The sequence below is a fragment of the Sebastes umbrosus genome, chromosome 21, assembly GCF_015220745.1.
Source record: "Sebastes umbrosus isolate fSebUmb1 chromosome 21, fSebUmb1.pri, whole genome shotgun sequence".
Classification (NCBI taxonomy): domain Eukaryota; kingdom Metazoa; phylum Chordata; class Actinopteri; order Perciformes; family Sebastidae; genus Sebastes; species Sebastes umbrosus.
The window spans coordinates 23,730,693-23,874,871 of record NC_051289.1 but is presented as its reverse complement, the minus strand read 5'-3'; the positions used below and the strand labels follow the sequence as shown (position 1 = coordinate 23,874,871).

The 144,179-nt window shown below is 43.6% G+C and overlaps 3 protein-coding genes and 1 long non-coding RNA gene across 9 annotated transcripts in view; 1 reads left to right on the top strand and 3 right to left on the bottom strand.

Annotated features, from left to right (window-relative positions):
• rsu1 (Ras suppressor protein 1) overlaps positions 1-26,090 on the bottom strand; it is a 36,644-nt gene extending 10,554 nt beyond the window's left edge. Inside the window, exons 1-8 of the mRNA XM_037756956.1 lie at positions 25,939-26,090; positions 25,569-25,685; positions 25,034-25,084; positions 17,864-17,984; positions 14,322-14,440; positions 9,851-9,933; positions 8,986-9,100; positions 8,731-8,863 (exon numbers count right to left, since the gene is read on the bottom strand). Of these exons, the coding sequence (XP_037612884.1) occupies positions 8,731-8,863; positions 8,986-9,100; positions 9,851-9,933; positions 14,322-14,440; positions 17,864-17,984; positions 25,034-25,084; positions 25,569-25,677 (731 nt within the window). The 5' untranslated portion in view covers positions 25,678-25,685; positions 25,939-26,090. The remainder of the gene's footprint in view (positions 1-8,730; positions 8,864-8,985; positions 9,101-9,850; positions 9,934-14,321; positions 14,441-17,863; positions 17,985-25,033; positions 25,085-25,568; positions 25,686-25,938) is intronic.
• Positions 26,091-29,285: 3,195 nt separating this feature from the next.
• trdmt1 (tRNA aspartic acid methyltransferase 1) lies at positions 29,286-40,225 on the top strand. 2 transcript variants are annotated; one of them, XM_037757633.1, is made up of 11 exons: positions 29,286-29,441; positions 32,594-32,703; positions 32,920-32,996; positions 33,653-33,724; positions 34,376-34,441; positions 36,552-36,621; positions 36,710-36,790; positions 37,504-37,808; positions 38,322-38,379; positions 38,905-39,034; positions 39,827-40,225. In XM_037757633.1, the coding sequence occupies exons 1-11, from the start codon at positions 29,378-29,380 to the stop codon at positions 39,925-39,927; spliced, it is 1,134 nt and encodes a 377-aa protein (XP_037613561.1). In that variant the 5' UTR covers positions 29,286-29,377; the 3' UTR covers positions 39,928-40,225. The 2 variants fall into 2 exon arrangements, with proteins under 2 accessions (XP_037613561.1, XP_037613562.1); XM_037757634.1 differs by lacking the exon at positions 29,286-29,441 and adding an exon at positions 29,498-29,707.
• Positions 40,226-45,449: 5,224 nt separating this feature from the next.
• Positions 45,450-119,638, bottom strand: nrp1a (neuropilin 1a). 5 transcript variants are annotated; one of them, XM_037757043.1, is made up of 18 exons: positions 118,995-119,638; positions 117,195-117,699; positions 115,665-115,863; positions 96,939-97,120; positions 87,865-88,092; positions 84,326-84,481; positions 81,037-81,203; positions 67,461-67,616; positions 64,324-64,468; positions 60,216-60,547; positions 58,578-58,722; positions 54,951-55,061; positions 53,731-53,781; positions 50,074-50,217; positions 48,763-49,040; positions 48,552-48,648; positions 47,248-47,301; positions 45,450-47,149 (listed from the first exon to the last, which is right to left on the bottom strand). In XM_037757043.1, exons 2-18 carry the CDS (start codon positions 117,259-117,261, stop codon positions 46,863-46,865), a joined length of 2,799 nt encoding a protein of 932 aa, XP_037612971.1. In that variant the 5' UTR covers positions 117,262-117,699; positions 118,995-119,638; the 3' UTR covers positions 45,450-46,862. The 5 variants fall into 5 exon arrangements, with proteins under 5 accessions (XP_037612971.1, XP_037612973.1, XP_037612975.1 ...); XM_037757045.1 differs by having other exon boundaries at positions 54,972-55,061; positions 118,995-119,637; XM_037757047.1 differs by having other exon boundaries at positions 115,665-115,839; positions 118,995-119,637.
• A 2,980-nt stretch (positions 119,639-122,618) lies between these two features.
• On the bottom strand, positions 122,619-139,657 carry LOC119480675. The gene is made up of 3 exons (XR_005204984.1): positions 139,644-139,657; positions 134,533-134,535; positions 122,619-122,751 (listed from the first exon to the last, which is right to left on the bottom strand). It is a non-coding gene; the product is annotated as an uncharacterized LOC119480675 (long non-coding RNA).
• Between the last annotated feature and the right edge of the window lie 4,522 nt (positions 139,658-144,179).

Here is a 144,179-nt window from a genome sequence, read left to right as displayed (position 1 = left end):
ACCGCAAGGAAAGGTCTAGCCTGTCAGAATTTATCGTCTTGACACGCCTAGTGTGACATCTCCAACGACGTGTTCCTTTGCGTTGACCAATCAGGTGCTCTCTCCAGCGCGCAGTCGCAGTCAGGTCACTTGGTAATAAACAAACATGGCGAAAAGGAGGAGGGATGCCGAGTTTGCTGCCGACAGCCCATACCGTCATTTCTGTGCCAGCCGGGAGCACATCCACAACCATTTTTTCTTTCTTTCAATTTCCTTTTCGCAACACAAGACCGCCAGCATCACACACAACGCTTCTGTCGCCATGATTGACAGTTGCTTCAACCGCCTCCCCGATGACGTCTGAACTCGCGCATGATCTTGGAATACGACGTGCTGTGATTGGTCGTGGTCATACGTGTAGTCTTGCCAGTCACCCGACCAAGACACTGCAAGAGTTTATGGCGCTGTGATCGTTAGATCTGATATGGTGACCATCGTCAAAGACAAAAATATTGTGTAGTCTGATCCCGGCATTAGTTAGGAGTAGGAAAAACATCATGGTTGGGCTTAAAGGAACTGAGTAGGCTTGTTTTTATTGAATAATCGCCATAGACAATGCACTGCTAATTCTGTCATAAACTTATTTCATTTCCTATAAAATTGTCACAATAAAAGTCCAGTGGAGGGAGGGCCGAGAGTTGGCAGCCTTGTGCATGAAGGCAGCTGGTTGGCAAACACTTCTCTACAGACAGCGGGGGGGCAGGATATCTGTTTCCACCCTGGATCGGGCAGCACAGATGACTCTACGATAACAGTCTATGTTATATCCTGTTGTGTCGACTGCACAAAAGTCAGTTGGATCTGGTAAAACTGGTTGGATCTGGTAAAACTTTTAGATAAAGACAAGATTACGACAGAAAGAACTAAGGAAGGGCTAAGAGAGAAACCACATCACAGGAAGGAGGAAGTTACTCAAACATGTATTTATCTAAATACTACAATACTAGCATCCTCCTTCAGAGAGAGAGAGAGAGAGAGAGAGAGAGAGAGAGAGTGGGGATATGTTGCCTGTCATACATCAGTAATCCTGTTATCCTGACAGAATATGTAGCTCATGACACATTAACATACTGCAGAGAGAAACCCCTGTTACCCCACACTATTACACTATCTTTTATTCATTTCTTGCTGTCTCCCTTTTTTTCCCCGTATCTCTCTCATCTTCCATTTCATAACATATCGGTGAGAAAATGTGGACTTTTCATCTTCTGTTTCAAGAATACTGCGATGTTGAAATGACTTCAGTTTATACTTGTGTATCTATATCTACTGTAAATGTCATGTTGTGAGAATCATTAATATTGATACTAAATGTCATGGCCATCCAACAAGCACATTACAAAAATGCCTCACAAGGCCTTAATGGCACCTAAGGCGTAAATAGTGTGTCGGCTTGCCTCCACAAACCATCAATTGCGCATTATTGAGCTTGCAATAGCGTCATGGCGAGGAGACAGTAGCGCCTCAGCAAGGTTACAATCGTGGCCTTGTTGAGGCTACAATTGTAACCTATCGAGGGGTTCATCATAGCCTCGCCAAGGCACAAAGGAAGAACTGCCCCATGCGGGTCAGTGATCGTTCAAATACATGATCTTATTCACTCGTTGTTTTAAGCACAACTGATGAATGCAATTGTGAAATATGAGACCATAGCCATTTAGAAATTCAAAAATAGATAACGTAAAAATCACGTTTTTATTTTCCAACTTTCATCCAGTAAGCTACGTTCACAGCAAAGCCAGGGGTCTTTCTCATCTCCCAGTTTTGTACATCCTTGAATCCTTTCCTCAACCCCTCTCCTCGCATCTTAGTCCCACCCACTTCTCTGTACTTGCTCACTGTAAAATCCAGAATAGAATTTAAAATTGTCCTCCTCTCCTACAAAGCCCTAAACGGTCAGGCCCCATCATATCTTAAAGAGCTCACCCCACTAGAGCAATGTGCTCCCAGAATGCAGCAGGTTTACTTGAGGTTCCTAGAGTCTCCAAAAGTAGAATGGGAGCCAGAGCCTTCAGCTATCAAGCTCCTCTTCTCTGGAACCAGCTCCCAGTTTCAGTCCAGGAGGCAGATACCCTTTCCACATTTAGGAGTAGGCTGAAGACGTTCCTCTTTGATAACGCTTATAGTTAGGGCTGTTCCAAGGCTGGCTCAGGCTGCCTTGGACCAGCCCCTAGTTCTGCTGCTATAGGCCTAGACTGCCGGGGGACTTCCTATGACACACTGAGCTCCTCTCTCCTTCTCTCTCTCTCTCTCTCCATCTGGGTGAATTAATGTCCCATTTGTACATGTTACTAACTTGATTTCTTCCCCAGAGTCTTTGTGCTGTCTCGTCTCACAGATATCCATGGATACCTACGTATTTGTGAGTACCCAAAATTACGCACAGATGATGCTTACACATTGATCATTTTGAGACTAATTTCACTCTTTTAATCCTTGTCTTTGACGCTGGTAACCAGGGTTTGAGTCCCACATGGGGCAGGTCTTTCTCTGCGCCTCGATGAGACTACGATGAACCCCTCGGCAGCTACAATCGTGTCCTCGCCAAGGGGTTCAGTGAAGCCTCGATTAGGCATTATTGTAACCTTGCAGAGGTGCTATTGTCACTTCGCAATGGCGCTTTTTTAGGCTCACTGAGGTGCAATTCATGCCTTATGGAGGCGCAATTTTCTGCCTCCCTGAGACGCAATTTACACCTCGCTGAGGCGAAAGTTAGGCCTCGCCGACGCGTAATGAACATTCTAGTGTTCCGAAGTATTCCGCTGAGCTCTGACCTCCCTGTGGAGGGGGCACGAGAAAATACGATTTCTCTACCAAGAAAAATAGTAGAGCACAGTATTATCACTGCTTTCACATTCAAGATACATCCTATGAGATTAGACAGAAACTGTGAACACACATACACACACATCTGTCTGCACCTCCAGAGTTGGAAGATGAAGGACATTTAGTCAGGTGTGAATGAAGCTGTGAAGACATGAAGAAGATCTCTTTGGGAAATTGTTTAACACCTGCCTAAAGACAGGCTGCCGCTAGATGTGTGTGTGCATTCTGTTTCACTGTTGCACTTCTTCAAATGCATTCATACATCTTTCTCACCCTCACACATGTCCCGACAGTCTGTTTCTACAGTTTCTCTCACAGACTGAGGGGTGTCTTCAGTGTGATGGCCGTCACAAGAGGGAGAACAGACTGTAAGAATGTCCAAGCACTGAGGCCTTCGGTGGTTTACCTTCTCACCTCGCTGCAGTGTATAGTCCTGGACCAGGATTCAAATCCAACCCACGGCTCTTTGCTGCATGTAGGGATGCACCGATACCATTTTCTTTCAAACTAAGTACAAGTACAAGTACAAGTACTTACATTTGGGTACTCGCCGATACAGAGTACTGATACGAGTACTTCTCTGTGCCAAAAGACCCTCGTTAACAGCCAGTTGGAGGGTGTGAGCGACACACGGCAGGCTGGAGAGTCCCGCATACGAGGCGGTGTACCGCGACCGGCTCTAGGTCGGCTTGGAAAGGCTCGGGGCGAAGGTGGCTCGCAGCTGCAGCTTTACAGCACCATGACGGGGCTCCCTGCCCCCAGTGCGACTGTCGACCGTGGCGAACTGTCCTCAGTGCGCCCCAACCGCGTTGTGCCGCGGCCCACGTAAAAGGCGCCAGGGGTCTGTGGCGTTGTCGGCAACCCATTTTGTAACACGGACCAAGGAGTCTAACGCACGCACGACTCAGAGGGTGCAAGCAAAACCCTTTGGCGCAATGAAAGTGAGGGCCGGCGCGCGCCGGCTGAGGTGGGATCCCGGCCCAGCGGGGTCCGGCGCACCACTGGCCCGTCTCGCCCGCAACGGCCGGGAAGAGGGAGCGTGAGGATCCGAAAGATGGTGACAAGAGGTTAACGCTGCGCTGCTGTAAAGTGGTATCGGTGGCGTTGTATCGGAGCCGTTTTGCGAGTACAAGTACGAGTACATGAGCACAGTATCGGACCCGATACCCGATACCCGATACTGGTATCGGTGCATCCCTAATTTTGTTTATGCACTTTTTTTGTCACATTAAAGCATGTAGTAAGTAAACTTTTAGTTCATCAGCTGGCTGGCTGGTGCCTGGTGCTGGCTCAGATATCTGATTTTTAGGACATTGTGTCATAAACGTGACATCCTCACGTACCCAGATGGGTAATACAGCCTAAAAAATAAAAAAATCAACCAACCAAAGCTTGACTACCACTATTACCATCTTGTTTTCCTGCCTCATCGATCATGTAGAGAGTCTGTCAATATCTCGTTCATTTAATATTCGAGTCATTTTAGCTTTTTTATTATAGAATATTTTTTGGCCTTCTGCCTTTGAGAGTGAAGAGAGAAACATAGGGGAGAGAGAGGCATGACATGCAACAGAGGTCCCCAGTTGGAATCCAACGGTGCAGCCGTGTGGCATCGCCAACCACCGTGCCATTGGGGCGCCTCTCATTTGAGCTCATTTGAAGAACATGACGTTTGTGTGTGTGTGTGTGTGTGTGTGTGTGTGTGTGTGTGTGTGTGTTTGTGGTTTGCAAGTGCATTGATGAGTGATAAATATGCATGTGTTGCTTTTATGAGTGCTGGCTTTAACGCTGACAGTGATTGATCACAAAGATAGGCAGTCCATCATCCAGCCTGATGGACACGGGCGACTGGTGCATTTGATCTGCTCGTCATTAAACCAGAGCTGTCAATCGATTGAAATATTTCATTGCCATTAATCGTAAATGAATTGCCCATTTTTTTTATCTGTTCAAAATGTAACTTAAATAGAGATTCGTCAAGTGTTTAATACTCTTATTAACATGGGAGTGGGCAGATATGCTTGCTTTATGCAAATATATGTATATATGATTACAATTTGGGGGTCCAGTGCCTTGCTCAAAGGGCAACCTGGCAGTGCCCAGGAGGTGAACTGGCACCTCTCCAGCTACCAGTTCACAGTCCGTACTTGGTCCGCGGGCGGGACTTGAACCAGCGACCCTCCCACTGAGCTACTGGATTCAACTGTGCTGCTTTCCGCTGACCCATATGTGCCTGTTTTCTCTTACACTGTGTTCACATTAGGGATGTTAATAATTAACTGTTTAACCGACATTAAGCGTCTTAACGCTATCGGTTAAAACGGTTAAAAGAAATATTAATAATTAATTAAAAAGCTGAGAAAAACTCGTCACTTAAAGGAGAAAAGCTGGTCCACCTTAAGAGGCGGAGCCGGTGTTACAGATACAAGAAGTTGGCTCCAGTCTATAGCTTGCTTGAGCGGAGGAGTTGTGGCCTCGTAGCATTTATTCACCGACAAATAAACTGTACACACGCTGTCTGCTACACCTACGTACACAGTTATAACGCCACCGACAACGCACACACGGTCTGTCGGAAACTTGCTGAAGTTACGCTACGCTGATAGAGCGTATGTGTGTGACTACGGGGAGCACGAAGCTAACAGCAGAGCTACAGATGCTAACGTAGCACAAACACCCACACTGTTTTGTCGGACAAGCGGTGGAAAGTGGCTGCATGTCGGCGACACTACACGCGGCATCGTGGCTGCTAAGTTAACGCTCCCGGACGGGTGAACTGAGGACTCAGTTGTCTGTTGTGCTCATACACTGCAGCTGGCGCACCGCTGCATACGGGGCAAAAATCTTGTTGGTTAACGGTTAATAATCGGTTAACGAGGTTCGGTTAACGGTTATATAACACACAACATATATTTATTATTTTTACCCCTATCAAAAGCCATAACCCCATAATTTATCATATCTTCAACTGTGCAATACTGACTGAACAGTACAATAATTTAGTGTAATAATTCAGCTATGCAATAATCTAACTAATATTCTTATTTTACACTATTCTTGCATTTTTATTAATGCATGCATTCATATTATTTGCATAGATCCTATTTTTCAGCAGTATTATTTGCACTGTTATATATATTTCTTTATATTTTCTTATGATTTCTCTATTTTTATATATTTAAATTTATATTCTAGAATGGGAGCAAAACGTTACTCTCCCCAACGGGGAGAAGGAAGTTCGTCCCAAAGTGGCCGCTGTATTGATCCCCTCCACCTTAAAGAAGGGTGCTTCATTCAGCTGTGAGTGTGACTACAAACGGAGTGCACTCCACCACGGAAAGGGAGGGTACGTGTCCACAGCCTCCGTGCTTTTCACGCCCCCCATTCATTGTCTATGTAAGCAGCCGCGCAATGCATTCTGGTAGCGTGGCGTTGCGATTCGAGAGACTAGGCGTCGCGACGCCCGCTCCTTATTTGCATAAAGTGGAGGGCTCGTCTACTTTATGTAAATCACGGGCGTCTGACGCGACTCGCCACCTCTCGAAACTCCCGAGAATCTTTTAAAATAAACGTTGTTGATCCAAAATAAAGACAGATTCAGCAACTGCACGGCTTATTTCTCGCCTCAAATGTTTTCAGAAACACATTTTGGTGAGCTATTTTCGTGAAATAAGAGAAGAAAGTTTCCAAACGAGCCTCCATACTGGTTCCGGTTTGAAAGCTGGGAGCAGCAACCAACGGCGGGAAAGCGTTCGTCCAATCAGGAGCCGGGTGCCTTGTTTCTAGGGATAGCACACCAAGCGTCCAATGTTGGGAAGCGTCGTGTCCACTCGCGATAAAAAACGCCCCTGTGGACACGTACCAGGAGAGGGTGTAGGGGCCAGATTGGAATTGGGCCTTAAGTGGTGGACACACTGCCCGCATCAGGCTCGCGTGAGTCTCGCGTGGCGTGTTGTTTTTTTATTTCGGCGTCCATGTTAACAGGTTAGAGTGGACACACTGCCCGCATGAGACGCACGTTCACAGACAGTGAAAGGGATCTAGTGACTGTATATTAACATCATACCAGCAAGACTTTACTGCAGTTTCCATGTCTGGACATCTGTAGAATATGTCACAGATAGTGAAAGGGATCTAGTGACTGTATATTAACTTCATACCAGCAAGACTTTACTACAGTTTCGAGGTTTATCTGTAGAATATGTTACGGAGATGAAAAAAAAGTAAAGTTAAGTAAACTTGTTTTTAAATCAACACTTCCTGCTTTCATTTCAAAATAAAAGCCCTCAGGCGTTTTTTCTATAGTCAGAATCCCTTCATTTGTTAACACGAGGCTTTTATTCTGAAATATGAGCAGTCAGTGCTGTGAAAACACGCAGTCACTTTGAGACCTCCAAGAATTGATAACGTTTGGGGTTTAAATCAACACATCCTGCTTTCATTTCGAAATAAAAGCCCTAAAGCGTGTTTTCTTTGCACAGAATTCCTTCATTTGTTAACACGAGACTTTTATTCTGAAATATGTGCCGGACAGTGATGTGGAACAAGCAGTGACTTGGAAAGCATCATAAATGAATACAGTGCGGAGTTTTAATTGTGGATTATTACTATTATTTACTAATTACCACACGTTTCTGAACCTTTCTCTGTCTAAAATAAATATAAATCATATTTATCATGAAGTTAAATGGCCATTAAAAGGCAAACTCTATGTAGAAAGAAAGGGCTGTCAGCAGCAGCAAAAACACAGCTGACAGGTAGCAGACACGCTCCCGACAGGCAGCTAACTCGCGTCTAGTGTTAACACCCTAGGTGTGCATCACGCGGCCACGACGCAACGCTGCCGTCAGGCGAGCCTGATGCGGGCAGTGTGCCCACGGCTTTAGTGTTTGTGTTTCTGTGGTGCATGGCTGTTATCCAGCTGCAGGAGAGACAGAGAGGTGTGGTGGAGGCTCATGAGAGCAGAGAGGTCAGGTGAGGTGATTGACACAGCTGGTGCTCATTGTCTAATCACACTCTCTCCCTTAAATAGCAGTATTGTTTCTGGACCTCCGATGGCTGAGACACACACACACACGCAGATGGGGGACACGTACTGTAGGCTGGCGGTGCTGTGGACCGGAGAGCTTAAAAAGAGTCATGTTTGAACTGCATTACAAGTTGTGAATCTGTGTTAAAAAAGAGTGTGTGATCAGCCGTAAATTAAAGAGTGTGTTTGCCATGAGGGAACCCCACGGTAGTAGTAGCAGTCTTGCTACAGTGAGCGACCAGAAGGTGCACCATCCAAAGAGTTGGATATTTGTGTTAGATGTGTGTGATCAGTCACAATAAAGTGTTCTTGTAGTTCTTGTAATATCTGCAGAACAGTACTGGCTTTAACACTCCTGCAGGGTAAAATGTACAACTGTACAACAATTCACACCACATTCATTCTCTCCACATGATGAAAGACTCACCCCCCAACACACATCGCTCATACAAGTATGCAAACATAACATAGAATGGATTTTTTTGTCTCACTCGCACACCGTCACACAGTGCAGGGATCAGTTCCAGAGCTCGCCTCAGAGCAGCAGTTTTGAAGCATTCACACAGAGGGATTTGCAGCATCTCCTTCTGCCTGGAACAAAGAATTAATAGCAGCCTTCTGCTAACCTCCAACACCACAGAGGAGACTGCTCACACTGTCTGTGCTCAAACACACACACACACACACACACACACACACACACACACACTTGGACTGTACCGAGTGTGTGTGTATATATATATATATATATATATATATATATATATATATTCTGTTAATGATCAGAGTAAAGTTCAGGAGTCGCGTGTTGGCTGTGCGTTAGTGTCAGTACTTACTACTTGTAGGTCTCCGAGCGAACATATTCAAAAACATGGGAGACGCCCAGCTGGAACTGGTCGGCAATGGGAGTGACCCAGGGATTGTTCTCTGCTTTAAACACCTGCTTCGGACCAGTCAGATCCAGATTACCTGCAGACAGATGGACAAAGAACTGAGTACACTCATCACCTGGTAATATGAGTAATACTGCCCTCTGCCCACTGTGTGTGTGTGTGTGTGCGTGTGCGTGCGTGCGTGTGTGTGGACAGTACCAAGTTCAGGGGGCAGGACAGTCAGTCTGTTGCCCTGGATGTGAAGCTCTTTGAGTTGAGCCAAGTCCCCGATCTCCTTAGGCAACGAGATGAGATCGTTGTCCCTCAGACTCAACTGGACGGGAGGAAAAAAGCAGAAGAGAACTGAACACACAACATTGTTTTCTCCAATTCTAGTTTGTACTCAAGACACTGACAATCCACTGTCCAGGTGCAATGCTCAGTGCACTGAAACGGTCTCTCTCGCCTCACCTTGCCATGAGTCTAGGTACACTTTTGTGCCAAATTTGAAGAAATTCCCTCAAGGCGTTCCGGAGATATCACATTCATGAGAGTGGTACAGACATGAGGTCACAGTGACCTTGACCTTTGACCACCGTATCCTAATCAGTCCACAGAGATCTGATATGTTCTAATTTCAATTTGATTGGCCACCAGTGTGTTTCCACAAGTTAATACATCTGCCAAATATATCATTGACAGACTTATTCTGATACATCCTCCTTCACTCAGATTGTTCATTAATGTCTTCAGTGCATCAGCGCATAGTCACTTTATTTGTATGTTAATAGAAGTTATAAGTTGTGTGTAGTTAGTAGTTTATTAAACCTTTTATTTATAAAAGGACTTGATCATGTGGTTTGTGTGTATGAAACATTATGGTCACTGTACACAAAAACTCAGAAGCAACCTTCAGAACTGAGACTTAATGAATGAATTGGTTTTAATTCATCATTTTCCCTGTTCAACTAGTGCCCCAAGTCGGATTTAATGCAAACTAAATTCTGTCATAGCCGAATTTCAGTCCCTCTACTTCATCTTTTAATTCATGTGTTCACGATGCAACGCGTCGACATTAACTTACTATTTGCAGCTTTGTCAGCTTCCCGATGTCGGCAGGCAGGGCCTCGAAGTCGTTGTCACTCAGATAGAGAGCGCGGAGGGTGGCTGCAAAACAAGCATCTCTGTTAGTCCTAACCAGACTGGAATCTGATCAATACCACCAGTCAAGCCTGATTAATAATACAGCCTCACAAACTGGACAGAATCAATCTAAACAGACCTTCTGCTGTCTGGCAAAGACAACAGACAGCGAGACAGCTTTGTCAACGTTCGGCGAAAAGAAAAGGGTCAGCGGCCTCTGTGTGGAGCTGAGAGAGGAGCTGACAATGTTGTCTCGTGGAACTGTTACAACATGGAGCCAAAAATGCTGCATAGATGCTGTGGAGTCCTATTCATCTTTTAATGTGAAATCAATATTACACTGTATATGAGTAATGTAGCCCGAGGCCCGGCTCCTCTTCTTCCCGTGACCTCGTCACCTCTGTTGCCACCTGCATCCGATCATTATCAGCTGAGCCTCACATCGGTGGGCACGGTAGAAACCAAAACTCTATTTACATCCTCTTTAGCATTAATTCTCTAAAAGTTAGGGGTTAGTCCAGGGGTCAGCAACCTGCGGCTCCGGAGCCACATGCAGCTCTTTAGCTCCTCTCCAGTGGCTCCCTGTGGATTTTTAAACATGGAAATGAATAACTGTTTTTTGTTTAAATTTAATTTTTATTTATCATTGTTGTAGGTCTATGGTACGACGGAGTATGAGGGCCACATTGAGGAAAAATAAATACATTTGAGAATAAAAGTCATACTATTACAAGAATAAAGTCGGTAAGTTTACGAGAAAAAGAAGTCGTAATATTATGAGAATAAAGTCATAATATTATAAAGTAGTCATTTTACGTGTTATTTTCTTTTTTTTCGTAAAGTTATGACGTTATTCTCGTAATATTATGACTTTATTATGGAAATCTGCGATTTTTTTTCTTGTTGAGCCCTCACTGCATTAGACTTATATACTTAGACTATAAACTGTGTTACCACAATGCTCAAATGTTTTGCGGCTCCAGACGGATTTCTTTTTCTTTTCTTTTCGTTCAACTTTTTTTTTTTTACCTTGATCAATTGCAAACTGTCTCGTGGGGGCGATTAGACGAATATATCTGCGACGGGCTGAGTCCATCGCCGATTGTTATTTTTATTTCTATTTCTATTTTGCTTATTTAATGGTCTGCCCCCTCGAGAATTCAAGTTGATAAGTAATTAACCTGTAAAGGTCAATTCAAAGCGTGCACGAATAGGAACTGGCAGTTGGAGTTGGGCCATGTTATACATGTTCTGTTACTATTTCTGATGAGTCCTTCACTACTAAATGACAATTAAAGTAGAAACATTATGTTTATTTTAGTGGTTCAATATCGTATTTTGGATTTCTACTAGAACATGTCTACATACTTTAAAGGTCCCATATTATAAAAAGTGACATTTTCATGGCTTTTACATTATAAAGCAGGTTTAAGTTCTATATAAATACTGTGAAAGTATCGAAACACTTAATCCACAGAGAAATACACACAGCCCGTATTCAGAAACTGAGCTTTTGAAACAAGCTGTCAGGATTTCTGTCCATTTGTGATGTCACAAATCTACAATATTTAGACCATTTCAAAGTTTTAAACGTAAACATTCTAAATGTGTCCCAGTTTATTTCCCGTTGCAGTGTATGTGAATGACATCAGCTGACAGGAAGTAAACATGGACCCAAGCTGTTGCCTAGCAACGCAATTCCATTGCAATTCCATTGCAATTCCACTGAAATGAACTAAAACGAAGCGTTTCAGACAGAGGGTGAATAAAGGTATATTCAAGCAGACAGTATGAGGAAAATAAAGTTTATTAATTAAAGTATGTAAACTTGTTCTAGTAGAAACCCAAAATACAAATATGAACCTGAAAATGAGCATGATATGGGACCTTTAATGTTCAAAAAATGTTTAAAGATGAAGTTTCTGAATACGGGCTGTGTGTATTTTGATACTTTCACAGTATTTATATAGCACCGCCTGCTTTATAATAAAAAAAGACATGAAAATCTCAATGTCTACAATACGGAACCAATATATAAAAAAAAAGTGCTGCACCCAGCGTCTTGTTTCAGAGCTGCTCTGAGCGCTTCTAGTAGGAAATATCTTAACTTCTCAGACAGGCGCTGGGAGCGCTTTTTTGATGAAGTGCTGGGATGAAGTGCTCCCCAGCACCCTGCCAGCGCTCTTCTGTCAAAGAAAACCGCTATACGGACACTCAGCCTACGCTGTCTTTAGTGGTTACTGTCCAGCTGATCGCTGCTGAAAAAGAAAAGATCTCAAGGTGATTTCTTTTTGTTTCGTTGAAGTACAGGAGCCTACAGGCTGTAATGTTTCAATAAAATTAGACTTTCACAATGAATTCCCCCGCCCCCTGCGTGAGGTTGCTAGGCAACCAGCGGAGACTCTAGAAAGTCAAGTCAATATTATTGATATAGCTTTAAATTAGGGGCCGTCACGATAGCAGATTTCCACAACAGGATTACTGTGGCCAGAATAATTCCCGATAACGATATTATCGTGATATCTAAAGAAAATTTGAAAAAATTAAATAATAATGCTATCAGTCAAATTCATCTTGTTCATTGTGCATTTTTGTCTCTTTTTTGGCAAATGAATTACACTAGAAATACGAGTGTAGGGAGGGGGTAGCTGTGGCTCAGGGGAGAGAGCGGGTCGTCCTTTAACCACAATGTAGGAGGTTTGATCCCCGGCTCCTACTATCTGACTGTCCCAAGTGTCCTTGAGCGAGACACTGAACCCTTAATGCTTAGGATGGGTTAAATGCTCACATTTCATGTATGTCCCTGTATGAATGTGATGTGATCTGAGAGGCGCTGGGTTATTTACATAATATTATCATACAGTATGTGTATTATTAACGTGAGTTTTTTTTTTAAATATCATGGTTATCACTACCAGAATATCGCGACACCTCTACGTCAAATCCCAACAGAAGATATCTCGAGACCCTTTTCATACAGAGCAGGTCTAGACCGCTCTCTTTACACTAATACACCGCCATCTGACTACCAGGAAGCACTAATTTCATCTATTAGTCTCGTCACCATGGAGATACAATGGGCTATAGTACAATGATGCCCAAATCAATAACAACTTACTACAGTTCCCAGGTATCAATGTTCAGTAGATGATGACCTTCTTGACAAAACAGCAACATTAGGGATGCACCGATACCAGTATCGGGTCTGATACTGTGCTCATGTATTTGTACTCGTCTCAGATACAACTGCACCGATACCACTTTACGGCAGTGTGACACTAACCTCTCGTCACCATGTTTCAGGTCCTACCGCACGCGCTCACGCTCCACCTTCCCGACGGTGCAGGCGAGACGATCCGGTGGTCCGCCCGACCCCGCGGGGCCAGGATCCCACCTCAGCCGGTGAGCGCCGGCCCTCACTTTCATTGCGCAACAGGATTTTGCTTGCACCCTCTGACTCGCGTGTGCGTTAGACTCCTTGGTCCGTGTTTCAAGACGGGGTCGGGTGGGTTGCCGACATCGTCACAGACCCCTGGCACCTTTTTTACGTGGGCCGAGCCCTGCCGTGGGGGCACGACGCGGTTGGGGCGCACTAAGGACAGTCCGCCCTGGTGACACTTTGGCCACGGCCCCGGGAAGCACCTTCACCACGAGCCTTTCCAAGCCGACCTAGAGACGGTCGCGATGCACCACCTCGTATGCGGGACTCCCCAGCCTGCTGTGTGTCGCTCACACCCTCCAGCTGGCTTTTAACGAGGGTCTTTTGGCACAGAGAAGTACTCGTATCGGTACTCGGTATCGGCAAGTACCCGAATGTAAGTGCTTGTACTCGTACTCAGTCTGAAAAAAAGTGGTATCGGTGCATCCCTAAGCAACATTTTGGGGAATGTAATCATTTATTTTTAGGTAGGTAGTGAGGTGCAATGTTTTAGTACACAGAAGCCAAAATAATATACTTTATCAGTATATACTGTAAATGTGGTGATGCTAGCTAAAATAATACTGTCAACAATAAGTCAACTACTGCCCAAAGGGCCAACTATTGGCTACAGTGGGCAGCTACTCAGCTAGTCAGTGAAACTCCCGATTTTCCCCATCAATACATTGATTTGTTGAGGACATAATGAAAGATTGTAAACTGTAATTAGTCCGTCTCTCTGTGTCAGAGCTGTGATAGTCTGGAGAACCTGTCCAGGGTGTACCTTGCCTTCGCCCAACGTCAGCCCCGCCACCCTTAACAGGATAAGCGGTTGCAGATGATGGATGGATGGAAACTGTAATTATTTGTCCTTTACTCTAGGATAAACACAACTGTCAGAGCAGTGTGTTTGTGTGTGTGTGTGTGTGTGTGTGTGTGTGTGTGTGTGTGTGTGTAAGAGTGTGTGTGTGTGTGTGTGTGTGTGTGCACTCACTGAGGTAGAAGAAGTTTCCAGGCAGGGAGTTCTGGTTCAGGTTGTTGTAGGTGAGGTCCAACACTTCCAGAGCCGGCAGTGAACCAAATCCTCTGGGCAGGCCACTCAGACGGTTCATACTGTCCTCACAAACACATATAAAACATACATTACACTCACAAACACACACACATATATATATATATATAAAACATACATTACACACACAAACCCACCGCTGTAAAAAATGCACTTCATTGCCTTTTTAACGGCTTTCCATTCAACTTCAGCCGATGTTTAAGGACAAAGTGACATTTTCTTGAACCAAATGATTGCCTCATTTCAGAATGTTCCAATCAATGGTACAAGATAAACCTATTTAGGGTTAGTAGACAAAATGCAATCATTATAAGGATGTTTTGTGTGTTTCTGCTCTCTCTCCTGTGTCTCTTCAGGTGCCCTCACTTTCATTGCGCCACGGGGTTTTGCTAGCACCCTCTGATTCGCGCGTGCATTAGACTCCTTGGTCAGTGTTTCAAGACGGGTCGGGTGGGTTGCAGATATCGCCGCAGACTACTGGCGCCTTTTACGTGGGCCGAGCCTCGCCCTGGGGGCACGACGCGGTTGGGGCGCACTAAGGACAGTCCGCCCCGGTGACACTTTGGCCACGGGAAGCACCTTCGCCCCGAGCCTTTCCAAGCCGACCTAGAGCCGGTCGCGGCGCACCGCCTCGTATGCGGGACTCCCCAGCCTGCCGTGTGACGCCCACACCCTCCAGCTGACTGTTAACGAGGGTCTTTTGGCACAGAGAAGTACTCGTATCGGTACTCGGTACTCGTACTCGGTCTGAAAAAAGTGGCGGCTCATCTCGCCCGCCGGTCGGGGAGGTGGAGCATGTGATAGGACCATGGCTGTATAAAGAGAAGGATAGGACCTGAAAGATGGTGACGAGAGGTTAACGTCACGCTGCCGTAAAGTGGTATCGGTGCCGATGTATCGGAGGCGTTTTGCGAGTACAAGTACATGAGCACAGTATCGGGCCCGATACTGGTATCCTTGCATCCCTAGCTTTAATCAATTACAGAAATCATCTAAAGCAGGGGTGCCCAATACGTCGATCGCGATCTACCGGTCGATCGCAAAGGTAGTGTGGGTAGATCGCATGGCTTTAAAAAAAAAAAAAAAAGTTCTGGAACTTACTCACAGAGGAAAAGTACCCCAACATGAGGAAATGTGCTACCTCCTTGACTGCATTATTCGGCTCCACTTATTTATGCGAGTCAGCCTTTTCCCACATGAAGATTATTAAGTCCAAATACCGTTCCACCTTGACTGATGATCATTTGGAAGTGTGCTTGAGGCTGGCTATCAGCAGCTACTGTCCGGACTATGCATCCCTGGCTGATTCCATTCAGTGCAAGTCATCAGAGTAAGGTAATGACAAAATGTACAGAGTTATATTGTACAATATGGGTTCATGCAGTTATGCAAGGTACACCAACATATATTGTACATATAAAGAATACTCAATATATTTATAAATAAATATATGTTTTGCATTTTTATAGTAGGTAGATCATTTTGACTTGGTCATTTTATAAGTAGCTCGCATGCTGAAAAAGTGTGTGCACCCCTGATCTAAAGTGTGCGACCATACTCCTAAATCTAGATCCTGTGTTTCCAAACGTGTGATCAGGTTTGTGCTGTTTGTTCGCTGCATGTCCTTGTGGACTAACATCACCCACGTCAGTGAGTGTCCAGCTAAGCAATGCCTGGACAGATTGATGAGCAGACAGGGAGGATTTGATGATGTAAGAGACACCAGCTGAGTTTATGCACATATATGCAATGTGTGTGTTTGTGTGACAGGTCATAGGACAACTATTCTATTTCAATTCTATTATGTGTGTTTGACAAATGAGATTAAGCACTTACACGGTTCAAACACACAGAAGCATGTACACTGATAAACACACAAACACACACACACACACACACACACACACACACACAGAAGAGAAAAACAAACAGAGGATGAAAAGTGAATACACAGCCTGAATAGCAGTGTGAGGCTTACACTATCCAGATGATGTTTGTCTGTGGATCAATACACACCAAGGCTTCCTCCTAATCCTCCTGTCACTGACACCCCGCCTGTGTAAGCCTGCACTCGTATCTAAACACGCACACGAAGCATTTCTGGCCAACAGGTGAGGAGCTGAACCTCCCCCGCCCATTTGTTGCACACACGCACAAACACACGTCCATGTCATTTTGACGTCGGGTTAGTTTATATTTGTTGTGTTACACACAGAATGAAGAACAACTGTTGGCGTCAGTATGTGTACATTGATTGTCATGAATGTCTGAGTATTACTTATGTTGAAAATTGCTGGTGATGGCACACTGCAAAGGGAAATGAAGTGGGCTTTAGCTGAGGATCAAACTGAAGTCTGATTAAACCTGCAGTTAACCACAGTTTAAACAAGCTCTCTTTGTTATACAGCCTTATGAACCAAATCCAGTAGAAAGGTCCAAAAGAACAGCTGTAGCCACTGACAATTTCAATCTAACACTGACTGACGTGTTTAATTCAGTACCTGTCTACTTGAAAAACTAGACCAAAACCATCCAATGCCGCTTCTACAGGTGTGTGTCCCCCCTTCCCTCCACCCCCCACTCTCTCTCTGGCCCTCTCTCTATGCAGGCAGAAGGAAAGAGGCAGGGTGACGCGTCATGATGCGTCATCAGTTACACTGCGCATGTCCTAAAGCCTGTGGTGTTAATGCACAGGCTGAGTGGAGTAATTAGAAAAAATTCCCGAATTTCATGATCCGGATCGCCACCAAAATCTAATGGATTGTTCATTGTGCCACACCCACTCCCTCCAAAAAAAGTCATTCAAATCCATCACAGACTTTTGGAGTTATCCTCCAAACGGACAAACCAGCAAACAAACCAACCAACCAACAAACCAACCAACAAACCAACCAACAAACCAAAAAACAAACCAACATACAAACCAACCAACCAACAAACCAAAAAACAAACAAACCAGCAAACAAACAAACCAACCAACCAACAAACCAACCAACAAACCAACCAACAAACCAACCAACAAACCAACAAACAAACCAACAAACCAAACACACCAACCAACAAACCAACCAACACACCAACAAACAAACCAACCAACCAAAAAACAAACCAAACAAAAACCCAACAAACAGAACCAACCAACCAACAAACTGACCAACAAACCAACAAACCAACCAACAAACCAACGCCAGTGAAAACACAACCTACTTCCTAGGCCTTCAACCTTGGCGGAGGTAATAAATAAATAAAACCCTTCTTTGGAATCGTCTTCCTACCCAAATTCAAGAGGCTACCTCAGTCGACTCATTCAAAGGTAAACTCAAAACACTTATTTTCGCATCTGCCTTCAACCTCAGTCTGCCATTAAAATACTGAACTACCAACTTACAATTCTGTATGTTTTCTGTATATTTTGCTAATTCTGTGTGTGTGTGTGTGTGTGTGTGTGTGTGAGAGTGACATACCCGAGGTTGAGGTGTTTCAGCTTCTGAAGACTGCTGATCTGAGTAGGCAGCTCTTCAATCTGGTTGTTGAACATGTTCAGAACCTCGAGGTTCTTCAGCTCAGAGATGTTAGCAGGCACCGCTGGAAAAAACACATACATACACACTTCTTCAAGATGTTCATAGCTTTTTACACAGAGCGTGGGTAGCACTCATCAACAGCACCAACTCCTGACAACCAGCTCATCACCATGCGCTGCGGGGGTTCTGACAAACCTCCTGTAATGAATAAGCTTGCTGTGTCGGCCCGGCCTCTACGTGGTGACATTTGAACAGCACACATATTGCAGTTTCTCTCTTCTCACTTCCATCTGCAGTTCTATTCCCCTACGGTCTGCAGCCACAGATCAATGGGCTGATAACAAAGAGCAGGAAGTTTATGGGATTATCAGACTGATCAATGGAAGAAGAAAGAGATGGAAGCAGTGGAAGGAAGAGGAAAAGAGTAAACCGGCGACCAGGCCCTGACCTGAATGCTGCCTGGAGAATGAGTGTTGGAGAGGTGAGGTCTGGGCATACTGATACTATATCAGCTCCATCTGTGTGTGTCTGTGTGTGTGTGTGTGTGTGTGTGTGTGTGTGTGTGTGTGTGTGTGTGTGCAGAAACACACCAGAGATTTTTTTAACCTCATGAAGATGTAAAATACATAATGTATAAACTGTAAGACTGTTGGACCCAGTGTGCCACTCATATCTAATCATATCATAATCATCTACAGTAAGGTACACATGCTCTCAGTCCAGTCTGTTTCTATCAGAAACTGGCATTTGGTGGACACACACACACACACACACACACACACACATACACACACACACACACACACACACACACACACACACACACACACACACACACACACACACACACACACACACACACACACACACACACAAAGAAGAAAAAAATATGAACGGTAGTCAACGGCTAGAGATAACCATTTTTTGATCTCGTTTGAATTGCGCCACGAATCACACATATGATGTTTGTCAATTTAAAACATAATTTTTACGGATGCACCGATACCACTTTTTTCAGACCAAGTACAAAAGACTCTCGTTAACAGCCAGCTGGAGGATGTGAGCGACACACGGCAGGCTGGGAAGTCCCGCATACGAGGCGGTGTGCCGTGACCGGCTCTAGGTCGGCTTGGAAAGGCTCGGGGCGAAGGTGGCTCTCGGCCGCAGCTTTACAGCGCTCCCCGCCCGGACCTCGCCACACCGTGGACAAAGGGCTCACTGCGCCCTCTCTCCCCGCCGGGGACGACCCGGTGCGGACTGTTTTCAGTGCGCCCCAACTGCGTTGTGCCGCCAGATCGGAGCTTGGCCCACGTAAAAGGCGGCAGGGGTCTGTGGCGATGTCTGCAACCCACCCGACCCGTCTTGAAACATGAATCAAGGAGTCTAACGCATGCGCGAGTCAGAGGGTGCAAGCAAAACACCGTGGTGCAATGAAAGTGAGGGCCGGTATGCGCCGGCTGAGGTGGGATCCCGGCCGAGTGGGGTCGGGCGCATCACCTTAAAGTGGTATCGGTGCCATTGTATCGGAGAGTTTGCGAGTACGAGTACATGAGCACAGTATAGGACCCGATACCCGATACTGGTATCGGTGCATCTCTATATGGTACCCACATGTAGCCTAGAATGTAATTCACGGGGAAAGCAATATGTTGCCACACCGGGGACTTCACGGAAGCAGAAGGATTTTTCCAGTTCTGTCGTTTCTCTGTCTCAGACAAGCCTAAGTAGGCGATGGGTGGAGAGAAAACACATACTCAGAATCGCCAATCCTGCTTTTGAGGTTGAAATCAAAAGCTTGTCTTGATGTAGAACCCCTACAGCATATGGAGTGGAACAGGGACACAGCAACCCTGCAGCCCGGGTCACAATGCCAGTGCTTACAGTACAACAGCCAACAGATAGATGGTCCACGGTGTGTCTGAAAGTCAGGAAAGACTCTGTCTGCTTTTAAAGGTCCCGCTGGTTCGCCGAAGATGTCAGAAATCAATTTCATTTAGCCGGCCTCTCCGTCTGTGGGCCACTGACCAGAGCTCAATCAATGGAACACCACAACCTCCTGTCCAGGTGGACAAACCTACAGTATTTATAATGTCCTCCGTACAGTATATGATATTGATTTCCATATGGGCTTCTCTGTCCTGTTGTGTGTTAGTGTGACCTGGGGAGCTGCTGGATTATCAGCCTGTATGTTGGTGCGTTTGAGGAAGAAGGCCCCTACAGCCCGGTTTGAAGACGGGGACACGACAGGTGACATTTAGTGCTGATGATGACTACGGTGGAAGGCATGTTGGCACTGGGCAGCAGCCAGCAGAAGCTCTCCCTCTCTCCCCTCTAATGGAAGACTTTCCTCTCCTGAACTCCTGACTACCGTCATCCCCGGCGGGGAGAGAAGGCGCAGCGAGCCCTTTGTCCACGGTGCGGCGAGGTCCGGGCGGGGAGCGCTGTAAAGCTGCGACAGCGAGCCACCTTCGCCCCGAGCCTTTCCAAGCCGACCTAGAGCCGGTCGCGGCACACCGCCTCATATGCGGGACTCTCCAGCCTGCCGTGTGTCGCTCACACCCTCCAGCTGGCTGTTAACGAGGGTCTTCTGGCACAGAGAAGTACTCGTATCGGTATTCGGTATCGGCGGGTACCCAAATGTAAGTACTTGTACTTGTACTCAGTCTGAAAAAAAGTGGTATCGGTGCATCCCTAGTTGACAGTTACCTTAAGGCTGGAGTTACTGAACATTCGTTTAGAGTACCTGCAGGTGGGTAACTACGCCAATTATGTTATCCCCCATTTCTGTCTGATCTGGGCTATAAATAACCTAGAAATGTGAGATGTGAGTAATCTCTTCATCTCCAGCAGCAGATTAGAAAACACACCAAAGTGAACATCTCACTAAATCAGAGCGCGCTGACAGAAAGGTGCATTTCTGATTCATTCTTTCATTTTTTCTGATGATAATAAAATAGAAACTTCCACCTTAACAAGTAGTTTCATGTTTTGATGTGTTTGGTCTAATGGTGTCCTTTTATGGGATGTCAAGAGAACAAAAATTGTGAAAATGTGACGGTACTTGTTTTTCTGCAGTACCGTAGGTACCGTCAGGGCTCGAGACTGATGCTGTCCAGTCCTACCGGGAGACGATAGAAAATGTGTTTGGAATGCAGTAAACTCACCATCTATGAGTCCAGGGGACGCACCCTGTGTTTTCCCTGACAATGATACACTGAGAACAACAAATCTGTGTTGAAATCAGCAAGACCAGAGCAAGTTAACGTTAGCTGTTAGCTGTTAGCTTCGTGCAGGACTGTGCTGCTTACCGGCTGCTAACAGCGAACTTTAAGTAACTCTCCTCCTGCTGACTTCAACACAGGAGGTGCCGGTGATTTACATCATGATGCATTCAGGCACTATTCAGTAGAAATGGAATAGTATTGGTTGAGTTTAAAGGTCCCATATCATGCTCATTTTCAGGATCATACTTGTATTTTGTGTTTCTACTAGAACATGTTTACATGCTGTAATGTTCAAAAAACCCTTTATTTTCCTCATACTGTCTGTCTGAATATGCCTGTATTTACCCTCCGTCTTCAACGCTCTGTTTTAGCGCATTTCGACGGAATTGCAACAAAACTGCAAAAGAATTGCGTTGCTGGGCAACAGTTTGGGTCGATGTGTACTTCCTGTCAGCTGATGACATCCACATACACTGCAACCAGGAATAAACTGGGACACATTTAGAATGTTTACGTTTAAATCTGTGTAAAGGGTCTAAATATTGTATATTTGTGACATCACAAATGGACAGAAATCCTGACAGCTTGTTTCAAATGCAGAGTTTCTGAATACGGGCTGTGTGTATTTCCCTGTGGATTGAGTTTTTCAATACTTTCACAGTATTTATGTAGGACTTAAGCCGGCTTTGTAATAAAAAAAACATGAAAATTTCACTTTTTTAATAATATGGGACCTTTAAATTCTAACATTATCATGTGTTTTAATCTCTATAATGTCAGGAAAATGTTTCTGGAAACTGAAAATAAATGAAATAGATCTAAAAGAAAGTGAAATCATGTTACTTAATGAGCAGACCGTTATTGTTCACAAGACTGACCAGCTCTGCTTTCCCAGAAAATAAGAGAAGCACAAGAAGAAAAATATGTTAGAGTTAAAAAAATAACCCCACAAAAAACAACATGATGTTCTTAATAGTACACTTTTTCTAATAATATTTATAATGAGCCTTCCCGTTCAATATTCAAACGGCACAGAAATTATACTTTATTAATATACAAACAAAACGTTGTTGTGTCATAACACAGTAAAAACTCAGGTTAGCGTGAGTCTGTGATGGTCTGTGGTGACCTCTGCTGGTACAAAACACCACTGCATCACTCTACTCCATTCAACTGTTATTAAAGATGTACATTCTTCCTTTTTCCACAGAAAGTATTAAAACTATGACAGAAGCACGTGAGCAAACGGTGACTCTCATAAACTATCTGAGCTGTCTCAGGTGTTAAACATCAGTGACAGGATACCCAGTGGTTGTATACGGGGATGTTCTGCAGATGTTCCTTTAGATCAGAGCCAACAAGTCCTGGTGCTGGTACAACCTAAACACTGGATCCAACACCACATCCAATGCCAAAGACAGGAGTTAGGGTGTCTACCCCATATACGACCGCCTGCTATCACGTGACCAAAAGATCCAAGTGATGACACCTGATACAGCTCCATTCACTGAAGAAGACCGTGCAAATGAACACTGCAAAAAGCTCGTAAGTGGAGCTTTGACCTCAGATTATTTTGGTTACATATACTGTTCCTGTTTCAAAAGGCAAAGATGGAATTCCCACACTCAATTGGCATGGGGGACTTTCACAGTACAGCACAGCATTCGACGTAGTCAATGTATTACTTAATGAAGTATATTAAAAAGTCCCATATTGTAAAAAGTGAGATCATCATGTCTTTTATATTATAAAGCAGGTTTAAGTGATATATAAATACTGTGAAAGTATCAAAACGCTCAATCCACAGATAAATACACACAGCCCGTATTCATAAATTGTGCGTTTGAAACAAGCCGTCAGGATTTCTGTACATTTGTGATGTCACAAATATACAATATTTAGACAATTTCAAATCTTTAAACGTAAACATTCTAAATGTGTCCCAGTTTATTCCTGGTTGCAGTGTATCTGAATGGCATCAGCTGACACGAAGTAAACATGGACCCAAGCTGTTGCCTAGCAACATAATTCCGTTGCAAGGCGCTAAAACGGAGCGTTTCTGATAGAGGTTGAATACAGGTATATTCAGACAGACAGTATATGAGGAAAATAATGTGTTTTTTGAACATTAAAGCATGTAAACATATTCTAGTAGAAACCCAAAATACAAGTATGAACCTGAAGATGAGCATGATATGTCCCCTTTAAGTACATTGTTGTAATATGACAGTTGAACTAATAAAGTCAATAATTGGATGTGCCAGAATTTCCTTCAGCTGAACAAAGACAAAACTGAGGTCATAGTTTTTGGAGCCAAAAAGGAAAGATTAAAGGTTAGTGCTCACCTACAATCTGTGATGTTAAAAAGCTCGGACCAAGCCAGAAACCTTGGTGTAGTGATGGACTCTGACCTGAGCTTTAACAGCCATGTAAAGACAATTACAAAGACAGCCTTCTATCACCTGAAGAATATAAGAAGAATTAGAGGACTGATGTCTCAGCAGGATTTGGAAAAACTAGTCTATGCATTTATCTTCAGCCGACTTGACTACTGTAACGGCGTCTTTACTGGTCTTCCTAAAAAATCGATCAGACAGCTGCAGCTGATTCAGAACGCTGCTGCTAGAGTCCTCACTAAGACCAAGAAAGTGGATCACATCAGTCCAGTTCTGAAGTCTCTACACTGGCTGCCTGTCTCTCAGAGAATGCTGCTGGTTTACAAAGCACTAAATGGTTTAGGGCCAAAATATATTTCCGATCTTCTGCTATGTTATGAACCATCCAGACCTCTCAGGTCATCTGGATCAGGTCTGCTTAGTGTCCCCAGGGTCAGAACTAAACATGCAGAAGCAGCATTCAGTTTTTATGCACCAAATATCTGGAACAAGCTCCCAGAAAACTGCAGGACCGCTTCAACTCTGAGCTCTTTTAAAACAAAGCTTAAAACGTTCCTGTTTGCGGCTGCCTTTCATTAAACCAGATAATGATCTGACACTGCACTAGAGCTTTTACTCGTTTGTGTTTTACGCTATTTTAGTTTCTATCCTAGCTTTTATTTTTAGCTTGTTTTTATTTTCTAATTTTTAATGTTTTAATGTTTTTATGTTTTTATAACTGTTTTAATTATGTCTTAATGATCTTTTGCACTTTGTCGTAATGTTCTTGAATGTTTCTGTAAAGCACTTTGAATTGCCCTGTTGTTGAAATGTGCTATACAAATAAAGCTGCCTTGCCTTGCCTTGCCTAAAGAACTAATTTAAAGCTAAGTGTGGTAGTGTTCTTCAAAAACAATTTTTTGTTATAGTTGTTGAAATTCTCATTACATCCGGACAGCAATCAATAAATCAAATGCTCTGACACAAACATGTAGTTCTTTCCTAAACCTAACATACTGGTTTTGTTGCCTAAATCTAAAGCGATGCCGCCAAGGCGAACAATAGTGCTTTTAATGCTGAAGATAAAGTGATGCCGAGGGGCGTGACAAAGCGGCGGTATGCGATGAGTTGGGACGAGAACATGTTGTATTGTCTTAGATGTTTCAACACTCGCCTTTTTGTTGTAACAGTAATAGGGATGAGTCATGATGTTGGGGGTTATGCGGCAATAATCTACTAATTCCCAGTGAATTCGAATAGTATTTTTGCTTGGAATGCACATCCCTAAACAGTAATAGCCTTTTCTTTTTTTAATTCTGCTGATTCTAATCCCTTTTTTTAACCACTATCATATTCATCATGTAGCATAAGGATCAGGGTTTGGATGCTGACATTATTTAGCTATTTATTATGATTAAAAACAAACAGTTAAACCTCATCATGTGACTCAGCTCCTGCCCGATGTGGAAGGTGACAGACAGTTTGAGCTGGACGGAGGTGAAGCTTCTTACCTGTGAGCTTGTTGTGGCTGAGGACCAGCTGAGTGATGTTGGACAGAGTGACTGAAACGACACGGAACATCAAGTCAGAACAGCAGCACTGCAACTGATGACAACTAACTACATATACAGTTTACATATGAATACTGTATATATACAGAGGGAGAGGGAGAGAGGGAGAGAGACAGAGAGAGAGAGACAAACAGAGAGAGAGACAGAGAGAGAGATAGAACTGATATAGAACAAACACACAACTACACATATTTGGGACTAAAAATGACCTCGACAGGGAATTTCAATCTGGCCATTGGTGATCTCAGAGACAAGGAGAAGAAGGGCTTTCTATGCAATTAAAACGTCTTCAACATAGATATACCTGTACGAATCTACCACCATTACAAAGCTCTCCATCACCAAGAGGAGGACATAGAGAGGAGTCTCCTGAGGCTCACCTCCTCTAACAGCAGCAGGCCTGAGGACACTAACTGGACCAACCACACTATAGCTAAAGCCTCAACTACTGGACATCTAGATGGTGTTGTCTTACACAGTCCCGGGATGTCCAGCATGTTGGAGATGCTCCTGTCGCACATATCCACCTCCGGGATGTTCTTGTCTCGACTCTCCTCCACGATCTTCTTCAGAGACTTGGACATCTTGTTTTCTGGAGGAGTTGAGAAACAGTTCAGCGCGTGAACTGAATGTAACAGCTCAGCGCGTGAACTGAATGTAACAGTTCAGCGCGTGAACTGAATGTAACAGTTCAGCGCGTGAACTGAATGTAACAGTTCAGCGCGTGAACTGAATGTAACAGCTCAGCGTGTAAACTGAATGTAACAGTTGTTATTATGGTTCATATATATGTGTATTATGGTTAAATGAGAATGAGCTACCGGGGAAACACCGGAGAGGCTTACCGTGTGGAGAAGAAGAAGATATTAGCCTTTTAATTCCTGATAGAGAGACTTCACTTCCAGCTCACACCCTACCGGAAGTTTATGTGAGAGCCACCGTCCCATAATAGGACACTTCCGGTTCCCCGATGTGTTCAGCCCGTGATGTATTACTAGAGCAAGGCCTGTTGAAGGAGGTGAGGACAAGGAAGGACATGGGTCTGTATGACACATGCGCAGTGTAACTAAAGCTGTTGTCAGGCCAGATTTTACTGCGCATGTGCTGTACTCGTATCGTAGGCAAGGCAATTAAGGCAAGTTTATTTATATAGCACATTTCATACACAAAGGCAATTCAAAGTGCTTTACATATATAAAAGCAAGATAAAACAGCACAAAGTGCATAAGATAAAAACGAATAAACAATATAAAAGTATAAGTTAAAAGAAAAAATAAAGAAAAACAATCAGAAGACAGTAAAGTGCAGCATTTGATCAATTAAGAAAAGCGTCTGAGAGCAGTTTGGTCTTGAGTCTAGATTTGAAAGTGGCCACTGTTGGTGCATCTTTGATCTCATCTTGAAGTTCGTTCCACAGATGAGCAGCGTAGCAGCTAAAAGCAGCCTCACCATGTTTCCTTCTGACCTTGGGTACTACTAATAGATTTTTTCCCAGTGACCTTAGAGGTCTAGTAGATGTGTACTGCTGAAGCATATCTGAAAGGTAATTTAGACCTACCCCCTTTGGTGATTTGTAAACAAGCAGTAGTGTTTTAAAGTAAATTCTGTGACTTACTGGGAGCCAGTGTAGAGACTGAAGTACTGGAGTGATGTGATCAGTTCTTTTGGTTTTTGTTAGAACTCTAGCAGCTGCATTTTGCACCATCTGAAGCTGTTTGATTGTCTCTTTAGGTATAGGCCCGTGAAGAGACCATTGCAGTAATCGACTCTGCTCGAGATAAAAGCATGGATACATTTTTCCAGGTCATGCTTTGACATAAGACCTCTAAGTTTAGCTATGTTTTTAAGGTGGTAAAAGCTGATTTGGTTTCACATGATTATTGAAGCTGAGATTGCCATCGATTAAAACACCAAGATTTTTGACAGCATCCTTTGCTTTAGGTCACTTTGTGTTCAGATGATTAGCAAACTTAATTCTCTCTTCTTTCTTCCCAAATAAGATAATTTCAGTTTTGTCCTTATTCAGCTGTAGGAAGTTTTGAGACATCCAGCTATTGATTTGATAGTGTCAATTCGTGAGCCTGGTTGATAGCTCAGGGTTTATGCCCTTTTCTATACATAGGAAATCATTGGACGGAGGAGAGAGGAGATGGAGGAGGAGCCCAGTTGGTGGTCAGGCATCATGGCCCATGCCCGGCCAGTTGAGGAGTTTGTTTTTTTTTTTCTCGTTTTTTTTCTTCTTTATATATATATATATATATATATATATATATATATATATATATATATTCCTTTTTTTCTCTTTCTTCCTTTTCCTCATAACAAAATAAAAAAAAATTAAATATGGATAAAGAAAAAGGAGAGAAAAATAAATTAAATAAATAAAAATAAATAAAAATAAATAAATAAATAAATAAACAAATAAACAAATAAATAAAGAAAAATAAAAAAAAAGAAAGAAAGAAAACTTTTAAAAAGCCAACATAACTGGGCAAGATCAATATCATGTGACTGTGTGTGTGCGCTTGTGAGGGGTGGTGGGGGGTGGCTAGCTGTCAGTCAGGGTGCAAATCAAATTAAGGCAAGGTTAAAAAAAATAAGATAAAATAAAGGAAAATAAATATAAATAGGTAGATAGATAGAAGTAAAAGAATGATGGCTAAAAGGATGGTGTTTAATAGGGTGATGAAAAGATGATGTTTTAAAAGAGAATGATGGATAGTGTCCAGCAGCGCCACACAGTGTTCAGCGACGAGCATTGTAATGGGTTGCACACAGCAGACAGTGGAGGCTCATCATGTTAAAAGCCTATTCAATCAGGATGCCGTATAAAGCCCTCGACCTAATCTATGGTTTATTATCTGCCGGATAAAATATCATTATTTTCGATATATTTGACCTTCTTATTTATTAATGCAAAAACAGTATTACGATTTGTGATTCCTACAATGTTGCTTCATGTGCCTGTATGCTGTTGGAATAATTGTCTGACAGATATACACTGTTGAAAGTGTGATCTCTACAACAAAGATGTTCTACGTCTAATGAGGTGAAATATATTTATTTTATCATACATGTTGTCCAGTTAAGTTTTGACTTCAGATATTTCTCATGTATTTTGAAGGTGCAAATTTACTCATGAACTTCATTCAAAATATCTTCCTTTAAATACATAAATACATTTTGTGCATATACTTTTTTTAGGTTTGTTTAATTATTAATAGGCTAACTCTTATTATGGCAACATTTTGCATACACACAGGTAAATTCATAGATAAACAAACAACAAACAAACATGTTCATATTCTGTTATATTCTTCCTGCCACAATGTAGGACATCTTTCAAAAACAGTCTTATTTGTAGTGTGTGTGTTTTCTCTTCATTTATTTATTTATTCATGTTTCAAATGTTCCACCCAATCTCGTTTCATCACATATGTGTTGCTCTATGTCTTTTATATTACAAAGCAGGTTTAAGTGCTGTATAAATACTGTTAAACTATCAAAACGCTCAATATACGGAGAAACACACACAGCCCATATTCAGAAATGTGCGTTTGAAACAAGCTGTTAGGATTTCTGTCTATTTGTGATGTCACAAATATACAATATTTAGACCATTACACGGTTTTAAATGTACACATTCTAAATGTGTCCCAGTTTATTTCCTGTTGCAGTGTATGTGAATAACATCAGCTGACAGGAAGTAAACATGGACCCAAACTGCTGCCTAGCAACGCAGTTCCGTTGCAGTACCGTTGCAGTACTGTTGCAATTCCGTTGAAATGCACTAAAACGGAGCGTTTCAGACAGAGGGTGAATACAGGTATATTCAGACAGACAGTATGAGAAAAATAAAGTTGTTTTTTTAACATTACAGCATGTAAACATGTTTTAGTAGAAACACAAAATACAAGTATGAACCTGAAAATGAGCACGATATGGGACCTTTAAACAATGGAGAATGTAGTTAGTTTGTGGTGCTGTTGAATTGTAGCCCATTGCTGACAGGTGTTTCTATTATTCTGTCCACCCCAGACTAACCACATATCATACAGTTCAATCAACACCTCTCTGACATTATCATCACGAAGGCAGGAGATTATGACTACAGGGCTGTTGTATGAGACTGCATTAGTATTAGTTAGGTGGACCCATGAAGTGGACCCTGATACACCCCTGAATTGACCTCATAAAGAGTCTCCGGACCACGTGGTGGCGCTAAAGCTCCGTTTCAACAGCGTCCATGAACATGAGGAAGAAGAAGAGTCGGCAGCAGTGATCATGGAGAGTCTGCGGGTGCTGGAGCTCTACAGCGGGATAGGAGGGATGCATTACGCTCTGAAGGGTACGATCACAGCTCACAGCTCATCCATACTGAGTATAGCTTGTTTTTATTTCTCTACAAGTTCTAAAGTAACGTGGGACAGAGATATGACATCACTGTCCCACGTTGTCTTTGATTGAAGCGGACGACTTCCTGTCAGCAAACCTGCAGGACGGACGGATGGACAGGCTGAATGTGATGTTGGGACTTCACGGGAAGTCTCAGGCACTGCGAACAAGTCAGCGTCCACTCCGGAGAACACGGTCAAGCGTCCACGTTGTTTTACGGTGCGTGTCGATTACAGGCATTACGGTACTGACTTCAAAATAAAAGCTGCGTTCTGATGAACGTGATGGGTCATTTCACATTAAGTCATGCGGGTCAGTCAGTCTGTCAGTAATAAATAAATAAATAAATACGTAAATAATTAAAAGGAAACCGTCTATTATCACAGACTTAATTCACTTCAGAATAATCGACTACCTCAGAGTGCCACTTAGAGGATGTCAGGACATTCTGATGTAGAATTAAAGGTCCCATATTGTAAAAAGGGTAAATTTTCATGTCTTTTATATTATCAAACAGGTTTAAGTTCTTTATAAATACTGTTAAACTATCGAAACGCTCAATATACGGAGAAATACACACAGCCCGTATTCAGAAGTTGTGCATTTGAATCAAGCCGTTAGGATTTCTGCCCATTTGTGATGTCACAAATATACAATATTTAGACCATTACACGGTTTTAAACGTAAACATTCTAAATGTGTCCCAGTTTATTTCCTGTTGCAGTGGATGTAAATAACATCAGCTGACAGGAAGTAAACATGGACCCAAGCTGTTGCCTAGCAACGCAATTCCATTACAATTCCGTTGAAATGCACTAAAACGGAGCGTTTAAGACAGAGGGTAAATACAGGTATATTCAGGCAGACAGTATGAGGAAAATAAAGTTATTTTTTTTAACATTACAGCATGTAAACATGTTCTAGTAGAAACACAAAATACAAGTATGAACCTGAAAATGAGCATGATATGGGACCTTTAAAAGGGAGAAAGGAAAGGCAGAGGCCTGTTGCCACAGAACAATTTCACTTGTGATTGATAGCAGACCACCCCAGAGTGTCACTCAGAGAATATTTGGGATATTCTGAGGAGTTCTGACCCATCCAATTCAGCAGGATGGCAGTAGCTGTGGGCTCATCGTCATCGAGTGACATCTAATATTGTTCTCAAGTAGGTTAGATTAGCTCACAGTTGTCTCCTGTAAATTAATTCCATGTTTTCATTAAACTTACCTGTGCACTTATACTTTGCAATATAATCAGATACAATAACAGTTGCAGATGAGTGATTAAGAGTTACTTTACGTAATTATACCCTAGAACCGCGGCACTGTGCAAGAGTCAGGTACATACAGTATGTCACGCAGCAGAATATTCTTGATTTGATGTTGCCTTTGTGTTATTTATTAGTTACTGTGCTTTTAAAGGTACAGTTGATAACGTTCAGCCACTAGTTGTCTCATTCTCCCTCCTCCGTTTCATTGCATTCCATTCCTTTCAGTTCTCCCTTTAATTCTAATTCTACACCAGAATGTCCCGATACTGTCTGAGTGACTCTCTGAGGTTGTTATTGTTATTAAAATAGTTTGTGATAACAGGCCGCTTCCTTTTAATTCTAATCTGAATGTAGAGTGATGATGACTCTTTTCTAAGATTTTAAAGGGCTTTAATTTCCAAATACCACACCAGAGTGTGCTGATATTTTCTGAGTGACACTCTGAGCTGAGGCCTGTACTACGAAGCGAGTTCAACATAACCAGGGTATCTTTAGCAGTGATATGGCGCGTATGACAATTTCAGCCTTCTTTCAGCTGCGTCTCCGTCAGTGTGAAACAGACTTGAGAGCAAGTTCAAAAAAATAAATATAAAAAGTGCAGTGCTTTTATACAAGTTGATCTCTTATCTGGAACATAACCTGCTCCGGAGCAGGTTAGCTGTTCAGCATCAGTTACCATGGCGATTTACCCCGGTAAGAAGTGAACCACCGTCGTAGGACGGAAAACCCTGAAGGGGTTAACCCTGAAGTTACTTCGCTGACCCCAAATCCTGCTTTGTAGTACAGACGTCAGGTCTGCTATCAATACCAAGTGAAATTAGTCACTTAGTAGAAACACAGTTTCTGAATCTGAGGTGGTATAATGCCATTTTGAAATCCGATTAGTCTTTGGAAATGTATTCTTTAATACATATATATAATGTATATGCAGTGTATATATACACTGTATATTTAGTTTGACTTAGTATTCACACAATTAGAATTAATTTTTCTCTGAAATACGATTCGCAGGTGGTAGTTTTTTTAGTTTTTTGAATTATCAAATTTGATTTAGTATTTCATATGTATTCATTTTGTTTCATTTATTTTTATATGTGTTTTTGTTAATTTATGTATTCATTTATTTATTCATTTATTTATTATTGACAGACAGACTGACAGACTTATTGAATTAATGTGAAGAGTCTGTTTGTGGTGCAGACAATGTTACCCATAATCCATAGCTAGCAACATGGATGGTCTAATGTGAGGATCCTCGGTTGTGTTTAGGATTGACAACTTTCTCACTATGTGCCGTGCCACGGTGCACGGTGGTGTGGTATGGGGTTGTGTGAATGTAATCTTATTCTTATTCGATGAAGCCCGAGCAGCAGAGCTCTCTCCATCCACTCCCCGGCGGGGTCCGACTCCTGCCGAGCACCCCAGGCAGCCTCGACCCTCACTCAGCTGTCCGGACTGGATGAGACATTTGGACATCATCATTGGACCAACGCGATTGTATTCTTCTGGTTGTTGATTGGTTAACGAGCCTTGGGAGGATCAGAGCCGTAGAAAGAGGCGGCTCTGGTTGCCAGGTCTGAAAAGTGCTCTCATCTCACCTTCCGCCGTGATGTGAGAAGCGTTGAGTGCAGATGAGCCCGTCCTCTGCCGCTAAAGGTACGAGGACAACGATGTGACAGTTTCAGGGGATGATCAAATATTTCTTAATACCCCAGTGGCTCGCTGCTGTCAGTGTTGCCAGATCTCGTGAGAGAAACCAGCAACCAGGTCTATAGAAACAAGCGCAAAATCTTTAGCTGTAGCTCATCATCTGTTTTTTCTTCTTCCTCCAGAGAGTGGCATACCTGCCCAGGTAGTGGCTGCCATCGACATAAACACCACGGCCAATCAAATCTACATGCACAATTTCCCTGACACCGCCCTCTGGAACAAGACCATCGAGGTGGGTGATAGTGGAGGGTTTTGGCCATGACTGCTTGCATCTAAACAAAACAGTCCGTATAGTATACGGATTACGCCCCCTAGTGTTCATAGATGGATGTAGAGGTAGAGGATGTAGAGGATCCACAAACAAACCAATGCTCTGGGCTTAAGTTTTAACTTTACAATGTTATAACTCTTAAAGTTAAACTCTTGTTTTTTCCCCTTTTGTTTTTAGGGCCTAACACTAGATGACTTCAATAAATTATCTTTTGACATGATTTTGATGAGCCCTCCCTGCCAGCCTTTCACCAGGTAAGTCGTATCAAATAAATTGTCCATATGTATGAATGTGGGTTTCCTATTGATTGGTGCTGTGATAGACTGGTAACCTTCCCAGGGGGCTTGGATAGGGTCCAGTATATTGAGCAAAGCATTCGCAATTTAGTCAGAATTTTCAACAAAGGCGGTGGCCACTAATATTAAAGCGGTCCCGACCCACTCTCTCCCAGCTCTTTTCACGGGCACGTGCGTGCGTGTGCAAATTACACCGATAACATCAGAGTTTATCAATATTACAGTCTTTAATTTAGCACCGATACTCCTTTTCTAAGTCACTTTATACATTTCAATTAAATTGATTTTTTTTTATATAGCGTCAAATCATAACAGAAGTTATTTCAAGGCACTTTTCATGTAGAGCAGGTCTACACCGTACTCTATAATTTACAGAGACCCATGAGCAAGCACACGGTGCGACAATGGCATGGAAAACAAATAACTCCCATTTACTGGGTAAAAAGCTTGGGCAGAACCAGGCTCTGGGTGGTCGGCCATCTGCCCCCACCAGAGTGAGTAACCGACCGACCGACCGACCGACCGCAATAATAATAGAAATAGAACTAATATGCTGTATTAAATGTCTGTTATCAATTTTCCACTGAAATCTTTGTTTTTCTTTCTCTGTGTAGGATCGGACTTCAGGGTGACATTGCTGACCCCAGAACCAAGAGCTTCCTCTACATCCTTGATCTTCTGCCAAGGTCTTTAATCACAAAAACACACTTTGAAAGAGTGCAATTCTCTCGCCACTAGCGCTGCTTTTTTACATCATTAACAATGTTTCCCAAGCTACAGGAAAGCTTTGTGAGTGTTCAGCCGACAAGTGTTGGAAAATGTTTTCAGCAGTAATAATTTGGCCAAACTACAAAATGAAACTCTTGACTATTTTGATACATTTGATATCTGGTATCCAAATAATGTCAATTTTGGTAGCACATTAATGAAGACTTGTGGAGATATAGGTGTTAATTGATTTTGCATATGTTTAAAAAAATATATATAGAGTGACAGACTTCTGAATTGACCATAGGTTGGCAAACTTTTGTCACACATCAGTGGAGGTGTTAAATAAAGATTTCAGACGTACCGGTGATGTATTTAGATTGTTTTGAAATTTGGAATGTGAAATGTCTAGAAATTTAGATTTGTTGCAACGAGTCAAGCCCACTTTAAGCAATCATTTTCAAATTGTATACATCGGCCGAGTCATGACCCTGGATTGTGCAAACTGAATTTTGTACGAATCCATGCCGATTACGAGATACAAAACTCGGGGGATATCTTATGGGCATAGTTTCCGTCAATAATCCCTCTTCTCCTTTCTTCCCTTACATATGATGGTGGGCGTCCAGGCTGTGCAGGCGGCCCCGCTTCATCCTGCTGGAGAATGTGAAAGGCTTTGAGACCTCCTCTGCCAGGTAACTATGGAGACAGCAAAGGTGTATCAGTAGGCCTGGTCAGGTCACCATGTCAGAAGGCAGCAACACGTACAGTCTTATCAACAAATTATAGAGAAGTACAATGTTGGCCTGTGAATGTCCTGTATTATAGCAAAGTCTTGTATCAGCTCCCACTGACACTTCAGCTTTACCATTTCACATCGTCTACTGTCCTCAGCATTTTGAAAACCAATTGTAATATGAAATGAACATCCACAGACATACATTGATCTATTTTGACAACATGAAGGGAGGAGCAGAGCTGTCAACTGATCACCACCTGGTGGTGAGTTGGATCAGATGGTGGGGGGGCTTGCCGGACAGGCCTGGAAAACCTAAAGCGTGTAGTGAGGGTGAACTGGGAACATCTGGCTGAGGCCCCTGTCCGCGAGGTCTTCAACTCCCAACTCGGGAAGAATTTTTACGCACATCCTGGAGGGAGGCTGGGGACATTGAATCCAAGTGAGCCACGTTCAGAGCCTTCGTTGTAGAAGTGGCTTCTAGGAGTTGTGGTCGGAAGGTTGTCGGTGCCTTTCGGTACCTGTCGTGGCAGCAGTCTAAGAACCCGTTGGTGGACACCCCTAACCCAAGCTGATGAAGGAGGCCTTTCGGGGCTTGGTTGGCCCGGGGGTCTCCGAAACAGCAGACAGGTACCAGTTTGCCAGAAGGGCTGCAGCTGCGGTGGTTGTCGAAGCCAAAACCCGGGTGTGGGAGGAGTTTGGGGAGACCACGGAGAAGGACTTTCGGCAGGCCTCAAGGAAGTTCTAGAAAACCATTAAACGACTAAAGGCTCTGGAAATTGTTGGGCTGTCTTGGCTGACACGTCTCTTCAGTGTCGCGTGGAGGTCAGGGACAGTGCCTGTGGAATGGCAGACTCTGGAAAGGAGGCTCCGACCGATTGTCAAACCTCAGATCCAGGAGGAACAATACGGATTCCGTCTTGGCCGTGGAACAGTGGACCAGCTCTTTACCCTCACATGGCTGTTGGAGAGGCCATGAGAGTTTGCCCATCCAGTCTACATGTGTTTTGTGGACTTGGAAAAGGCTTATGACCATGTCCCCCAGGGAGACCTGTGGGGGGTACTGCAGGAATATGGGGTACCAGGGTCATTGTTACAAGCCATCCGGTCCTTTCATCTGTGCCTTGAGATCCTGTCCGTGAAAATCACGGACAGGATCTCAAGGCCCAGCTGGGGGGGAGGAGAGTGTCCGGTTTGGGGACCTCAGAATTGCGTTTCTTCTCTTTGCAGATGATGTGGTTCTGTTGACTTCATCAGACCGTGACCTTCAGCAGCACTGGGGTGGGAGTGATAAGCAGTCGGGATGAGAGTCAGTACCTCCAAGTCTGAGGCCATGGTGCTCTGCTGAAAAAATGATGGACTGCTCCCTCCAGGTTGGGAGTGAGTCACTGCTCCAAGAGAGGTAGTTTAAGTATCTCGGGGTCTTGAGGGAAAAATGGAGCGGAAGATGGACAGGCGGACCGTTGTGGTGAGGAGAGAGCTAAGCCGGAAGACAAAGCTCTCGATTTACCAGTCCATCTATGTTCCAACCCTCACCTATGGTCATGAGCTTTGGGTAGTGACTGAAAGAATGAGATTGCGGATACAAGCGGCCGAAATGAGCTTCCACCTTAGGGTGTCTGGGCTCAGCCTTAAAGATAGGGTGAGGAGCTCAGCCATCCGGAGGGAGCTCGGAGTAGAGCCGCTGCTCCTTTGCGTCGAAAGGGGCCAGCTGAGATGGTTCGGGCATCTGATCAGGATCCTTCTGGACGCCTCCCTTTGGAGGTTTTCTGGGCACGTCCAACTGTTAAGCAGCCCCGGGGCAAACCCAGAACACGCTGGAGAGATTGTACTATATCTCGTCTGGCCTGGGGAGAGGGACGTCTGGAATTCCTTGCTAAGCCTGCTGCCCCCCACGACCCAGCCCTGGATAAGTGCAAGAAAATAGATGGATGGATGATTGGAGACGGTGGGATGGTCTAACAACACAGGGTTAAGTGGTATGCACAAACCACTGTGATGGTGTAGTACAGGCGAAGACATTTCATTTGAGAGTTAACCTGTCCTCATATTATTCTTCTGTTCTCTAGGGAACGTTTGGTGAAGACACTGACGGAATGTGAATACACTTTCCAGGAGATCATGGTCTCACCCACAAGTGTAAGAAAGGCACACTGTATGACTAATTTAATGAAATGCCTCTGCACTGTATGTTATATTTATATCACTGTTCTGTTCATAAATCCAGGTCGGGATCCCAAATTCAAGACTGCGTTATTTCCTGATTGCTAAGATTTCAACAGAAAACGATAGCATCCAGAGCTCAAAGGTGAGGCTTGCTGACAGTAATCCTGGTCTCATGAAATACATTAAAGAAACATCTTAGTGCTAGCTTTCAGTGTCAACCCAAGCGGGAGCACCACATCCTTAACCCCTGTGGTACCAAACCTAGTGAAAATGTGCCATGTCTATAATTGTTTAGTCAAGTAAAATAAGTTTCAGGTGCAGACACAAACCAATTATCTACCATTACCAAATGTTACAAATACCTGGTCTATCTATGAGATGTTTTACAATTCTTAAAGATTTATAAATCATTTGGTAATCATTAAGAGATACTTATATATATATATATATATATATATATATATATATATATATATATATATATTTTATATATATATAATATTTTAATGTGTACAAGAATAAACTGTTAAAATAACATACATTATAGCATTACTAATGATTAGCAAACATTAATTATAATTTCATGGATTATTATTAGTAAAATAACTTAACTAAATTTTAATTAACTATCAATTTACCATTTATTAATGACGGTTACTATAAGGTGTTACCTGGCTTTCAATTAGTACTACTTTTTGCTTATTATATACAAACATTGTGCTATATCTTGTTTTTTTTGTAATTTGGATGAAATAATCTTTCAGGAAACTAAGTTTGTTGGGTATTTGAATATATTAGGATCCTACAATACCAGTCATGTGAACATAAGGCTTTTCATAATGTGTGTGATCGTAGATTCTAGATGCCTTCCGACATCCTGGTGAAAGTGATTCTCCTGAGCAGCCCACGGTCCTGAGTCCTCCTCACCCAGGTCCCTGCCAGCCTCATGTCCTGTATAAACTAGAGACAACAACGGATGCCCAGAGGAAAATGAGTCAGAACAACGATCTGTCTGTCAGGCAGATCCAAGACTTCCTGGAGCCACAGACTGAAGTAAACATGGAGCACCATCTCCTTCCTCCTAAAACACTGCTGCGATACGCTATGCTGTTGGACATTGTTCGGCCCACGTGCAGGAGGTCTGTCTGCTTTACCAAAGGGTGGGTAGAACTCTTCATCTAAACCTTCACTAGCTTCACTTATAATATTATTGCGATTTTGCACAGGAAAAAACATCATAAATGCAAATTGGAGATGCTTCCTGCATGGTAGGGGTTCTCAAACATATCACTCAAAGATGCACATCTGATTGTTATTCTAGGTCGGAGGTCCGGAATGATTGGCAATAACAAAATAACATTAGAAATTATTATTACACAGCTGTGTTGAATACGTGATTCTGATTGGTCAATCACTGCATTCTGCGGTCTGTAATTTCTCTATAACAGTCCATTGCTATGTATAACAGACCGTTGCTATGGGCACAGCTCAGATGTCGGACTCGTGGCAGTAAAACGTGACCCGACCCGACCCAAGTATAATCTGGGTCCTGGTTTGGGTCTACCTTTAATCTGAGCGACCTGAGAGTGTAAACGGGCTTATTTGATAAAGTGGTTGAAGTCTGTCACTTAGTAATGCTATTATTTGATTGTGTTAATGTGTTTTATCCACAGTTATGGACGCTATGTGGAGGGAACTGGTTCGGTACTGCAGTGCTGCATGGAAACAGAGGTAGGTTTTGATTTTAGTACAGGCTTCCAATAATTCTATGTTTGTCTTTCCAAATCATGTTTAATCAATAGAATTTACTGTAGAAACATATCAAAGATGATCAAGAGAAGTGGGAGGCACCTGAGCTAAATTTCAAGTGTCACAGCAAAGGCCCTAAACACTTATGTTAATTTGATATTTCAGTTTTTTATTTCAGTTTTTTTTATTTTTAATACATTTGCAAAAAGTTAGTTTTAGTCTTAGTCCCAAGACTTGTACCATCCCAAAGTGTTATATTTGCAACAAATCTTCTATTATAACCCTGGTGAACATGGACATGCTTTGGTTTATTGTATTCATCTTTTACAAATGTGCTGTTTTACTGTCATTCATTTGTTAAACACACAATTATTGTGGAATACATATGTAGCTATGATTAACACATCCCAACTTGACCCCCAGCGTAACCAGTTCCTACTTAGTGTCAGAACAATGGCATGTTTTATGTTGTGTGTTGAAGGTTTTTTTGCTTTGTGTGCTCTGCAGATGGAGAGTGTGTTTCGAGGTCTGGACCAGTACTCTGAAGATGAGAAACTCCAGCAACTGTCGAAACTGAAGCTCCGTTATTTTACCCCCAGAGAAGTCGCCAACCTCATGGGCTTCCCTCAAACTTTCTGTAAGTCAAAAATCTGTCAGCCCTTAAAGGGAAATTTAGCATTTTTTTTAAGTGGGGTTGTATGAGGTACTTATCCATAGTCGGTGTATTACCTAGAGTAGGTGGTAGTTGGTGCCACTTAAAGATCCCATATCGTGCTCATTTTCAGGTTCATGCTGTATTTTATGTTTCTACTAGAACATGTTTACATGCTGTAATGTTAAAAAAAAACTTTATTTTCCTCATACTGTCTGCCTGAATATACCTGTATTCACGCTCTGTTTGAAACGCTCCGTTTTAGTGCATTTCAACGGAATTGCGTTGCTAGGAAACAGCTTGGGTCCATGTTTACTTCCTGTCAGCTGATGTCATTCACATACACTAAAACAGGTAATACTGGGACACATTTAGTATGTTTACGTTTAAAACTGTGAAATTGTCTAAATATTGTAGATTTGTGACATCACAAATGGACAGAAATCCTGACAGCTTGTTTCAAACGCACAATTTCTGAATACGGGCTGTGTGTATTTATCTGTGGATTGAGCGTTTTGATACTTTCACAGTATTTATATAGGACTTAAACCTGCTTTATCATATAAAAGACATGAAAATCTCACTTTTTACAATATGGGACCTTTAAGTGTATTAGTCTGACTGTTAGACTAGACAAAGATTTCTATTGCTTCATTGTTTGTTTTTTTCAAAATTCTAGTCTAAATATGATATTGAGCTTTTTATGTTATTTAATGGACTATATACCCGAGCGTTTATATATATATTATCTTAATGTAATTTGATTGTATTTTGCAGCCTTTCCGGAGCAAATCACTACCAAGCAGCGGCACAGAGTTCTAGGAAACAGCCTCAATGTTGTGGTGGTGGCCAGACTCCTACAGCTGCTAGTCTCCTAGCACCCTGGAACGCTCTGAAGGAGGAGACTATCCTATCGGTCATTGTGGCTTTTATCTCTCTCAGCCCAGTGAATGTGCTTCAAAATGAACTACTGTACAAAGTGTCTACTTTTTGTTGGGGATGTTAACTGGCAAAATGTCGGCCAAATGCTGAACCACGGAACAGTGTAAGTTACACGTTTCTTACATTTCACTTCACACCGTACACTCTCTTCCCTTTTGGCTGAACATAAATATAGTTTTTTATAAGCATTATTACAGATTTTTTTAATGATCAAAATAAAAACCTAAAACCTAACCTGTAAAGCTCATTCTTTTTTGTTTCTCTTATTTTTTCTTCTCACTATTGAGCACTATCTAAAATTAGTATTTTATTCAGTTCCTACTGAAACGTGTAGATAGCACCCACACTGGAATAATAGGTTTTTGAATTTATAATCGGAACTCTTGAGTATCTGGCATTTCCACTTATCCATCCATAAATTAATTCTGCATCTTGGGTATACCTTTCTTTTATTTTTCCAAAAGCTGATGTCATCTCTAACATGTCATTTACTATACCTGTCGTGATTTTAAATAGTAAAAAAAATAAGCATTCACTTGATCAGAACATGTTCATCATCATAATGTTAACATGCTTGGTACAAGGGAGCTGATGAAGCATTCATCTGTTCAGCTTTACGAAAGAGAGACGGAGTTTAAAGTCAGAACAGCAGCAGAAGGACCTGCAGTATCTCTCCTTCACGCACCGCGAGTGAAGCAGCCTGTTACCGAAAGAGCTTTATAATACCTGACAAACTGACTTAAAATAACTTCCTTCATTTATTAGAATGTTTTTTCTTTTCATGATCTGTTATTTCCCCCGTTAACTTTTATTAATGATAAAGTCAGAGAGAGAAGGAGAGTCTGTCTGTCAGCAACAAACACCTTTTACATCATTTATCCTCATTTCCATTCAGTCACATGAGGCTGATAATTCCTGAACGTCGGTTTGATATGAGTTACATCATTTAAAAGTCCTCCATGACCTCTGGGTCTAGAGCAGGGGTCAGCAACCTGCGGCTCTTTAGCTCCTCTCCAGTGGCTCCCTGTGGAGTTTTTAAAAAATTAGTGGAAATGAATAACTGTTTTTTTGTTTACATTTTTAATTCTATCTATCATTGTTGTAGGTCTATGGTACGATGGTACGACGGAGTATTAGGGCCACATTGAGGAAAAAAAACATATATGAGATTTTGAGAATAAAGTCATAGGTTTAAGAGAAAAAAGTCGTAGTATAATGATAATAAAGTCATAATATTATAAAGTAGTCATTTTACGTGTTATTTTCTTTTTCTCGTAAAGTTATGACTTTATTCTCGTGATATTACGATTTTTTTCCCGTAAAGTAATGAATATATTCTCATAATATTACGACTTTTCTTTTCTCGTAAATTTCTGATTTTATTCTGGAAATCTCAGATGTTTTTTCCCTCAATGTGGCCCTAATACTCCGTAGTACATTTGCTCTTTGGCCCTCACTGCATTAGACTGATATACTATATACTTAGACTTTAAACTGTGTTACCTTCATCACAATGATCAAATGTTTTGTGGCTCCAGACTTATTATAATTTGTTTTTTTGCCTAAAATGGCTCTTTTAATAGTAAAGGTTGCTGACCCCTGGTGTAGGGTCATTTAACATGTTTATCTTAGCTTTATAGAGAATCCTGTAGGTTTTAGTTTTTATACTGAATGCTGCAATGATACTGTAGTCCAGTAATAAGTCAGCTCCTATGGTAAAGTTGTAAAAAAAAATTCTAATCACTCTGACAAGTTTAACTGTTGCTGGGGAGAATGTGGTGACAAATGGGAGCTGAGAGGTCTCCACAATGGGTTTCATTTGCTTGAAAGTCTTAAAGACCTTTCTAAGGAAGGACCTAGAGTGCCCTCTAGTGGCCAAAGCTGAGAACAACACTTTAGTAGCATGCCTTAAATCCTTCATCCTTTGAGTGCATATTCTGTGAAACCTTAGTAATTGTGATTTAACCAGCCCAGCAAACGTGCTTAGGGTGGTGGTGGCTGGTTTAGTAGAGCAGAGCATGCATGTCTGTCTCTTTAAAAAAAAACACTTTAAAGGTCCCATGCTGTAATCTTCAAAAAAAAATTTATTTTCCTCATACTGTTTGCCTGAATATACCTGTATTTACCTTCTGTCTGAAACGCTCTGTTTTAGTGCATTTCAATGGAATTGCAACAGAATTGCGTTGCTAGGTAACAGTTTGGATCCATGTTTACTTCCTGTCAGCTGATGTTATTCACATACACTGCAACAGGAAATAAAGTGGGACCCATTTAGAATATTTACGTTTAAAACCGAGTAATGGTCTAAATATTGTATATTTGTGACATCACAAATGGACAGAAATCCTAACGGCTTGTTTCAAATGCAAAATTTCTGAATACGGGCTGTGTGTATTTCTCCGTTTATTGAGCGTTTTGATAGTTTAACAGTATTTATATAGCACTTAAACCTGCTTTATAATGTAAAAGACCTGAAAATCTTACTTTTTACAATATGGGACCTTTAAGACTTATAAGGTGTATGACATCAAAACGGTCATTAACTGTAACACTACTTTTGTTGTGTACCATTCATCCTGTACCTCTGGTTGTTTTTACATCGGCCGGACAAAGAGACGACTGAAAGATAGAGTCTCTGAGCAGAAGTATGCAATCCGAAAAGCTAACTTGAATTACGATGTGGCTAAGCTCTTTTATGAAGTGCATAATAGCAATCCAGACAGCCTTATGGTTGAAGGCCTAGAAACCATCAAAAAGAACCTTCGGGGTGGTGATTGACTAACATTATTACTGCAAAGAGAAACTTTTTACATCCACCAAATGAAGTGCCATAATAAATCCAGGCTCTTATGCATGTGCTCTGCTACTGTTGACATAAATGCTTATATATTATTACTTATTTACTTCTTTCTGTCTGTATATTTCTGTTTTCTTATTTTATTTTCATTATTTTCTCTGCTTTCTTGACGTCCTGTAGAGCCATCTAGTGACCACAATTTGCACTTGTCACCTTGAGAGTTTATTGGCCTCTTGCTCAGGTGTTTGCAATCATCAATTGTCTGTGTACTCACAAAGAAGGGACAACTGTGTGCTGAGGGTCAAGTCCTGAAGAAGGGAGTTTGTGTGTGGGTTGTTGTTACCCAATCTGAACATGTACCAGCATTGTTTTTAGCATTTCATCATGAAATAGCCATTTGAATAAAGGCTTTTAATTTTTTTTTTTGCCAGTAGAGTGCCTTGGACTCCCCCTTTTTTTAACCTTTGTGTACCCCACAAAAGAGCACCTTCATCAGTCTGATTAGAACTTCCGAGCACTCTGGACTTTTTCCCTTTTTTTATGATTAATTAATGTTGTGATTTCTGGAGAGATGTTATTGGAGTTGGGTTCCCCATATGGACGGTCCAGTGAACTGTATGGGTACTACTAGTGTATTGGGTCTGTGTCCGAAACTTGGAAAAGAAGTGGATTAATTTCAGGTAAGAAATTGCATTTCTGGGTTATTGTGTTGTAAAGTTTGGTGATGAGATCCTGTTTATTTTGCTCCAGCCTGTTGGAGAAATTGTTGATAGGAATTGTAAACGGTTGCTGCGGAGAAGATGACTTGAGTGGTTTTAAGAGCCTGTTGTAACTGTTTCCACGTGGTAGTGGGAGCCTGTTCCTGGAGACGGTTGTTGAGGCCTGCTGAAATGATTACGTGTTCTACCTGAGGTTGTGGTGTGAGTTTGTTCAAGATGGCATCAATGTGATGAAGTGTGGCGCCGGGGTAGCTGTCTATTTGTAACTGTTGGTGGGTGAAGGTTGGAATGCGTGAGAAATTAGAGTCTATGATTAGGTTTTTTTTTTTTATGTATTTGTAGTGTCCAGTCCTGTACTTTCCTAAATGTTCTGATGTGTGTGTGTGGGGGGGGGGTTCCGGGCGTCCGGGTGAGCTCAGAGCCACCGACACGTCATCACTAAAGCTAGAAGTGAATGGCTCAGATAGGGATGTGTTAAGCACAGGTTGGCTTTTTGTCACCATATCTATTATAGTCACATCACTGTTCACTTCAGCAATGATTTCTGTATTGCAGGTTCTGACGGCCGGTAGCTCTGGCTCACTCTGCTGGGGAAGAGGTGTATTACCTGAAAGAGGAGATGAGGAGATACTGTTTCTGCACGTCAGGCTACATTGGCTGAATATGGTGTTGTGATGTGTTGTGTGAGTGGTGATTGTATACTATGAGTACTTTTCAGGAAATCTTTCGACATACTATACTATGACTTAGATCTTTTTCATTTGAATCCACTTTTGAGTGTTACTTGATGAGAAATAAGTTTCTGAGTGTTTTTTGAGGAAATTATGTTTCCTATCATATATTTATCCTGTTTGGGATCTTTCCAATGCAATAGATGTGTTTCTGTGAAGAAATTTAATTTTTTTCATATCAATCTTTTGAGTGTTTCTTGAGGAGAAATGATTTTCTGAGTGTTATACTATGACTTTTTTTCACTAAATCTTTCGACATACTATGTGACTTTTTATCATTTAAGTCATAGTATAGCATGTCAAAAAATTTCATGAAAAGAAGTCATACTATTTATGTCGAAAAATTTCATGAAAAAAATGTATAGTACAGTATGTCGAAAAAGTTAGTGAAAAAGAGTCATAGTATAGTATGTCGAAAAATTAAATAAAAAAAGATATAGTTTAGCATGTCAAAACATTTCCTGAAAAAAAGTCACATCATAGTATGTCAAAAAAATTCCTGAAAAAAAGTCATAATATAGTATGTGAAAAAATGTAATGAAAAAAAGTTATAGTATGCTGAAAAGTTTAATGAAAAAAAGTCATAGTATATGTCGAAAAACTTTATGAAAGAAAGTCATAGTATATCATATCAAAACATTTTGTGAAGAAAAAGTCATAATATACAATGTTGAAAAATGTAATGAAAAAGTTAAAGTATAGTATGTCGAAAAATTTCTTGAAAAAAAGTCATACTTTAGCATGTTGGAAATTTTCCTGAAAAAAATTCATAGTATAGTATGTTGAAAAATTTCCTGTAAAAAAGTCATAGTATATTATGTCGAAAAAGTTAGTGAAAAACATTTATAGTGTGTCGAAAAAATCCAAAATAAAAGTCTGAAAAATGTCAGAAGATAATGTCTGAAAAAATATCCCCAAAAAATGTCCGGAAAAAAGTCTGTAAAATGTCAGAAAAATGTCCTAAAAAAAAAAATGTCGACGTAAGTAAGTGAGAACCCCCAGTTAACTTAAAGGGGTCAACCGTCCTTTGGCAAAGCCACGGAGGGCGAGGCCAGGTGACCTGAATCAGGTGACGCCACTCGATCCCCCCGCTGTACCAGTGTCTCGTCCTAATGACATCAGCTCTGACATCACGTTACGACTGCTACAGGTGAAACACGTCAAAACTCTTTGCGTTCCGAGAGGCCTTTAAGCTACCAATACAGCATGTGAACAGTACAAACTGGGTTTTATTTATCATGAGACAAAATGTGTCCGGCTAAAGTAATGATAGCACCATTCTTCAGTTAGTGTGTTCACCCCCTATTAATAGGAGGGAATCAGTAACAAAGTGCATTCAAGCTGCATTGTCCAGATAGCACTTCTTCAGTGAACAATCCACAGTGACATTTGGAGGTGACAAGCTAAGCTAGGTAAGCAATGATGATTGTTGTTTTTGGTATGCTGGCAGACATTTGATATATTTTACCACCTCCTCTGCCATACAGTATATGATACGATATGAGCGTGTTTGGTGTGAAAATGTATGATGAAGATATGTGAGATAATTTTAAGAACGTTCATCATGGCAGCTTTTTTTTTTTTTTGTTACCTCTTGATTCATTCGTCTTTCGGTGGTTTTCGTGAAGTGGGTGTTTTTTTTCGATGAACTTGAATGCACATTGAAATATCACACACATCTTCTGAGCAAAAGTGACCTAAAATCAAAAACACAGCACCTTCCACAAAACAGTCCAAAGATTGTATTTACACACAAACCCATGAAAAAAGGGATACTTTTTTTTTCCTTTTTTACTTTCTTTAAAAAGGGCAATAAAATATATTAAAACTTATTTACAGTGTGTGGTTTTTGGACAGAAAACAACAAAAAAACAAAGCGCTGTGATAGACTGTTTTGTTCTGCAGGTATTTATAAGAGAATGTACCCCTGTTTCTTGTCATCATAAATTAAGCCGAGTACAGTAAAAAACACCCAGATCAACAGAGGAGGCCAACCGAAATGTACTAAAGGCACTGTCCGAACCATACATTGCCATGAGTGGGACCCTCGCTTTAGAGAGATAGCGGTCAAAGGGGGAAAGGGTACATGTTTCAGGGTCAAAGGTTACGGGCACACCCTGTATGCCAGAGCAAATCTACAGTTTTGCCGGATATGGTTCATTTAGGAGTCTGATACGTCTTTTTTCAAAACTTGAAAACAAACAACAGCCTTCATGAACTGATTATTAAAAAAAACAAAAACATCTTTCCCAGAAAACGATAAATACTTTAAACATTATTAATAAATTGGTCTCAACACCAGCATCCGATTGTAAAAATGAATGAAAATCAAAATAGAAAATTAAAATATCATCTAAATCATCTGTACATATTTTTTTCTGTATTTTATTTGTACACAGTGTCCCCTACTGGTAGGTTCTTTTTACTGCAGCTCCTGAGAAAAGCGTGGATCAGTCCAAACCTCCCATTGGTTCCTGAACCTGTCCCTCATCCAGCGAGTGGAGGGTGTTGGCAGTCCTTTTGAGCCCGCCATACTCGCGGATATACGAGGGGATATGCCTACAGCCAGTCTTGTGCGAGCTCTGCACATCATATATAGTCACGTGAATGCACTCAGTCCCATCTCACGCCTCTGAGTATGAGCTCTGTACATTGAGTTTGTCCTTCTTTAGCTTGACGCCATCCACTAGTTCAAAGTTATAGTTCTCCAGGGCCGATAAGTTCCTGTCCGACATGCCTCCGTGCGAACATGCGCAGTACAAGACCACGCCGCAGATGGCGCCCAGGAAGACGCCCAGGGCGGACATGGCGATGATGGTGATGAGGATGGGGTCGAGCGTCTTCAGCATGTTCCCCGCTCCGCTGATCTGGTTGGTCTCCACGAAGTCTGGGTATTCAGTGATCTCTTCAACTGGAGACAGAAGAGAAGAGGGTGAGATGTGAGGAAGGGTCTTGAGGTGAGCAAAAAAGTGTTGACGCTAAATAAACCCTTTGTGTGAAATGACTTACGGATTTCATTGACGCGATCCTCTGGTAGCATCGCTTCAGTCGGGACGTCGGGATCTGTTCAAACACAAATTAGAATGAAATCCAAGGTCGAAAAATAAACTGCGTCGCCATGTTAGTAGATGGGACATGGACCAAACTAATAACTCAAAGTACACGTCAAATACATTTTTTCCCAAAGATGGTTTCTGTCATTTTAAGTAGTTCTAATCACACTTTCATTTTTCTGATAAGTTTTGTTTTAACTAGTTATTTGATGCTATAAAAAGTGGGTGTGACGTCATAATTGACAGCTGCTCTGAGTGAAGTAGTTGCAGCCGGAGGCTCGGGAATTGTACGAGAGAGGAGATGTAACTTTAAAGGGACTGTTTGTAACTTCTTACACGTATAAATCATTACGGGTTGGTGTCCCATGCGCACTCGCGCGTGGCTACGCTGTTCAGACTCAGACTCCAACACAAACTACACGGAAGCACCAAAACCGCAAAGTTCCATCTAGTGAAGCCCGTCTGTTAAACAGTGTTGGCCGCGGTCGGAGGACGCGGGGGAGACCGAAGCTTTGGTCTCCAGGGTCGGAGTCTCTGTTGTACTCTGCTCCTCTGCCTGCCTGCCTTCACTCACACACCGCGCTCGTTCTCGCTCTTTCGCTCCACTCTCACGTGCATGCGTGCACACTCCACACTGCAGAAGAGTTAGTTTAGCTCTGAGAATATCTAGTGAATGTACAGTGGACGTTTGTGCAGAAATAACCACTGCAGCTCCTCCAGACCAACAGAGGTTTCCCGTGTCTTGTGAAGTGACGGGGCTCCGCAGAGAGAAACGTTATCGTCTCCGACCAAAACTCCGGTGTCTCCCCTGTTCCCTCTGGCCGCGGTCGGGAGGCTGAGGCAGGAAAGGCCAACACTAAGATCAGCATTGATTCATGGAGAGACCTTGGTCTGGTCAGCTAACATTACTGCCAAGCAGCTGAAATATAGAGTGATATTGTGCTTTTAGCTGACGTGTGTTGCCTCACTGTTTTGAGTGATGCTCGTTCACGTCTATGTAGAGCGAGCACAAGCGCGAGTGCGAGCAACAGGACGTAGCGGCCACAGGTGTCGCTGTTAACAAGCTATTTCTGATTCATACAAACAGTCCCTTTAAGGTCAGAATAGGTCGTTGAGCAGCGAGTTTCATGAGAGTTGTTTCAAGTTTTTGTCTGATTTCGCAATTTGTGGGTTACCTTCTAGACACGACCCCCGTATCCGCATCGTCCATCTTTATATAATACAGTCTATGGTTATAACTATGAGCACTAAAAGCCTCACCTTTACAGTCTGCCATGCTGAGTCCATTGAGAACCTTAATGTCATCCACAGCGATGTCTCCCCAGCTCTTTCTCTCCACCAGACTTTCTATCACCACCTTGGAATAAAAAGAGTGACTTTTTGGTAACCTTTTCGTGAATGCCACAATGGAAAGAGCACGGGGGTATAGTGGTAAATGTCCAAACAAGTCACAGACTTGCTTTTGATTTACCTTATAAGGATGGTTAGTGCGGGGCACAGGGACACGACCCTCCCTCCAGCGGTTGCCCTGGTGACCGCTGACCGTCCACAGCAGGATGTCGGCCGGACCCTCGACCGTCTGTTTGCGCTGTTTGATGTGCAGCGTGCCGATGTGAGGCCCGAACATGTGGTACCAAAAGGACACGCACAAGTCCGAGTCCGGGGAGGTGACCGAAGGGCTGACCAGTCGGGCCACCTCGGTCTCTTGGGGGCTTGTCGCTAAGGTGTAGATGAAGTTCCCTGATCCACCTGTTGGATAAAAGAACTTGTGTTACTGTAAACTCTGAGGCTGAAAGACTTTCAGGAGGTCGGTCCAACCCATGTGTGCCCAAAGACTATATTTACTATTGGTAAGGGCAAATGCCACAACATTTGATCTGATTGGTCAAAAGTCTTGAAATTTGGTACGGCCATACTTTGGGCAAGTAGCTAACAGGACAACTTTGAAACTTTGAAATTGCATGAACAATAACATTTTTATTTATAGTTTAAATCAGGATATTTGAAAAATTAGGAAAAACGATAACATTGTGTTTAATAAATGTTTTCACACTGCATATGTGTGCATATCTTTGATATTCAACTTGTTCATAGATACCAAATACTTGATGATGCTCCTTGTAGTTTCTGAGATACAGTCATTTACGTATCATGCTATATCTAGTCTTTGGGACTACCATTTTTGGAAAAAACAGTAGACCCATGTACCAAAAGACTAGATACAGCATGATAAGAAAAATGACACAACATTTGTTCTGATTGGTCAAACGTCTTCAAATTTGGCATGGACATACTTTCGGTATGGATCTAACAGTACAACATTGACATTTTTGAGATTGCATGAAAAATCACACTTTTATTTATAGTCAAAGTAATTAGTAAAATATTGTGTTTATTAAATGTTTTCCATATGGATTTTTTTGTTTACACTGCATATGTGTGGATATCTTTGATATTCAACTCGTTATGAGTTCATAGATACCATATACTTGATTGTGCTCCTTGTAGTTTCTGAGATACAGCCATTTTCTTATCATACTGTATCTAGTCTTTGGGCACATGGGACTTACTGAGTCCATTACAAAAACAGTAGTCCCATGTGCCCAAAGACTAGATATACAACAGTATGATGAAAAAAAAACTCATCTTTCAGCCAAATGGTTTGACCGATTTTGAAAATGTCTCCACATGTGTGCCTATAGGCGAGCCCACAGAACATTTCCACCAAATTAAATTATTAAAAATGTCAGTTTCAGGCACAGTAGCCTACAGGGGTCCTCACCGGTGTGGTCCATGTTAGGCCCGGTGTTGAGGGTCGGGGTGCCGCTGGACTGGATCTGCCACCTCGAACCGGTGTCCTCTGACGTCCAGCTGCAGAAGGACGGGTCGTTGGCCCAGCCGAAGTCGCAGGCGAACCCCGGGAAAGCTGCAAAAGTGTTGAAGAAAGGTCAAGATTGCATTTCATCGTCCTCCTTATTAGAGAGCTCTGGGCTTTAACCGAACATTGACCTGGGGGGGGGGCCTGTCATATGACTGCAGGCTACACTTTGGGGATTCATTCACTCATCCTGATCAGCTACAAGCACTAGAGGGCAGCAAAGAACTGCGGGAGGTAAGCTTGGAGTCCCGTAGCTGGGGGGAGATAAAAACAGCCAACTCAGGAGGGAGATGCAGACTGGAACAGTTACGGCTCTAAAGAGCGAGCCGACAGCGTAGACCTCATGTAGACCTTACTTCCTGGCTACAGTTAATGATCTCTTTTAATAACATGGTATATAAAAGAGGGTATAGAGGGACACTAAGGAGGCACAGCACAAAGACGGGGACAGGGGAAGAGGGAAGACGGGGTCTGGACATGGTGTCCAGTTGGGAAAGCAACATTCATAGCAACCCCACAGAGAGCTCAGGATTTTAATGAGAGCAGAGACTCGAGGTTTGAAGACAGCTATGGTAACGGTGCCGGGGCCCCGTTCCAACAATGCAATCTCCCCGTGGACACAGGCTGCGCTGAAGGAGAGAGCAAGAGACTGTGTGGGAGCTCAGGCTTTGGTGTTTTTTCAAATTGGATAAAGAAAGACTTCCAAGGAACGCAAAGGGAGCAGGATGTTTGGGACGCTTAAGCTCCAGCATGAGATGCCTTTAGAGATACAGCAAGGCGGCTCTCCAAATCACAGGAGCCAATATTCCCTTTAATAATGGGGAAGGTTTTAACTAGCTTCCACAGGCAACGACTCTATTTACCCATTAAACACAAAGGATGGAATTCCCATGTGGAACCACATTTCAGACGCCAAAGCCACGTTTTTCTTTTTGGTGTGTGGAGACATCCCATTCCCAATTAAAATGGCTTTTTTTCCATTCTTGGGAGGCTTTGACTAAAGCCACCGACAAGCTCTGGATAAGATGAGCAGCCACATGACTCACTTGGCCATTTGAAAAGACTTTGTCTTGCCGAACGCCAACGGAAACTACGTCCTCTGAGATTAGAGTGCACGGCGCGCACACACACCCAGACACACAAACGTACACAGAGCTGATGAGCATGCGTAGTTTGAGACTCATGAAATGAAAAGTCAGACAGATAAGTGTTAACCAACAGAAAATGTCGCAAATTTGTTTTAATGCCACTAGTTTCTTTAACGCAAGCATTAGCGCAATCGATATTTCGGAGGTTGTAGTAGGCTCACTTAGGTACTGGCATCATGCGAAACTAGAAAAACCTAAGAAATCCATCGGTACCAACCATGTTATACTAGCTTGTGTAGGAAGGAGGTTAAATAACACTCCAAAGTTACGCTAAATTTTACTGAGGAAAAACTGGCATGGCCATTTTCAAAGGGTCCCCTTGACCTCTGACCTCAAGATATGTGAATGTAAATGGGTTCTATGGGTACCCACGAGTCTCCCTTTTACAGACATGCCCACTTTATGATAATAACATGCAGTTTGGGGCAAGTCATAGTCAAGTCAGCACACTGACACACTGACAGCTGTCGTTGCCTGTTGGGCTTGAGTTTACCATGTTATGATTTGATCATATTTGTTATGCTAAATGAAGTACCTGTGAGGGTTTCTGGACAATATTTGTCATTGTTTTGTTTTGTTAATTGAAAAAACAAAATGTTACATTTTTTTTTGTTGCATAAAATAAGCACATTTGTCTACTCCCATGTTGATAAGAGTATTAAATACTTGACAAATCTCCCTTTAAAGGTCCCATATTGTGCTCATTTTCAGGTTCATACTTGTATTTTGTGTTTCTGTTAGAACATGTTTACATGCTTTAATGTTCAAAAAAATCTATATTTTCCTCGTACTGTCTGCCTTAATATACCTGTATTCGCCCTCTGTCCGTTTTAGTGCATTTCAACGGAATGGCAACGGAATTGCGTTGCTTGGCAACAGTTTGGATCCATGTGTACTTCCTGTCAGCTGATATTATTTACATACACTGCAACAGGAAATCAACTGGGACACATTTAGAATGTTTACATTTAAAACTGTGTAAATGGTCTAAAATTGTATATTTGTGACATCACAAATTGACAGAAATCCTAACGGCTTGCTTCAAACGCACAATTTCTGAATACGGGCTGTGTGTATTCCTCCGTATATTGAGCGTTTTGATACTTTAACAGTATTTATACAGCACTTAAACCTGCTTTATACTATAAAAAACATAAAAATCTCCCTTTTAACAATATGGGACCTTTAAGGTACACTTTGAATAAATCAAAAATGCGTGATTAATTTGTGATTAATCACGTTTAAATGTTTCCATCTATCGACAGCCCCTAGTTCATACACACACAAATATGCACACACCTGCACATCAGCTCTCATCTATCATAGCTGGTGCCCCGGCAGACTGCAGACAGACCAGACAGAGCCAGCTGACGGAGTGAAGGGGGGTTGGGGTGGAGCCTATGGCCCATTAGCCAGGGTCAGACTGGGGCACAGCCTCTCAGCTGGCTGCTGCCTCATCAACCTGCTATAGGAAACAGCACTATACGTGTGTGTGTGTGCGTCTGTGCATGCGACCCCAAAGCACACCCAATTTCCTGTGGTCATTTGCATTGTGTTTTTGCTGTGTGTGTGTGTGTGTGTGTGTGTTTAGTGTGCGGCAGTGTCGGCACCAGTGATTAGTGATTATGCTGAGGAGGCAGCAGCAGAGCACCAGTGCTAATCATCAGCTAGCCCTGCATCACACAACCTCCCTCACCCCGTCAGCAGGAGCCTCTCAGGGCCGTATCATCAGCTTTAATAACAGACACACATCAGAGGAGAGAGAGAGGCCGCCTCGAGCTGGCAATCATTAGCTTAGGTACGCTCCTGATAAATCTATGGAAATTAATTTTAAAAAACCTTGAGCAGTTAAATGTTCACTCTATGGGTCCACTCTGGGTCCTAAAACCCAGAAATGAGTCAGCGTTTTAGCACTTCTGGTTCCCTCATCTGAAAGTCAATGGGTTTTTTGAATGGCGTTTTAGTTAGATACCTGAAATAAGGTCTGTGGTTAACACGAGCTGAAGAGATTTTAACGTTTTGTTCTACGACATAAAATCCGTAAGAAAATATGCCAATCGTGAATTTTGAAGCTTTTATATGTCTTCAAAAGGCGGTTGCTAACAAGTGGCTAAATGAGACTACTAAACGTCATCATGCCGAAGATTATCTTGCTGAACCAAACGTGTAGGTATCATAAACGTGTGTTTGCCCCGGATCTTATTCTCTGCAATAATCCAAAAGCCAATGGAAAAATCCACATTGGCTTTTTGTCGAGGGGAACCCAGGACGATGCTAACTTCCTGACTGGCCTACAAAAATACGTCGGCCCTGGAGCGCTCTGTCTTTAAAGACGTCACATTCAGCACTTAGTTAGATGTGGAATCATTGATGGGGAAGAAAAATATAATAATAAATATGTTTTTTGGCTCACCTGGGATGGTATCCACTTCAGCAGTAGTGGTCTCAGGCATCGTGGTACCCCCTGTCAAAACGCAACAACACATTAGCATGGTTAGCCTAGCCTGGCAGGAGTTAAAGGGGAATTCATACGTTTTTTTTCTGGTGTAAGAAAGTCCCTTAAACATGAACAACTCTCTCCCAAGTTTTAAAACTCTAACTTGTGATGTCATAGGGTATAAAATGTGGAACTGCTCCATAAACAATGAATTGGAAAAGATGTTGTAGATGACATCGTGAGCAGGGAACACTTTCTGTTTCACAACTGACAATACTACAATAGAATAAAGATCATTTGGGTATAAAAAAAGGAAAACAAAAATTTCCCCATTCATTGTGTATGGGGCAACTAAAGACTTTATACCCGATGACATCACAAATTTGAGACTTACTTCTCTGGTTTCTGGCTTTGAGAGAGAGTAGCTCATATTCACACATATTGATTGAACTTTTCTAGGCCATGGAAATTACATAATGGAATTTTTTAATTTAGGTGGTGTTCCCCTTTAAGTTTCTTTTCAAATAACCGCACCCATGCACCAAATATATCCATGCCAGCTAAATCTAGCTAACACATGCCTCGTCTTTCTCTTCATTCTGCCCTGTCTCGGTATATATCTACCACTTATATAACACTTCCAAGACTGAGACGGTGCCATGCTCATCATTGGAGACTGCTGGTTAATGGGGAGTGCAGGCAGCAGTGTGGGCTCAGAGAGTTACTGGGTTAGTGGGAAATTAGGCCAAGAGGAGTGAGCGGGAAGGGAGGTGCAGGCGGACGAGACAGGTGAGAGATAGAAAGGATAGAGAGAGAGAGAGGAAGAATGTGGCTGTTGGTAGGTAGGCTTGGAAGCAGGTGTGCGAGAACGTGCACATCTGGCGACCTCTGCAGCGAGTGCGACAATCGTCTAATGTGAGATTGCGGAGGTAGAGGTAAGAGGGGATAGATTGAGAGGGGGAGGGGGGGAGCTACAGGTGCAGATAATTAGAGCTGCGTATACGCCTGCGTGCTCGCAAGTGTGCACAGTAGGTGGCAGATTGGCCGCTGTATGAAATCTAACTATAACAGAGAGAGTTGAAGCTGGGGAAGTGGAGCAGATCGAGTGTGAGCCAAAGCAGACGGAGGGGCAAAAGAGAGGGTGGGGAGGCAAGGGGGAGTTTGTGGTTGCAGTCTCATGAGGGCGATGTTAGCACCTGTCACGTCGTAGTCATCACCTGTGCCGCTGTGGCAGCTCGCCTGGTCGTCGTCACACTCGTCAGACGGGGTAGTGCTCGGGGCTAGCGTGGTGGGCGGGAGTGTAGGAGCTGTAGAGAAGGAGAAAAGAGAGATAGATTAGATTTGGTTCACATTTTTAAAAAATTAGGGATGTCAATCGATTAAAATAGTTAATCACGATTAATCGCAAATTCATCACACATTTTTTATCTGTTCAAAATGTACCTTAAAGGGTGATTTGTCAAGTATTTAATACTTTCATCAACATGGGAGTGGGCAAATATGCTGCTTTATGCAAATGTATGAATATATTTATAATTGGAAATCAATTAACAACACAAAACAATGACAAATATTGTCCAGAAACCCTCACAGGTACTGCATTTAGCATAAAACAATATGCTCAAACATGACATAACATGGCAAACTGCAGCCCAACAGGCAACAACAGCTGTCAGTGTGTCAGTGTGCTGACTTGACTATGACTTGCCCCAAACTGCATGTGATTATCATAAAGTGGGCATGTCTGTAAAGGGGAGACTCGTGGGTACCCATAGAACCCATTTACATTCACATATCTGGAGGTCAGAGGTCAAGAGACCACTTTGAAAATGGCAATGGTAAAATTTGGCTTAACTTTGGAGCGTTATTTAACCTCTCACCTACACAAGCTAGTATAACATGGTTGGTACCGATGGATTTCTTAGTTTTTTTCTAGTTTCATATGATACCAGTATCTTCACTCTAGCTTTAAACCTGAGCCCACTACAACCTAAAAATTGCAAGTTGTGTTAATGCGTTTAAGAAATTAGTGGCCATAAAACGAATTTGCACCGACGCGTTATCACGTTAACTTTGACAGCCCTAAAAAAATGTAAGCAAACCATCACTTCTATGTTTACGCAGATGTGTACCATTAGCTATTGCAGAGCATTACATGCCTGTTGTTTGGTTTGACCACAGTTCTCCTGTCAAACGACACACTGAGATTTTAAGCAGACACTTTTGCCCAAAGCGACTCATAATAAGCTGGAAACTGGACCTGAACACCTCTCAGACAGCACCAGAATAAAAGTACTTCAAGGAAATAGAAGTGCTACCATTGGGTGTGGATATAGTCTGAAAAGATGGATATTCAGATATTCATAGTTAAAATAGAAAAAAAAAACCTAAGAAATATGTATTCAGAAGCTCAGCGTGTTCTGCCCACAGTTACACACCGGGCTTCAATCTAGGCCCGAGCTATTAGCATCCCTCCTTTTATCATGCTGCGGAGGTGTGGGCGTATAAATAGAGTTGAAGCTGGTTGCTTAGGGCTTTGGGCGGGCGGGCGGAAACTTTAAAGATGCAGAAACAGGGCTTGGGATTGGCTATAGGCAGGGCTGCCGTAGTGGCCTATCATTACGGCCCCGCCGCACTTGGATGTGGGCACGGCCCCTAGATCCACTCCACGCTCCGCTGCTGCACAGCCGTCCTGTGGTTTGTATGTGTGCGCATTTGTGTGTGTTTACACTGACTGAGTAATGAACGGGAAGAGGAGAGAGAGAGAGGCTTAGACAGAAAAATGGATGTGTACAGTATCTGTGCGTGTGTGTGTGTGTGTGTGTGTATGTGTGTGTGTGTGTGTCTCCCTCTGCCAGATGAAATATGAGGCAGATCAGCCCCTGTCAGATTCAGGGTGGGGGAGGTCAGGGATGGGGTCAGCGCTGCGTCAGGGGAGCCTCTCACAGAAATGAGGATTTAGCCCTCCTGCTATGGCTTGCTACACACACACACACACACACACACATGCTTGCACACACCAGTACAAGCACCTGCGTGTGCGCCTGATTGTGTATACATGCCTGTAACCGCATATTTGGCAGGGTGATTGCGGTTTACTCTGTGTGTGTGTGTGTATGCGCGAGTTATGTGTGTGTTTGGCATTAACACTGAAAACAAGCATTATCATCTGACTAAAGCTCCCGGTGGGAGTCCATGAGGCTTACAACGGAACGGGCCTTCCCTGAAATCCAATATGTAAATCCACTTAGGGGCCAGCTACACACTCTTATATCGCTGAGCTGTTTCTGTGCTACATCAGCTCTGAGAGAGACAGATAAAGTGCTGGGGAGAAAAAAAAATAGGGGTAATTTTAAAGATAGCAAAGTGTGCACGGTGCTTTGAAAGAAGAAAGACATGCAGGGGTTGGGAAGAGTGTGATGGGGGGCCATAGCTGCAATAATCCATGCCGGGCCAGGTGGGCTTTCATTTGATCCCCTCTAGAAGTGGCGAGCTATGGGGGGCAGCTTTGATGTAACAGGGAGACAACACAACTGTCCCCTTGTAGGGGATGAAGAGGAGCGGGAGCTGGACAGCTGTGGGCTCAACACTGGGAGCCCTCAACATCTTTGAATAAAGTGGGCAAAGACATGAAGCGCAAGCTACTTACAGCCACGTCATTAGCCGGGATGATAGACGGCTCACCTGTGTGTGTGTGCGCCGAGACGTAAAGCGCAGTCCGTGAACGAATGCACTGAGTCGAGGCGTGCCCAGTGAGGCATTGTGGGTAGGAAATTAAAGGTGCTATTGATAACATTCAGACACTAGATGTTGCGTACTCCTTCCCCTGTTCTGTAGCATTCACTTCACAAGATGTGGTTGCCAGGCATTTGCCAGGTCAAACTCAGCTATTTTTATTCCCACACCAACTGGCAACTTGATCGCTGACGACACAGAGATACCACGTGATACTAACGTTGTTGTTAGGGCTGTCAATCAATTCAAATATTTAATCACGATTAATCACATGATTGTCCATAGTTAATCGCGATCAATCGCACATGTTTTAGGTCAGAGGTCTTTGAAAATGGCCATGACAGTTTTTCCTCGCCAACGTTTTTCAAATGATTAATTCACAATCAAAATCTTTTTTTTTTAGGAAAAGCCATACTTTCGTTCAGCACCTTTATAAACGTTCTGTGGATGTATTATTTTTTCAAAAATATTCGTCTATAAAAAAATGTTATTAATAAGACCTTTAATATTCTGGGTGAAAATGTCTTTGCCCTGGTTAAAAGCGTTCCTACAGCTGGAAATGTCATCAGCGTGGGCAAAAAGGTTTCACTCTGGGTAGTAAATTCACCAATATTGGTGGATACGTCATTACTGCTGGTAGAGAGACCAGCACCACAGGTAGAAATGTCACCACCATACAGGTAAAAATAACATTCCCTTCTTTGCGTATTTTGCACCAAATCTTAAGTCAGTGGTTTCCAACACATAAGCTCAATTTTGACAAATTCTGTGTTTTCTTCTTCCTGACGCTCAGCCATTGTTCAATCAGCTCTTTGGTTGTTTTAACTGCGTACTTTTCAAATGCAGGACGAGGCTGTTCAGCAGAGAGAAAGGCTCTGTGAATATAACTTGTGTTCAGGTCTTCACCGTGCCCTTATCCTGTTTGTTTCTTAAATAAAAACAACAATTTCATTCAGTTTTCTTCACAGATATGAATGAAATGCTGAGATATAGGCCAACTGTGTTTGTTTTTAAAAAAGTTGTCTTAAACTCCTTCAAATCTAGAAGGCTTTTCCCCAATAGATTTCAATAAAGGTTCCACAGTTTACCTTCGATCTCGCAGCCCAGGAGCTCAAGTCGTAGGCCCATCCCAGCAGGAGTGGCCCTCTCTGGGTAAATCCTGATGAAACGGGTCAGCAGGGGCTCCACCGTCCTCAGCTCGGGACTGTCATAGTTGCTGTTCCCTTCAAATATCTGGTGGGGGAAGGTGGAAGGGAAAAGGGAAAGAGACAGAGAGGAAGGAGTGAGTGAAAAAAAAAGACAATATCGCTGATAATGTCACTGCTGGGCGTTTGACTGATACACCCCTTCAAACGCAGATACCCTGAGGCAGACTTTCTGAAAACCAGAAGTGGGGTGGCATGTGCTGGGTAAGGAAGAACAGAAAGATGACCAGATCTCTCTCATCTCGCCGACATCTAAAGCACAGCTTAGGCAAGCGAAGCAGGGGGGGGGTGGGCCGTGTGGCGAAGACAGCACCTCTTGTCAAAGGCAACTTGCGACTCCTTGAAACTCTGCCTCAGATCCCTCCTCGAGCGAGGGAATAAATGAGGGGAAAAGAGGGAGGATAGGGGATGCGAGAGTATAGCGAGTGAAGCAGGGGAAGAGGCATGATGGAAGTGGATTAATGGGTGTGATCACGTGTAAAGGAGCCCGGTGCACCTTAGATGCTGGGAACCTCTCGGGCGAGGGGAGAGAGGCGGCTAACTAGGACAAGGGGGGGGGATATGGATCCTCCTTACTCCCTTCATAAATCAACCATCAGCCCATCTGGATCAGATTTATGCCCTGTCAGGGACGCTTGTAATTGGGGACTGGCTGTTCCAGCTCTTCCTGGAGGTGTGCGGTTGTGCTCATATACTGTATATAGTGTGGAAGCGTGCATGCATTGAGCAAAGCGTTGGTGTGTGTGTCTTCTGTGCGTGCAGGCGACACCGGCAGATAAATCTCGGGTCACTCCTCTAACGTTGGTTTCCTCCCCCTGTTTTCCCCCTGGCTCCCTTCCTCTCTGGAGAGGTTTCACTATCCATTGAAAGGGTTGAACGGTGCGCGCGTGTGTGTGTGTGTGTGTGTGTCGCGCAGAATACAAAGCAGGAACTGGGGGAAAAGGCTCTGAGAGGCTTGAGATGCTTATCCCTAATGTGATTCAAAGCGGTGCCGAAATTGACTCGCAAACGACTCCTGAATGACTCACAAACCGCCGGGCGCGAACGCTCTGATGAAAATTGACTAAATGTGTCATAATCGGGAATTGATGCGTCTGATCTGTGAGACATTTTTGAAGCATGTCCTCAAATCAGTTTCCACAATGATGAAGGTAAAAAACTTTTGGTTCGTGTTAGAAAATCAAACCGATATGAACCCATTCCCTTGAAAGAAAATGTTACAGCTGCAGATTGGAGCTAATGTGAATCTGATGACAGCCTAGTTTGACTGTTTGATCGGAGTTTGCGAGTGATTGACAGCTGCCTCCGTTGTTTGAACAACCAATAGGAATGCTCTCTTTCTGATATGACCTGTGGTTGGCCAAAGATTTTTTTAAACCCTGAAAACAGAGCCATGAGGAGGTGCAGAAGTCTCTGAGAACACTTGAATTACAATATGCTGAAAGGTTATTATGGGATTTTTTGCCTACTGCAGGTTTAAGTCGGTTCTACTTCCTGACTTGTCAGAAAAACTGAGCTCACCTTTGGCTTGTTCCCGCTGGCGTCTGACACCATCCTAAAGTCGGAGCCGTTGTTGCTGTAGCCGAGGCGGAACTTCTTCATGAACACCTTGTTCTCGCGGTGCTTCCCTCCCTGGATGATCAGCCCCTTCACCAGCTTGTCCTCACCGAGATCCACCTGCAGCCACTCGCTGGTGAAGGGCTGCGGCTGGGGCAGCAGGGTCCAGCCCGTCCTGCTGGTCAGCAGGCGGGCGTTCTCCGGCACCCAGCTCCGGTCCGTGTGGGAGGACGCCGTGATCTGGTTGTCGGTGATCAAACCCGACACCATGCCCAGCATGCCCGAGCACGGGTACTCTGAAAAGACAAGAAGGGGGAAAGGTGCTTTAGCGTTTTGATACAAACTAATGAATACCTGCAGGGATGACGGGCAACAAAGAGTTGATCTATATCCAAAGGGTTGATGTTTCAACATCATTTACCATGCCACAAGTGGAGTTCATATAGGGGCAAACAGGGATAGCGAAAGTCAAAGTGAGGAGGACAATTCCCCAAACTCTCTGTGATGTTGCTGTGATCTCTCCCTCTATTCTCTATCTCTCTGCCTGCAGATCTCATGCATACTAATTCCTTCGCCTGAAGCGTTTGTCTCCAGGCAGCCAATTAAAAGCCTCCTCTCGGTTGGTGCTTCCACGTCCTGCACGTTCTGGGAGTGCTTTTTCTTTTCATCTCCCTCATCTCATCCACCCCCCCCTCCTCCTCATCCTCCTCCCCTCCTCTGTAGACTCACATAAACTAACACACACAAAAAAAACACACATTCTCTTTGTGTTTTATCTGCTGCTGCACCTTCTGCTCCGCAGCTGTCAACATCTGTGGGACCGTGTCTTTTAACACCTCGTTGTTTCCTGTGCACATTTTTCAAAAACTTTCTTCTCCTTTTCTTCTACTTTTATTCTACTCTGATCTATCCTAACTCTCTGTAGGTTGTTTTTTTTAGCTTCGTTGGATGTGTTTGCCGTTCGTTTCAAATAGGCAGACAGCTGTTTTCTTATTGTTTTTCCTTGTACCCTTATTCATCGATGCCGTTCCTTCGTATCAAAAAGACGAACAGGATAACAACCTGTTGCTGCAGCTTGGAAGCATTTGCATGTTTTAATCAGAATTTGTTGTCGCCTTTGTGCTACTGCAGAGACAGTACAGCGGTGTGCTTTCTAAGCTGTTCTTGGTATCCTATCTAATTCAAATTGTATTGGTTGTTCATGAATAGCAAAATGTATACTGTCACTGTGAACCAGGACAGATCCAACTTAACAACCTGATCAACATTTCTAGTTAGCAATGTATTTAACCTACCCTCCTGTTGCAGGTGGTCCACATAAAAACAACAAGAAATGGATTAATTCTTAATGTTAGACTCTTGCATTGAATTTCAACATCACATTTTCAAGTCTTTATTGCACTTGAAGTGCTGTTTTTCTTCCGTAACGTGGTGATGTCACCAAATAACATATTTGCATAATACCTTGCCTAGAGGCTAGTTTGGCACACCCTCAAAAACAAAGCTAGTTAGAGCGGAGCTGGAGCAGAGTCCGAAGAGTTTGGTTGGGTTGACCAATCATAACAGAGTGGGCTTTTCAGGAGGGAGATAGAGAATGAAAAGAGGTGCTGCAGCACGGCCGGTATGACACAAATAAAGTGTTTTTTTGAACACTAAGTTCTAGTAGAAAACCAAAATAGAAGTATGAACCTGGAAATGAGCAGAATAGGTCTCAGTTGTACACACTGAAGTTAATTGTACCTGGATTATTTATTTATTTTTTGACAGGGCATTCTTTTTGAAAATGACCAAAAAGATGCCAGTCCAAATTATAGATACATATATTATTTGTTCATATTCATGCAACATTCAGTAGTACTAGCAATCTGTAAAGTGTCATAATTCTCGTGTCCCGTGGGGTGTGAGAAACAGTGAGTTTTGAGGCCGACTAGAGCACACTGGAGCTCACAAAAGAAGTTTCCCCATGATGTAATTACCAGCAGAGCTCTGACACTTAGCAGCTTGTATACGGGGGTAAATCTTCCTTTCTGTCTCTTCCTCACACTTAATCCAACAACACTGAGTCAGGGACTTGTGGTAAGCAATAACATATTTACTATCTAGCTCCCACGGAGGGATAAATCCGGGCATTATTACATCTTCTGAGTCTTTGTGAGAGACAAAGTGCACACTGTAGCGCTGCAGGACTGGATCTGGGAAAGAAAAAGTGACGAGCGAAGACTTGGGGAGAACAAGGCCTCATTCAGACTCTCTCCGGTTATCTAAAAATGCTCCTATGCGGAACCGTGAGATGGATCTCTGGTGCTGCATTCTAGAAAAATCGGAGCTGAGGTGAACAAATGCTGGCAGTAGCGGAAGCTTCTCGACCGTTTTCGTGGCTTTTTTCTACCTTCGTCTTGGACCAAGATCAGTTTGAGACAGCTAAGCTAAGGTGCTGCACACAGGTCGCCTTTTTGAAGTGGGAGGATATGAGAGAAAGGTATATGTGTGTGTGGTGTGTGTGTGTGTTTCTGATCTGAGTTCAGTCTCCCCGGGTCATCTGGAGCTCGTAATCGCCTTCAGCTGCGATCACAGAGATGGCATGCAACGCAACGACACACCCAGAGGAACAAACACGTGTGTGTTTTTGTGGACTGTAAGCATGTAGATGGTGAAACATGGTGGTGTGGGCCACATTTAGGGGTTTGGGTGGAGCATCGGTGGTTCATCAGAGATATTTATACACCGCGGTGTATTTACAAAACAACAGGGCGGAGGATGTTTTTATTAATGAGTAGTATCGGCAAGGGGCACGCAACCACGATGGACATCTTGCAACATTCTGGGGTACGACTCCTCTAATCGGACGCCTGAATCATGATCTTGACATCTAAAGTGGAAGTTGGGCACCTTTGAATAGTTTTCACATTTTTGGTGCACTGCATATACTTTTCAGGAAAGATGCACTTCTTCTTCTTCTTCTGAATTTCTTTCAACAAAAGTTTTTCAGTAAACTTCTGCCATCACAACTCAAGGTAGAACTTGGGAGTGAGTCACCGAGTTTATGCAGCCCTCGAGAGCCTCGCAGTTCCTCTCTCTCTCTCTCTCTCTCTCTCTCTCTCTCTCTCTCTCTCTCTCTCTCCGGCAGCGCTTTCCTAGCACGCAGTGGAGCTGGCAGTGACTTCACAGCGCCCAGGGGTGCTGACGTCCTTACGGAGGCTCTGTGGTGACTCCGGCCCTGTGATGTGTTTGAGCCTTTTGCGCGGCGGTCTGGTCGCGCGCCCGAAACACACGCCCCAGCTGCAAACCCTCCTGCCCTCTGCTATTACATGAGCGGCGGCCACACGTATGTAATGCACAACAGAACGCTCGCATACTAATCCGAACCCTAACTGTAATCCGAGGGCTTAATGCTGAACTAACAACGCTGCTGTCCTTGTAAGATGTACTCCCTATCTGAGCAACAAAAAACACACAGGCAAGCTCTAATTAACATTCAATACTGCACGCTCATAAACCCATAGAGATGCAGACAGATGTGCTAAAACCATATGAAAGCGTGCCACACACACCACTCATTAAAATATCGACAAAAAGGCAAAGATGATTTTTTGCCAAAATCAAAGCTCTGAAAGCAAAAAGACAGAGCGTGGCTAAAGAGGAGGCTGAGAGCGGCTCAGCAGGAGGGATGGGACCGTATAGATCCCAACCAGCTCTCTGCCTGCGAGCTCTTGGCTCCATTCATATTGAATGAGGTACATCTAAACATGAGGGGGGGGTAACATAAATAGGTAATCTGCCTTCATGTGCCACTCCTCTATTATGCAGCAGCTTGTTTTAGCCTCAGAGCGGGACTCTTCATCTCCATCGTCTTCTTCATCTCACACCTGGTGGATGTACAGTGAGGTGTTTGTGCAACTGGGGGCCAGAGTGGAAGTATGTTGCAAGAAGAAGGGGAGCTAAACGAACACAGGGTAGTGCAGAAATCCTAAATAGAGTCATTGAAACTGCATCTAATAAGCAGTATAATGTAGAGACTGATAGAATGTGTGTGTATGTATGCAGATCAGCGGGGATCTCAGCAGTTACCAACCTGATATCTTGCATCCATACACCTCGAAGCGCAGCGCGATGCCTGTTTCCCAGGTAACGGGACGGATTCGGACGAAGCGCGTCAGCGTGGGTTTGGGCAGCATTGTCTTGGCAACGTCTGTCGGGTTGGTGTTGCCTTGGAAAACCTGCGATGGAGGCAGAAGGAGAGGAGAGTTATTGACACGTTTGAGTTGAGATGGCAGGTGGAAGTTTTTGTCTGAGACCTTGGCTGCGTTGAATCAAGAAATAGAGAGAGAGCGAAGGCGGGGAGAGGTTCTCATTCGGTGAGATTAAGATGCAGCGAGTGTTTTTACATGTGAGCTGAGTCAAGGAGCTAAAATCTAAAATCGAACTGACATTTTTTTTTTCAAGAAACATAAACAAAACAAACACAAGACAAAGAAAAAAATACACTAAAAAAATATAAAACAGAATAAATTAAATAACCAGATAAATAATTAAAAATAAATAAATAAAATTAATAAATTAAGTAAATAAATTAAATATAAAAAAAGAATGTTTCTCCTACAGCTAGTAATCACCAATGTTCAATTTCATCCCACCATACAGTGCACCCAAATGACACATGTAAAAGGACAATCTTTACGCTGACTTTACATGAGACACATGTGACACACATGTCAAACTGACTAATTCCCTGTCACCCCTGAAATCGCCGTAACACTTCCTCTCGCGCCACATGTAGCAGCACAAACAGGCCGTGGCCTGTGACTGTGAAACCTGAGGCGGTATGTGTATCACTGACAAGACCAGATTGGCTCAAGATGCCCTTTTTCTTGTCCTCTACTTCCAGATTCGGTGGAAGGTTTTACTGCAGTGTCTTGTTTAAAAAGGTCAGAGATGCCACTGTTCTCCCCTGGGGGTCACTTGACAGTTTACTACTAGCGCCATACGAAGAGGTCCGACCACCCCGGCAAAACAACTCCCCACGGTCCGTCGCAGTTCGTTCTGGGTAATTGAATCACGCCGGTGACCATGTGACCTCCTGACCTCCCTGACTAGAGTATAGCTGTGGGGCAGAGAGTCCAGCTGAGAGGAGCAGGATGGCCAGACGGATAGAGAAGGATGGACTAAAACAACACCAGCGCTGATCCATTAGTCTGTTCTTCAACCCCTGTCCCTGAGTAATACCTGTCAAATGCGTCACTAAGGGACTGCAACAAAGTCATCCACTCTCTTCAAAATGTCACGCCGAGTCTCCTCTCGCCACTCGCTGTAACCCGTAAAGTGGCTTTCCCCAGAGTTACGCTGAGGCTCCTAACTGCTCAGCTCAGCATGTACCAAATGGTGCCCCTTCGCACAGAAGCACTTTAGAGGCCGGAAAAACACAGGCCGGGCTAACTGTGGCACCTTTAAGCCACTGCCACTTTACAGAAAGGGACTGTGTGCTTTGGAGAGACCATAAAATAATCAGGCCCGGGGTGGCGTGTGTGCTTAGCAGCGCAAACACGCTTGTTTGGATGCTCTGAGAACTCCACTCTTTCACTCAGAAATGTGGTATTTACATGTCACACATATGCCTCTCTGAGCCTCCGGACACCCACAGCGGATTGGGGTGTTTGCCTCCAGATGGACAAAACCTGGTCTGATCAACAATCGATGGTTACAGCCCGTCACGCTCCGGTCAAGCATGCCGTCCTCTTCTTTTCTCTCCTGGCCTCTACCAGCTGCTTAAACATGACAGCCTCTCCTGTTTTCCTCCCTTTAAACTCTCTTGTTTGTCAAGTCTTTTGTCATCCACCGCTTCTTTTTACGACAAGTTGACGGCCGCCTGACATAAAACAGACACTGCATTCCTTACATAATCCTCCCTATGGCTACTGCAGCCCTGTGCTGGAATCCACTTATATAGACGGTGGGTATTTTACCATACGGAGGGGAAGTGTATAATTGCACGTTGGGTGACAGCTGGGTATTCCCCCTTTTTTTGTGGAGCTCAAAGGCAACTTGGAACGGACCACAATTCAAGTCAACTGGCTGCTTTACCGAGATGGGAGCGGCGCATGTGCAGCGGTGGCTTTCATGACACAGTCACTGGTGGTCAGGCAGGGAGCTAAAATAAAACTATTTCCATTATCTAGTGTGCTCTGATAGTCTCATGGAGAGCTAGAGCCGGCAAAAGTAGCTAGAAAAGTTATCGGAGCTTCATGTTTCCAGATTATTTCACTCATAATTTAGAGCCTAGAGATGATATCTCTAGACCACTGCTGACACAAATGATGGCGCTCTTGAACATCTGATTCATTTCATTCGTTTATATGCCAAATTTTTCATTCACTAACAGAATTTTTTCTAAATCACACACAAGTTTTTACCTTTTTCTCTTAGAATTGAACTCAACTCACTCAGGTTACTAAACAAAAAAAGTAACAGGCTATTGGAAAATTATGGAAACTTTTTCCTCGAAACCTCTGATTGAATTTGTTCATACCTGCGTACATAATGTACTCCTGTTTTTTTTAAGTAATTGTCCTTAAATATTATTTTTAGGGCTGTCAAAGTTAATGCGATAAAAAAAACGTTAAATTCGTTTTAACGCCACTATTTTCTTTAACACATATCGATCTTTCGGAGGTTGTAAGGGGTTCGGTTTTAAAGCTACAGTGAAGATACTGGCAGCATATGAAACTAAAAAAACCTAAGGAATCCATCGGTACCAACTATGTCATACTAGCTTGTGTAAGTGAGGTTAAATAACGCTCCAAACTTAAACAAAACTTTTGGCGAGGAAAAACTGTCATGGACATTTTCAAAGGGGTCCCTTGACCTCTGACCTCAAGATATGTGAATGAAAATTGGTTCTATGGGTAGCCACAAGTCTCCCCTTTAAATACTTATAATATAATATTAAATACTTGATAACTCTCCCTTTAAGGGACATTTTGAACAGATAAAAAATTTATTTAATTTGCGATTAATTGCGATTCAGTATTTAAATCTATTGATTATTTGATGTTCCCCATGTGTATTTGTTTTGTACGACTTTTATCTAATTGTATGTGCCACTTCTATTTACCTGCATTTTTTTTGTATATTCTTTTTATCACAAATCATTTTATTCAATAAAAAAAAAAGTTTTTATCTCACACAAGTTGAGGAACAGAGTCTCCTTTTTACCTTTTGTTTGGAGCCTTCCTTCAAAGTGATCCAGTCCTCTCCGTTGGAGCTGACGTCCACTTTGTAGGACTTGACGTAGTAAATCTTGCGGGTCTCCTGGGAAACGGCGCCCTGGGTGCCGATGGCCGAGACGAACCGCAAGAACCCGAGGTCCACCTGTGGAGGGTTAAAGAGAGAAAACGTTGCTTAAAATGTTCCACAGGAGGAGCAGTAAGAATGACTCCCTTCCAGTGTTTAGGAGAATGCTGATTAAGTGGAGCAGATACAGCTGAAATACAGTGCCCATTTCAAATGCATGAATAATCTTTGTGGAAAAGGCTCTTTCAATGCGTCGTCTGTGTTAATAATGCACCGACAAGCTCAGAGAGTTAAAAATATAACCCCCTCTATTAGAATCACCTCTGGCTATAGTCTGCTACCTGGGAATTTAATAAACAGCAATGAAATGATATTCACATTAATGAAAGAGACACAGGATGACAAGTTAATTTCCTGAGATGGGAGACAAGGGCTTATTGGATAAAAGTGAACGTTGAATAGAGCAAGGTCCGCAATCACATTATCAAAATTGGCCAGGAGGAAAAGAGAGAGATACAGATTGAATATCAAATATTGTGCCTTTTAAAATATGCAGGGGCTTTATAAAGTAATGATGAACTGCGGTGCGTTACTGGAGGAGCTATTCTATCTTCAACAAGGAGGAAGCCAGAGGCGGTCGGGTCAGAGAGGCACGTGAGCGAGCGTCTGGGCGTTTGTCTGTTCTCTAGTTCCATGTATGTGTGTGTGCCGCATTCAGAGATGATGCTGGGCAGAGAAAGTCACTGGTTTGCATCAGACCTGCGTCTGTCTGCCAACCGTCGAGCCTGTTCATAACCATGACCATCACTGCCAGGAAAAGGGAAGACACAGTCCTCTATATGTCACCCTGGCTTCTGTTTCTGTGGCTCTGGATGATGTTAACGCTGCTTAACTTCACTTGGACTATAGGGGCCTGACTAGGAGCCTATGGAGGATGGAAAAAATCAATCAATCAATCAATCAATCAATAAATGAGTCGATAAGTAAATAAATGTCATTAAATGTAGCAAAAAATAATATTAAAAATACACGTAGACACTAATTAATTGATAAAATGGGACATAAATTGATATTTCTGTTTTAATTTGCTTCTTTTTTTATTTATCTTTGTATTAATCCCTTATTTATTTATTCTTCTGTTTCATTTTCCCTTATATTTATTTATTAATTTATTTTTTATCAAGTTTTAAATTAATTTACTTATTTTTGCATTTATTTTTTATTTTTTTATTTTTTAGCCTCTTAAGGAATGGTCAGATTTTTTTTTAATTATGCATTTTATTGTTTCCTTAAGAAAAATGACTATAACAAACCTAAACCATAAGAAAAAAAAATATATATAATGTTTTTTTTATCAAAATTGGGTAAATAATATATATATATATTATTATTATTAAAAAAAATAAAAATAAAAACAAGTTAAAATGAAAAGAAAAAAATATATAATAAATTTAAATAATTAAAATAACTGATAAACACTGTAATAATAATGAGAATGAGAATAATAATGTAATAACAACAATAATAATAATAACAACAATAATAATATGAATATGAATAATATGAATAAATATGAATAAATACATTTAAAAATAATGAATGAATTAATAAATAAATGAATAAAATAAATTTGCACACCATATTCCCAACACCGACTTACATCCTTGTGGCGAGGTCAGCTATTGTTAGCTCTGAGACACACACACCAGCCACCAGTGATAACAAATAGCCTCCCTTTGACCTTTGCGGAGGCTACTTAACCCCGCCACACCATCCCTTCATCCATAATGGGAAAAAAAGAGCGAGCATAGTGTGAAACTGAGAGGCTTTAACAGGACTGCTAACTCCTCTGTGTATAAAGCAGCGAGCTTAATTTGAACAAGCGTTAACACCATCTCTGACAGGCTGAGCTGACGTTAATGAGGAGTAATGGTGTTGCGTGCAGACGCCACTGAAAAACAGCGAGGCAGGAAGACGAGGCGTTTGGGGGGGGGGAACAGGTTTCCAGATCACGATGAGAGACGAGGGCTTTAATGTGGACGTGAGACGGAATGGCGACCGGAGTCTTGTATACTGAGGAGGTATGTGCATGTGCAAGAGTGAAATCCTTTATGTGAGAGACAGACACAGAAGCGTGCACATATTTTAGAAATCAAAGCCAGGGTGAAGACCAAGAGCTCCAGAATGCTAAAACCATAGAGTCACAGAGCCAGCCAGCTCTGTCTGCCAACCGTACGTACAGTACCGCACCACACTTAATGACTCGGAGCAAAAGAGCAGGAAAGGAACATCTGCATGCCACAGAACGCCGGTCATTCGCGCTCCTCAAAATTCACTTCCAGAAGTAAAAAGACATAAACAGATGGGAGCAATAAATGAGGTTCCGCCATGCTATTCTCTCACTCTCTCTTGGCTACTCAAAGGGATTTGGATGGATGGAGACTAACAAAAAAGACAGTCACATACAGAGACGGACTACTTTTGTTCCTGTCTACAGGCTCAAGGGGGCTTATACAGTAAGTCCCAGATTTCTTTTGGGTCCGCAAATAGAGACAAAATCAAATCCCTTCAGCTTCAGACGGTTCCCATTTAATAACGCAGGAGCTGAATTCCTCCGTGCCGGGTAAACGGCCATATGCGGCAGCGCTGGATGAGGAAAGCAAAGCGGATGGCAGCGCGGCCTGCGTATTAGCCAAGGCAGCTCTTTAACATCTGTGTTCAAATGGCCAGCCTGACTCATTTCCAATCTGGACCAATGGCAAAGCGGATTACTGAAGAGGCCTACATTTAAAAAAAAAAAAAGGTCTAATAGGAAGACTTGGCCTTGGGATGTTTCTCTGAAAAAGATCTCATTAGGTGTAATGGAGAAGAAGAGCCTCTGGGAATGGAATGAGTGGCGGGGCTAATTGGGAACACTCATGGGTGCTCAGACTCCAACAATCTGAGAACGTGAGCGTGCTGAAATATGGTTGGTTTGAAGAGGGTTTGGACTGATGTACGACGTTAATCAATATTCTAGGGCCAGCTGGAAAGTTGTTTTTTTTATTGTAAATTCATGTTTTTATTTAAAGGGTAGCAATTTTTTGAGAGGTTCTCTGCCATTTGAAGGGTGTGGTGAATTGGCCAGTTTTAAAGGGGCTGGAAACTCAAACGTACTTTCAGCATTTGTGGTCACACAAACTATATGATGCTGGGGCAAACTGAATGATTGTGAAGTTTTTGGAAAATTTAAACTGCACCCACGAACGACAAATATTTAGAAATAATCTACATTCATACTAACACACCTGAAAAACGCATATTACGTGACCATTCACATGCTCTGGGCATGCGCGTGCCAGTGTAAACAGGAAGTAGATTGTCTGCTCTGCAGGTGGTCGCTTAGTTGCAGAAAATACTACGGAGGATGAATGATTACATAATTTATCCCGATTTTAATGCTATATAAATACGCTTTATTGTTAGGGTATTATTAGGTATATTGTTGGTTTTTATATGACAAAGATGAAGATTTTTGTTGAATGAAGGGCAATGAGACGCAGCGTTTTTTTTCAGCTGAGACGCTTTGGTTGCTATGATAGAGAATATCCGCAGAAGTAAACATGTCGGCACAAGGTAGAATACTTCCTCTGGATGAAGGGAATGCTGAAGCACGTAGGGAGCATGTGTTGACGGTTGGTTTTTGTGGTATTTGTCCCGCCTCTTCCTCCATTATGATTGGACGGCTGAGTAAAAAAGTGACAATGACAAGCGCAGCGTTTTACCCAAAGTTAAACATTTTACGACAGCGCTCAGCGCAGAATAGACGTTCAGCGCCTCATCCCACTGCTCGCGTTTGTACTCCCGGCACTCCCAAAGAATTAAAAAAAGAAAAAAACGTGAAACATAGCGGTTGTGGCGGTTGCTTGCCATCCCCTGTGGTCAGCTTGTCAGTAGCAATATTGCAGTTATTGCAACAACCCTGCAACACTGAGGACGAGGTGGAACTTTTGCTGAAAGTAACACGAGTATAAGGCGGTCAAGAGGAAAAAAACTGAGATTGGGAATCGTTGCAAAGCAAACACGGCGACACATTAGAGTGGTATCGGGAGCATTATCCATTGCTGGAGGAAGCCGTGGCAATGGGGAAGGAGAACCCACACAAGAAATATGAAATCACAAAAGGAGAGGGTAGAATTTAACCGCACAACAGCTGCTATTATCCATGTTGAATTAACCACTGGTAGTCAAGGCTGATTTGTTTTCTTCCGGAAAAGGGTCACCTGATAGGGGCGTGACGAATCAGGGAAGGACACGTTGTGACCGAAAAGCCATAATCAGGAAGTGCAAAGTCTCCATTTCTATCCGTTTAGACTAAAACACTCTCTTGGAGTTTTCAAACTAAAACGGCATCAGTAGCGTTTTCAGAAGTTTCTGTTTAAGGGGTTCAAAATGCTGGAGTAGTGTGGACGCTAAAGGTGTAAACATAGCAAAAGCCATGCATTTTAAAACTTCATAGTGTGGAGTCCAGAAGAGGCATCGGGGTTAGCTGACAAGGGGAGAAATGATGAAAGAGCGCGGAATGGAAAGAGGAAGAAAGGAGAGAGAAGAGTCAAGAGGAGGAAACGAGCCGCTGCTGACAGTGATGCCTTGGAAGTTATGAAGGACAGAAGCATGGGGTCTCTCTCTCCAGTGAAGAAGCGCACAGATTAGATCAATTTCACCGACACGGGCTGATAACAGGGCCTGGGGTAATGAGCAAAGCATGATTTATTAATGTCCGCTTGTTAGAAGCGGAGGAACGAGGCCGAAGCCTGCGCTAACGCGCCGGGGTCACACGGGTCAGGGAGAGCGGACGTGGCTGCCAGGACGGCTTGGATGTACAGCGCGGTTCCATCCCACACCGCAGAGACCACAGCGAAAAAACAAACAGGCCCAGATAATGATCACTAGTGGGACTCCTTTTAGCACAGGCAGCACTAGCTGATCTATATACATAAACCAATAAGCAACATTTAGAAGTGCAGATCTCAAATAAATCACTTCTCAGATGATAAACTATTTGTCACGGAGCCCTGGAAGGCTGAATCACGCTGAACCGGTGATGTAATAGGTGTGAATTATAACTCCTAATCTAGCATCTATAGGGATGTGCTGAGCCTTGTGCTGATCTGAGAGAATGAAGCTTCACCGTATTGTTATTTCTCCTATGAGAGTGTGCGTTTGGACTGAAGCCCACCTATAGACAAATGACACCATACATTCTGGGCATGCTGGTGCACAGTAATTCATATCTGGAGGGACACACACACACACACACACACACACACACACACTCTGAGCCATAAACATGCCAGGCAATAGTAAGAAATCACCCAGAATTCTCTGATATGTGGGCAAGGCTTCTAAGGTGTCTTTGTCTGACATAGGAGTTTTTTTTTTCCTGCTCCAGAGTATAGTCCAAAATATGTTTTTGTTTTGGGTGTTTTATTTCTACCTTCCTGTTGTGAGGCAAACGGATGACTCAAAGCCCCACACAACACAGCCAGTGTGAGGCGGCGAGTCGCTTCACAGACTAATGAAACCAGAGAGGCAGAAAAAGAATTAGTCGTGCTCGGGCTTGTAACATCAGCCGGTTAAAGCCTGGTGCGCATGCAATTAGATCGACGTGGCGAAATACACATTACACAGTATGTGTGTGGGAATAAAATGTCGGGAAGTGACAGACAGATGTATTTATGTGTTTTTGTACAAGTTCGAGGAGGATCATTTTCCAATTATCCCTCAACAGCAGTTGGCAGCTGTGGGCGTGATCATTAGGTCTATACGCGTTACTCCGGTGCATTGTCTCCGTGTTGTATGACTCAGATGTGGCAGCGCATGATATGTAGTCGAGGCTAAAGCCTAGTCACTGTTGTGTGTGTGTGTGTGGGTGCAGCGAGGAGACATGTGGTTTATAAGGCAGAGGAGGGAAACGGCAAAAAGCTCAAAAGGCTTTATCTCTCGCTGCTTGATTGGCTTATAATTGAGTTGCCAAGGAGTTGTACGCAGCAATCCGTACACTGGGAGAAGTTTACTGAATACTTTCTTTTAAATCCATTTTTCCCCCAACAGAAGGGGCGGGAGGGGGAGCTTCCCATCTGTGTGTGTGTGTGGGCTGCTGACTGAATAACCGAGGCCCTCTGGGGAATGAGTTTATTCGTTTTCCCTCACCAAAAACAACAACAAGAGAAATGCCGAGGGTGAGAGAGAGGAGAGAAGGAGGGAGCGTTCCTCTGTTTCAGAAGAGTCAAAGAGCAGCTGGTAGACATAGACAGAACCCCCCACCCCCACCACCACCATCATGGAAACAACCTCTGGACATGCTTTATGGATCTCAAAGGATGGTATAGTTAGAAGAATCATAAGGGGGCCATGGAGTACATGCGGAGCCTCTAGTCACGTTTGTTTGCTTTTTGTGCATAGAAAAATCTGATTATAATGTTCTTTGTATGGTAATGAGAGAAAGCTGACATACCATGCATTCTAGCCCCAGATGCAGCATTTCTAAACGAGCTTTCAGCAATCTGTTGGCTAATTCCACCTACATAGGAAGCCTTTTCTGGAATAGCTCCATTACCTGCAACTGTAATTAATTCTCCCTCCGTGAAAATTGTATTACTCAAACGCTGCAGCACCTATGAGCTCCGCTCACGACCTTCCATTTATCACAATACGCACCTGACAGGATCACCGTCTATTTTTAGCCCCCCTCCACCCCCGACACCTTTAAATTATGCATGTCTTCCCATGTGCCGGTCGTTTCCTGACACGGAGGGAGGACGAAAGTTATAATAAAATAAAAAGCTTGTCTGGTTGGTTGTGTGTGAAGTGTGCTGATTAAACAGCCCAGCTGTTAGAGGAAGCGTTAAACAGCGCGGTTTTTAAGGTTTCCTTCCTTCTGAATCATTTTTAAGACTCTAACTCCAGGGTCATTCCCATGCTTGCGACACACATATGACTAACGCTCCGAGTCATGATTATGAAACTAAAGAAACAGTGATTAGGAAGGAAGAAAAGGCGACCTGAAGACGTGTAATGTCTGGAAGCTTGTTGACGATCCTTTTCCCAGGATACACAGCTGTGGATGAGCATTCAGCGATGACTCTAGAGCTCTAAGGTTTTTTATTGTCTACGGCGCAGACGCTGAAAATGACACTGATTACGGCTGAGCTGGGTTTTTGTCTCAGGGTACTTATGCAGCACTGTTTCATTTCATTACATCATGCCATCCCTCATGTTTCGATTTCTACTCCCACTTTTGGGCTGCTCCGCTCGAGTGTGGGTCTCTGTCCTTGCATTGATTTTCCAATTGAGAGCGAGGCCTCGGGAGCGGCGAGGCACAGACAGCGCCCATTGTTTCCATTTGCACTACGCGATGATGATCTCACCGGCAGCCACGCATGCCAGCCTCTCTCGCTCCTTGGCTCTCTCTAGACTTCATCAGCTGAGAAGCTGCTGTTAATTACCAGTCCATATTCTAATTGCTCATCACTCGGCACGGTGGCGAGCCCTGGAACCGGGGACAGACGTGAGGAAAGAGACAATGGCGATGAAGGGGGCCATTTCTGCAACTCATTGACCTGGGGTAATTTGAAGCACATTTGGATGAGAAGGAAAGCAGGATACGGCAGACCGCGCTGGTTTAGCGTCTGACGTTAGCATCTGCTACCATTGGGCAACCTCCGGGACTGAAAAGTGAAGCCAATGCGGAAGTGCCTTAAACTTGCATTCTATCTAATAGTTAGCTCCTCTGGTTGCAAAAAGATTGTATAGAAGTCTATGAGAAAATGAGCCTACTTCTCTCTTGATTTATTACCTCAGTAAACATTGTAAACATGAGTTTATGGTCTCAATCGCTAGTTTCAAGTCTTCTTCAATACAGCATGATGTTCATTTACTAAATGATGGTCCCATTTAGAGTCAAATAGACCATAAAGCAGAGTACCGTTGTCCGGTCTGGGAGTTATCCGTGTATTCTTCTTACAACTTTAACCCTTTCACAGTGTGTTTTTTCAGTTCATGAAAGTTAATTGTAACATTTTGGTCGCCTAAAAATGTGTTATTCAGTGTTCGGTCGTACACGACGATGGCCAAAAACCAAGATGGCGACAGCCAAAAACCAAGATGGCGACGGCCAAAACCCAAGATGGCGATGGCCAAAACCCAAGATGGCGATGGCCAAAAAAATCAAGATGGCAACGGACCAAAAAATCATGATGGCGACGGCCAAAAACCAAGATAGAGACAGCCAAAAACCAAGATGGCGACGGCCAAAACCCAAGATGGCGACGGCCAAAAACCAATGGGTGACATCACGGTGACTATACGTCCACTTCTTATATACGCTCTGCATCCGAGGCTGCGGAAAAGATAAACACTACGGCTGCCGGAGCGGTGTTTTCATCGAGGAAGTGCAGCGATTAGTGGTCATTTGGTTGGTCGACCAACAACTCAACCTGCTATCTTTGCTAAGTGACCCATATTTCATATTTGCTGTTCCTGCCTTACGGATTCACACAGTCCCACGCCCCCCCCACTCCCATGTGAACCCGTGACAAGTCCCTCTGTAAATGCTTGACTGTTGAGATTAGCATCACATGCAGGAGATAAAGGAGCATATTGTGCAAACAAACACTGATATGCTTCTCATGTTTAGTGCTGACAAGCAAGATGAAAGCGTTTCTCAAACCACAACAGTAAAGGGACTCACTATCTCCTCAGATTAAACAATCAGAGTCATATAGAGGCTGATAAATACCTAAAAACCAAAGAGGTGATTCAGGGGTTAATGCATCCTGGAAAGAAGATAATGGCAGGAGCCATTGCAGCTAAATTATAGATATAGAGGGCAAAATCCACTGCAGCTAGTGTATGAGATAACGTACTGTACTGTATATTGCCATTATGAGATGCTCAATAAAGAGGCTTTCAGGTATTGACAGTTGGGTTCTGTCCAAGACGGTGTAAATTATTCATGTTGCGCGTATGTGCGATCAATGGCAGCTGCCTGACAAAGATCCAGGTTTTATCGCGTCACTCAGATGCTGTAGCAACCATCTGATTTTTTGCTCCGACATATTTGACAAAGTCTTTCCACGCTGTGTCAGCTTCTTAGCAATTTCCCCCTGTCACGGTCCCCGTCTGTTTTCAGGCCGTGACGTGCCAAAAACACACACCTCAGAGACGGATGTGTTGTGCAGATGCAGGTTTTTCCTTGCGGAGCCAGTCTGAGTTCATAAAGCAAGGATCAGGATATAAGCTGGGAGGGAGTGCACCCTCATTTATTTTTTTGCTGCAACCTGCTGCCGCTTTTCATCCTCTTAAGCTTCAAAAGACATACAGAAATCAGAAATCTCCCTCTACCTTGAGATAGATCTGTGGACCTGAGTTTCCAAGAGGAACGAGGAGTGAAAAGGAATAAAAATTGAAATGAAGGATTATTTCCTCTTTCTTTACTCTCTCCTCAAGCCGCCGCAAAACCCCCTCAAAGGACATCTGTCCATCTCTGTGAACACCAAGGGGCTGATTAATGGCCTGGCTAACCCGGCACTCAATGCCGAACCCCACCACGGCAATCTAATTACCCAGAGACGAGCACACAGACTCTAGCATCTTGCCCTCCTCCTCCTCCGCCACTCCATGCATTAGAATGAGGTGGCATTAAAATGGATGACAAATGTGGATTATGTTCAGCAAAAGAAAGCAGAGCAAAGGAAAGGAAAAAAATGTCCAGGAATCAAAAAGGCTGCCTGTCTTGAATAATAAAAAACTGTCTGCCTCAAACTGCAGTCAGGGAATGATAATGAAATAAATAATGAATTGATTACTATGCATCTGACGGAGATGATTTGTACGTGCCGCGAGGGGGGCCTGAGCTTGTCGCGGTGCCGCGGACAGGCTTAATGAAAGAGGAATGAAGAATTCTGCTCTTTTTAATACCACTTGTGATAATTGGGCCTCCGCTCAGAGTGCTCGGCACAAGTGCATCTCGCTCCTTTTCGAAAAAACATAAATTACGACCGCAGACTTGGCTCTTTTCGCTGCGTTTGAAATTAGAAACGAGAGGAGTCCCATTCAGTGTTTTGATCTGATTAGTATCGGGAAATCAGCGTGCCCATTAGAGCACATATACCCCCTTTAAGATCCAGATTTTACTGCCAAATCAAATCCTCAATATGATCAATACTATAGCAGGGATGGTCTAGAGTGGCAACAAATCATTGTGATCACTAATTTCCGCTGACAAAAAGGGAAACCGGGGTAGAAGAGCTGTTTCCCGTTAATATTTGACTATGGACTTTACTTTCAGAGAGAACAATTCTTTAAAGCGGCAGTAGGCAGAATATTTTTGGCATCATTTGGCAAAAAATCCATCATAAAGTTTCAGCATATTGCAATTCTAGTGTTCTGAGAGAAAACTAGACTTCTGCACCTCCTCATGGCTCTGTTTTCAGGCTTTAAAAAATCTAGCCCGTAATGCGAGACTTTGGCCAATCACAGGTAATTTCAGAGAGAGAGAGTGTTCCTATTGGCTGTTCAATGGAGGCAGCTGTCAATCACTCACAAGCTCCGATCAAACGGTCAAACTAGGCAACGCTGATCAAATATGAATCAATATTCTGTTACTGTAATGCCTATTGTAATGCTATGTGTCAGCCGATTAGACCGTCGTCATCTATAAGCCCCATAGATGTGGGTCAATAGCAGCCTACTACACCCACTAGTAGGTTTTATCATCTATTCACATGGTAGATCGCCGAAAGAAGGTATAAAAAACATATGACAGGAGCAGAAGCAGAAGTCAGTCGCTGTAGTATTGTGAAAACTACGATGTTTTTTTCCTAAACTTAACTAAGTGTTTTGTTTTTTGTCTAAACCTAAAGAAGCCTTTTTATTTGTGTTCAAAATGTGACTTTTCATTCAATTTTTACAACGTGTTGCTCCTAAGTTCCACTTTTACAACATAGTAGACAGCGTAGGCCCCTAATGACCGACATCTATGGGGCTTATAGTGACTGATAATGTCTATTTAATGGCCTGATAACGGTCAAATCAGGCGGTAGTGTACTGTCTAGCTGTAAAATGAGAAAGTTTACTCCGGCTGGTGGGCGGTGCTTGGTATTTCCTCAACTTGATCTCAACATGGCGGCCGTGTCACAAACTTTCTCATTTTACAGCTAAACAGTACACTACAAGATGTTTCTGAAAACATTTGAGGTGATAAATACGCATTACAGAAACAGAATATTGATTCATATTTGATCAGCGCTGCCTAGTTTGACCGTTTGATCATAGTTTGCGAGTGATTGACAGCTGCTCAGAGACGGCCAGGCTCCAGCTCGGCTGTGATTGGTTGTTTTCCTCCGGTCTGTGAAATCTTGCAGATGCCGTTAGGATTTTTTGTCAGATTACCTGTCCGTTTTATAAAATAACTTTTTTTAATCCTATTTGCTCCAATCTTGCCTACTGCTGCTTTAATACACAGATCTGACTATGAACAACGGCCTTTCTCTTTCAGAGAGAAAAATGCTTTAACACGACAGACTAGAGGAAGTGGTGAAAGGAGGCCGTGCTTCTTCCTGATCCACTCAGATGCACGCTGGGTTCCTCTGCGGGACAATATGGACTCGGCCAGACCCTTCTTCTACTCGCCCGCAAAGCCAAGAACGCACACACAACGCATGGGAGAAATGCACACATACATGTTCAAACACTGATTCAATTAGTTTGAAGGAGCAACAGGGGCCCTCAGGACAATATTTTCATTGCAATAATAAAAGGAAAAGCTTGCTTATGGCCCTCCCCAAGCAAATATTTGGCTTTTGGGTCGGCTCTATTATTCATCCCCTGAGGAATATGTGGGGGCCAAAACTTTTTCAACAAAGACTGTAGAAAAAAAAACCAGCAGAAAAAGAAAAACAGTCTGAGCATTTACAAGGCCTGGAGGCTTTCTGTTAATAAATCAAAAACATGGTCCGAATGCATCCAGGTAGTGCGGTTGTGTCATGTGTGTATGTGTGTGTGTGTGTGTGTGTGGGGGGGGTCTGTGCTGTGAGTGGACTTGGGATATGTGACTTATCCCCGTCTGGGGACGGAAGAACTAAACCCTTATTCTTCCCACATAAAGTTCCCCCGGTGGGGTGATGATCGCTTTGTGCAGATAAGCCGACAGACAGGAAAATATGACAGAGCCTGTTTGTGTGTTTGACAGTGTGTGTGTGTGTGTGTGTGTGTGTGTGTGTGTGTGAGTGTGAGGCTGGGCAGGATGCCTGGACTAAATCCCAGCATCCCCGGAGGCGGCCGCTGTTATCAAGGAGAGGGGAAGTTATCAGGTAGGACAGGGAGACAGAGGGAGAGAGAAGACGCAGACAGATAGGCAGACAGTGACAGAGAGAGAGAGAGAGAGAGAAAGAGAGAGAGAGAGAGAGAGAGAGAGAGCGGACACAGGCAATTTTTTTGCGAGGAGTGGACTCAACCACCCGGAGGTCCATCAGGACGGCTGACATTCATCATCGAAATTGTTGGGTCTCGTCGAAAGTGTTATGGAGACGCCGCTACCTCCAGAGACTGAAGGGCAAACACAGAACACTCCTACTGTGCTCAAGCAGGCAGTAGTCACTTCTAATACTGCAGTGTACACCCCTCAGACTGTGACTCACCTCCAAGAACATACCGGAGAATTGTTCTGTGCTGCCATGGGTTTACTTTTCAGATATTTTCTCTAGCCCTCCCCCTGTAACTGAAACTACCTTTAAAGGGATAGTTTGGGTGTTTTGACGTTGGGTTGTATGAGGTACTTCTCCATAGTCAGTGTATTACCTACAATAGATGACGGTCGGCACGCCCCCAGTTTGGAGAAACAGACAGGAGTTACAGCTCGGAAGCAAAGCCATGTTCTAGCGTGTGTTTTAGACACCTAAAAAAAGCCATTGTATCCACCTTTGCTCTTGCCAAAGCCACCAGACTCCATTGAAAAAACTCTAATTTTACCTTGCAGAAAACAGCAGGGTTGCTGGTCTACCGCCGCCTCGATCGGTTAGTTTATTTGTGTTATTGTGTGACTATGGTGCATCCGAATTAACCAAATTCACACAATAACTTAAACAAACTAACCGATCAAGGCAGCGGTAGACCAGCAACTCCCAGTGTTCTGCAAGGTAAAATTACTAATTTTTTCAATGGAGTCTGGTTAACGAGCCTAGATAACCACTTCAATTCCCCGTCAGAAACATAGACTGTATAGCTGTCTCACAGCAAGGTAAAGAGGTGAAAATTTTCTAAAAATAGTGATGTTCAAACTGGGGGCATGCCGACCGCCATCTACTGTAGGGAATACACCTACTAAGGATAAGTACCTCATACAACCCCACTTCAAACTAACCCAAACTATCCCTTTAATGTAATTTTTCTGTGATATTTGAATAGACAAACCCTCCCAAAAATCACCTCTCTGTGACATGAGAATAAAATGTAGTACCTGTATCCACTCTTTGTTTGAGTCTTCTGCCGGCGTCCACGCATTCTCATAGTAGTTGAGTCTGGAGCGCTCCGGGGACCAGCTGGGGTTGTACTGGGATGAGGCCATGATTTGGTCCGATGTTACCTCTCCCGATTCCATTCCCAACGGGTCGCTACAGTCAAAGTCTGGGGAGAACGAGAAAAAAAAAAGAGATGTTTAGTTGAATCCCCGAGCAAACGAAAGCACCAGAATGTACCCAGCATGCGCTCTCAGTGTCTCCCCAGAATCGGAGCTCGTCTCTGGGGAGGAGGACACCACACGACAGGCACTCAGCGCCGCTGCTGCTGGCCCCGAAAAAGAACAACACATCAGCGACGCCTCAGTAAATCCTCTCTGTTTCTCTCTCTTTAGTTTCTAATGGAAGCCGGATGGAAGTGTTTCGCATTAAAAATGTGTTCATAAAACATTCAGTGTGGGCTAAGATTACGCCGGTATTAGGCATTAAAGTGGCTTCCGCTCTGGTTGTTTCTTCCACTGACTGGATCTGTTTCCCTCACCTCCCTGTGGGCAGTTTATCTTTATTTTGCAACACAATGACTATTTTACCCAACTTGGTCTCTTGGGGAAGTTTAGCTGTGTTTAGCGTCTGTATTTTGGGGCCATATATCACACTCAATGGGCCCAATCGCCCATGGTAACACAAACAAGGGAAACCTTGTTTGTGTTGACGTGGTGGCAGCCGTTTTCAGGCATCCAAGGCTCCGCGACTAAAGACCCAGCTGGGTCAGCTCGAGGTCGGCCTCTCTAAACCCCCGGAGGTCAGACGCGCTGACACCGCCGTGGACGGAGCTGCGGCAACGGTTGGAACGAACGATATGACCTTTTGATCTGGGCTGGAGTCGTATAACGTCACAACACAATAACACAGAGGCATGTGAAGGAGGCACACTTTCACACATTCTTGTGGACCGTTATTCTTCTTGTTTATTTACTTCTTTTTGGTCATAAAACTGTGAACCCTTCGTTCACAATCCCCCTCTTCTTTAAGCACAAGGCTCCCACTGCCATAAACATATGGACCATTGCCGAAAAACGCAGTCATGTGCTTGTGTGTATACACGGACACACACACACACACACACTCGGAGGGCACAGGACGGGGAGCAGTGTGGCGCTGCTATGTGGCTGCTGCCTATGAGCTAACACAGATGGTCTCCCCATCTGCCACACTGCTAACACACCTCAGTCACTGGGTCAGCGTGTGCGTTTGCGCCTCGCGGTGTCAACGCGCGGCCGCACGCGCACGTGGTCACGCGCGCAAATGTGTCGGAAGTCTCAGTGTGAGGCCGTCTCGCACCTCCTCAGCCTCATTCGTCGGCTCTCTTTGCGAAGACATGCCCAAACTTTTGTGCTTTTGTGCATAGCTGGATCAGGATCAACACAAACACAAAGAGGCGTTTTGTTTGCTGCTAAGTATCTGATCATGTGGGTTACCGAGCAAAGGGGCTCTGATAGCCGAGACGATAGCGAGTGTTGGTTGGATGGGCGGGGATGGTGATTGGAGAGAATGAGAGCGAGAGAAACTGGGATGAGGAAGAAAAGACAAGGCCTCCTTTCATCACCTTATCACCTCTAATCAGCAGCTTTCAGCGCGAGCGCAACCCTTCCCCTCGCCATGCGGAGGCGAGAAAATCCACCGTGTATTATGCATAAGGGGATTATGAATGATTCAAGCGGTACATCTCTAGAAGAGTGCAAGGCAAAAGTTTGGAGACTTTTTTTTCCTCCTATCTGGGATACGGTCGGTGATGTAAGACCAAGCAACTCGTGTAAATTGAACGTGTTTACTGATCACGGGTCAGATATTACACCATGCCTCTTAATGTGAAAAGTTGATTTGCGTAATCCGATCTCAGATGTGCGATTAAAGCGACTCAAGTAACTCGGAAGAAGAGAGATGACATCAGCAGTCACCGCTGTGCTTATTACTGAGAGGCAGGGTCATGTGTGTGTGTGTGTGCTCGTCTTCCCTCTGGGCAAGACAAAATCCTTTTTTGGAGACGATTAGTACGTTTGTTGAATGTCATCCATCTCCATTGCTATTCAAAGAGCGACTGTGTGTGTTTGGGGTGGTCCAGCCCTCTGGACAGATTTATGACTCCTGCCAGCAGCTCGTCTTCCTTAATGAAATGTTTAGTTGGAGCGTTTTTGCAAAATGGGGTCAGGGGGTCGAGCCCTGCGATGACGACGCTGCGTGTAAAAGCCCTGGGGGGGGTGATGTGTCCTGGGTGGTTACCGGTGCCTTTTGGAGCCCCGTCTGGGCTCACGTGGTGTAAAGGTCTTGTAAACCACGGGAGGCACACTCGTACGCTGTGACACATTACCCAAATGAGAAAGCAGGAGGTGTTTATTTAATAACTCGTGAGCTCTGTTAAATGTGTGGGAATTCATGAGAATAGAAGCATTTTGTGGCTTCGGTTGCAGACAGCATCTGCTTGTTACTTTTAGTAACACTCCTCGGGGGGGTTGCTTTATTTCCCTCTAATTCTTACGCAACTACCCGATTCAAGCTCATCCAATCCAGATTTTTCTTCCACTGAACAAATGTGATAGGGCTGTCAGAGTTAACGTGATAATAACGCAAATTCGTTTAAACGCCACTAATTTCTTTAACGCATTAACACAACTTGCGGTTTTTAGATCAGTTCTAAAGCTAGAGTGAAGATACTGGTATCATATGAAACTATAACATTTAAGGAATCCATTGGTACCAACCGTGTTATACTAGCTTGTGAAGGAGGCTAAATAACGCTCAAAAGTTACGCTAAATTTTGGTGAGGAAAAACTGGCATTGCCATTTTCAAAGGGGTCCCTTGACCTCTGACCTCAAGATATGTGAATGTAAATGGGTTCTATGGGTGCCCACGAGTCTCCCCTTTACAGACATGCCCACTTTATGATAATCACATGCAGTTTGGGGCAAGTCATAGTCAAGTCAGCACACTGACACACTGACAGCTGTTGTTGCCTGTTGGGCTGCAGTTTGTCATGTTATGATTTGGTTTCTGGACAATATTTGTCATTGTTTTGTGTTGTTAATTGATTTCCAATAATAAATATATAAATACATTTGCATAAAGCAGCATATTTGCCAACTCCAATGTTGATGTATTACTATTAGTATTAAATACTTGAGAAAATCTCCATTTAAGGTAGATTTTGAACAGACAACAAAATGTGTGATTAAATATTTTAATCGATTGACATCCCCATCTGTTTGATTTTTATGTTTTTTACGCCATCTCACCCTCTGGAACGGTCCTTTCGATGACGGTGAAGTTGGCCGAGAAGCCCTCCTTGGCGATGGCGCTATCGGTGTTGATTGTCAGTGCCAGGATGCCCGTGTAGGAGATGATCCTGCCCGGGGTGTTCTGCCCACAGTACCTCCCGATGTACGGACCGACTGGAGAGAGAGAGAAAAGCACAACCGTCGTTACTCAGGTTAGACTTGGGTTAACTCAATATTTGTTTGTGTGCCACACAGCCATGTCACACATGGCTTTAACTACCAACTCCCCCCCCCCTCCCCGCATGGAGGTGTGAAAACTAGTGTGTCAGTGAAGGCATGTCCCCCCCCCCGCCCCGACCCCATAAAGACGCTTAAGAAAAGACTCCCAACATTCCTGCTCGCTTGTCAGACACAAAAAGCGCAAAGTGGAAGCGGAACCTGCGGTGTGGGCAGGTCACGCTCTCTGTCTATTTGCTAGCTGTAAATTCCTTTTTTTTTTTTTTAACTTGAGACGGACACAGCCGTGGCCGGAGTGGGGTTTGTGAAGGAGACTGGCTAGAGTCAATAGGGGAGCTTTAAAAGAGAGAGAGAGCAATAAATGCACAAGAGGGACCACTGAGCAGACTGAGTGGACGGAAAATGGGAGGTGGAACGTTAGGGGGAGACAGAGTGGCGGAGAGAGACATGGGAAAGAGTGATGGGGTAACAGGGGGAGGGAGTGGGAGAGCACAGTGACCTTGCCCTATGTCTCTGATGTGTGCTATGATCCATGCACATGTGTGTTCCTGTTGGTGTGCAGAGACCTGCGGCTTATCTGTGATTAGTAACGCTGTGATCAGTGGCGAGTGACAGTCCTGCCTCCCCGTGGCCTCCCTTCATCCAAAACCAGCTCCTATACATGAAAGGCCAGACCGCGGGGACTTCATGGGGCAGGGGGGAGCGATGGCTCCGATTAATCTTCATAACCCAGGTGCTTGGTGAGACTCTATGTGTGCTTTTAAACCCGCCAAACATAAAAACGCCATCTCCCGGATTATCATGCATGACTCCCCAGCGCTATGAAATTTTAAAGAGCCTCGCTATGAAGTCCACATCCCAGCCAGCCTCCTCTCCCGTTCCTCAGGGGAAGAGGGACTAGGGAGTGGAGGCCGTTCTTCCGCAGCACCTGTCCGGTGAGGTGTGATTACCGCGGCGCTTCACGCAGGCCTGCATTTGCCCGGACACATCCCTTTCCCCCACACACATCCCGACGGCAAGCATGCCTCAAGCCTTCTGCGCTAATGCACTATCGATCCGAGCAGGCACTGCAGGAGCCACCTGGCAAAAGCCGACACACATGTGGCATTTTACACAAGGCTGTCTGTCACACACAACAACACTCGAAGGGTGTGATGTCAGATCGTTCCGAAGCGGTAGCGTCCGGTCTCTGCCTCCTGAACAAAGGAGATTCTGGTGCGTTTTATTCTGCTTCTTTTTGTGTCACACCTTCCGCTGAAAGAACTGAGAAATCTCTGAATTTTAATGAGTCGGAAGCAGCACAGGAAACTTTCTTCCTTTTTTTTGTAAAAATATGTATTAAAAGGTGATAATAATGTGACATATTCTCAGCTCCTTAATCAACACAAATCTTGAAAATTAAAACATGTGCCACCTCCAGGATCTATAAATGAGTTATGGAAATACTTAGAGGAATCAAAGGTCAACTCCGCTCAGTTTTTGTGAGCTCAGAGAATATTGAACTTCAAGTAAACTCACTTGGAAAAAAAAAAGGCAGCGTGATTTACACTTCAACCTTATCACTTGGAGCGCCACGGTGGAGAATACTGATGCTCTTTCAATTTTCGGCCGCTGATGGGTGAGAAAAGCTTTCATCTCGTCTGCACCCCCGCGCTGGAATAGCCGGGAGAAAAAGTGGAAACTTCAAGAGGTGGTGAGTTCAAAGCCTCATCTCGGGGCCGCGGAGGCGCCGCTTTGAACACGGCGCACTCTCTCGCACTCCGTCTCTCACCTGCTGATTTTTTTAGATGGATTTGAGAATGCTATTTTATGGCAATGTTTCATTGTGTGTCTGAATCTGCTGCGAGAGCTGCGGGGCCATTTGCTCGACCCTGCGACCGGGAGATGTTGGCTCTGATCACGGACCGAGGCTGTTCAAATTCTCCAAAGGAAATTCCTTTCGGAGTCATTTCCTGCAAGATTGCATTGTGGTTTCTATGCGTCAGGGAACTTAAATATCATAGCCTAGATTAGACCTCCAATTCCCAAATGCACAGACGCTAACAAGTCAATGCAGCCCGTGACTGTAAAAGGAAAGGACGGGCCTCGTAATCAGGAAGCGATGACGAAGCGTTACGCTCACGCCGACAGACTCTTGGAACCCGGCCAAGTGCGGTTAAGGCAGTTAGCCCACTGGCCCGGATAATGCTGTCATTCTGTGTAAAACTGTTCGTTTCCTGTGAAAAAAAGCAGTGAGAAGTGAAGTTGAAACCCACCAGAGCCCGCCCCCACCCCCACTCCTCTTCTCTCCTTTTCCACTACAGGATAGCAGATTTCTAAGCAGTGGGATAATGTACATTTCAACAATTACTTTTTTATAGCGGTGATATTTTCTGGTTAAAGTTTAAAGAGGACCTATTATGCTTTTTTTTCATTTTCTTTAGTGTGTTAAATAGTTTTTTGTGCACGTAAAAGGTCTGCAAAGGTACAAAGCCCCCCCCCACAGAAACACTGATCCTGAGCTGCCTCAAACGCCTCGCTTGGAATCCTGCCTTTTTCTTCCGTAACGTGGTGATGTCACCAAGTAACACATTTGCATAATAGAGAGCTGCAGGAATGAGTCCTAAAATCTGGAAACGAGTTGGCATTTTAGCACTTCCGGTTCCCCTCGTCTGGAAGCCAATGGGTTCTTAGTTCGATGCCACAAGCCGAAGAGATTTTAACATTTTGTTCTACGATATAAAATATATTAGCAATCGCTAACAAGTGGCTAAATGAGACCACTTAACGTCATCAAGAGCGGCTCGTCCGCCTTTACAGCCTTGTTGTGTTTACTCGCGCTCATGCGACCGTGGTGTAGTTGGTTTATAGCCTAACGTTAGCCTTTTACTTCCGGCGATTGCAGTCACGCCTCAAAAATCATAAAAGTGGTGTTCATTTGTGAAGAGCAGAGCTTATTTTCTGCAATAATCCAAAACCCGATGGAAAAATCCCATTGGCTTTTTGTTGAGATAACCAGGGCGATGCTAACTTCATGGTTGGTCTACAAAAATATGTCATCCCTGGAGCACTCTATACCTGCCTAGCGGCTAGTTTGGCACGCCCTCAAACAAAGCTAGTTAGAGCGGAGCTGGAGCGGAATCCGAAGAGTTCGGTGCAGTTGACCAATCGCAACAGAGTGGGGGCAGCAGACCAATCAGAACATTAAAGCTTGTAAACATGTTCTAGTAAAAAACCCAAAATACAAGTATGAATTTGTAAATAAAGCATAATAAGTTCTATTTAAGTCATGAAAAAGCACTACAGTAGTACTACAGTGTTAACCAGCGCTGCTTGCTCACCTCCGGGGAAGCCATCCCAGATCTCCAGCCTGTCGTAGCGGCAGAAAACGCCAGTAGGGGGTGTCGGGTCGGGTTCCAGCTCGAAGCTCTCGAACTCCAGGATGATCTCGGACATCTTGGGGGCGAAGATCATGAACGTGCAGTCCAGGTTGTTGGGGTATTTCTCCGGGAACCCGGGCGACTTGATGACGCCGCTGTTGGAGGTGAAGTTCCTGGAGCATTCGGGACCTGCAGGGGAAGGAGGAAACGAGAAGTGAGAAGATGAGACGCAGCGGGGGGACAAAGGAAGGGGCGGGGGACGATTCTTTTGAATGACTGTTAGTTAAATGATCTGTTTCGGGGAGGGGGGGCTTTGCTGAGAAGCTCTGCCTCCCAGCTGCTCTATTGAATGGAGGACAGTTTACAGCCCAGAGACGAGAGACCACCTTGATAGTTCTTCTATGCACTAGAAGCTACATCTGGGTCTCTCAACTCTCCTCTGTGTGCCTTTTTTTCCTTTTCATTCCCTCACGGGCACAATCATCACACTCCTTCATCACTGTGTGTGTGTGTTAAACTCCTGGAACATCTGGACTGCGAGCGTAAACATTGGTGAAAGGCCTCAATCGCCAGAATCAGGGAGCGGTGAATAAACAGCTTGATTTTACCGTGTAAAAAAACCTGCCTCTCACACACACACACACCCTCATCAGGACACGTCTGTGAAACATACGAGAGGTGCTTGGGCAAAATGACAGCGTTGGTGATGGAGGGGCGAGGGCAATGACTGCGCATACATCAACACACACACACTTTAACACACGAGGGAAAGTCAAAATATTTATTCACAGCTCCCCGGAGAGAGCTGCCTCTCTCAGCTGATGAGGAGCATTAACACATTTCCCGTGTTAGCCACTTCTCGGAGCACGAGATTATGATTCAGGAATGTGTGACATTGGATTTAAAAAAAATAAAAATGGCTGCGGGACATTAAGACGTGTTCACTACGCTGGCTCAAGCGCCGGGCCAAATTGTTGCCAAGCCTGGCTTCACACACACACAAAAAGACTGTCATCCAGGGCAATTATTTGACGCCATTAGTGGCAGAAATGTGAACAGGATAATGTCATTTTCATGCTAGTCTGACATCCGGCACGATGGGCTCAGATGGGGCTCGATCGAAACCAAAATTGCAGGGAGTTATCGCTAGATAGAGCCTCCGTGCCACAGTCATTGTAGCTTAAATAAACGTGGCAAACTGCTTTTTTCCACTGTCACTCAAAGCTTCTTGCTGGGCCCCCTAATTCAAGACCATCAGGCCCACTTCAGCCTGTCCACCAGTGGAGTATATAGAGTGAGGGAGCCACGTCGATTTCCTCTCTCTCTCTCTCTCTCTCCCCCGGAGTTGAAAGCCACGGCGAGCGGCGTTGTGACTCTAAAGAGAGCTGACATTTAGTGCCGCCGCCAAAGTGTGGCTTTTTTCGAGAACAGTGGGCGCCGTTAATTTCACAGCTTCCCCTCCGTATTTGCTCCCGGAAAATGGAGAGATTTTGTCGAGATGAGAGGGTTGCCGGTTGCTGGCGTTCTGCACTTTTACCTCGCCGTGTTTGTGGAGAAATGTCAGACAGTTTTTTTTTTTTGGTGGTGGGGTTGGGGGGACGATGGATGCGAGCCACTTCTTTTGAAAAAGGCGCCTGTGAGTGCTCTGGACAGCTGCGGTATCCAAAGTGCAATTCAGGTCGATGTGTTGAATTTCCCCGCGGATATTGGCTCAGATCTCGGCTCTCCGTCCGTTTCATCGGCCTCCACCATGACTCCTTATCGCAGCTCAAAACTCAGGCTATAGAAACATAGAATGGCAAGACGGATACAAATTGTCCATCATATTTTGTCAGTATTAAAGCGGCAGCAGGCAGAATATTTCTGGCATCATTGGGCAAAAAATTCCATAATAACCTTCCAGCATATTGTAACCTCACCATCCCCCATTAGGACTTCCTGTTCCTGTGCTCTTCCTGAATCACCGCGACCGAGGCCGAGCCAAGGACAAACTCCCCCTATCATCTCGCCATTGTGTGCCCGGCTGCGTTCGTGTACCCCCTCAAGAAAAAGGACAGAGGGAAGACATCCCAAACAAAAATAGAGTGGCGCTCTGGTCGCTCCCACCGGCGAGATAATTAGCCAACAGATCTCTTTTTTATCTAGTGCCTCCACATGGGAGGGCTTCCGTCCCCCGAGCTCCCCCCGGCCCCCCCGTCGCTACACACTCTTGACGCTTTGTGCTGATGTCTGCGTGGGAGGCATTCAGCGATAGCAGTCACGCTTTTTGCTGCGGCGGCGTCCGTACGCGTCTGTTGACAAGGAGCTTTCGGGAGACAAATATATTCTAAGCCTCCGCCCCCTTACCTCGCCACAGTTGTTGGTGTCTTTTCCCGGCGGATTTATCGCCTCAAAAGGGAAAGGGTTGAAATATGAAATGTTCGACTCAGGTGAGGCTGACAGAGAACACACACTTAGATTGTCTCATTTCATCTGAGATAAAACAGCTCACCCAATAGTCCAACTGCTGCTTTTAAACAAAGCTGAATTTACGACAGGAAGTTGAGAAAAAGAACCTTGAACAAACCCAACATTTACCGGCAACCCTCCAACCAGGCGCACACACATTTAATAGATTCCTTTAACTCTCCATTCTGCTCTGGACGGGGGGGAGTAAATACACGTCACTCCCGACTCGCTCACTGAGTGATTAGAGTTTGTTTAACGGGACAAGACGTGGCCCGACAAAATGATATTTAATGGGGCTCTGATTTCAGTCTTTGCGAGCGTTACAGATCAATATAAATCTTAAATAAATATGGTTCCAACATTAAGGCCTTTTTTTTCCACTGTTAGTCTCCCTGATGACTTGTCCTCTACGTCTCTATTAAGCTGCTGCTTTAAGTGCCGAACGCAGACCAGAGACTGGGCGTTAATCACTGGAGCAACATTACGCCAAGGAACAGGCGTTAAATGTGACAGCCGCTTGCTATTTTCATTTTTAAATCTGTCGCTTTCCCTTCTCTTTTTTTTTTCCTCCATCTATTCATCCTTCTCTCTCTCTCTCTCTCCTCGGTGTGGGTTATTAGAGGCCGGAGCCATAGGGGCTGAAGGTGTTGTTCTTGGACTGTTAAAGTAAATCCCCCACTGTTTATGTTCCATGTTGCTCTCTGGCTGATCATTAGCCCAGTTCACAACCCCTCCACCTCCATTATTGCCCCCCCCCCTCCCCTTCACTCTGTCCTCATGCCACACAGACAAGAGGGGTTAATCGTCGGTGGAGAATTAACTCTTTCAGCAGTAAATCACACATTAACCTGAAGCCTGCGGAGCGTCAGTCATTGAAACAGATGGGAAACGCAGGTTTACCCATACACACCCCGGGGCACCGCACTACTGGCATGCTGTTTAGCGCATTGACTGCGCCTGTGGGGATGACACAGTGCTGATGGGATGAAAGGGTGGAGGTGGGAAGGAGGGGGGGGGGGGCACAGTCTCCCTCTGGCTCCCCTTAAAGAGATTTGTTGTCTTAGGTTTCCATGAGGGCCGTGTGTATGTCTGTGTGTGTGTCTGTGTGTGTGTGTGTGTGTGTGTGTGTGTGATGACAGTACGTCTCCATGCCAGATGTGACCTACGCCATCAGGGCGTGCCGTCCATGAAAGCAGGCAGAGCGTGCCCCCCTATTAGGCCCCACCCAATACACACACACACACACACACACACCTTGAAAGTGTTTTCACAGGTGTGTGTGCTCAAAGTAAAAGCACCCGCATCACAGTCACATGATAAACTTTTGCGTGAAAAGATGGTGTTTTTAAGTGTGAAGACGAGGGATGCGGAAAAACATCGATTCACATATGTTTCGTAATTTTTTTTTGAAATCGATTTTTTGATGCTAGAATTTATATATTTGCTTCACTTGAGTCTCTGCGGAGGCAGAAGGAAGTTATTTTTATTGTCGAAGTCTTGAGTAACGTGACGTCATATCTGTTACAATAATCGAAACGAAGCCGCGGCGAGCCGAAACCACGGATGTGTTAAAGCATAAAACGGTGGAGGGTCTGCGTGGATATGACCTGCACCCTCACATGTTAAATCCAAAGTGGTAAACACTACATATCCAGTAAAGTATGGAAACACTTTGGGTTTCACACATTGATAGGAAAAGCAGAGCTAGACATCACGGCTGAAGCTGCACGCTAACTCTGTCACGGACAGGACATTGCGGTAATGTGCAGTCGTGCCGGCCGTCGCTCTCATCTCCGTGGTCAAATCAGCCGATGCTACAACTGTAGAGCACCCATATACTGACATTTATGTTAAATGCATTCAAACGGCCCCGATGGAGCTGACCATGGATGTATAAAGAGAACGGAGCTGACGGGAGAGCTAGAGACGGACTTGGCGAAGTTAGCAGAAGTATTCATGTCCGGTTTTCACAATAAGGTGTTAACAAAGGGAACTCTATGTACAAAATACATCTATGGATTAAGATTGATTGGATTATATTCCCAAGAAGTATAGAACATTACATGTCCCTTATAAATTAAAAAGAAGATACCACTAATCTGTGAGGGAAATAGTCTTTATCCTTTGATTTCTTTTGGTTGCTGGAAAATGTTTTAATAAATAATGCCTGACAATGACTGATATATCTGACTTCTCTAACTACATACAAGCTGAAAATCAAACATTTCTACTGGATTAATTTAGATATTTTCCAAAGTAAAAGTCCCTAGAAGTGTATGATGACGAAGGCCTCCATCCAATAGTCATTCTGCTGAATAATCTTAAGAGACGGGGATGAGCTTGTGTGTGCATGCAAGTGGGAGACAGGGAGGGATCATGGGAGGAAGGGGGGGGGGGGGGGGGCTACCAGTGGCACTATCTCTGCCTCCTCGCCCACATCAATGGGCCCTCGGCCAGCATTGATGTGGCTCCGAGCGAACTCGGAGCTGTTAAAAGAAAACATATGTGGTGCGTGTGTACTTAAGAGGACGGATCTTTCCAGAAAACACTTGAGGATTTGAAGTGAGATGCTGCCAGATGACAAGATAAACACATCTTTTAGTCTTTCTAAAGAAGCACCAGGATTTTGAGGGTGGAGGGGTAACCCCCCCCCCACCCCATCTCATCTGTGGAGTTTTACTCTGATATTACTGATTTTTCATGCTACTCCTGGTTGTTTATCAGACTCAAGGCCTCAGCTTGCCCAGCTTTTTATTTATGCACCGCTTTTATTTCAGCACTGGAAGCCGAAGGCCTCCGCAGAGACGTACGCAAACACAACTAGCTTGCTAATCTTTGAGCTCCCTTCAGCTCAGATATTCCTCATTTATCCCTCTTCTCTATCTCCTCCCCCACCTCCACCACCACCATCTCGCTCCTCCCGTCTCTCGCCAGACTTCAGCCAGTGGAGCGAGGCTGCCAATTTGCAGGCTATAAAATAAATTGCCCATGCTAATTAAGATGGTTGGATGGGATTGAGGAGTGGAGAGGGGTAGAGACTGATGTGGAGGCGGCCATAGAGAGCCGCAAAACAACCTGTTCTCTTCCAATTAGACACTTCGCAGGACTACTGTTGATAAAAGCCAGGGCTACAAACGCTACAGGAAGTTGTGTGACAGTGTATTTACATCGTCTACAGCTTAAACCTGCACATGTAAACACACTTGTATAAGTTGGCGTACGATCCCAGAGGGGAGTCTGTGTTTGTTTGCTGTGTGGGTATATTTATCTCCCGTGTGACCTTTGCTTTGTACGTAACCCCCCACATGCAAGGCAGCGCCGTCCTCGAGGTTGACTTCCACTGATCTCCACGCCTCTAATCACAGTGATAAACAGCCTGCATTCTTTGCATTTCCCCCCCTTCATTGGCATGCACGGGCGCGCGCGCCTCCCATCCCTCCGCCCCGCTATCAGAGCATCTGTGTATCATCATTAGCGTTACATGTGTTAGCCAACACAATGTTTTCCCAGCTAATACCCTGCTTGTTGATAAGCTGCGCTAATCAGCTAGCTTTTTTGAATCTCTCTCTTTCTGCTTGGTTTCGCTCTCACAAACTGAGCAGGGCTGTTAATTGATCTCAGAGCCCCATTTCTCTTTTGGTGGCAGCCGGCGAACGCAGTAGTCAAAACACGGAGTGATATTCAAAGGCGTAACGAGGGTCTGGATCCACTAAGGGGAGAGGCGGCACACCCATGGTGCTCTTCTTCTCCGCAGGGGGATGGCGCTAGGTGCAAAACACCAAGACGAAAAAAAAAAAGTTCTGCCCTGGGTTTAATCTAACAGCAACGCCCCGCTGCTGAAGTCCTGATTACCCTTTTGGATTCCATAAGCAAAGATCCTCATCTAGCTCCAACTGTCTAGTCCTGACTCTCTATCTTCTTTTCAAATATTTACAGATTTTGGAAATGTGAGAGAGCCCACTCATGTTAAATTCAACAGTTTTGTTCCTATAGTGTGTGGAGAGCAACGATTTGGCCCAAACAGCACAACACACACTAACGGATTCATTCATGAACAACAAGAGTCACAACTAAAAAAAACGAGACTTTAGTGTAAACAAACACGGCGGATGACGGACAGAAAGAATTAAGGGTGTTAGTTTTTGTACTACTTTGTACTGAAAATTCACAAAGGATGGGTGGACGAAGTCAAGAAGACACGTTAAATAAACACTTGTTTTGTTGCCAAAAATCAACAAGTTGGTCCTCCATTTCTGAGATCCATCTTACTACTACTTTATGCTTCACATTTTGCATTAGTCCATATATTAGCCCATAAATTAGCCCATGCATTAGCCCATGCATTAGCCCATGCATTAGCCATGGCCGCCATGACGGCGGTGGTTGTCCTTTCGCTTCAGTCTCAACTGGCTATCGTTCTTTTCCCCGTGACCGCGTCATCGGCTGTCCACGGGGGTTCCCCAAACACCACAGGATATCCGATCGTAAATGCTGAACATGTTTAATATTTATGATTTGAAATCGGTGCGGCCAGGATGGACTTCCGAGCCGATCGGGGGATGTAAGAAACACTCTTAACAAACCTCACACCACAGGAATATCTGGAAAGATGATCTTTAGAACCATCAAAAAATCTGTGCTTTGCTGACGATTGTCGGGGCTTGGTTCTCGTGTAGAGTGTGTCCCCGGCATAACATCCATATTTTTATACTAGATATGTATTTCCTCAGTGCTCTACGAGTGTGCTCAACAGTTCCCCTATCGCCACTGGGCCCCTAAAACGCCTCATTTATAATCAGCGAGACTGGGAAATACCAGGCTAATCATGGGAAGAATGTAGTCGATTTAACCGGCCTATCAAGGGGAAAGGAGGAGGGAGTGCGTGCAGGATGAGTTTGCGTATGTCGGGGTGGAGCGTCTCTTTGATCTCGTAAATGGAGCCCACACTCCACCAGCTGCACCACCGCGACGGTGACACGCACAAGCCCAGAAGACACAAACACACACTAGCTCCTAGATTAAAAGGAAGGAGGGACCTTGCAGGGACATCCATCATGTCTACCGAGGTCACCGGCGGGGGCCGTCCCATAGACTGCTGCTAAGGTTAATTAATGAAAGTGGAGTCTGTAGCACCTGTCTGCCTACAAGTCACTCTCCAGTTATGTGCTGTCCTCCTCCTCCTCCTCCTCAACCTCCGTCCAGTCCAAACAAAGGAAGGCAGCCAACCAACAGGAAGTCCTTCCTCCTGGGGTTGCTGTGTTCTGATAAGATAGACATCCTCTGAGGATATCTGTGGTTTATCATATACACGATTACCCAGAGGACTTATTTTTAGGTTAAGGAACCTCCAACTGATTGGATACCGCTTCAGTGAAAGTGCTTCCTTAACCCAGTTCAGAGGCTTGAATTCACTTTCTCCACAGCCAGCTCACCAGCGGTTATAACGGCAGGTTCTTGCTAAAAACTATACCAACACTTGAAACATCGTTTGTCGAATCAATGCTCAGCAAATGATAACCTTGCTTATTGTACAATCATTCACACCAGATAAAAACTGCTACAATTATGGAGCATATGGGACTGTGATTCATTGGTTTCGAATGGAGCATATTGCATGCCATATTGCGACTGCATAATTTGATGCTCTGGTGCCTTGACTAAATCACAAACAAACCATGAAACTAGATGGAGAGGCTGTTTCTTGCCTCATTATCACAATTATTCCTACAGTTTCCAATAATGAATTACACTGTGTGCGTGTGGTAGTGTCACCTAAAGACAAATCAGATTGGAGAGCTACTCTAAAGGTACAGTGTGTAGGATTTGGCGGCATCTAGTGGTGTGGTTGCAGATTGCAACCAACTGAGTACCCCCCTGCTCACTCCTCCCCTGCGGTAACATGAGTTAAAAACCATGGTAACACCTTGCTCAGAGGCCATCCTTACCATAATAACACTTCAGTACTTTAAAAGCAACGGAAGTCAGACGGCGGCTGGCGGTACCACGCTTTTGCACTCTTCGGCTCAGGTTACCGCAGTTTCACAAGCGTGTCGGAGAACTACGGTGGCCTTCAGGTAACGTAAAAAAATGCTAAAGGCTTTCTCTAGAACCTGAGTTTGGTTTGTCCGTTCTGGGAGCTAAATTACGAATCCTGCTACAGCGTAGGCATGACCCACCCTACTAGGCCTCTGATTGGCTAGTACTCGCTGCCTTCATTGATTGGATTAGTTAGGTCTAGGCATGAGGAATCAGATTGGTTAGGGTTAGGGTAAGAATACCATGGTAAGCAAATCAGAGGTAGAGTAAGGGCTAGTCAGAGGCAGGGTAAGGCAGGGCACGCCTTTGCTACAGTACGATAACTTCCACTGTAAGCGCTGTTAGCACCGTTAGCATCGTTAGCCATAAGCCGCCGGCTCAGCAGTCGCTACGTTGAGAGCCCTGCGGAGGCAACAGAAATGCTCCCAATTTCGCATTCATGCTGAAAAATTCTATAACATGAAACATAACTGTGTTTGTAAGTCTATATATTTGATATATGTGAGGTAATATTTCAAAGTGAAGCTGCAGCTGTGTTAAAGGCCACCCACCTGTCTTGAAGATCTCATATCGGATGGAGAAACCCGCCCCGTGCGTCTCGTAGTCCGACACGAACTTGATGAAGAGCTGGTTTCCGGAGGAGACGACCGGAGAGGGAGCGATCTTCCCGCAGTATTTCCCCACCAGCTGACCGCTCTCGTCCACGCCGTCTCGCACCTCCACATAGTCATACCTGAACACAAGACAAGAGAAGCAGCGTTAGTTAGACACAACGTGCTTTTTAGAAAACCACCTTCAGGTTTGGTTTTCATTTCTTTCCGTTCCTGTAGATTGGACTCGTTGGAAATTACTGCATCACTGTTATTACGCTCATGTTGTGCACACTACTGTACTGTAGATTCATACTCAGAGGACCGCATGCACGCAGAGCAACACAGCATATTGTGCGGGTAATGTAGTGGAAATAAAACACTGTGTACTAATGAGGTCTCAGGTTAAAACTCAGAGAACAGGTGGGCAGGTTATGCTTTCATTATATCGCCCTGGCACAAACACACACACACACACACACACACACACACACACACACATACACACTGCAGAGGTTTGTGCTCCCAGCAGCACTGAGGTCAGGTTTACGTAACTGCTTTGACTACTGAACTTCAGCTGTCTATCTCCTGTTTAACCACTAGGTAACACTGACAGTCTCTTGTATGAGAGAAAATGGGAGTTGAAAGTGATTATATGTTGGCCTTTGGCTTAGGCTGGTGCATTGAAGAGCAGGTGTTAAAGCTGTTAAACACCCACCCCACACAAACATCACATCCAAATGGAATTTCAGACCTACGGCTATTGAAAGGGAGCAGCCGCCTAATTGAGTCGGAGCAGAAGAAGAAAACAGCTTTGAAATAGGACTGGGAACAGGAGCCGTGACACACACACACACACACACACACGCACACGGATTCTGGCATGCGAAACTCAAGCTGGTGGAGGAGGAATTAGAGTGACTGGCCGACGAGGGTGGTCTAAACAGCCTCTGGTTATCAGTGCATGTGTGTTTAAATGCACTTGAGTGGTGGTGGTTTTTTGACTCTAGTGCCTCTATGTGTGTAAGTTTGCATGATGGTTCAGATGACTTTTCCGTGCCGTGTTTTGACTGTGAGTGACGGAGCGTGCGCAGTTCCAAAAAGCAGATTTCGGTTCGGGTTTCCACGGTTTCCTAATTGCCCATAACGCCCGCTTTCCCGCCAAGTTTTCAGCTCTTCAGGCCGGCATATCCCCGCCTAAACCCAGATGACCTGCTGCGACGAGACTCCATCTTCATCAGAAAACAGAAAAAATGATTCACAAACAGTAAATATTTCTGATGGATGTAATGTGCAGCAGGTGTGAGGGCACATTCGGCGAACACATGCTCTTTCTGTCTCCTCCTCCTCCCTTCCTTTAGAAAATATGTGCCTTCTGGGCAAAGGGGCCTGTTTTCATAGTTTTGCTCGATTCCCAAATTACTGTCAAAACATCACGTCTCCTTAGCGATTCTGCAGTTAATTTGTTTTTTTGTTTCACACAAAAAAAGCCGATTTACACTTTGAATGACGGCTCAGGGGTGGGCTAAATCCCTCAGGCGGGGCCCGACTTGTATCCACATGCACCCTTCTTTTGCCGTCTTTTTCTACAAAAATGGTTTCCTTCACCTGCTTCACATTTAAAAATACGTATTTGTAAAAGTTACCAGAGGTGAGGTGGGGGGAAGGGGGGGTGTCTACTGGGATTTCATATATAAAAGCAAGTAGTAGGACTCAGCTATTGAGAGAGGAAAGAGTAGAACTAAACGTAGAGTTGGACAGAAGTGGCACTCCTTGAAATGGGGTCCCCCGAGGAGGTGCAGTGGGTGGATGGATGGCTTTGTCTTTCTGCTCAGATGGAGTGATCTGAGGTGATACGGAGCTGTCAACATGCATCAAGTGCCTCGTCTTCATCTTCTCTCTGTTAAATTTTTAGTGTTGGGTTAAAGGCTTGGTACCTGGCAAGAAAGCAGATGCCTGTCTATAAAACCAGTGACTGTCAGTATAGGCCCGTTGATCTTGAAACCTCTTTTCAGGATCCACCCCGTGCATAAAGAACTGTCTAGACCAGGGGTCAGCAATCTGCGGCTCCGGAGCCACATGCGGCTCTTTAGCCTCTCTCCAGTGGCTCCCTGTGGATCTTTAAAAAATGTGTCGATATGAATAACTGTTTTTTTTTTACATTTTCATTTTTTATTTATCATTGTTGTAGGTCTAATGTACAACGGTACGACGAAGTATTATGGCCACATTAAGGAAAAAAAATAAATCTGAGATTTCAAGAATAAAGTCATAATATTATGATAATAAAGTCATAATATTATAAAGAAGCAATTTTACATTATTTTCTTTTTTCTCGCAAAGTTATGACTTTATTCTCGTAACATTACGACTTTTTTTACATAAAGTTATGACTTTATTCTCGTAACATTACGACTTTTTTTACATAAAGTTATGACTTTATTCTCGTTACATTACGACTTTATTCTCGTTATATTATGACTTTTTTCTCGTAAAGTTATGACTTTATTCTCGTAATATTACGACTTTATCTCGTAAAGTTATGACTTTATTCTCGTTATATTACGACTTTTTTCTCGTAACATTACAACTTTATACTCGTAATATTATGACTTTATTCTATTAGACTTATATACTATATACTTAGACTATAAACTGTGTTACCTTCATCACAAAGCTCAAATGTTTTGCCGCTCCAGACAGATTTCTTTTTTTTTTTTTTGCCTAAAATGATAGTAAAGGTTGCTGAGCCCTGGTCTAGAAAGATCTGGTTAATTCCACTTGGGTTTCGTATATATCTTTAAATCCTTTAGGTAGCTCAGTCCTCTCTTTTCTGTGTTAAATAACCCCGCTCGAGCTCTTTGGCCTCTCTTCATTTCTCTGAGTTGTGATTTCTTCTTCCTCGCCGCGCCGCCAGATGTGGCAACAGCCCGGCTCGGTTTACACAAGTACCACTTTGTTTTAGCTACTTTATCAACTGCAGCACAGTAAAAAAGTTTCACGTGGTGTTTACAATGTTATTCTCCACCCCATGCGCAGCTAAATGGCCGGGGCGTTACTCATTATGGAGTTTAAAGGGCTCCCCTGGAGCAGCGATCGGGTTTCTCTCTGTTCTAACGTTGTCATCGTCTAGTTTAGTCACCGGAGCAAATATTGATGATGGAATAATTGAAAGTTACAAAACTCGTAATTTATTGCAGTAAAAAAATATATATTATTTTTGCTTTTTTTTAAAATATTTTTTATATACATTTTTAATATCAATTTCTCTGCTTGGAGGCTTTCACCTCTCCTCTGTCATTCTGTCCTGACTCCTCTCCTGATTCCTGTCCTCTCTTCTCTTGTCCTGGCTCCTCTCCTCTCCTCTCCTCTCCACTTCTCTCCTCTCCTGACACCTCTCCTGATTCCTCTACTCTCTTCTCCTGTCCTCTCTTCTCCTGACTCCTCTCGTCTCCTCTCCTCTCGTCTCGTCTCCTCTTCTCTCCTGACTCCTCTCCTCTCCTCTCCATCTTTCGGTTTCCAGTTCAAAACAGGAGAGCATCAATCTTGCCATGGCCCCGCTCTGTTCTATCAGCAGACTTATAATTCACCTCAGAGCCTCTGTTTCTGCAACGATCTGCACCCGCCGCCCCCCCACCCCCCTCCTGCTCCACCCAGCAACTGCCAAAAGCTGAGCATTGCCAGATGCCTAAAAAATTGATGCTGAGATGCATCATTGAGATGAAGAAGGAAGAGAGGAGCAAAGCTGCATGCAGTACAGCTGACGGAGCTGAGCAAGTGCTTGTGCGGTTTTTGCTGTTTGTGTGTACATGCAGAGCATCGCGCATATTGTGTGAGCACATGAACAGCTGCCAGGTCAACCAATGTTTTCATTTCACCCGTCCTCACAAACCCCTTCTTACTCACCATCCAAACACAATTATTACGAATTATTTTCGTTTCCATTTCGACTCCTCACACCTCCAGAAAAGCTGTTTATTGCATTATTACCCCGGCGCATTATCATCAGCTCGGATGGCCCTTGTAAAGGCGGCACAGCGGGAGAGAGGATGCAGATGGGAAACGCCCTGGGGGTCCTCGCTGTGCTCTATGTGCGAGGAAAGAAAAGAAAGAAAGAAAGAGACCTCCTTCTTCCAAAACGTCTCTATTTGTGCCTAAATGACTGGTGTGTCAGCCAGAACTCCAGCGGTTCTGCGCCAATGGGCCCCACACGCTTTGCTCCGCTAACACAGGCCCATCCAGGCCATCCATATCATCTGGAAGACATTACAGCGAATGTTTGGCGGCGGAGCAGTTCGACGGCGACAGAAAGGCTCCCCCGTTGCCAGCGGTGTTAAATGTAGCTCTAAACACCTGCGGGGACTCGCTTCTAGAGTCCTGAGGGAAGACGGGACAGTTGACAACCTCTATTTAGAATCATAAAAGAAGAACGTGGCCTACTTTTAAGCCCCGGATGGTCCCACACATTGGGGGTCCTCCTGACCTTCCGATTTATACTTAGATTCCTCTTCTTAAAGGTCCCATATCGTGCTCATTCTCAGGTTCATACTTGTATTTTGTGTTTCTACTAGAACATGTTTACATGCTGTAATGTTAAAAAAAAACTTTATTTTCCTCATATACTGTCGCCCTGAATATACCTGTATTCACCCTCTGTCTGAATCGCTCTGTTTTAGCTCATTTCAACTGAATTGCAACTGAATTGCAACAGAATTGCGTTGCTAGGCAACAGTTTGGGTCCATGTTTACTTCCTGTCAGCTGATGTAGTTCACATACACTGCAACAGGAAAGGGACACATTTAGAATGTTTACATTTAAAACCGTGTGATGATGTATATATATATATTTGCATATTTGTGACATCACAAATGGACAGAAATCCTAACGGCTTGTTTCAAACGCACAATTTCTGAATACGGGGCTGTATGTATTTCTCCGTATATTGAGCGTTTTGATAGTTTAACAGCATTTATATAGCATTTAAACCTGCTTTATAATATAAAAGACATGAAAATCTAACTTTTACAATATGGGACCTTTAAAGCAGCAGTAGGTAGAATTGGAGCAAATATGATTTTAAAAAGTTACTATATCTTGACAGTAGTGCATGAGACAGGTAATCTGAAAAAGTCATATGATTTTTTTAGGTTGTAATAACACATGAGGTTATTATGGAATTTTTTCCCAATGATACCAGAAACATTCTGTCTACTGCTGCTTTAAAGGGGCCTGGCGTGGTGATTTTTTTTTATGTTGTATCACTCCTGTTGTTCTTATTCCTCATGACACTACAATCCAGTTGAGCCATGCACCTATTAATCGGTCTAGTCTGCTTCGGGTCTGGGTGGGCCTGCCACAACACACACACACAGACGATTACACACACACACAGCGAGCTGCCTACCACAGTGCTAATAGTGAAAGCGGTTTGCCAATCCAGTGGGGAAATTAAAGGGAAAAAAGAGGGGTAGGCGGGGGGGTGAATGTAATTCTCAACGACCTTCGCTTCACCGACTCAAATGTATTAGCTTGCCTTCTTTCTTCAGGCACAGAGAGAAAGCAATCCGCTAGTGTCAAACGAGAACATTAGCCCTCCTCGCGAAGCCAAAGAGAAGGCGACAAACCGACGGCCTAACAATATAACAGTTATATTGCCTGAAGCTTTCCCATGGAAACAATCTGTCCCCCCCTCTATAAATGTCTGCTTGATATGGTCCTATAAAAGCAATGCAATCTGAGGCAACGGAATAACGCTATGACAGACTGTATAAAGCCGTCACACAATTGGTTTCATTTCTTAATCAGACCATTTATAAGCTCAAGCATGCCGTGGAAACCCCCCCACAACAAGAGCTCTTTCTTCACTATCACTCCCTTCGGTTCAGCCTGCGTATTAGAACAAACGCCTTTTTTCTCTGGCATTTCTCTTTCTGCGGCTGTCACGGTGTAACTCGCTGTTGCACGGAAAACATGTCACCTACAACATGTCAAAACATCTCCGGGTAACACAAGTGGAGAGGCCTAAACAACGGGGCTCGGGACAGCTCTGCGAGGCCCAGGGGGACTCGGCAGGAAAGAGAACTTTGTTGTCAGCTGTCAGAAAACTCCGGAGACCTCACGTGTTTAACGAGTCTCGGCTAACAAACTGTCACTCGGGGCTTCTGGGAAAACATCATTAACGTTTGTACAAGGGGGCGCGAGACGAGCTGATCCCCCCGACTTTTTCCAAGCCTGGAGGGGACATACCTCGATGAAATAAAATGGTCTCTCTTTCTTTACTTTTCCCCCCTTGTGGGTGACATTCATTAACCCGCACTAGAATAACAGGTCCCCTCTTTCCTGTAATGACCCTCCCGCGTCAGCTCGCCGACAGACAAGGAAGTACGGAAAAAACTATCTTAATGCTCTCAGCTGAAAACATTAATTGACTTGCTAACATTACGATTTTTATTGAAGGTCAAGACCTCATCGTTAAAACAGAAGCTTGACCGTGAAGCTGGAAAAAATGTTCGGCCATCACCCCTCTCCACTGCTGTATCTCCACTTCTGAATCCATGGAAAATTATCGCAGGAGTGGACGGCCTCAGAACGTGGCAACCCACCCAGCGGGGCAAACCACCAACCAATCAGAGCTGATGGGTCCAGGAGTGGTTCCTCGCCGGCGAAGAGGGGGGAGAAGGGCATGATTGCTCCGCTTGCCACCACACTGCCACACGGATGGATGGGAAATATAAAAAAGATAGATATTCCAGCCCAGCTGCACCCCTTCCAACTGGCCTCTTTGGGTGTCACCCCCGCACGGATACGGTCGGCTCGCTCATATTTTTAGACGATGAGTGGCTGTTCTTGATTTTGTGGCGGCCTCGGCCACACGTCTGTAAAGCATATTCGCTTTTCGCCGAACAGCAATTATCATTAGCATTGATGGATTTAGCATGCCTCCATCCATTAGCTGTCCTAATTACACTGTCGAGAGATCTGCTGTCGCCAACAATCAAATTAATGAATTTGGCTATTTAGACTCAATTATTGCATCCCCCCCCCCAACCCGCCCCCCGCCCTTTGCAACATGCACAATAATCCTTTATTCAGAGATATGAGCGCAGACTGACAGAGGGGGAATTCTGAGGAGGGATCCTTTCTGCTTAGCACAGAGCAGGCTCACTGATCGAAGAGGGTGGGGGGGTAAAAATAAGCAGGGTACATAAAGCTGACCACAGAAGCTCCCACTGTTAGCAAGCTGACTAAATCCCCCCCGTGCTCACCTCACATGTAAGGCCTACTGCACTTTGAACCCCGGCGGTGCCGAAGTATGTTCAGCTGACTTGCTTTCTATTCCCACGGGGCGGCTGTGACATGCCTACAGGGCCGAAGCGGAGCCGTGCACATTTTCCAGTTCATCCTGTTAAGCACACTTTGACCTCTTTCCCCCTCATTAAAATTGCAAAGCCTGACAAATAGGTCACAATAACGTGATTATAGAAACGCGACGAGGTTTAAACAAAAGACGCAGTCAATTTGCTCGCCGTTACTTAATCATTTGTCATTTGTCTTTGCCTATAACGCCGCTGACTTAAAGGTCCCATATCATGCTTATTTTCAGGTTCATACTTGTATTTTGTGTTTCTACTAGAACATGTTAACATGCTGTAATGTTAAAAAAAACCTTTATTTTCCTCATACTGTCTTGCCTGAATATACCTGTATTTACCCTCTGTCTGAAACACTCCGTTTTAGTACATTTCAACGGTATTGCGTTGCTAGGCAACAGCTTGGGTCCATGTTTACTTCCTGTCAGCTGATGTTATCTACATACACTGCAACAGGAAATAAACTGGGACACATTTAGAATGTTTACGTTTAGAACCGTGTAATGGTCTAAATATTGTATATTTGTGACATCACAAATGGACAGAAATCCTAACGGCTTGTTTCAAACGCACAATTTCTGAATACGGGCTGTGTGTATTTCTCCATATATTGAGCGTTGTGATAGTTTAACAGTATTTATAAAGCACTTAAACCTGCTTTATAATATAAAAGACATGAAAACCTCACTTTTTACAATATGGGCCCTTTAAGAATAAAATAATCAAAGGTTAATAATCAAACTTATTATGAATCAAAAATCAAAACTGATTATTTAAAACTGAATTTTTGTTTGTGGTGCATCCAAAAATGATGTGATTCCTGCTCCAAGAGGAGAATGTTCACCTTCCGCTAATAGAAATTGAAGAGAAAAATGTGAATAAAATACAATGAGCAGCTGATTATCCCAAAAATTTGATAATAATACAGTAAATGGTAAAACATATGATATTCAGCTAGATTTTTGCATTATTGAATACTTCTATCAAATTTCAACTGTATGTTTTTAAAGTATTCCAAATAAAAAGTGATTAATTCAATATCAAATAAGTGATAAATATTCCTTTGTCTATATGAAAGCTGTATGTAATAGCTGCAGATGTGAGAATATCCATCTAATCACATTACTTCCCCAGCACACATCTTGTTATCATGAATACAGCGAGAACGAGTAAGTACAATTAATTAGAAAACTGCCCACGGCAAAATGGAAGTACACATTTAGCACTTTTTCCCCCGCTAAGTGAGCTTCGGAAGTGAAATTGCTTAGCATACAGAAGCTCTCTGAATGCATCTTAGTGTGGAGATATGAATATTCAAGAATATACAAGACACATTCACATTTGCTTTTGCAAATGAATCCCTTTTGGTATGTTTCTAAGGAACACTTCATAGAAGTAAAGCAGCATAGTAATGGTCTTATTATATAGTCCTTTTGACTGAGAGCTATTATGCAATATGTCAGTTATACACCCCTATCATAAAAAAGGTTTAACAAAGCCAGAGACTCTGTGATATGATTTACAAAGAGGCCAAAAAAAGAAAAGCAGGAATCTGGCATATAAAAGTCTGAAAAATACAAGGAAAGAAAGCCAATAAGATAGAAAGGATGAAAAGTCTTGTGTGTTTCCTCAAAGGGGGGAAGAGAGAAAGGGAGAGGAGGTAGTGGGGGGGTGGAAGAGAAGCACTCCAGCCCATTTCTGGGGCCATTACAGAAGGGAATGGCTCCCATTTGTCCCACCTTGACATTTGAGAGGATCTCTGATTACACAGGAGAGAGGGGCAGGCAGAGGTGAGCGGAGAGAGAGAGTCCTCCACAGGGGTCTGTGGCACGGCTCGGATGATACGCCGGCGTTACGACGATGAGAAGTCAAGGGTAAAAATAACAGGGCGCGGGGAGAAAAGGTGGCGATGTGGCACAGCGGGCTCCGACGCGTATACAGCTTTAAACACACTGTCACTGCCCTGCTCTAGTCGCCCACTCACCTCTTGGGGCACCTATGGGACTCAGCGGCACAGATACATGCACACGCATCTTAACCGACTGTATAATGACGACTCAAAGACCCAGAATCCTCCGATGAGTTCACAATGTATGGATTTGTAAAATATCTCGATGCATTGCAGGTTGAATTGTTCTGACATACCAGTATCAGAAATGTGTCCGATACTACCCAGAATTCGGGATTGGGTATCACCGAGTATGCTGGTATCGGATCGGTAATTGGTATCATCCAATACCGCAAGTTCAGGTATTGGAATCGATATCGGGAAGAAAAAAAGTCCATAAGCAGGGGCCCGAAATGGGCCAGGATTGGGGGGGGTGTTACATTATTTGGGCTACTTCAATCATCTCTCAACATTTGAGAGCCTCACGATTGAATCTGTGCAAACCAAAGACCACCACTTCAAGAAAATAATGTTGAATTTCTTTCTGTAGCTGACCAGAAAACAGGCATATATTTCCATTAAAAAAACAATAACAAAAGATTGGTGAAAAACCAAGCTTATGACTCTGTTAAGTTGCCTCAATATTACTTGGAACTTTTTGTGACTTTTTGACCCCAAACTCCAAAGAGTTAACTCTCAGAATAGACCAGGATCTTAACCCTAATCAAAAGGGTTATTTTGAGTATGTCCCAAAAAAGGGGTTGCTTGTTAGAAGACAGACTATTACTGGATATCCTGTTCATGACTACATGTGTAAGGATGCACATGATAGAGGCCCCGGGATACTGGAACCACATGACAAGAAGAAACAGAGATAATTGTCAAAAACCTTGAGCTAGTGACCCACTGAACTCAAACAATGGACTAAAATTAGCCGAGTGAACGCTACATAACTTACTGGCTGACGACATGTGCTCCCCAAAATGGAGCGGTATGTCTAGAAAGGCAATCATCTATCTGTTTCTGATGCTGTGAGAAGGTAGCGGCGCTCCCCGCTGGGTAATGAGCTGTTTGTGCGAGGAGCACGCCGCATTCAAAGACGGCAAAGAGGAGCTGAGCAGAGAGGAGGGGAGTGAACGGAGGGAGGGGAGTTGAGGCTGAGGTCAACCAGAGGTAAAGCCTTTTGGGTGCTGTTCAGAACTCCGTCTCATCTCCACAATGGGCAGGAAGGGAGAAAGGGTGGCGTGGCGTCTGGCGTGGGTGGGATGGCGATGTTTTGCTGGGTTAAAAGGAAACCGAGTGGCGAGGGGGGATAGAGAAAGAGTGCGAGTAAGTTGAGCGGTTGATGGAGCGCCAGAAAAGAAACAAAAGAGAGAAGTGGCGCAAATGGCTGATAGAGGTAGTTGGCAAACAGGTGCCAACATGAATCCAGCAAAAAAGGTTCAGAGGCATGAGGCATACTCTCTCACTCTCTCTCTGAGATTCTTTTACATGGCTCAGCAACAGCCAGGAAGCTCGAGGGCAATGGTAGTAATAACTGCACTGGGAATTATTCAATTAAACACCCCATCCGTCCCCCGTAGCGTTCTCTTTTTTTCCCCTGTCATCCCTGCGGTCTGCGGAGGCGGTGGGGGATCGAGGGGGTCAGGGATCAGTCTGGGCTGGGTGCTCCGTGACCCGGTCATCTGGCTGGACACGCAAGCCTCTTGGCTGGGAGCAGGGGGAGAGTGTGAACAGGCCCTGAGAGAGAGTGTCTTGGAGGATTGGGATTGTCCATTTCGTTGTATACACTACGGACAAACCTTCAACCACACAATAACCTTGAGACAAGACAAGCTATTTCTAGTTCTTAACAGGAAAAGGAAAAAGGATGGTGATAAAAATAAATAAAGCAAGTGTTTTTAACAATAGGCACATATTTGCGAGTATGGCCAGTTGTTGCCAGATTTCCTTTGAATGTGGATCAGTCCTCGGACACAACATCTATACCGCTTAAAACCACATCCTTCACTTCATTCTGATGGCTGCATTGTTCTCGCTGCGTGCGAAGAACTTACATTTTTCCAATGATGCAGCACTTCCAAAGCCAAAATAGGCCGTGCTGCGAGGGCCACGCGCCAAGCGGTGTATCTCTTCCGTGGTGCCGGGCAGAGAGGCTGAATGCTTGGCATTTACAGAGGCAGTCTAAGTGCTGATGGCCGGCCAGCCCTTGCCAGCAATTTGGAGGGCAAGGTGACTCTTGCATTAACTGGCCCCTACAATCAAACTCTCTTGCCAACTTGGGAGGCTGTCTGTCCGGTTGTGAAATCCTCTGGGAGATTGTGTTAAGTATGCATGGAAGAGAGGGGGCCTTCTTGTCACTTGTGTAGGCAGGGGTCATCCTGGAACGGCTTGGGGTACAGGCTACTAATAACACTTGCATCTCTACCCTACTGTGATAATGCCTAAGAAGGTTGCTGTGAGGCTGAATTTACAGCCTTTTTACTGCACATCTAACAAAAGAAATAAAGCCGTGAGAAAAAAAAAGTAAAGTGGTAGCTGCTACGAAAAAGAAAGACCACAACTAATGTCGCCAATTTAGTGAGGAGAGATCAAGCAAAGAGCAGACAAAGCGAGGGTTTGTGAGTGGCTCTAACTCAATCAGAGAGCAGTGGGGTACCGCCCCATCAATCACTGTCTGCTTGCCGCCACGGCCCCCGAATCACGCCCAAGTTGAGTGGCAGAGAAACACCGGCGAGCCGACGGCCCGCTGTGCGCAAAACACAGCGACCGAAAATGACCCCGGGGATCTGGGGGGCTGAGACGGGAGGGTCATTGGCTTTACTTCCTTCCTACCTACCCCACTGCAAACAAACTTTGCTTCGCCGAGAGCCCCTCTGGGGACTTGCTTGATTGTTTGAATAAAGGACCCTTGCGGTCCCTGAGCCCCCGCCCCCTCCCACCTGCCAACCCCCCTTGTGGATCTGTAAGCACTGTGGCGTTAGGGCAACAAACAGGCGGCGTACCACCGCGGCCACATCAATCAAACTCATGAGCCCCATTCAAGGTTAGACCACTCAACGCAACATGTCTGACAAGCTTGGACACGCTGTATTAAAGTGTCCAGACCTCCCTCATCAATTCCGCTGAACAGCCTCTTCTCTTTTCCTTTCTCCTCTGGGACGGGTGGCTAAGTAAGACATTGGGAGGTACTATTTCTAAGTAATCCACCCTTCGACTACTGCGCTGCCACCCACGTATCATGAACTCAGTTCATTCACCCTCCTCATTCCCTTCTTGTTGTTTTCCGACGCAGCCTCGTAAACTGAGAAATCAGCATTTAATGGAAAGGAAAAAAAAGAGGCGAGAGACGAAAACCTGTTGCTAATTATATTATATGAGGCGGAGAGAGGGGGAGACGCAGCTTATTGCCAACTGTCCTTTGGAAACAGAAATGCATAATTGAATCATAGCCTCGGCGTTTAATGCTTATTCATCGGCGCTTGGAAGGAAAACGCGTATGAATTTTTCTAACAGTCAATAGATGCGTGTCCAGATAGAGAGCTGAGATTACCAAATGCTGTCCTCTAATCATGAGACTCTCCGTGCGGCTCCTTTATAAAACAATCTGTTTAGGATTAAAAAAAAAAAGTAAAAGAGCATACGGCTGACATCTCTAAGCTGTGTGGGCCGCGGCTCCATTCCACAAGAAACTTCCATATAGGGAAGCTTGTATTGGTCGAGGGGCTGGAAATAAAAAGAGAAAAAAAAGAAGAATTCAGCAGCCGTTTGCCAGAAACCGCTTAGTGACACTCAATCTCTGGCAAAACACGAGCCGCTAACTCCCACATTGAGATGAAAAACAAAACAGGCAAGACACGTGAGACCGTGTGATGCTTTTGTGCCGCCGCAGATATGTGACCGAAGGCTTGAAATCCAACGAGTTATTTATGAGCGCCGGCCTTGTCTCCTCTCTTTCTCTCTCTCCCTCCTTTTCTTACTCCTCGGCTGTGAAGTGGACCTCCCCTCCCACTGCGAGGTAGAGTGGCTCGCCTCCCGGTTGTGGTCAGGTTGTGCATGAATCAAAGTGGTGACAGAGCAACGGGGAGGATGGCAGATGCCACGGCCAGAAAGCTTTTCAATCAGGCTGCCCTTCCAAGCCGCGGCCAAGGTGAAACACTTCACCGGCGGATGGAAAAAAAAAAAAAAAAGAACCCTCAACCCCACGGTCACACACACACATATTGCATGCACACAGACCTACTTTAATCCTGCTCATTAGCCAGGGAGTAACCCCTTTATGTTTAAAAGAGATGAAGAAGAGGAAAGAGAGTGAAGGTCAACGGCGTCTCCCGTCTGCTGTCCCGTCTCTTCTGCCCTCTGGCTAATTAACAAGGTTATTTCATTCGGCTCTGAACGGCTCACCTCACCTCATCATACGGTTACCTTTTTACAGGTAGCAAATGGGAAGATGTGTTGTAAACAGAACATTTAAGATGCGGAGTGCTCGTCTCTGGAAGTTTCACCACGCTGACAAAATAAGGTTTGGTATAATTGCAGTGAAGCGCAAACAAGACATATTCAAAGTGGATTGCTCTTTGATACGCTGCTGACAAGCTAGTCTTTCAATGTAATTTCAGGTGTAATTTGATTTCCATTGTTATGAACCGTGGGAGTCTATTGCTGTGGAAAAATACCAGGTGCATCATTTCGGGCTGCTTTTTGTCAAACCCGGTAGTTAAAAGAAGCGGCGTTGCCCCCGCGCGCTCCTTATTTCGCTGTGCCTGCTTTTACGGCGCCGCTTTGAACTCCGGATTCTTCCCTGACATGCTCTATGAAAAGAAGCGACAGAAATAAATGTCCGCTAACAGGCCCGTAAGTATCTCCAACAATCCGTGTCACTCCAAAGCCCCGGAGGTCACAGTGCTGCCCCTTTTTTAAAAGCCTCCACCGCCACAGTTAAGAAAAGGCTCCTGTTGCGTTCCTGCTTTATTTATTTTTCCTCCATGACAACGGCTGATAAGCGGTCACACGGCCCACCTCTCCTTGTTTGCCCATGGTTGCCCTTGCATAGGAGCGTGAGAGAGGAGTAAGGAGGAGGGGGGGAAGGAGCTGTTTTCAGATCTGGTGAGGAGTCCTTACTCCCCAGCTGTGAATGCTTTTCAGGTGGCAGGGCAACAGGGGAAATAGGGAAAGTGGCCCGAGTGGATCTTTTTGCCCCTTCTGTCCTCCTACTCTCACTTCCTGGAAACAGGTGGCACTCTTTGTTGGGGCGCTACGACGATATGAGTGAAGATTCCACATGACAAAGAGAGACAACTATAGATCCAGCGAATAGGCTCCCTCCCCCCTTCCCAAGCTACAGTTAGTCATCTCTGGAGTCCAGGCATGGTCAGGAATACCAGGAGGGACTTTCCATATCTATTGTGGAGGATACACAGCAGAGAATGTTTGCCTTCCCAGCAGGCCGAGCAGCTCCACGGGGGCAGCTCAGCAGGAGGTCGCAGTGGAAGGGGTAGTGGGACTACAATTTAAAAAGCTTTGGGTTACAGGCACCTGAAGGCGGGGGGGGCTCTCGCAGACTTTTTGAAGCGTGGAGAGGTGGGAGGCTTTCGCCGACTTTTCCCCGCGATCTCCCCCCCCCAACAAAGGGCTGCTTGAAGGAGGCATTCCTCAAATATCTCTGCTGCCTTGTACCACCCTGCCATACATCTCATCTCAACCCCCCACTACTCCCTCCGTCTACTGACTGTCACACTGGAATTTCTGTGAGGTCCACAAAAATACCAAGCAAGACAGAGAGGAAAAGCAAAAGAAACGAAGAAGTGCTGAGAAAGAGGAGACAGTCTCTCGGTTTTTAACCCCTCTCTCTTCTGCTCCTCCAAAAACAAACAGAGCAGCTTTTTGACTGACTGGCTTGCTCGCTGCGAGGGGATTTCAGAGCGCCGGAGAAGTTTTTTTTCGACCCGGTCAGCAAATCCGATGCCATCAATGATTCATAATGTTGTCAGGAGTGCATCGTATCGGTATGAAAGTTGGTTCTCCTACTCGAAGTCAGCAGGAGATGGAGAGAGAACAGCCTGCAGCTCAGTATGAAAGATTCAAAACTGGGAATTTTATCAGGTTTTCTAAAATCTCACTTGAACGGTGAGAACTATAGAGCTGTCTTACAATTTAGATGAATCGCCCTTTTCAATCTGCTTTACATGAAACCTGCCTGTCACTTGTTTAGATTCAAATCCGCTCCATTTTTTCCGTCAGATGGCAGAGACGAGCCTGACAGCCCCTTATCAGATCGCAGGGAAACAGAGAGTGCATCGTGCGCCGGGAAAGGGAGCGGAGCAAAAAGCATATCTATTTACTCCGCTTTTTCACTTGAGCTAAGCTCGCTCATTCCACTGATTTTTCAGAGCGAACCGACTTCAAATATTTGCCCCGACGCGGGCTGCGCCTCAAAACTTCATTAGCTGCAAGAGAGCGGCCCCTCCCGAAAACTGCACTCTGTGAAAGTCTACAACGGTGCGTGAAAGGTAAACACGCCCTGCATTCAGAATGGCAGGGCTCACTTAAGTCTCCTTATCTCCGTGATGAAGTGTTTTCCTCCTCCAGCTCTCAGGATACAGGCCTCTGCAGCACTTCCCCAAACAAACCTGTCAAGGGGTAGCGCACACGTGCAACAACATCGCCCGGGCCCAGACTCCACTCTGTTTTTCTTTTTTACGAGCACCACTTTGAGTGCTTCTTGTTTGGTTTGCTGATAACAGCCATGTTGGGGGGAACATGCGGTGCATATGTGTTCCATTTGCCCGCTAATTAGATTGCAAGGCAGTGCACTGAAGCGTGCATTGTGGGGCCCCCGCCGCCGCCGCCTCCGCCCCACTCTACCCTGTCCATCAGATAAGGAAGCCATTCTGGCTCTCATCAGTTTCCATTATGTAAGGGCTGATTTGGTGAGTGGAGCTGCGACAGGGAGTCTGACGGGTCCGACACAAATCACACCCAACTACTGTCTACAGATAGCAGAAGTAACTATTCCCCCCTCCCATAATCGAGTTACCTATGACATGCCTTGTCAGCGATTAGCACAATAACCCAGTCTCGTGTTACATAGTGCCATAATTTGAAATTAAGGAGGAAAAGGGGGAAATGGATGGTGGCTACATTGTGAAGTGGAACTAAAGTCCCATGAAAACCACTCCATTAGAAAGTTTAAAAAATGAAACGGTACACCGGGTTAAAAATAGGAAAAAAGCTGGAGGTCAGAATGCAAATCTCTGATGTGGCCCACAAGAATCAGAGACTTAACTTAAGTTTCACAGCCGTCTGCCTGGTGTCATTTGTTCGCGTTTCCTCCAGACAAGCGGTTTTATAACCTTCTGACCACACTATTTGGTGTCACGCAGCTCGTCTGCAAATAGACAAGCGAGGAGGAGAGAGAGACGCTCACAGATAGCAAAACTTCATCTAACACATTTTATGAGCAGCTTAACTGGCAATCAGCACATTCAGTGGCTGCTTAAATGAAAGCGCAGAGCTAATTTGTAAATGATACATGCTTGGATCACTAAACTCAAAGCCCTTCCCGCCCTCCTCTCCTCTCCTCTCCTCTCAAACTTGGAGAAAAAAAAGCAGCCTTCCTCGAGCCTGCAGCGACTAAAATTCTTTTTACTGCGTGTGTTTAGAAACAGGAAATTCATTCCTGACTAATTTGATTAGCACGAGCATTGTTTCTGCTTACCCCCCCTTCCTCCTCCTCCTCCTCCTCCTCCTCCTGTCCCTTCCTCGCTCTCTCTTTCTAACTGAGGATCTCAGACAGTTTAACAGTCCCTCTGGTGCTGAAACCGGACCCAAAAAGAAGTGTCAGGGGAGCATCCAGTTTTTTTAGAAGACGGACGGCAGCGTTCGCAATGCCATAAATCTCTGACAGCAGGTTAAAGTGGCAGGATTGAAATCCGGGATTAAAAGATCAAACCCTGCAGACATATATACAGAGGGTAGAGGGGAGGGGTGGGATTGAGGGAGCACAAAAGAAGCGTAGGGTCCAGGTTTTTTGGGTGGAGCGGGGATACAGTAACATGAGCCGGCAAAGCCCTGTACTCTCCGGAGCCCTGCAGCGTAAACAAACAGCTGAGACAGAGGCAGGGCTGAGGCACCGACACACGCACCCAAACCACCCACACACCCCCACACACACACACACACACACACAGAGAGACAGGCAATCAGAAGGAGGCAGTCTGCCCAGGCGAGGCTCACCTTAGGGCACCCACACCGACACAGGCTCATCACATTACTGTCTGTCTCCCGTTTCATCGGTTTAAACTATCTATCTGACAACAGGTCGGCCGCTTAGCCCCCTTTTGTTGGATGCGACAGCTCGCGGCTCACGAGTCAAATAGGGATCTAACCGTTACTGAGAGATTCACTTAAAAAAAAAGAAGGTAATTTCACAAAGTTCTGAGTTGAAATCTAAGTGGGGAAAAAACAGTCCACTCTGATATTAAAGCTGCAGTAGGCAGAATGTTTTGGCATCATTGGGTGAAAAATTCCATAATAACCTTCCAGCATATTGTAATTCAAGTGTTCCGAGAGAGACTTCTGATTTGACATGATTTTTGTCAGATGACCTGTCTCATGCTCTTCTGTAATGTAACGACCGTTTTATAAAAAAATCGTTATTTTAATCATATTTGCTCCATTTCTACCCACTGCTGCTTTAAGTGCGAGTGACTAATTAATAAAATAATCTGAGGCTTTTTTTTCTTCTTCTATGAAACCCATTCTTGGAACGTCTCACTTTGTTTGGAGAGTAATGGGATTTTAAGAGGAAATATGGAAGTAAATGGCTCATAAAGATGGACAGTTTTTCCCTTTAGTAACCACAGTTAATGGCCTCTGGCGGACCCGCAGCTCTCTCCCTCTCAATGCCTTCTTGCAAAAGTATACGACAGTTCAAATCAATATTACACGCCGCCGACTTCACTCCACGAGAAAGCGGGGACATTCCGAAACCCAAATGGCAGGAGGGGTGAGACATTCCTGCTGCCCTGCATGTGTTGTGTGGCAGCCAGAGCAGGAGTGCACTGACAGTGAGCCTGCGGACACTAGATGGCGCAGTTTCATGTGCAATATGCATGAGGGGAAGGGGAACACACATGTATGCATGCTATAAAATATAAATGTTGTGTGAACAGCTTCTACACAGCCTCTAATGGTGCTCCCAAAGTGAGGTCTGGGGGCTACTTTGAAAAGCTTCCCAGACAGTTTAATTTCACTAATAACTGTTATTTCATTCACATATGTGAGCAGAATTAAAGCATATTTCCATCTTTATTCCTGACTATCTTTAGATCAAAATCACATTGAATGAATTGGGTTGTTTTTTTTGTTGGGGGGGGGACCAAAAGCACATCTGTTTTTCATAGGTAAAGACAGCTCGGTGTACTCACTTGCACTCCCGGTCCTCCAGATCGAAGTGCGGATTGAAGTTGATGAGGATCCGCTGGTGGGGACCGGGCGCCGATATCACCCACACACATCTCTGAGAAGGGAGATAAGACACGGGGTATCCGGGCGACGTGAGGTAGTTGGCGGTTGAGATTCTGATGTTGCCTCCACATTTGTCTGCAGAGGGGAGCGGAGAGAGTTCTTTAAAGATAGATAGAAAAACAAAGGAAACTTATAGGCTATTTCATACATCTGATGCTCCCTACTACATACATACTTATTACAACCACATTACAGCAGCATACAGAGATAGAAGAGTTGGACTACATAAGACGGTAGAAACTCAAACTTTTGTTCCTGAAGTGAGGGTCCAAAATACACACTATCTATCTATCTATCTATCCATCTATCTATCTCTCTCTCTCCCTCTATCTATATGTTTATCTACCTTTTACAGAGTTTAACTGGTCAAGACAAACAAATGTTAAAGGGTCTTTATAATTAATTGTGTAACAATGAATTATTGTTTAACAAAGAATGTATTTTGGTCTTTAGTATTATCATTAATAATATTAACATTGGTTCTAATAGATTATAATACAGTTTATAGTGAGCTCTTATAACAGAAAAATAATGAAAAACATTAAAATTAAAAGAAAAGGAGAAGCTCTGGTTGGATGTAGAAGTGATCCAAATAACAACTAAGTATGAATGGAGAAGCTTCCGAAAAAAAAAAGTTCATATTTTTCCCCAGAAGCCAAAAAGTCCCAAAGATCTACAGCCTTTCAGTTCCTTTAAACTACGGTATGAGTTTCACCATTAAAGGGGATTATCCTGTTGTTTTTCCACAGGCCCGCTACTCAACATTTATCTTCATTTAGCGCGTTTTCATCCTTTTAACATAAAAAAAAGCTTCCAACATCTGTTGCTTTAACCTACTGTACACACACATAAACACACACACATACACAAACACAAACACACTTCTTGGAAATCAATTAAATGGGAATAAAAAGCGCAAAGTAGAAAGGAAAGTTTACATGATGGGGAAGTTGTGTAAACTGACTTTTTGAACTTCACCAAAAACACACAGGAGTTCTTAGTGTAACCGATAGCCGGCCTCATAAAAAGGGATTAAAAAACTCTCAAAAGAGCTTATTATAGTTTACAAGCCCCACAAGAGACTGTAAAAAAGATATTTACGTTTTTTTTTTTATTGTGTCATAAGAGATAAAAACGCATAACAAAAGGAATATTAGATGAATAGCATGAATAAAAGTTATAAAATAAAGAAGGATAATCTCTATAAAGTCACTATTAAGCAATAATGTTTAAGTGTGTGATGAAATATAATAAGAGGGGTTTTTCCCGAGGTGTTGGGTGAACGGGCAAGGTGAGTTTGCCAAAAGATCAGCAGAGATCAGCAGGCTAATCTTTTAGAAACATATTGGGATTATAGTAGCTTTGCTGAGTACATCAAAAAAAAAGCTTTATTTATTTATACAGATATATATATCAGATGTCACACTTACCGTTTTTGAAAGCCTTGACCACCAAAAGGATTCCCATGAACAGGAGAAAGACTAATCCACAATGCATCCTTGTTTTCTCTCCCAAAAAATAAAATTACGCATACAAAAAAAAACAACTCCGAAATGAAACTCCTCCAGAAGATTCGTTCTTTTTGGGGGCAAGTATTCTTCTTCTTCTCTCCTCTTATCTCGACGAAATAAAAGCAGAAGGTGTCCGTTATTGAACGCAGTTGTTAGTGTGCTGGTTCAGGTCTCCTGGTCATCCTCCTGGTCCTGGTCCTGGTCCTGGTCCCTGGTCGTTCAGCTCCGGGTTCCTGTCGCCGGTACCGGCCGCGCTCCTCTCCTCTCCGGCGCACACCGTGCCATCTCCTCTACCAGGAGAAGAAGAAGAAGAAGAAGAAGAAGAACACCAAGATGTGTTGAAGAAGAAGAAAATGAGCCAACACTCCGGTTCTTTTTTTTTACTCCGTCAAATTGTGATGCCTGGGCGGGAGGTAATCCTTGGCTGCGGAGTGAGAGGAGAGACAGACGGAGAGAGGTGTTATAGGAAGAAGAAGAAGAAGAAGAAGGTGTGCTCGTGCTGCTGCATGCGGCCACCGCGCGCTCTGGACATATATATACCCAGATCTGTCTATATAACGCGCTGCCTGTCGCTGATACAAACAAGGCTATAAAGGCAACGGATACACACACACACCTTCCTTCTGAAAAAATGTGAGCACTTTGCTTCTATAGGCTCGGAGTGGGATGTCGGAGAGGTTGATGATTGGCTTGATTACAAATAGCCAACCTATGTGCGTCTTTATATGTAAGAGGAGCTCCACACTGAGTCACAGAGTAGCAGCAGTCCGTTAAGTGACATGACTCTCTCTCTCTCTCTCTCTCTCTCTCTCTCTATCTCTCTCTCTTCCCCTCCCTCTCTCCGTCTTCTCTCACAAAAAGGAGCTAGACATTAATGGGAGATGTAGTAACTGAACAGGACTCCATCCAGGAGACATTATTTGGGTTATCACCATGTACCAAATATGATATTTGGCACAAAATATGGAACATCACGAATCATGCATTTTTTACAAATCTAAATCTGGATTATAGGAACATGGGGTGTTTCCTCGGGATGTCCTCCTCCGCTTCTATCTGGGACTGATCATTTAATGTGACACACTGAACTAAGAAGTTCCCTTCCAATCCCTCAAAAAACACAAGATCCTCCAGCTCCAAAATGAAAGCACATATCTGTATACCGCAGTGCTTATTAATAGGCCCCATTTGTTTTTGTTTTTTTTTGCACAGCAGCTAAATAATAGAAAGTGTTTTTCTTCTCCCCTCTCTTTAGACCTTGTGGATGTCTTGTATCCACCAGTTATAAGCTCTATCCAGATGCGCAGATTGTCTGCCCCACAACAGTGACACCATTAAATCAGCTCTCTCTCTGAAATTTAGGGGAAATCAATTAAAGCGTAAATTAAAGTAGCCTCGAGTCATTTACTGAAGGCTGATCTTTAGTGGGTCACTCTACACACAGAAAGGAGCGGAGCAGCAAAACAACCTCAATACAGTCCTGTGTAGCAAAATCCTGCATAAACACAATGCATACAGAAAAAGTTTGAATATGCATGTTGTAATCTGAATATTTTATAACCCCCCCAAAAAATGAATTAAAGGAAACAACAGCGGGATCATAAGAGCCATATTTGTAGAATTGTACATGGAATCATACAAAATGATGAAAAATCGATATTTCTGCGCGCTCTATAACGTTGTTTATTTCACGCATAATAAAAAAGCTTGTGCATTCACCTGCGTGTTGAGGACCCGCAGACCCGCAGGCATCCAGCAGCCCTCCTCTCTCCACCTCCAACATGCGTGGAGGAGCAGTGTGTACGATCCGATTAGGCTTCACTCCGATCCGGTTTCAAATGACACCAGAACTTCTCCAGAGAAAGCAAGTCAAATTATTTCCTCCCCTCCAAAAAAAAAAACAACCTTTTAGTGTGTACGCCGGGTGGAGAGCCACAGCTTCGGGGTCTTGGGTCCCGCACCGCGAAAAGACGCGCAGCCGCTGCCCGGAGACTCGCTCTGTTCTCCGCGTATAAAGCCTCCTCTCCGGCGCTGCTCTCTCTCTCTCTCTCTCTCTCTGGGTCTCTCTCTCCTCTCATTCAGCGCTGTCACGAGTGAAATCCGGCCAGTGTGTGTGAGAGGGGGAAAAAAAAAGAAGCAGTCCCAAAAAATATCAAAGGAATGGAAAGAATAAAAAGTCCCGGTTGATCTGATACAAGTTTCGTTTCGTTCCGTTCCGTTCCGTCCGTGTCTCCGTGCGCCACCGACCGACCGACCGACCGCTCTCTGATGAACGCAGAGAGGTTTGAGTCCCTGTTTGAGTCGCTGCCAGCTCCACACGCCCCTTTACGAGGGATGAGTGCGTGCGCGCATGATTGTTGGCGTGCGCGTGTGTGTGTGTGTGTATGTGGAGGAGGTGTCTGCAATCGAGATGCAGATTTCACCCAGCTGCCTCTCACTCTCTCCCTCTCTCTCTCTCTCTCCCTCTCTCTCCCTCTCTCTCTCTCTCTCTCTCTCTCTCTCTCTCTCTCTTTCTCTCTCTCTCTCTCTCTCTTTCTCTCCCTCTCTCTCTCTCTCTCTCTCCCTCTCTCCCTCTCTCTCTCTCTCTCTCTCTCTCTCTCTCTCTTTCTCTCTCTCTCTCTCTCTCTCTCTCTCTCTCTCTCAGCCTGTATTGGACGCATCAGAAAGTCACATTAGACATTGAACGCACCACTAGCCTGATAGAAGCGTGTCTGTGAGCCATCTTGAATGAGATCTATTTATTGTAGATCACTCACAGAAAATCTGTCTTATGTGCCCATATACTGTATTATTATTATTATTATTATAAGGGCGCAACAGGCAGTGGATGTGTAACTCCCTGTGAGCATTGTGGGATTATTGAAGTGAGATCACAGGCAGCCTCATACCCACTATGCAGGTTCCTATAGGAATATCATAGAGGTACTATATGGGCTGGCTGGGGCCGTTTTCTGGGAGCCTATAGGGGCCCATGGGGACGCACACTGAGTGCACACTGTTGTGTTCCACGAACAAAGAATCTGTTCTCCGTTGGTGTACACGGACAATCTGTCTGTCTGTCTGTCTCACACTTCAAGCCTGTACCAAAAAGACACTCTCATATGTCATTTTAACCAAGATGTCGTTGTGAGCGACATTTAGAGCTGCTACGATTAACGATTAGTTGTCAACTGTTAAATTAATCGGCAACTATTTTGATAACATATCATCAGCTTAAGTATTTTTTTATCAGCTTCTTAAATGTGAATATTTTCTGGTTTCTTCACTCATCTATGGTGGATAACTGAATATCCTTGAGTTGTGGACAAAACAAGATGTTGGTGGGACGTCATCTTGGGCTTTTTTTTTTACCCTTTTCTGATATTGTATAGACCAAACAACTAATCGATTAATCGAGAAAATAATCTACGGATTAATCGACAATGAAAATAATCGTTAGTTGAAGCCCCGGTGACGTTATTCTGTACTTGCGAGACGTGACACCAACCGGGCAGGGGTGTGAAGTCATGAAAAACAAAAAATAATAGTTGCTATATTTGGTATTATTAATGATCAAAACAGGATTGATAGCAATCAAATGAAAACAGGTGTTGGTTTCGGCATGTGGGAACTGTTGAATGAGCACCAGAGGTGTGAGGGGGAAGGTTTCTGGATAACAACAAACAAAAGAAAAAAAACAATGGAAACAATCCACTTTTGGGACTTTCCCCAAAGTTTGGACTACGAATGCATCCACAAACCCAAATTTGAAAGCACTTATTCCAGGAAATGACTAGTGAACTATAGCAACACTTCTGGTCAAAACATCCATTCACATATTTCTCTCATTGTGAAACTCTCCAGTATAGAGGAACTGAAACTAAAGGACTTTTTCAGAGTTCCCCTGAACTCTGCTTCTCTAACCGCTGTCACTGCCGGGCTTTAAGGGTTAAGCCTGGCAACACACTGCTGCTCTACTTCTCTGCTGTTTTAGCTCAATTGACTGCAATAACTGGAGGTTTCCAGCTGCAGGTCTCTGTGGTTGTTAGAGGAGTCTTCTGGTCCTGTAGGGGGCGTCAGAGCTGGCGAGCGGCTCACAGAGAGAGAGAGAGAGAGAGAGAGAGACACCCTTTGCTCCTCCAGCTCACCTTACTGTAAGGCTTCTGAGATGGCACAGCTGGGTTTAGAAAACAAGTGCGCTGATTAAAAGGTTTTTTGCAGACTTAATCACTATATTCAGCATAATTTTGAGTCAGGCTTCCCCATGCATCAGCATTACCAGCATTAACAGTCTTTGTCATGCGCTGCGTATTATAATCTGCTTGTTTTAAGAAATAAATCATTGTGTTATTGCCCTATAGAAATGTAAGCAGCTGTCAGTTCAGGAGGTTTGCTTTATGCACATTATTGAGATGTTCCTCCTTTTGAAAAGTTTTTGTGACACAATAGAGCAAGATATAGTAAGCCTACAATCCCTGCACATTATTATTTTCTATTCCTAGAGAGAGAGAGAGAGAGAGAGAGAGAGAGAGAGAGAGAGAGAGAGAGAGAGAGAGGGAGACAGCGGATCGAGTGGCTTTATTCCCATCCCAGCCTTAGTAATTCTCTGTCTTGCTGATAACACAAATGTTAAAATGGTGCCGGGCATCTCTATCAAAGGCAGCCCCTAACTAGCCCTTCGTGTCTTCAGGATAACACAGGAACAATGGCTTAGAGTCATTTCACAAGGGTGCCTGCCTGTGTCGTATCTAAAATGAAGGGGTGGAGGGGTGGGGGGGATTGTAGGGGAACAATAAAAGAGCCATTTAAAGGATTTGCTTCTTCACATACTGTATATCCGCACTAATCTTTAGTACGGCCCTGATGAATAATTAGCTCCGGTACAAAAGCAGACATTTTATGGCTCCTGTGAGCACTGGACTTGATTTCATTAGCCGGGTCCCTTTTATTCACCGAAGTGAGTGAGTCAGAGTGAAATGTACAGGTTCAAACCATTTGGCACAAAGTCAGTGTGAGCGTTTCACCTCGGTTTCTGATTGAAAAGTCGGTTTTTGGAGCCAAGAATTTGGACATACAGTAATTTAACACTTTCTGGGGTTAGAGGTGACAAATTGAATGAAAAACCCGAATATATGATTCCGTGCCGTACATAAAGGCTCCCTGAATGGTGGATGAGTAAATTATATGTTATGGCCTTGACAGTCAAATCTCACACACGATTTGACTGTTATCAGCTAATTAAAAGCATGTTCTCAGTGGTTAAAAGCCTCATAGATATGAGTCAGTGGGGGCCTGCTACACCTACTATGTTGTAAAAGTGAAAGCAAAACTTCTTCTTAAACGTTAAATTAATGAAATATTACGTTTTGAACGCAAACAAAACAGCTTCTTTAGATTTAGGCAACAAAACTACTTAGTAAAGTTTTGGGAGAAAGATTGTGTTTTTGCTTATAATAACTTTGTTTGAAAAGTGATAGTGAAACTTAAGGTTGTGAAACTGGACGCTGGAAGTTGCTGTTGTCTTCTTTAATCTTTCTTTTGGTGATCGGCCACGTGAATCGATAATAAAACCTACTAGTGGGTGTAGCAGGCCCCTTCTGACCCACATCTATGAAGCTTATAACCACTGATAATGCCCATTTAATGACCCGATAACAGTCTAACCAGCTGAATCTCAACCCAACTGAAGATCTACGGGGGGACTGTGCACCAACATGTAAGACAGTGCTGTCCACAACAAAGCATTAAGATGAGGGAATATCTTTCAGGAGAGTGGTGTCCATCCCTCCAGTTGCAGTTCAAAGACTTGTAGAATCTATACCAAGGAGCACTGAAGCTGCTCTGGAGGCTTGCGGTGGCCCAGGACTTTACAAAGAACATCAATATTGGGAAAAATGCTGCTAAGCCCAGGCCTTCCGTTCAGTTTCTTTTCATCCAATTCCAACATTTGTAAAAATCTTATAGCAGCCATGGTATGGTTAAGGTCAGGGAAAGGTCATGGCTATGGCAAAAAAAAATTTGGTTGAGGGTATTGCAGTTAAAACCCTTGGCTATGGTTAGGGAAACATTGTGGTTATACAAACAACAATGTTAATTACAGATCTGTGACAAGACATAATCTCCGGTGTCTTGCTTGAAAGTCAAATATGCTACATCCCAACCATTCCCGTCCCTCATTTTCACCTTGCTACATAAAGGCCATATTCCGTCCTGCATTGGCAATGAACATCAGCACTGGACGTTGGTACTGGACATAAATCGTGAGGTGCAGACTCATCCAACATGGACGTAATTTTTTGGGATACTTGGCTCTATTGAGACCCTTTATTTTGGTTGTGTCCCCCACCGGTATGTAGAAAGTACTATTAGAATCTTTGGGGAAACCCCAGTAGGGATTTTAAGAGGGGGATTGTGAATGAGTTGTTCTCATCACAAAATTTGATCTATCAGTATGATTTAATGAGACATTTTGGAATGCCTTAAACAAACTCTAAGGTTTTTTTCAAACCTGTGCTGTTTAGTCCGGTTGACACGGACTCTGCTTTTTTTCCCCCCATTGGTTCGATCAGTTTGGAACAAATTCTGGACCGGTTCATTCGTGGTGGGAATGCGATCCGAACTTGATAAGATCCATCAACAAGTAATAAAACTGCTACGCAAGTCTGAGCCAAGCGGCTCCCATTGTCACGAGCTGTGGTCTGACCTGGACAAGCGGTGAAGGACCAGAGCAAACAAACTATAGGTATGAAAACACCCCTAAATGATCACTATCCTTGTTACCCTTACTGTGTTATAGTTCATAACAGTACCAGCTAGCAGCCTCAGGAGAATAAGCCGGGCCACCCATTCAGAGATTTTGTCCATTTTCCGCTTGCAGCTGCACAGCCCGGGCCTGATATTTTCATCCCTGCTGCCCTAAATGACTGGGTGCAGGATGCCAGTCCTGATGTCATATCATCCAAACGTACGTTGCACTGATCTCAAGTCAGACACCGAATCTTGCTCGCTGCTGTCACATGGACCATTTAATCTCTTGGATTTATGCACTCAAAACCCCAACCTTTTGATATGAGCTACGCCATATCCATCTTGGCAGCGTTTCCTTTGTGAAAACAACAAGTACTCCGACTGTCACGGAGTGCATCGGGGACATCAATGCGGTGCGCTCTCTGGTACTTTTAAGTTCAGTATGCGATGACTGATGGTTCGGTCCACCAGCAGGAATATTTAAATGCATGTTCCTGTTCCACTGCATTACAAAGTGGATTAGAGGTGCAGACCATGAACTTTTTAAAAAGACCTTGTTACCTACTAATCATGCTGTGTTCCAGTTTCTCCTCCATGACAACCGCAGTACAAGACAGCTACAGGCTGAAAGGTTACTGTGCATGTGGCTAGGGGGGCTCTCACACTATAGAAGCTGCTGTACCTGTTAAACAATTCCTGCAGCTGTTGATAATTACTAGCCGGAGAATGTTCCGCGCTCTCTTGAACAGGCTTGCTGGCACAAAACGACACACCTTCCGAACTCCGTCAATATGTTGTAATCGGGGCTTTTTTTGTTCGCAGGAATGTGGAATGCACATGTTTGTGAGAAACAGGAGGTGGAAGAGCGAGGGGTGGGGGGGAAAGAGAGGTGAGGGGAATCGAAAACAAAGCGGAGAGAGACAAACAGAAGCCGAAGTGTGCTGGCTGTCTTATATTCTGAGGCTCTGGTGTGAAGAAACAGAGGAGAGCCTGAAAAATCCCCGCACCGCTGACTCTTGAGGAGCGGGTGGCAGCGGCGGCAGCGGTGGTGGTTCAGTCAGATCAAGGTCTGGAGTAATTGCTACAAAGGCGGCGTTTCTCCTCCGAGGCGTTTGGGCGAGGTGAAACTAAGTGTGAACGGAATTAGCAGAGGGCTGAATAAAAGCGCTTCTGAAGTTTAGAGACATTATGGTAATGGAGAAAAAGAACAACGAAACCTGAAACGTTTTTCAGGGATATTCCTCATTCAAACAGCGGCGGTGGGGAAACACAGAGGAAGAGGAGGAGGAGGAGGAGGAGGTGGGCTGGGTAGAGGGAATAGAACAAAAAACATAAAGAAATGGCTTCATTAGAAGTAGAAACATTTACAGTGACATTTAGTGAAGCGGGGAGGATGTATGAATAAATATGCATAATGTTGCCGGGAAACATCGAGAGCTTCTCAGGGGCAGAAGGAGGGTGAGAGTGATGGCTCCTGAATTAATGATGAGGGAGCCTACTGTCTGTCTCGGGGTGTGTATGAGTGTCTGCACATGTGACAGCATTTAACTGCAAATGTGGTGTGTGTTTGTGTGTGAACTTGGGGCTCACACACACGACTCACTCTTGCAGCACCCCAATTTCACATCATCACTGATGGAAATTACCCCATCCTCGATACCTAATCAAGCGACCATTTTTTTTTTTTTGGGAGACACACCGATTGTCTCTGATGCTCAATTACATTTCTGGAAAGCCAGGTAGCAGACCGCCCTGCAAATTCCAATTTTTGGTATAGACGGGTTAATGTTCTATTCCCCACTTGTTTTTTTTTTTCTCCACTTTCGGAGGCTGAGATGATGAATATTGTGCTGCTCATCATCAAACGCACAGGGAGAAGCCCCAGAGATCAGGGCAGTGGAGGGGGAGGGAGGGAGGTGTGGAGCGGGGAGGAACTGTCAGGGAGAAATGCTATGTAGGTCAATGAAGAATTGCACTGGGATATTGCCTCCTCAGCTCACAGTCTGGGAAGCTGATTTGATTTCCGGTGAATCCATCCGACTTGAATTATGAGAGATTACCCTCGCTAAAATCACCTCGGTGACTGCTGTGGAAACCCTCTGCTCTCAGGGGGATCTATACACTGAGATCTATACAGTATATTGGCTAATATATATACTTAAAGTTCTTCAAAGAAACCTTATTTATTCTCTATTGTGAAGGTGTTTCCTTCAGATATAAGCCTGCATGTATGAGGGAACCATCCTTCACTCTGTTTATCCATACTTTTGTGGCTGATATGACATAAGTTCCTACTGTGTATATATTAAATAGCAAATAAAAGCAGCCAGACACGAACGTTGATATTGGGGACGATTCTCCAAAACCTAAAACTAGGGATGCACCGATACCACTTTTTTTCAGACCGATTATGAGTACAAGTACTTACATTTGGGTACCCGCCGATACCGAGTACCAATACGAGTACTTCTCTGTGCAAAAAGACCCTCGTTAACAGCCAGCTGGAGGGTGTGAGCGACACACAACAGGCTGGGGAGTCCAGCATACGAGGCGGTGCGCCATGACGGGCTCTAGGTCGGCTTGGAAAGGCTCGGGGCGAAGGTGGCTCGCAGCCGCAGCTTTACAGCGCTACCCGCCCAGACCTCGCCGCACCGTGACGGGGCCCCCTGCTCCCAGTGCGACTGTCGACCGGGGCTGACTGTCCTCAGTGCGCCCCAACCACGTCGTGCCACGGCCCACGTACCCCTGGCCGTCTCGCCCACCCCGTCGGGGAGGTGGAGCGTGAGGAACCGAAAGATGGTGACGAGAGGTTAACGTTGCACTGGTGTAAAGTGGTATCGGTGCCGTTGTATCGGAGCTGTTTTGCGAGTACGAGTACATGAGCACATGAGCACAGTATCGGTGCATCCCTACCTAAAAATATATTCAGTGACAAAAGTTTTTAATGTTCAATGCCAACATTTTATAATTCTACAATATCTGCGCAAGGCAGCTAATATATGGTTATAGGGTTGGTTGGTTAGGAAAAGATTGTGATTATGGATTTAAAAAAAAGCATGTCTATCATGGGACACATGGGTCTTTCACACGAATGTTTTGACGCACTATAGCCTACATGCCCCAAAAACCACCACCAGCCCCACCCTACATCGTTTCTTGACAATTCTCTGCATAAAGGACCTGCTACTTCCTGTAAATCATGAGGTGTGCAATAGTCCTCCCATATGAACGTTATTCCTAAAGATACTGTGCTAGTAAGAGGTCAATTGAATTGAATTGTGTGGAATCAAAACTCTTTTCCAATGTTTGTCTGGCAGAGCAATGTTGAGTTCAAGGGGTCTACGTTGGAGTGAGACATGACACCCGTTTCGAATGTTATCAGCCCTTTAAATGGCTGTTATCAGTGGTTATCACTACCATTATACTGCTTTAGACAGGGCAAAATGGGCTAACTGCTCAACATGGCTGCTGGGTCACAAACTTTCTCATTTTACAGCTAAACAGTACACTACAAGATGTTTCTGAAAACATCTGAGGAGAGAAATAGGCATTACAATAACAGAATATTGATTCATATTTGATCAGCGCTGCCTAGTTTAACCGTTTGATCGGAGTTCGCGAGTGATTGACAGCTGTTCAGAGACGGCAAGGCTCTAGCTTGGCTCTGATTGGTTGTTTTCCTCCAGTCTGTGAAATCTTGCAAATGCTGCCATTAGGAGCACCGGAGGACACAGAGGCACATGATTTATTTCAGATTACCTGTCTCATGCACCACTGTCAGGATATAGTGATCGTTTTATAAAAAATAACTTTTTTTGAATCATATTTGCTCCAACTTCAGCTTTAATGGGGCCATACCATTAACATGACGTTTTGGTAGATCTTCTTCAAGGTTCAAAAGAAAGAGAAACCACATCAGACTTTTTTTATACATTCATTTAAGGGGAGAACTGGATAATTGGGGACAGGATAACAGGAGGAGGCTGATGAGTATCATTCAACAAGCACTTAGCCCGAGAGCGACAGAAAACAATACATGAGAAACAATGAATAAAAATAATTATCCGCCCAAATGTCACCCACATAATCCCAAAATCATGCAACATGACACCATTAAAACTGCACATTCTTAACCTCAGAACTCTTCCTCTTTGTGCCGTATCAGGGTGGAGGCGGTGGAATGTACTGTATTCCATAATAGTTCCTCTTTCTAGACCACTCAAAGGTTACGTGGTCTGTATTTCATTACATAAACGTCTTTAGCAGCTTTAATGCTTGCATCGGATACCAGTGGTGTGGTAGTTTGCCTTCTGATTATGGTGACTATTTCCTTGGTAAAATAAAAAGTGCTGACAGGTGAAATAAAAACTCCTCCTTGTGCTTCCGTGCTTTGTTGAGTTAGTAATTGCCACAACAGGTGGTAAACCTAGCTGCCCCCTCTGGGCCCTCCGGCCTCACAGGGGGGTTAAAGACGCACACAACAGGGTTAGAAATGGAGCCTGAAACAGGCGCGCAGAAAGCACAAAGCCCAGTGTCCTAGTAATTAAGAAGAGGAAATCCCAACAATGGCGGCCTGGCCTGTGATGGTAAAGATTAGCTGAAACATTGAGACGGGCTACTGAGGAAGATGAGACGCTGGCCTTTGTACATGAGTGTGTGTGTGTTGCTGGAGGGGTGGTAGGTACCTCATCAGTCTTACAGTGTGAGCTTGTGTGGAGACAGTATAATGTGCTGTCATGCTGATGCATTCTATTTTTTCACGTGGCTATTTTAACATCTCGATGTGCGTCTTTTGTATTTCTGTCTTTGTCACGAGGTCGGACTGTTGTCATGAAGCTGCTGCTGCTGCTGCTGCTGCTGACAAAACACTATCATGTGACAGGACTGGTGATTTAGTCTTGGATTATTTACAGAAGACTGACAGGATGTGGCTTACGAGGCTGAGCCGCTGAGATCACAGACAAAAAAGCTCATGTTTGATTCAGACCCAACTTGGACGGGAAGTCGTAGTTGAGGCGAAGATATCTCATTCACACAAATGCACGCACACAAGACCGCCCTACCCAACGAGATCATACATGGTCCCAATCAGTGAAAAGGAGTTTTTCATTAGAGAGCGGGGTTGACTGAGGGGACTTTTCCCATCAAATGTGTTTGTGTTGCAGAGTTCTACCAGAAGACCGTGTGACACAAACATACTGACGCCCGTGTTAAATGCACTCTATCTAGTGTTGTATCCATAGCACGAATGTACGACACTTAAAGGTCCCATATCGTGCTCATTTTCAGGTTCATACTTGTATTTTGTGTTTCTACTAGAACATGTTTACATGCTGTAATGTTCAAAAAAAAAATTATTTTCCTCATCCTGTCGGCCTGAATATGCCTGTGTTTACCCTCTCTCTGTCTGAAACGCTCCGTTTTAGCGCATTTCGAGGGAATTACGTCGAAATTGCAACAGAATTTCGTTGCTAGGCGACAGCTTGGGTCCATGTGTACTTCCTGTCAGCTGACGACATTCACATACACTGCAACCAGGAATAAACTGGGACACATTTAGAATGTTTCCATTTAAATCTGTGTAAAGGGTCTACATATTGTATATTTGTGACATCACAAATGGCTTGTTTCAAATGCAGAATTTCTGAATACTGGCTGTGTGTATTTCCCTGTGGATTGAGCTTTTCGATACTTTCACAATATTTATATAGGACTTAAGCCTGCTTTATAATAAAAAAAACATGAAAACCTCACTTTTTTATAATATGGGACCTTTAAATGCCACAAAAACGCAATAATCAGAGTATAGTATTCATTCGTCAATAAGACTGAAATTCCTCCCGCAGCAAACTGTTGCACAACATTTCAGATCACAAGCTGCGCGGGATGCATCATCGTCCTCAGGCTGTGCATGGGCAAGGCTTCTTGAAATAAAGTTTTCTAAATTAATCTGGCTTCCACCCTCAAAAGCTAACAGGCTCTCCAGACTCCTCAGTACAGCTATATGGGGATTTTTAAGTTGTAGCAACAGTGAGGAATATATTGTTCAGTTAAGGATAATGTTACTTCCTCTCTGTTACATTTAAAGGGATAGTTCGGGTGTTTTGAAGTGGGGGTTGTATGAGGTACTTATCCATAGTGGGTGTATTACTTACAGTAGATGACGGTCAGAGTGCCCCCAGTTTGGAGAAACAAAACAAGAGCACCGATACCGGAGCAAAGCGATACAGTGCTGGATGGGAACAGCAGAGAAACATATTTTAGCCACTGAAAAGAAAAGCTCACCTAAAAAAAATGTATATGCATTTAAATGAATGCTATATTTAGAATATTTTCAGATGGCGAACTGAACTGAAAATGAAACGTATTCGTACTGTTTTTGTCATCTGAGCCAGCTGGCTTTGGAGAGAGCATAGATAAGTTTCACTTTCAGTTCAGGAAGTGGGCCGGTCGTTGATCCCGACTTCCATAGTGGTCAAACGGTGATACTGCAACTTCCGTGTCAGTCACGTGATGCACTGAGCCCAAAAATACTTTTTCCTATAGACTTACATTGAGAAAGAGACGTCTGTAACTCAGCAGATCATTTTAGCGGATTTTAGATGAATCAACTTCCCAGTACGAACACCTGAATAGCCCTTATTTAAAAAATGAAGTTTTTAAAGTTGTAAAATTAACTAATAGCTGAATTCAGAGTTATTTTCCTCAGCATAATGAACGCGCATCAGACCCACGCGATTGCGCCGCCCTGCGCGCTCATGTGACATATCCAGGTTCTGCCTGCCAGCTTCCTGCTAGCTGTATGCGGCTGTAATAATGGATATATTGGCTGTAATTCATCACTTTTATTGTCTTATAAAAGTGGGGCACGCTCACATACACTAACATGCACTAAAATGGCATGCGCGGCCAGCCCGGCTATATAAACAAAGCACAGAGAAGCTTGGATTCTAACACACACGGAGGGAGAGCGTTTCCATTCTCTGCTGAGGTAGTTTATTACTCCTCTATATCTTCAGAAAATCAATGTTTTGTTGCTATATTAATGCTCTGGATATCATATAGAGCACCTTTAATACTGATGCATGAGTGTGTAATCATAGAAATACATTTTCTTTATGTAAAATCTTAATAAATGCAGTGGAGAAAAAAGTACAATATTCCCCATCTGAATTGTAGTGAAGTATAAATAAAATCAAGATACTCAAGTAAAGTACAAGTACATCAAAAGTGTAGTACTTGAGTAAATGTACTTAATTACTTTCCACTACTAGCGGAGGGAGAATATCCAGTTTGGTATTTCTTCACAGTTTTCCTACAAGCGTATTTCTGTCCTATCCAATTTCCTAATTATCTGACAGGACAGTTATTGGAGGATGTTTCAAGTTACAACTTCAGTGACACAAATGTAAATGTAGGCAGTGTATCTGAGTTAGCACCGAGTTAATGGCCGTATACCTATTAGGCTCTGCGGAGCTGTAATTGCAAGGCAATAAGAGACTAAGTGTTGAATTATATAGTGAAAAAAAAACCCAGAACAGACAGTCTGAGTACAAAGCTGGATTTATACTTGACGCAAGTGCTTAACAACAATCCTTCCATTGATACTAACGGCGGAGGTGTGATTTATACTTCAGCCTTGGATTCTTCCTGAAAAGATGCATGAACTGAGCTATTTTTAGATTTGCTTTCATGTTGTATTCACTCTCAACAATCTCTACTGGCATCAGAAACTTGCAGGAGAACACACACAAGCAGCCTACGCTGACTAATCACAGCTCTTGTGTCTCTGTACTTGCTGTAAGCCCACGACGTCAGAAAAAGTGAAAGTTCATTCAGTTGCAACGTCAGCAGCCCAGCAGTTGGACTGAAAGTGACTACTGGACGCACGTAAAACGTCCAAAGTGCCGTACAAAAGTAAAACTAAATATTTCTATTCTGTTGTCATAATTTTAATGTCTCTACCAAAATGGCCTGTGTTGAACAATAAAATTATTCTAATTATGCATACTATTATAACTATTTACTTACTTACTCATTTATATATTAAACTTATTTAAAAAGAAGTGTTCGAGAGTGTCAATCGAAAAAATGTTCATGTCAAGGACCTCAAAAATCGATGTACAGCAGAGCACAGACCATAGATGTAGAAGAGGTTGTGTCCTGTGCTTTTGCCCTGCGTGTTAGTAAATAGCCTACAACTATCTTAAAGGTCCCATATTGTAAAAAGTGAGATTTTCATGTCTTTTACATTATAAAGCAAGTTTAAGTGCTTTTTAAATACTGTGAAAGTATTAAAAAACACTCAAAATACAGAGAAATACACACACAGCCCGTATTCAGAAACTGTGCGTTTGAAACAAGCCGTTAGGATTTCTGTCCATTTGTGATGTCACAAATATACAATATTTAGACATTACACGGTTTTAAACGTAAACATTCTAAATGTGTCCCAGTTAATTTCATGGACCCAAACTGTTGCCTAGCAACGCAATTCCGTTGCAATTCCGTTGAAATGTGCTAAAACAGTGCATTTCAGACAGAGAGTGAATACAGGTATATTTAGGCAGACAGTATGAGTAAAACAATGTGTTTTTTGAACATTACAGCATGTAAACATGCTCTAGTAGAAACACAAAATACAAGTATGAACCTGAAAATGAGCACAATATGGGACCTTTAAATTCTGTTGATGTCATGCTACTAGCACTACTAGCTACTGGCCGATAGCCGGTTGTTTGGGAACAGAGACGTTAATACATCCACCACGGTACAGGCTTTACAGCATACAGCCCATGGGTGTATTATAAGACAATAAAAGTGATGAATTACAGCCAATATATACATTATTACAGCCGCATACAGCTAGCAGGAAGCTGGCAGAACCGTATGCGTCATATGAGCGTGCAGTGCCGTGCAGTCCCGTGGGTCTGATGCTAGTTCATTTTACAACTTTGCGGCCATAGTGATTTAAATGAGGGCTATTTCAGTGTTCATACTGGGAAGTTGATTTACCTTGAAAAAAAAAAAACTATCCTCTGATTTACAGACGTCTCTTTATACATCCATGACCACAGACTCGTTGCCGTTTTCAGTCCAAAATGGCGGCAGCGCTACTGCAGTGCCATCTTGCGGCTGTTGTCAAAAAAGCACCAGAGTTTCGCCTCTTTGCTTCTATACTCTTTGACAACGTGTAGTTACATTTTTAGAGCCTATGCACGTAGCTGGCGTAGGTACAGTATTAACCGCTCATCATGTTACGCAATAGTTGCGATCTGCGAACATGTCAACATTCCCCAAAATAAACCCCGATATAAACTATGAAAATAAGACCCAAGTTGTAACAAACCATAACTATCCTTTTAGGAAACCTACAGCCGATGTGCGCAGCACTTTTGAAGCGTAGCCTCTCCTTCCTGCCTGCTCACGGTGACCCCAGAAGTCCACTCCCTCCTCTCCGTCAATATCTGGAGTTGTTATCCTGACTGCAAAGTGCCGCCGTCGCTGCAGGAACAAACTAACTCCATTTCACCATGTCAGAGTGCAGCCCTCAGAGAAACAGACCTGTCCACCAAGACAAATAGAGACGGACAGCGAGAGAAAGTGATGCAGCCAGACAGAGACGGAGAGGAGGAAGAGACGGAGGCGTAGACAAATAGATGCAGGACGGACGGGGGAGAGAAAGGGATAGAAATATTTGGAGTCAGGGACAGTGAGTGAGAAATGTATATACATCAAGAGTGAGAAATGGAATTGGATGTAGAGAGAGAGAGAGAGAGAGAGAGAGAGAGATGGAGGGAGAAATTGTGCTCAGCACAGACAGAGAAATGGAGAGTGGTGGAGGGAAAGAGAAATAGAGAGATTTGGAGTTAGATGCAGACAGAAAGAGAGGGAGAGAGAAATGGAGGTTGACAGGGAGAGAGAAAAATGTAATTGGCTGCAGACAGAGAAACGGAGCAGGGGAGTCGAGTAGAGAGAATGAGAAAGTGAATCAGAGGAATGTGCTGTAATCACATCTTTGTTTGCTATAAAAGATGCATATCAATTAAACTCAATTATTCTGTAGATGCAGAATGTTAAATGTACTCAAATCTTGCCTGTAAAATATATTAAAGGATGAGGCTGGTGATATTCTATATGTTCCTTATTGTCAGCAAATTCAATGAAAACACAAAACAAGGAATATATCCACTAAAAAGTATTGTGTGTGTATATAAAGCCTATTCCTCTGTGCCACAGAGCTCCATTGTTGACCAAAAATCTATTAAAAACTAGAGCTGTCAATCGATTAAAATGATTGTCCATAGTTAATTGCGATTCATCAAAAATATCGTACATTTTTTATCTGTTCAAAATGTACCTTAAAGGGAGATTTGTTAAAATGGCCATGCCAGTTTTTCCTTGCCAAAATTTAACATAAGTTTGGAGCATTATTTATTATATTATCACGTTAACTTTGACAGCCCTATTAAAAACACATCAGTAAGCCACACTGTTGCACACTTATATGTTCTTTCATTACAATGAGCACACACTCTAGTTTTGCATCTGATTCAACTGTTTAATCAGCTCATTAAATGTGCGTTATCAGTCGCTATAAGCCTCATGGATGTGGGTCAGTAGGGGCCTGCTACACCTACTATGCAAAACTTAAAAGGTCCCATATTGTAAAAAGTATGATTGTCATGTCTTTTATATTTTAAAGCAGGTTTAAGTGCTTTATAAATACTGTGAAAGTATCGAAGCGCTCAATATACAGAGAAATACACAAAGCCCGTATTCAGAAATTGTGCGTTTGAAACAAGCCGTTAGGATTTCTGTCCATTTGTGATGTCACAAATATACAATATTTAGACCATTAAATGGTTTTAAATGTAAACATTCTAAATGTGTCCCAGTTTATTCCTGGTTGCAGTGTATGTAAATAACATAAGCTGACAGGAAGTAAACATGGACCCAAAACTGTTGCCAGGCAATTCTGTTGTAATTCCGTTGAAATGCACTAAAACGGAGCATTTCAGACAGAGGGTAAATACAGGTATATTCAAGCAGACAGTATGAAGAAAATAAAGGGTTTTTGAACATTACAGCATGTAAACATGTTCTAGTAGAAACACAAAATACAAGTATGAACCTGAAAATGAGCACGATATGGGACCTTTAAAAGCACTAAAAAACACATTCTAAAACCTTACGTTTTTAACATAAACAAAACAGTTTGTTCAGGTTTAGGAAACAAAACTGCAACTTCTTTAGGTTCGCTAGAGGTTGCTGTCCTCTTCTTTTACTCCTTATTTCAATGATGTGAATCGATGATAAAAACCTACTGGTTGGAGTAGCAGGCCCCTACTGACTGACATCTATGAGGCTTGCCCATTTAATGACCTGATAACAGTTCTAACCGTCTGCGTTTATTTTGATTCAATCCCACAAACGACATCCTGTAAATACCAAGTACCACTGTTAGTATCAAATGTGTGTTAATCCGCAGCTGAAAATAGTCCCCGACACTACTATGCACTACTTTCTCCTGTTTCAGTAACGTTTGCAAAAACCTATACAGTGTCCAGCTGTTTATGGAAATTACTGAGATTTTTTAATGAATGCCTCTACAGTATATTAGCCATGAGCGTTTTTTAAAGATTTATATCTTCTGTAGCAACGAATGGGCTTGGGGCTAAGTGCCTCAGGGCAACCCTGTTTCCGAGAAATTAGGTTTATATACTACTAATTTGCAACAGCAAATACATGGTGAAATAAACATAACAGTACCTGAATTATGGTTTGTATCAACATTATAGAGAAACATGTGGCAAAATGTTCAGTATCTGCAAATGGTTGATTAACAACATTCCCAACACTATCTATCCTCTCAAAGCAACTGGAGCATGAATTATGTTTGCATGGTTATGTTAGGCTCTCAGAGTATTTGGTTATGTTTAGAGATAAAATGTGCTCTTTGTTAAAAAAAATGTAAAAAGACATCACTGTGACTTGAAGCACAACACAAGACTTGTTTGGAGTATTTAACTGAAACCACAGTCTTTTGTTGCCTAAACCTAACCACATGCAAGTTTACAGTGCTTTGTTTTGTACGTCCACCCTGACCATCTCTCTATGCCTTTACTCTGGGACAAGAACGTTGCACATCCTTGACTGAAAAAAAACACATCGCCCGTGAACATTATTACAGGAAGCAATTATGTTTTCTTTTAAAACATAATTAGAAAGAAATAGCAATACAAAATATAATAATAATAATAATAATAATAATAATAATAATAATGAATAAATAAATAAAATACTAATAAAAAAAAGGAAAAAGAAGATTCTATTGGCTCCTCAGAGATTACTGTAGTGGGTTTCTCAAAAAATGACAAAAAGGGGCCCCATACTTTGTGAAATTGACTCTCTGTTCCCCGCGTAGTATAATGGATTTTCTCTAAATTCATACAGGACATAATGTCTCTGATCCAATGTGAGTGGGAAGGAGGGGCTTAAAGTTAGAATGAAAAAACTGTCCTGCCCAGCATTTACCTAATCGCCATTGGTCAGAGTCGTGTAAGTGGGTTTCTTGAAGGAAGACTACCCCAGCCCTGAGCTTCTTTAAGTGTACAAAGACTTTGCTCCTTTTCACTTGGTGATTTAGCCCGTTAACATTCCAGCTAATGAAATTGAGATTACCCTTCGTCTAGAGCTGATACATAATGAGAAAATGAAATGAGTAACTCAGATAAAAGAAATAAGGGATGAAAATGTAACATCACAATAGTGATATGTCAGTTGTCCCCCCGACTAATCCCTACCCAAACCCCAGTGCCACATACTACTCTAGGCAGCAAACCCAAAAAGACCTCTCCTGGTCCATTTACTTCCGACCTGAAATAACTCCCACATAAGTATTTAACAGTTCACCCTAAAAGCACCGGATGACATAATTACAACAACTAAATGCATCCAGTGAGAGGCCATGGGCAGTAACAGTGAATCGCAGGTTAACTTAAGTTCTCCCCATCAACATTGCACCTTTTAAATTAAATGATCTCCCCGGGTTGAGGCTGCTCACAAATTAGAGAGAGAGGAAAAAAAATGATGATAATAATAATAAAGAAGAACTCCAGCAGGCCCAACAGGCTGGATTGACAAATGAATGAATTAATCCAAGAAAACGGGGAGTTAAACTAAATATACCCAGAAAGCACAAGAGCAGTAACAGTAATATGCAGGTTAAGTGGAATTTTCCCCTGTCGCAGTGAACCTTTAACTTCAATGATCTCCCCGGGCTACGGCTGTTAAGCAAACCGCATAGAATAAGTAGACAGGCTCTCTCCTAAGTTCTGGATGAAGTTGGTAGCTTCAGAAATGAATGGTAACCACGGAGCTTTTGGCCACGGTATTCCAGATCTCCTCATTTACTCCCTCATTACCAAGTCTTTGGTCTGATATCGATGGAAACGGAGGGTAACGGTACGCGGCCTGTCCCGAGGGCCGGGTTTGGGTGCAAGACTGCGGTGAGCTCTGGCGGGGAAAGGGAGAACTTGATTGCCAAAAACATCAATGAGAAGCTGGGGGAAGAAGGCCGTGGGACGTGCACCCTCAACCGACTACGGTAAGCCAACGATGCAAATCTTCCGTCTCCTACTTCGCCCCTCTAAATCTGAGAGTTTAGATTTCAGCCACTTGTTGTCTTCCCGCAGCGAGGAGCACGTAGCTTCAATTTCCTCCAAACGTTGGCATTAGCCCCGAGGTCAGTTATACACCGTCCCTGGCCTGAGACTATACGGCTTGGATCTTATGTCCAGCGTTGCAAACGATGACTTGAAGTCGCCGGCTAGCGCAGCTCTGTGCCGTTCAACCAGATCCGACAAGTCTGTCGCCGTTATACTAGCGACGCTGCTAGCACTAACCTTGAGCTCTCTGCTGCCAAGTCTTTTTTTGGCTTGTTTCCCAGATCTGGACATATTCTCCCTCGCAGTGTTGGTGTTGTTGGCAGTAAAGACGCAGATAGTCGACTTCGTAGAAGGAAAAATAGGATTTTAAAAGGAGAGTGAAAAGTTTTCAGTGGGAGCTAAAACACTACGTGCCTACTCCATCCTCTGCAAACTGGAAGTACCCCTTTACATATAAACTATTAATTAAAAATCGATACAGTATCACAAAACATAATATCATAATACTCACTATTTTCTTACAACCCAGTATACTGTGTATATTAGGGCTGTCAATCGATTAAAATATTTAAAAACAAATGAATCGCTAATTTTGTATCTGTTCAAAATGTATTTTAAAGGGATTTGTCAAGTATTTAATACTCTTATCAACATGGGAGTGGGCAAATATGCTGCTTTATGCAAATATGTGTATATATTTATGACTGGAAATCAATTAATAACAAAAAATAATGACAGATATTGTCCAGAAACCCTCACAGGTACTGCATTAAGCATAGCAAATATGCTCAAATCATAACATGGCAAACTCAAGCCCAACAGGCAACAACAGCTATCGGTGTGTGTTGCATGTGATTATCATAAAGTGGGCATGTCTGTAAAGGGGAGACTCGTGGGTACCCATAGAACCCGTTTTCATTCACATATCTTGAGGTCAGAGGTCAAGGGACCCCTTTGAAAAATGGCCATGCCAGTTTTTCCTCGCCAAAATATAGCGTAAGTTTGGAGCGTTATTTAGCCTCCTTTGCAACAAGCTAGTATGACATGGTTGGTACTAATGGGCTCCTTAAGTTTTTCTAGTTTCATATGATGCCAGTATCTTCACTATAGCTTTACAACTGAGCCTGCATCTAAAAATCTCAAGTTGTGTTAATGCGTTAAAGAAATGAGTGGCGTTAAAACAAAATTGCGTCAACGTGTTATTATCACATTAACTTTGACAGCCCTAATAAATATATAGAGAGAGAAGGATGACGTTGGACAGAGAGAGGGAGAGAAAGGGAGACAGAGAGACAAACACAGAGAGAGACGTAGACACTGAGAAACTTGTGAATACAGAAACTTCCAGCTCCGGAGATCTAGTGGCTTTTCAAACAGAGAAGACTGTTATCAAAAAGAAAACCAACCTGGTCCCTGGTGATCATCAGCTCTCTGAGCACTGAGCCCAGCAGAAGTACATGTTTATTGGTACAACACGTGTCATACCGGTTACTATAGCTCCGCTATTTCACTTTTTCTGACATGATTCTCAAGATAGCAAGAGGACTGGGTTAAAAACACAAACACACGTAGAAGCTATAGTCTGGTGGTAGACTATGGGGGTTTTAAATTATAATATATTTTACTAGTTTCAATTATTTATTACACGATATTGGGAGAAAATAAACAGAGCAGTCACACTACACTCTTTTAATTCACTATAAAGACCCATGAAATCATCCTGCTAAGAGGAAGCCAGGCCCGTTTTTTGGACAGCGGACAAAAGCGACAGCTCGCCACACTTCCTCCAGTCATATTTTATGGTTAATTATAAAGCGTTTGATGAGAGTGGCTGTTTTTAAAAAGGCCAAAAGGATTGGGATGGCTGCGAAGCTACAGCGCTCACACAACTAGACATATGGCTGGGTGTAATCGCCACACGGTTTCAGCAAACGCTTAAAAAAAAAAAAAAACAGTGGACTGGCGTGGGAACAACACAAACAACACACCAACACATTGCAGTCGTGTTAAGTGTTGCTTTTATTTCGGACACAGTAAATTCACTGATATGAATCGAACGCCAGACTGTGAGCTACTATTCTGTGTTTGTTTTTGCAATAGTGTGTCAGAGCTCAGCTGTTGCTTTATCAGCTCTCCTGTTTTTTCTGCGAGACGAACAGTCATACCGGCAGCAGACTGAGACTGACATTGTGATGTCGTTGACCTTCCGTGACCCCATTTGTTTCACTGCCAGCGTCTGATGTAGCGATACGCCTCGGTCTGTTTTATCAGGCCCGGTCTGTGCCTCTGCCACCTTCGCAGCCTCACAACGGGCCTTTGAGGCAAAAGCAAATGCACATATACGCCCAGCATGACACATACGTACCAGAGGTTATCTTGCCTTGACACGCTGGTGGTAATCAGTGTCACATCACGCCGTGTGCAGCACATCCAACAACTCTCCAAATGAGGCCATCTCAGCTATATGGTTTCTGCTCTTCCCCCCTCTCTTCCCATTACGAAGCCCCCATCATGCTGTCAAACCGAAAGGAAGTGCGCCTAAGCAGACACTTAATTTGTCTTGTTTTGTCATTAGCTCTGTGGCCACGGAGCGACCCGCAAATACACGACCCCCCCCGTCTTCCCCCCTTTCCCCACCCCGCCCCTGTATCGATTTAATGTCAGCCGCCGCATGGCAGTGATGCACGGATCGGCCGTCCCCTTGTTTTGGTTTTAAAAAAAATAACTGACGGGATATGGCATTGACAAGATACAATGGACAGCGGGGGTGACGAGTAAGACTGATGGCATTTGATATGGTGTTCCTTCACTGCTTGGAAAAGTCAACACATACGGCAGGCTGGCTGTCTGCGACGATGAACTGATGGAGGGCTGGGAACGCTCTCTGTCCTCCGCTTGGACCTCTCATCTGATACATTTCTTTACAGTTAAACCTAAATTTCTTGAATATCAGCTGGTGATTGTTACTCTGTTTAAAAGTAACGAGACAATGTCGCCACGAGCTACATTAGTATTTTGATCAGGTGACACACTGCTTGTGAAGGATTGTTTGTGCAAAATGTCTTTATGTCTTTATCGCAAAAATAATTATTCCAAGATCTAGGGCTTTCTTAGTTAACGTGATAATAAGACGTTATTGCGAATTTTAAAGCCACTAATTTCTTTAACTTATTAACGCAACCATGTCATATTAGCTTATCGGAAGAGGAGGCTAAATAGTGCTCCAAATGTATGCTACATTTTGGGAAAAACTGGCATGGCCATTTTCAAAGGGGTCCCTTGACCTCTGACCTCAAGATATGTGAATGTAAATGGGTTCTATGGGTACCCACGAGTCTCCCCTTTACAGACATGCCCACTTTATGATAATCACATGCAGTTTGGGGCAAGTCATAGTCAAGTCAGCACAATGACATCTGTTGGGTGTGCCATGATATGATTTTTTCGCACATTTTTTATGCTAAATGCAGTACCTGTGAGGGTTTCTGGACAATATTTGTCATTTTTTTGTGTTGTTAATTGATTTCCAATAATTCATATATACATACATTTGCATAAAGAAAGAATATTTGCCCACTGCCATGTTGATAAGAGACAAATTGAGACAAATCTCCCTTTGAGGTACATTTTGAACAGATAAAAAATGTGCGATTAATTTGCATTTAATTGTGATAAACTATAAACAATTATTTGATTAATCACGATTAAATATTTTAATCGATTTGACAGCTCCACCAAGATCACAAGAAAACAATTTGGGCAGCTCATCTATTTTAAATGGAGGAATACTTTATTTAAGAAAAGAAAGCAAGAAAATAAGTTGAATAAAACAGGAAGTGATCATTTTGTGTAATGCATTGCGGGAAGGAAGCAATAGGGATGCTCGGGCTTCCTCTAAAATGGGCCAAGCTCCCCCTAAAAACTTTTATTGCCAAAAAGTAATTCTAAAGTAAGAGAACTTTTGTAAAAAAAAAAAAAAAAAGTGGATATAACAATTTGTATATTTAGTGTAAAAAGACCATCCACTCCATCCATCCAGTTTCTGTAACTGGAACTAAGCTTTTCCTTTACAGGGTAGCTGGAACTGATTCCAGCTGACATTGTGCGATAGGTGGGGTACACACTGGACAGGTCACCAGACACTTCCTACGTTCACACTGCATGCCTTATTGCTCAATCAGATGCTCAAGACGTCACACGCAGCACGCTGTCTAACAGAAGTAAAGAGGCCACTGAAGTCAGTGTTTATGGTTTCATTTACAAGTCGATGCACAGTGGAAGCAAGTGAATTTGTGAGCAGATGATAACGAGGACAAGGATGAGGGGAGAGAGAGACACATTTTTAATTATGGCTTTTGGTGGAGCAATGGCTGTTACTTCTATACGTAGTTGTGTGTGTGTGTTGATGTGGAGTCGGAGCCAGGAGTGGCGGGATCGTGACGTGAATGGCTTCACTGAAACATCCAAAATTAAAGGATGTCTATCCAGAGTGACGTAAAAAAAGTCGCATGAATTCTGATGGAGGTCGCATAGCAAAAAATTTGACCTATATCTGATTCAGGATATTAAAGTGGCCCGAATCAGAATTGAAAAGATCAGATTCCATGTGACTTCTGCTGTTCACACTGTTATGGTAAAAGGAATGGTAAATGAACTTGCATTTCTATAGCGTCTTAGTCTTGCGACCACTCAAAGCACTTTACACGACATGTCAGCATTCACCCGTTCACATACACATTCATACTCTGATGGAAGAAGCTGGCATGCAAGGTGCCAACCTGCCCATCAAGATATGATCTAAATACTCATTCACACACCGATGAATCAGCCTTCGGGAGCAATTTGGGGTTAAGCGTCTTGCTCGAGGACACTTTGACAGGTGGACTCAATTGATTGGTGGACGACCCACTCTATCTCCAAGCCACAGCGGCCCATCATCCATTATGAAAAAAAACGCAAAAGAAAAAATCAGATTTGGACCACTTTTGCCTGCAGTCAACCATTCACACCTATGGACAATTTAGAGTCAACAATTAACCTGACATGCATGTCTTTAGACTGGAAGAGGAAGGGCCCAAGCCAGCCAGTGGAACCCTCTTGCTGTGAGGCTGCACTGAACCACCGTGCCACCCCAGTGTAAAACAAAAATGACCTCCAAAGATAAATAATTTTTGAATTTGGTTGCTCAAAACTCTTATGTTGGAGAGTTGAACTTTGGATAACTGTCAGCAGATGTGTTCTGGATTTGTCGTTCCACTGGACTGGACTGTGACACAGTGACTGACTGCTTTGTTGTGAACCAAAAGATGGTGGATCTTTCTTCTGTGACTGGTGAGAACTTTTAAAAAAATTGGTTGGAAGTGACCGTTAGCCGCCAGTAGCTGAAATGAAGCATTTCATTCATCATTCTCTCTTTCCCAGATTGCTTGCTTTTTGACCAGTGGCCATAATAAGCCAATTAGGCAGTTAGTCAGTGCAGTTTGTGCCATTGCAGCGACTTCAGCTGTCCAGCCTTGTCAGTGTTGGTTGGAACATTGTACAGCACACAGGATGGATGAATGTGTTTGTTTGTGTCGGGGGCCATTTATCTAAAAGACAAACTGTGTTAATGTTGTGAGCGTAACACATTGCATTATGTTTGACAGCGTGTTTGTAAATGTTTTTGTGGAGCTTCTGACTGAGCGAATGAAAGCGGTTTGCTGTTCATAACTGTGTGCATAGTTGCATAGCGTTGTCTAACTGGGTTCGGTGATGTATGGCTTTTGATACAGACTGAAAGTTGAGGCGTAATACATAATCAGTCTTCAGCTCATTGGAGCGCACACATGCATATGCTTTAATGTTGGATTGGGGTGTGGGCCCTCACAATACCACCATTTTTTGCATTATTGTTGTTGTTGTTATATTTTTGTTTGAATTTGTTTAAGGCAAAACTACAGCTCTCCCCCAGCTCCACCAGACACAATTATCTGCGTCTGCTACCATTTTGTGATCTCCTGCAAAATGCACTTGCCAGGACCATGAAATCACTTTATAATGACTGTGAGAATACAAAATTGTCGCTTATAGCTTTATCCACGTCTCCACAAACCCAGACCAGACAAGGCCGTGGTAGCAACCTGTCAAACACAAGGTAGCCACACCCTAAAGCATCCCCTGCTTTATGGTCTATTTGACTCTAAATGGAACCATCATTTACTAAATGAACATCATGCTGTATTGAAGAAGACTTGAAACTAGCGATTGAGACCATGAAGTCATGTTTACAATGTTTACTGAGGTAATAAATTGAGTGAGAAGTAGGCTCATTTTCTCATAGACTTCCATACAATCCGTCTTCTTTTTGCAACCAGAGGAGTCGCCCCCTGCTGGCAATTAGAAAGAAAGCAAGTTTAAGGCACTTCCGCATTGACTTCACTTTTCAGAACCGGAGGTTGTCCACTGGTCATTACAGAGCAACATCGTCTGCATAGAGGGGGATGGAGGGGTCAACAAATTGTCTTTAACG

Excerpts from the sequence above, each read along its gene's own strand:
- trdmt1 (XM_037757633.1), top strand. The coding sequence starts at position 29,378 with ATGGAGAGTCTGCGGGTGCTGGAGCTCTACAGCGGGATAGGAGGGATG. Across the intron at positions 32,704-32,919 it reads TCTGGAACAAGACCATCGAG|GGCCTAACACTAGATGACTT; the intron begins GTGGGTGATAGT and ends TTTTGTTTTTAG. Across the intron at positions 37,809-38,321 it reads TCTGTCTGCTTTACCAAAGG|TTATGGACGCTATGTGGAGG; the intron begins GTGGGTAGAACT and ends TTTTATCCACAG.
- nrp1a (XM_037757043.1), bottom strand. The coding sequence starts at position 117,261 with ATGCATTGTGGATTAGTCTTTCTCCTGTTCATGGGAATCCTTTTGGTG. Across the intron at positions 97,121-115,664 it reads CTGGAGGACCGGGAGTGCAA|GTATGACTATGTGGAGGTGC; the intron begins GTGAGTACACCG and ends TCTTGTGTTCAG. Across the intron at positions 67,617-81,036 it reads CAAACAAAGAGTGGATACAG|GTGGACCTCGGGTTCTTGCG; the intron begins GTACTACATTTT and ends AACCCTCCACAG.